Source organism: Jatropha curcas, chromosome 2, assembly GCF_041381405.1.
Source record: "Jatropha curcas cultivar XTBG-Jc1 chromosome 2, XTBG_Jcur_1.0, whole genome shotgun sequence".
Lineage (NCBI taxonomy): Eukaryota > Viridiplantae > Streptophyta > Magnoliopsida > Malpighiales > Euphorbiaceae > Jatropha > Jatropha curcas.
In genome coordinates this window covers 30,452,301-30,570,734 of record NC_143152.1, presented here as the reverse complement: position 1 = coordinate 30,570,734, position 118,434 = coordinate 30,452,301, and the positions used below count along the sequence as shown (strand labels likewise).

General features: G+C 32.4%; 22 protein-coding genes across 35 annotated transcripts in view; 19 read left to right on the top strand and 3 right to left on the bottom strand.

Moving 5' to 3' along the window:
* The first annotated feature begins 5,213 nt into the window (after positions 1-5,213).
* LOC105647886 (transcription factor MYB113) lies at positions 5,214-6,502 on the top strand. 2 transcript variants are annotated; one of them, XM_037637982.2, is made up of 3 exons: positions 5,214-5,382; positions 5,456-5,585; positions 6,011-6,502. In XM_037637982.2, exons 1-3 carry the CDS (start codon positions 5,283-5,285, stop codon positions 6,420-6,422), a joined length of 642 nt encoding a protein of 213 aa, XP_037493910.1. In that variant the 5' UTR covers positions 5,214-5,282; the 3' UTR covers positions 6,423-6,502. The 2 variants fall into 2 exon arrangements, with proteins under 2 accessions (XP_037493910.1, XP_012089499.1); XM_012234109.4 differs by having other exon boundaries at positions 5,226-5,382; positions 5,990-6,502.
* Positions 6,503-6,738: 236 nt separating this feature from the next.
* On the top strand, positions 6,739-10,874 carry LOC105647792 (uncharacterized). Of its 2 annotated transcripts, none has more exons than XM_089717453.1 (8): positions 6,739-6,957; positions 7,207-7,532; positions 7,628-7,802; positions 8,680-8,860; positions 8,945-9,025; positions 9,239-9,346; positions 9,978-10,247; positions 10,597-10,874. In XM_089717453.1, the coding sequence occupies exons 1-8, from the start codon at positions 6,881-6,883 to the stop codon at positions 10,693-10,695; spliced, it is 1,317 nt and encodes a 438-aa protein (XP_089573579.1). In that variant the 5' UTR covers positions 6,739-6,880; the 3' UTR covers positions 10,696-10,874. The 2 variants fall into 2 exon arrangements, with proteins under 2 accessions (XP_089573579.1, XP_089573580.1); XM_089717454.1 differs by having other exon boundaries at positions 6,799-6,957; positions 7,199-7,532.
* Positions 10,875-12,334: 1,460 nt separating this feature from the next.
* Positions 12,335-13,591, top strand: LOC119370253 (uncharacterized). Its single transcript, XM_089717355.1, has 2 exons — positions 12,335-12,348; positions 13,159-13,591. The coding sequence occupies exons 1-2, from the start codon at positions 12,335-12,337 to the stop codon at positions 13,589-13,591; spliced, it is 447 nt and encodes a 148-aa protein (XP_089573481.1).
* Positions 13,592-13,923: 332 nt separating this feature from the next.
* On the top strand, positions 13,924-18,003 carry LOC119369057 (uncharacterized). 3 transcript variants are annotated; one of them, XM_089717450.1, is made up of 8 exons: positions 13,926-14,128; positions 14,379-14,704; positions 14,800-14,974; positions 15,814-15,994; positions 16,083-16,163; positions 16,376-16,483; positions 17,114-17,383; positions 17,730-18,003. In XM_089717450.1, exons 1-8 carry the CDS (start codon positions 14,037-14,039, stop codon positions 17,826-17,828), a joined length of 1,332 nt encoding a protein of 443 aa, XP_089573576.1. In that variant the 5' UTR covers positions 13,926-14,036; the 3' UTR covers positions 17,829-18,003. The 3 variants fall into 3 exon arrangements, with proteins under 3 accessions (XP_089573577.1, XP_089573576.1, XP_089573578.1); XM_089717452.1 differs by having other exon boundaries at positions 13,971-14,128; positions 14,371-14,704; XM_089717451.1 differs by lacking the exon at positions 16,376-16,483 and having other exon boundaries at positions 13,924-14,128.
* A 549-nt stretch (positions 18,004-18,552) lies between these two features.
* LOC105647794 (chitinase-like protein) lies at positions 18,553-21,505 on the top strand. 4 transcript variants are annotated; one of them, XM_089717449.1, is made up of 6 exons: positions 18,553-19,083; positions 19,734-19,784; positions 20,523-20,656; positions 20,738-20,821; positions 20,950-21,050; positions 21,166-21,305. In XM_089717449.1, coding segments are annotated over exons 1-6 (750 nt in total). In that variant the 5' UTR covers positions 18,553-18,705; the 3' UTR covers positions 21,168-21,305. The 4 variants fall into 4 exon arrangements, with proteins under 4 accessions (XP_089573575.1, XP_089573572.1, XP_089573573.1 ...); XM_089717446.1 differs by having other exon boundaries at positions 18,556-19,083; positions 21,195-21,505; XM_089717447.1 differs by having other exon boundaries at positions 18,557-19,083; positions 20,768-20,821; positions 21,195-21,505.
* A 7,384-nt stretch (positions 21,506-28,889) lies between these two features.
* Positions 28,890-30,560, top strand: LOC105650426 (phenylacetaldehyde synthase). Its single transcript, XM_012237326.4, has one exon. The coding sequence runs from the start codon at positions 28,911-28,913 to the stop codon at positions 30,372-30,374; it is 1,464 nt and encodes a 487-aa protein (XP_012092716.1). The 5' UTR covers positions 28,890-28,910; the 3' UTR covers positions 30,375-30,560.
* Positions 30,561-31,558: 998 nt separating this feature from the next.
* LOC105650427 (leucine-rich repeat receptor protein kinase HPCA1) lies at positions 31,559-34,023 on the bottom strand. The gene is made up of 7 exons (XM_012237327.4): positions 33,435-34,023; positions 33,331-33,354; positions 32,789-33,241; positions 32,595-32,710; positions 32,247-32,507; positions 31,974-32,174; positions 31,559-31,874 (listed from the first exon to the last, which is right to left on the bottom strand). The coding sequence occupies exons 1-7, from the start codon at positions 34,021-34,023 to the stop codon at positions 31,797-31,799; spliced, it is 1,722 nt and encodes a 573-aa protein (XP_012092717.3). The 3' UTR covers positions 31,559-31,796.
* Positions 34,024-35,417: 1,394 nt separating this feature from the next.
* Positions 35,418-38,980, top strand: NPQ1 (non-photochemical quenching 1). 2 transcript variants are annotated; one of them, XM_012237325.4, is made up of 6 exons: positions 35,418-35,546; positions 36,070-36,387; positions 36,513-36,685; positions 37,138-37,234; positions 37,533-37,924; positions 38,352-38,980. In XM_012237325.4, the coding sequence occupies exons 2-6, from the start codon at positions 36,106-36,108 to the stop codon at positions 38,851-38,853; spliced, it is 1,446 nt and encodes a 481-aa protein (XP_012092715.1). In that variant the 5' UTR covers positions 35,418-35,546; positions 36,070-36,105; the 3' UTR covers positions 38,854-38,980. The 2 variants fall into 2 exon arrangements, with proteins under 2 accessions (XP_012092715.1, XP_089574315.1); XM_089718189.1 differs by lacking the exon at positions 36,070-36,387 and having other exon boundaries at positions 35,440-35,546.
* Positions 38,981-39,082: 102 nt separating this feature from the next.
* SYP111 (syntaxin of plants 111) lies at positions 39,083-40,885 on the bottom strand. Of its 2 annotated transcripts, none has more exons than XM_012237323.3 (2): positions 40,663-40,885; positions 39,083-40,249 (listed from the first exon to the last, which is right to left on the bottom strand). In XM_012237323.3, exon 2 carries the CDS (start codon positions 40,232-40,234, stop codon positions 39,293-39,295), a length of 942 nt encoding a protein of 313 aa, XP_012092713.1. In that variant the 5' UTR covers positions 40,235-40,249; positions 40,663-40,885; the 3' UTR covers positions 39,083-39,292. The 2 variants fall into 2 exon arrangements, with proteins under 2 accessions (XP_012092713.1, XP_012092714.1); XM_012237324.4 differs by having other exon boundaries at positions 39,083-40,202; positions 40,663-40,883.
* A 2,144-nt stretch (positions 40,886-43,029) lies between these two features.
* Positions 43,030-47,889, top strand: SIP1A (small and basic intrinsic protein 1A). Its single transcript, XM_012237322.4, has 3 exons — positions 43,030-43,609; positions 44,173-44,445; positions 47,613-47,889. Exons 1-3 carry the CDS (start codon positions 43,313-43,315, stop codon positions 47,760-47,762), a joined length of 720 nt encoding a protein of 239 aa, XP_012092712.1. The 5' UTR covers positions 43,030-43,312; the 3' UTR covers positions 47,763-47,889.
* An 883-nt stretch (positions 47,890-48,772) lies between these two features.
* LOC105650422 (apyrase 2) lies at positions 48,773-54,358 on the top strand. Its single transcript, XM_012237320.4, has 9 exons — positions 48,773-49,540; positions 49,816-49,944; positions 50,061-50,117; positions 50,209-50,301; positions 52,317-52,522; positions 52,753-52,844; positions 53,376-53,593; positions 53,691-53,880; positions 53,968-54,358. Exons 1-9 carry the CDS (start codon positions 49,226-49,228, stop codon positions 54,078-54,080), a joined length of 1,413 nt encoding a protein of 470 aa, XP_012092710.1. The 5' UTR covers positions 48,773-49,225; the 3' UTR covers positions 54,081-54,358.
* Positions 54,359-54,802: 444 nt separating this feature from the next.
* LOC105650421 (Tetratricopeptide repeat (TPR)-like superfamily protein) lies at positions 54,803-62,212 on the top strand. 4 transcript variants are annotated; one of them, XM_089718181.1, is made up of 5 exons: positions 54,804-57,017; positions 59,424-59,484; positions 59,699-59,761; positions 59,946-60,000; positions 61,961-62,212. In XM_089718181.1, the coding sequence occupies exon 1, from the start codon at positions 55,184-55,186 to the stop codon at positions 56,939-56,941; it is 1,758 nt and encodes a 585-aa protein (XP_089574307.1). In that variant the 5' UTR covers positions 54,804-55,183; the 3' UTR covers positions 56,942-57,017; positions 59,424-59,484; positions 59,699-59,761; positions 59,946-60,000; positions 61,961-62,212. The 4 variants fall into 4 exon arrangements, with proteins under 4 accessions (XP_020541433.1, XP_089574307.1, XP_012092708.1 ...); XM_012237318.4 differs by lacking the exon at positions 61,961-62,212 and adding an exon at positions 60,088-60,529; XM_020685773.3 differs by lacking the exon at positions 61,961-62,212 and having other exon boundaries at positions 59,946-60,529.
* Positions 62,213-63,534: 1,322 nt separating this feature from the next.
* On the top strand, positions 63,535-65,292 carry NAC047 (NAC domain containing protein 47). The gene is given in 3 exon segments (NM_001319931.1): positions 63,535-63,697; positions 63,792-64,129; positions 64,645-65,292. Coding segments are annotated over 3 exon segments (1,149 nt in total).
* A 2,355-nt stretch (positions 65,293-67,647) lies between these two features.
* Positions 67,648-71,084, top strand: EULS3 (hydroxyproline-rich glycoprotein family protein). The gene is made up of 4 exons (XM_012237316.4): positions 67,648-68,300; positions 68,690-68,812; positions 70,490-70,718; positions 70,803-71,084. Coding segments are annotated over exons 1-4 (912 nt in total). The 5' UTR covers positions 67,648-67,742; the 3' UTR covers positions 70,805-71,084.
* Positions 71,085-77,346: 6,262 nt separating this feature from the next.
* LOC105650416 (NAC domain-containing protein 87) lies at positions 77,347-79,369 on the top strand. The gene is made up of 3 exons (XM_012237315.4): positions 77,347-77,816; positions 78,000-78,280; positions 78,478-79,369. The coding sequence occupies exons 1-3, from the start codon at positions 77,630-77,632 to the stop codon at positions 79,162-79,164; spliced, it is 1,155 nt and encodes a 384-aa protein (XP_012092705.1). The 5' UTR covers positions 77,347-77,629; the 3' UTR covers positions 79,165-79,369.
* Positions 79,370-87,418: 8,049 nt separating this feature from the next.
* LOC105650415 (RNA-binding (RRM/RBD/RNP motifs) family protein) lies at positions 87,419-92,156 on the top strand. Its single transcript, XM_089718514.1, has 11 exons — positions 87,419-87,664; positions 87,888-87,959; positions 88,092-88,322; positions 88,863-88,944; positions 89,081-89,266; positions 89,513-89,704; positions 89,787-89,957; positions 90,278-90,365; positions 90,611-90,669; positions 91,213-91,278; positions 91,570-92,156. Exons 1-11 carry the CDS (start codon positions 87,516-87,518, stop codon positions 91,651-91,653), a joined length of 1,380 nt encoding a protein of 459 aa, XP_089574640.1. The 5' UTR covers positions 87,419-87,515; the 3' UTR covers positions 91,654-92,156.
* A 201-nt stretch (positions 92,157-92,357) lies between these two features.
* On the top strand, positions 92,358-94,193 carry LOC105650414 (Pentatricopeptide repeat (PPR) superfamily protein). The gene has a single exon (XM_012237312.4). The coding sequence runs from the start codon at positions 92,496-92,498 to the stop codon at positions 94,014-94,016; it is 1,521 nt and encodes a 506-aa protein (XP_012092702.1). The 5' UTR covers positions 92,358-92,495; the 3' UTR covers positions 94,017-94,193.
* Positions 94,194-94,598: 405 nt separating this feature from the next.
* On the bottom strand, positions 94,599-96,830 carry LOC105650413 (Tryptophan/tyrosine permease). Its single transcript, XM_012237311.4, has 2 exons — positions 95,149-96,830; positions 94,599-94,919 (listed from the first exon to the last, which is right to left on the bottom strand). Exons 1-2 carry the CDS (start codon positions 96,672-96,674, stop codon positions 94,841-94,843), a joined length of 1,605 nt encoding a protein of 534 aa, XP_012092701.1. The 5' UTR covers positions 96,675-96,830; the 3' UTR covers positions 94,599-94,840.
* A 1,413-nt stretch (positions 96,831-98,243) lies between these two features.
* Positions 98,244-100,664, top strand: ACHT4 (atypical CYS HIS rich thioredoxin 4). Its single transcript, XM_012237310.3, has 4 exons — positions 98,244-98,810; positions 99,119-99,295; positions 99,418-99,582; positions 100,043-100,664. Exons 1-4 carry the CDS (start codon positions 98,559-98,561, stop codon positions 100,328-100,330), a joined length of 882 nt encoding a protein of 293 aa, XP_012092700.1. The 5' UTR covers positions 98,244-98,558; the 3' UTR covers positions 100,331-100,664.
* Positions 100,665-108,295: 7,631 nt separating this feature from the next.
* Positions 108,296-113,135, top strand: LOC105650411 (RING/U-box superfamily protein). 2 transcript variants are annotated; one of them, XM_012237308.4, is made up of 4 exons: positions 108,296-108,599; positions 109,243-110,037; positions 111,796-111,836; positions 111,950-113,135. In XM_012237308.4, the coding sequence occupies exons 2-4, from the start codon at positions 109,785-109,787 to the stop codon at positions 112,961-112,963; spliced, it is 1,308 nt and encodes a 435-aa protein (XP_012092698.1). In that variant the 5' UTR covers positions 108,296-108,599; positions 109,243-109,784; the 3' UTR covers positions 112,964-113,135. The 2 variants fall into 2 exon arrangements, with proteins under 2 accessions (XP_012092698.1, XP_012092697.1); XM_012237307.4 differs by having other exon boundaries at positions 109,230-110,037.
* Positions 113,136-115,186: 2,051 nt separating this feature from the next.
* LOC105650410 (expansin-A15) lies at positions 115,187-116,851 on the top strand. Its single transcript, XM_012237306.4, has 3 exons — positions 115,187-115,606; positions 115,706-116,018; positions 116,117-116,851. Exons 1-3 carry the CDS (start codon positions 115,480-115,482, stop codon positions 116,418-116,420), a joined length of 744 nt encoding a protein of 247 aa, XP_012092696.1. The 5' UTR covers positions 115,187-115,479; the 3' UTR covers positions 116,421-116,851.
* A 1,350-nt stretch (positions 116,852-118,201) lies between these two features.
* The window catches only part of LOC105650408 (E3 ubiquitin-protein ligase SIRP1), a 2,396-nt gene continuing 2,163 nt past the window's right edge, over positions 118,202-118,434 (top strand). The window contains exon 1 of the mRNA XM_012237305.3: positions 118,202-118,358. The gene's annotated coding sequence lies outside the window, so the exon portion shown is untranslated. The remainder of the gene's footprint in view (positions 118,359-118,434) is intronic.

The following is a 118,434-nucleotide window of genomic DNA, read 5'->3' as shown; positions in this document are numbered from 1 at the left end:
ATTAGTCAGAAGATACTGGAAAAGTATAAACCGGTGAACCAAACAAAGACTTAAGTAATTTGTCGTCTTGTGAAATTAAAATTAAAGAGAAAATGTTAGTGGGCCAAAGCTGTTATGATTTTGGTTACAAGTATTAATTACGCGGTTTGGACTTTGGTTGAGGAATGAGTAATTCCAACTGCCATACGTATTTTGACCAATGGACCAACCTCTCGCATGTGAAATTCTGATGCCTATTTTAAACTTCCATTTTAAAATTTTAGGATTACGACCCATACATTCACTCATTATTACTTTTCCATCTCTGGCTATGAATTAAAAATCTTAATTTTAGTATTGATTCTCAAAATTTTGCCTTTATTAGATTGCTTTCCATCTTATTAATCAAATTCTATATTTAGGGTAAAATCATAAATGAGAATTTCTTTTTTCCATTTATAATCTCCTATTTTTAGTAGTATATTTACCATTGTTGAAGGGATTTTGTAGGTGAAAACAAAAGGAATATGTCCTAATTTACCTTTTTTGGCTTGATTATAAGAGTAGTATTGTTTTTATATTTACAGGATTTTTTTTTTTTAGCTTAGCTTTTCTTTTTTAAGATATGATATTTATTTATGTTTTGTATTATTGTATGGAGTTTATAGTTGTCGGTTTTTTTCGCTTGTTAAACTCGAGCTATAGTTCTTAGTGTATAAAAAGACCTGCTAGCCGGGTTTAGTATTTAGAGTTTAATAATTTTTTTAATTTTTATAATTTAATAAAATAAAATATAAATTGCTGATAAAAAAATTATGTCTTCAATAGAGACGGTAAATATTAAAGAGAGGAAAAAGGAAACGAAGAAGATTGAAAGACGATAAATTTTATAATTTTCCTTAAATTTCTATTTATGGTTACAAATAAGAAATGCCTATCACATCAAACTACCAATTATAAAATATTTACATTTTCTGTGACAAAAAAAAAATATATATAAATTTTCAGTAGTAGACAGAGTGAGGTCATCATTTTCTAATATGTCAAATGACATGAAGATGATGATCGAAGCAATAGAATTTCAACATTAGACTTTAATTATAATTAGATGAAATAGATTGGAATGGAATCTCACTTTGTTTATTTTAAGATTTTTTTTTTTTTTTTGTGAGTTAAAGTTCTCTAAAATCTCATTTGAATTTTATTTTATTTTTATATTTAATATGAATAGCAATATTCAATAATTTTGTAGAATTTCAACATAAAAAACTTGAAGACATTTTAATTTTGTAGAAACATTTTTAAAATAAAAAAGATAATATTTTAAATTAGGCTAAGGTGGTAAATAAATTTTTATTTCCATTGAAAAACTAATGAAAAAGTGGAAATTCTACTTAAATATTAAAAAACTAGATTCTTTTAAGAAAGTAGAATTTTGTACTAAATAAATTTCGAAATTTTGTTTTCCTAAATCACTTTTTTTTTAGATTTCAACAATTAAATACCCTCTAAAACTCATTTTTTTATTAAAAAAAAGAATTTTGCTAAATATCATAAGTTGTGCTTGACACAATCTGTATCCATTTACAATTACATATAATATTAAAATTGGTAAAAAAAAAATTTAAGTGCATTACAGTTCTTATATCCTATTTGCACCGTAATTAAAAATTATGCCAAAAATATTAAATCTCCATAATTTTGACAATCTACATTGTGTAAGTAATAAATAATTTTAGTTAGACAAGTGAACCGATCTGCCAACTTTCTTTCTAATAGCATGTCATATTCTCATAATAACCATTAATACAATTTAGGGTTCTTCTTAAATTGTGCATTGACCTGTAAAGAAACTCTGATTTGGTAAGTACATAGAAATTATGCCCTACAATGTAAAAAGAAAATCAAGAAAAGAGAGTTTTGGTTAGGCCTCGTAGAGTGATATGTGCTGATCCTAAATTTGACTTGGAATGCCAAAGCGTTTAGGACATTGTGCAAATGCCAAAATGCCTAAAAAAGAAGCATAAATTAGGGTTTTTGGATTCGATTAAACGAAGCAACAAGACAAATTGCAACTTTGACATCAGAAACAAAGTCAAGAATGTGTTTTAGGTTTCTGACTTGTCTCTGTTGCCTTGCAACTGTGGCAGTAGAATCATTCATAATTTAAGAATGGAGAAGATTTGTCACGTGAACATCTTCCGCCCTAGAAATAAGAGAATTTATTTTTTTATTATAATTCTTATTTTTATTCACCAAATAAAGTAAAAGAATTGTCGCAGATGATATTCAAATAAAACTTTTCTAATATTAGTGGCTTTGAACAATAGTTCTTTTTCCTTATCAATAAATATTATTTCTAAATACTGCAAAAGAATTGTAAGATTGTACTTTTAAGTATTCTATTTTGCTCGATTCTTTATATACTTAATTATCAAGTTTTTTACTTAACTCTTTCCGGTTAGGCCAGACGTATTAAGGAATTTATTGGTTCGGGATTAGATTCCGAAGCCTATTAAGTTTTTCCATATTTTAATAATAAAAAAATATTTTTTTCTGTTCAAAAAAAATTCATAACTAAATTAAAAAAAAAAAAAGGAAATTTTAGTAGTTTATTTAAAATTTAAATGAGTGATAATTCAGTCTGTTTTTCTGGATGGAGCATCAATTTGAATACCTTTTCCGTTCTTATGGTTGCAACTTAGAAGGGAAGCCAATATGTTTGTTTTAGGCCCATCAATGTAGAATTTTGGGCTTCGCTTTGAGGGTTCTTTTATTTTAAAACTTTAATCTCTTATATGTTCGGTTTTTGGGTGCCGATGATGAATACTCAATATCATTATCGCAGTAAAACTTGTTTTGGGCTTTGATTTGGTCCTGGCCACAAACCCATGCATTAAATTTTAAATTGGTTGTTGTAATATTCTCTCGATTCCATTTTATTTTATATTATTTTTTTTTAAATAAAACGAGCGTTTTACTTAATTCTGTTTTAAGTGTTATTTTAAAATTTTGAAAGTATATTAATAATTTTTTCAATTTTATCTATATATATTTATTTTTATGTTTAATTACTCAATATCTTTATTTTTTTCATTTTTATCTATTTTAATTATATATAACTAAAAGTTTTTCATTTTATCATACATGAAAAAAATGAAATGAAAGTACTATTCTGACGATGTGTTTTAATATAAGATAATATTCGACTTAATAAAATTAAATAATAAGTTTTTAATTTAAAAAAAAATAATTTAAATATGCTATCATATATTTTTAAAAGATCACCGTATTTCAATCGTTTTTCTTTTTTGTGAAAAAATTAAAAGTTGGTTAAATGTAACAGTCGGAGCATATAAAAAAAATAGTGATAGCCCTACAGGTTTAAATGATTGAATTTTTCATTACTCCTATGGAATAGCTTATTATAGATTGTGCTACTACAGCTTTTCTCTCTCTGCCTTTTCTGAAAAAAAAAAAGGTTTTTAATTTTATTTTCAGTAATTCCTATTAGCGATGTTTTCAGATTAAATCATATAAATCAAGTTTAAATCCCTCCTTCCAACTATCTTAAAAAAAGCATTTTGCATATTAACTCAGTAATATCCAAAAATATTATTTTTGAGGTAAAACAAATTTTATAAACAAGAACAGTTTAAAGGACAAAAGTGCAAGTAGAGACCGAATGTCTATTGATCATTCAAGCTATTCATATCCATAGACCTTCAAAGAACAATTCTTATTTTGGTCTTCTGATTTTAGATTGTAAAGCTCCTCTTAATGAGTTCTTGATGTTTCTATTGTTTTTCTTTCTAGGTCAGAATTAAGCGGCTCATTTATTGGTTAGGGCAGCTGTTTTTATCTCTGATGCGATGAAACGATTGTGTCCACCATCTTTTCTTAATTAATAAATGCTATTGTTATAATTTAACATCCCATGGCTTTCTTTCAAAATAAAAAAAAATATTAATTCGCCATTATTTTTTCTATTAGAAAAATTATTAATTTGTTAACTATTAACTTTAGTGTTTCATAAAAAACTGTCTCAATCTTTAAAAATTAAAAATCAGAGTATTGAACGTTTCATAAAAAATTTATTTGCTCTCTAAAAAATAATTAAAAAATTATTGTCCAGCACACCAAAATTTAGAAATAAAATAATAATTGATCATGGTGATAAAATGATGGAATGTCCCAATCAAGACAGAGATGAGTCATTGTAGTAACAAGTTAGTACTTGTGAATAATAGCTATCACAAATACATAAATTGTTATCCAATCAATAAGAATAACAACAAGCACCTGGTTTCTGAAACTTAAATTATTCACCAACTTCCATCATTAAATGTGAAACTGTGTTTTTTTATTTGTATATATCCATATTTCTATTGATTAATTAACTTTAATTGATATTTAAATTGGTAATTTTACCATATTGAAAATGACACTATTATGTAAATTTTTGGGCATGTGCAATTTATGATTTAAAACTATCATTTTATCCAAAGTACATTATAAATATAGTTTAATTGCTCCACATAGTACAAAATTTAAATCGTGGTCCATATTAGGGAACAGGCAGGCCGACATGGACCGTCAAATCAATGCATATTGGCCCAATTGCAGAGCTATCTATCTATTATAGTTTGCATAATATTCTAAGAATAAATAAATAGTACTGTGTAGCTGGATTAGATAATCAGTATATTCATAGCTAAAATTAAGTCATATCTCATAGAAAATGCATCAATTTTTATATATGTAGAATCAATTCATTTAAATTGAAATAATTCAGTTTGATCGATCTTACTCAGAAATTTTCCTAAGCCTTATTTTATACAAATGACAATTTTTATTTCTTTTTTTTAATTAAAAATTTCGAACTATATCAATATTATTATTTAATCTAGTATTTTCTTTTCAGTTTTTTTTTTTTTTTAATAAAAAAACCCTATTTTTATCTCGGCTCAGACTATTAAAATTACATTAAGATTGGAAGTATGAAAAAAAAGAAAGATATCCAAATGCTGAGGACTAATAATTAGGAAGCACATAAACCAAGAGATGGAATCATCTGGACCACGAACAAATATATTGATAGTGTTTCAACATAAACTTAGTTACAGCCGGCTTCCCTAGAAAGCGGAGGGACCATTAACCATAGTTTCTTTCATCAAAGTACAATCTCCTTTTAGGTTTCTGTTAGAGACAGTACTTGAAATTAATTTAAATTAAATCAAAACAGTACAGTACATAACCTATTATATAAATATATGTAAAACAGCAAGTAGTGCGTTGGAGAAATGGGCGGCGTTGCATGGACTGAAGAAGAAGATCGCTTGCTCAGGATATGTATAGAGCGATACGGTGAAGGGAAATGGCATCGTGTGCCTTTATTGGCCGGTAATTATTTCATTTCATAATTCAAATTTAACTCGTTAATCAGTTTATTAACTTTGGATTTTGGTTTATTAAGGTTTAAACAGATGTCGCAAAAGCTGTAGATTAAGATGGTTGAACTATGTTAGACCAAATATTAAGAGAGGAAATTTCACACAAGATGAAATTGATCTCATGATCAAGCTTCATAGGCTCTTGGGCAACAGGTAAGTTGATCAAATAAGTAATTTTTGCTCTAACTATTCAAATTGACGCGTGATGTAGTTCTTATTAACGGATTATGTTGTTATTTTGAAAAGTTCTTTTATTTGTAACTTCAAATGAAAATCGAGAAATTTGCGGATTTACAGATATAATAAGTTAAAATACAAATTGGTATTTGAATTCTTCTTTTATTTTGTGAATATTTTGCCTGCAATATAAGTTCCAATTATTTGAATTTCTGGATTTGTTTTAGAAAATTTTTCAATTTGTTGAATTGAATCGAGCTTTAAATTGATTTATTTAAGGCAACTTTATCGAAGTTTCAATTTTCAATTGGGCACAATTTTTGTTTTATTAAATAGAGTTAAATTGAGAGATTAACAGATGTTAATGGATGCTTAATTAGGTGGTCATTGATTGCCAGCAGACTTCCAGGAAGAACAGCAAATGATGTAAAGAATTACTGGAATTGCCACATAAGCAAAAGACTAAATGCTCAAGAAACCAAACAGAAGCAAATTACAAGAAACCCACCACAGCCTGAAAATCCTGCAACAAGCCCAAGAAGCCCAGAAGGCCCAAGTTACTTGCAACCACAACATGTAGAACCCAGTAGATGTAGCCCATTAGCAGCAATCCATGTGACTGAAGACGGACAGGGCCCACGTGTGATTCAAGAGAAGGAGAATTGCTATTCTGGATTTGAAGATCGTGGGTTTTTTGCTGACTTGGAGTTGGAGTTTGGGAATTTTTTTGAAGATAATAAGGTGGCATTTGGTAATGATCATTTCAGCAGCAAAAATGAGTGGGATGACTTGATCTCCGACCTTGATTTTTGAATTGAAAAAATTTGTAATTTGATTAGTTGTTTGGTAAAATTTTAGTAGCATTGCTAAGAAAAATTCTCAAACTTCGTTAATGGATAATTTCTATCTACTTCTAGTAGTTGATTAATACCCTTACAGAATGTTTATAACGTATTTATCTGGTGCAAAATCAGTCATAATTTATATGAATGAAATGAGTCAAACGCTCCCTCAGTCTTTATTATGGAACTTATCTTATATGTAGTAGCTAGCATTTTTAAAAAATATATACTTCTTTCCGCGAATATATACTTTCTTTCCGCAAATATATATTTATACAAATGAAAGGAGACTAAAAAGTTCAAAACTTAAAAGCAGTATTCACTGTTCAATGCTCTTTTGACGCCTTCCTCGCGACGTCGTTGAAACCCCTTCTAAGCAAAGTAGCTTCTTAATTGTGTTTTGCGCGATATTCTTATGTATATATATATATGTTGCCATTTGAGTCTCTTTCTATATGTGCGGAGAAAAAAGCCTACTGGAGTCAACATAGAGTTTCAACTCTCAGGTAATAAAATTGTGTTCATCTGAAGGTTTGAGCTTTATGATTTCTGGGTTTGAGTTCTAATTATGAACTGAAAACAAAATTTTGTATAACAATCTGGATTGATTAGTTTATTTGGAATTCGAGTGTTTAGACACAGCTTACGAGAGTTCTTTTTTTCCTGGGTTGTTGAAATCGTAGGATAATTCTTATATTTGTTATTCTCTTTGGCTGAGTTCCATTTTGCAATAATTCTTCTTCTTAGGCATTCAGGTCAGATACAGGTAGTATTAATTCAATGGCTTACGTTCCTCCACATAAGCGGCATTCACTGGACAAGGAGAGGCAGTCACCAATTCCAGAGACATTTGTTCCTCTCTTCAAGAGAAATCTTAGTTTGAAATTACCAGAGACATCAATAAATAGGAGCGGAAAGATTGTATATGCAGATCATGCCATATATAGATGGTTTGCCATTGGTTTGGATGATGATAACCAATTTCCTCCTTACATTTGTCTTAAGCCAGCTTCCGTGGAATCTGTTGGGCGCAGATCAGGAGAAAAAACTCTAGTCTTGGTCAACAGTATTGAACCTGATGGTTCGTATGTCCTTTTTGGGATTATTCTCATTAATTTTCTAGATAATGCAATGAGATTAACCTTTATTTTTTTGTTACAATTGTGTCTGTTGTAGAGTATTATGAAGTGAGAGAGAATTATTTGACAAGTCCCTGGGTAACTATAGCAGAAAAAGTACAGCAAGATCTTCTAACTTCTTTTGAAATTTTGAAGAATGAAATGGACTATCCAGGGTTGGAAATAGTTAAGCCAACATTGGTTGCTAGATTTTGTAAAATTCTTTTTCATGGGTAAGCAATCCAATTCCCTTGATTGTTAGTTTCTTTTATTTCATCTACTAGCCTGAAATATTACATTTTACTTGGCCTTTTTTTAAAACATAAAGTGAATCGCTACAGCAAAGACACAGCCCCTTTTTTTTTTGGTTTTGATATATTATTTTGTACTTCTTGGTTATGCATGTTACAGAAACTGTCCATAGTGAAACCTGCAAAATTAGCGTGACCTTAACTTGTAGCCTTAAAATCCTGGAGACTGATCAAATTAAATTGCCTTGACTCAATAATGAGTTTTTAATAGTTCTCAAAAACCCACATCATCAATTATGTTGTACTTGTGTTTTGAAGCCCTAATAGTTAAGTGTATAAACTATAAAGTGTGACTTCTTTTTCTCAAGAACAAGTTTCTGATTGAGTAGCTATTGCATTTGCCGAGGAAAGAGAGAAATTTTTTGTTGTCTAAAAATTGCAGAACTTCTTAGATCACTTTGGTTTCTTACAGAAACTCCTATAGAATTTTTGACCTTTCGGTTTTTGAAACCGGAGTCAACTTCCTGGATCTTGGTGTTAAGGTCGACTACAAACATGTTCTATTTCTCCACCTCGTGGTGTTTTATGAATGGGTTGAATATACGAATCTTTCCTGGTGTTCAAAGCCTGGCTTATGTTGTGGAGGAGTTGCCTGAATAATCTAAAGTGTGTGATTTTGGTGTTTGTGCCTTACTTGCTGTTGCCTTGCAGTAGGAAGTTTCTGGGAGGGGCTTGAGATGTGGAAAAATCCTATTATTCTCCTTATTAACATTCTAGTACATGTTGCAAATGTTTCTTCCATCAGTATACTAACAGACGGGCAAGCAAAAATTCATCACATTTGCTTTTTTTGGTGCAGGAACCCTCAGGTAAGCTTAGCAAACGTTGAGAAAAATCAGGTTAATGAAACCATTTTGAAACGATTGAGAAGTTCAATTTACACAAATATTCCACCTTCATATATGGAACTAATGATAGATGAAGTTGTTCCTAAGATTGGGGTTGATTTTGAACAGGAAAAGGAAATCTATCATGTAAAGGTATTCCTTTGCTGCATTCTTCTTCTTTCTACCACTCATAATATCTGTTTCAGCTTGCTAATGGTATTTTGTTGTCTTGTGTAGTTGTCTGATAACACACGGCCTGATTCAACTGTTTCATGCAAATGTAGTGTAAAGACAGATAAAAAACTACTACTCTACAAGGTAGTTTTTCCATTTGATTAGCAAGAGTACTGTCCCTAAATGGTGCTATATATGAATTATGATAGGTGCGGGCTTTGTTGACACTGGTATAATTCGCGGGTGCCTTTCTGATTTAATTGATCCTTTTCACTTTCACATTGCATATGTTATTTTTAAAATGTACTTCTGCTTGTTTATGGAGGTTGCCTGAAAAAATAGGCATTTTCCCTGTAGGTTGAACTAAACCAAGTGCGCCGGATGGTCACGGATATATCATGCCTTGATAGGAATCTAGACCTCAGGCTAATGCTATGCACCAAGAGGATCCTAACTTCTCTTACTGTAAGTTAATCTGCCATCACTTATCAAAAAAGCATTTGCCATAGCCAACCAGAGAAGTGCCTGGGGCCCATACTGTGGAGACCTTTGTCTTATTATTTGATGACCATTTTAGTTATCCTACATTTAGTGGCTTCACTGTTTCAAGGAATGATGGAAACTATTTCAATTAAATGTAAGGGAGGGTAAAAATCTTTGCCCTACAGATTCTGTTTTATACAACAACATGGGAAAGAAATCATGGAAGGCAAAACTCTTTTATGGGCTTGAACAACCTAGATTGGCTCTAAAATTGGCGGAGTAAATTGAGAAGATTAAAACCATATCTGTAAACCTGCTTCTGTTGCAGGATAAGATTGAATGGAACATCATTCACCTATTTTTCTGAGAGAGATTTTTTCATTGAACATTGTAAAATTTCTGATACATAAAATAGTGTTTCATATGAAGAGCTTTAGTAAATGCAAAAGAACTATCATGATATATTTGATGCCATGATATCCTGAAATTGAATCAACTAAACCAGAACATGTGTTTAACCTGCATTTGCCATGTACGGACTTTAGGTCAAATTTTTACACCAAAGAGTGCCTTTTTATAGTTAGACTAATTGTATGTACTATTGCATTTGCAGGTTGATGAGATGAATAAAATAAGAGATCTGATTGATTCTGCAGTTTTGGATTCAGACGTGAAGGGTGGGTTGAGATGGCCCCTGGGGAAGGCAACTTCTGGAAATAGATACAGTGTAGTGGGGGTTTGGCATACTATAGCTAAAGCCTACAAAAATCCATCAGTTAGGCTCAAAGTAAGACATGCCGATCGATTTGATTTTAGGACTGGAAGTGGAGAATCTACAAGGGAAGTTAATCTGAAGTTGAAAGGAGTAGTGTCACGATTGCAGGTGAGTTATTTTTGTTCAGTTTGAAACTCCACTATGCTTAGCTAACATGATGTGCTTATATTTACATCCTGAAATCTTAGGACTTTTCCCAAGTACTATTAGTTTTAGCTTTTCCCAACTGAAAGAATTTATTGGTATGGTCATGCTTCAGTGAGTTGCAGAATTCTATATACATAGCTTTCTTGTTGCCTATTTTGATTTTACTATTTTCTTGATAAGTTTTGTTGACTGTTTAACAGTAATTGATATATTTTTTCCCCCTTGAGAAAACAAGTCTTGTTAGTTAGTCTCTGTCTCTTCATTTGGCAGATCTTTCTTTGTTTACAGCTTCAGTTCTTTCAATTTTCAGGAACAGGGAACAGAAAGTGATGCAGTCTCTAATGTGCTTAAAGACAACTTAAGGCTGATATGGGAGCACTTCTTAAACTGCAAACGGTTTTTATCATGAAAAACATGTTATCAGTTCACCTCCTCTCTGTAAATAGTGTTCGTTTTTGAATGACAGTTGAAGAATGTAATGTTGTTTTTTTGAAATGGGGAGGGATTTTTGAAGAAGACAATGTTTTAAGTGTTTGAAGGATCTGCTTTCGCCTCTTTAAATGCAATAATGCCCTGTAATTTTGTTCATCTCTCTCTGTTGTATTGCTCTTCTGGATAAGCTTTCTTTGATTTATATTTGTGGCTAGAAATATTATTATTTACATTAAATTTTAGGCCAAGGTTCAGACTATTTTAAACCAAATGAATTAATTTTTTTCCAAAATTGATTTTTGAAAAAGCTCATATTTGTGCATATAGTTTGGAGGTGAAGATTTTGATGAGTCATGTGGTGGTCTAGAAAGTGGGAATGATCAATTAAACTTTATTAATGAATAAAATGATTCTAAATTAGTATTTTCTTCATCTATTTTTATCTTTTATTTTTTTTAAAAATGTATTTAAAATTATTTATCATTAAAAAAAATTGAATATTAATTATTTTTTAGAGATATAATTATTGAGATTGTAATAATTTAATGAGATAAAAAGTTTCATATAAAAAAACGAGATAAATGGGTAATTTAATTAAATTAATAATTATTTTGTTAAATTTAGACATTTTAAACGGCATAAGAGGAGGGAGAGTTTATTTCTTAAACTTCATTATTAATTTGAGATGATCTATCCAGAAATACTGATATAAACCGTTTTAGAAAAAATAAAAAGGGCAGAAAGGGAAGAGAATGGGCACAAAGAAATAGTTTCCTCAAGAAGGGAAAGCTTGCCTAAACAAATGTAATTTTCTCGTTTCCTTTCATCTCAAAACTAACCCTTTTAGCTTCTTCCACCATGAAACCCAATCTAATAACCGCCAATTCTTTTCGAGTTTCCAATTCCTTAACTCCTAGGATTTCAATTCCATTTCCCAGACCTTCAAATCCACTCTCCAATCATTTCCTTTCAACAACGTTTCACTCTTCCAAACCTTGTCGTTTCTTTCCTATTTGATTTTCAAATCCCAAACAATCCACTTTCATTAATGAAGCATCGCCAGGTTCTACCGCCGAATTGGGTGCCATTTCAAATGAAAGTCTAGGAGAAGAGGAATTGGGGAGGAATTTGAATGTGCAAGTTGGAAATTCAATTGTTCCCTCGTATTTTCAGTCGTCGACTAAGCTTAGTTTGAGTGACCAAGCTTTCTTTCTCCTATCGTTTATTGCTTGCACGGTATAAAACTTCTTTCTTCTGGGTTTCAATGGAACTTGTAGCTTATACTTTTAGCTTGTGTTCTGGATTTTATATGATAAGAGGCATTAGCTCAAAATGCCGAACTCTAGATGTAATCAATCTTTTTCTTTTTTCTCAAGTTAAATCTTCAACTGAGCAATGAACTTTGAATTGCCTAAATGCTAGCCTTTTGTTTTTGAATTTTTGATTAATAGCATGGAAACCTTTTTGTTTGGTATGCAAATTTGCAATCTATCTGAATTGGAAGGATTTGAATTTTTTTTTTTTATGCATATCAGTTATTTAGTAGTGTGTTTATAAGAAAACTAGCTGCTTCTGATGTTCTAATTTGGGTCACAGGTGAACTTACAGTTCATACTATGGTCATGAATTGGTGAGAAGAGAAAGTAAATAACTTTTGGCCATTCTGAGCAGTTGTTTATCTTGGCATTTACCACTTGCATATTATGGTTTTATTTAGCTAAAGTGTGACTAAGAGCTTAGAAACTGTGATTACTTGATGGGACAATTGTCTTCATTGAAAATTTTCCTATCAAAATCTTCTTGTATACCATACAGAAACTCGTCTTTGTTCTATTTCCATGAATTTGTTGACATCAAGCTTTATTAGTTTAACTGCCTGCAGACTTCTATAGCATTTACAAGCCTTGTCGTTGCCGCCATCCCAACAGTCTACGTAAGTCATATGACACATCAAACTATATTCAAGATATCTGAAATTTCACACAAGATGAAATTGATCTCATTATCAAGCTTCATAGGCTCTTGGGCAACAGGTAAATTGATTAAATAAATAATTTTTGCTCGTAACTATTTAAATTGACGCGTCAATATAGTTCTTATTAACGGATCATGTTGTTATTTTAAAAAGTTCTTTTATTTGTAACTTCAAATGGAAATCGAGAATTTTGCAGATTTACAGATATAATAAGTTAAAATACAAATTGGTATTTGAATTCTTTTTTTATTTTGTGAATATTTTGCCTGCAATATAAGTTCCAATTATTTGAATTTCTGGATTTGTTTTAGAAATTTTTTCAATTTGTTGAATTGAATCTGGCTTTAAATTGATTTATTTAAGGCAATTTTAATTTAAGTTTCAATTTTCAATTGGGCACAATTTTTGTTTTATTAAATAGAGTTAAATTGAGAGATTAACAGATGTTAATGGATGCTTAATTAGGTGGTCATTGATTGCCAGCAGACTTCCAGGAAGAACAGCAAATGATGTAAAGAATTACTGGAATTGCCACATAAGCAAAAGACTAAATGCTAAAGAAACCAAACAGAAGCAAATTGCAAGAAACCCACCTCAGCCTGAAAATCCTGCAACAAGCCCAAGAAGCCCAGAAGGCCCAAGTTACTTGCAACCACAACATGTAGAACCCAGTAGATGTAGCCCATTAGCAGCAATCCATGTGACTGAAGACGGACAGGGCCCACGTGTGATTCAAGAGAAGGAGAATTGCTATTCTGGATTTGAAGATCGTGGGTTTTTTGCTGACTTGGAGTTGGAGTTTGGGAATTTTTTTGAAGATAATAAGGTGGCATTTGGTAATGATCATTTCAGCAGCAAAAATGAGTGGGATGACTTGATCTCCGACCTTGATTTTTGAATTGAAAAAATTTGTAATTTGATTAGTTGTTTGGTAAAATTTTAGTAGCATTGCTAAGAAAAAAAAATTCTCAAACTTAGTTAATGGATTCAGCAATTGATGATAATTTCTATCTACTTCTAATAGTTGATTAATACCCTTACTGAATGTTTATAATGTATTTGTTTGGTGCAAAATCAGTTATAATTTATATGAATGAAATGAGTCAAACGCTCCCTCAGTCTTTGTTATGGAACTTATCTTACATGTAGTAGCTAGCATTTTTTTAAAGTATATACTTTCTTTCCGCAAATATATATTTATACAAATGAAAGGAGACAAAAAAGTTCAAAACTTAAAAGCAGAATTCACTGTTCGATGCTCTTTTGACGCCTTCCTCGCGAAGTCGTCGAAACCCCTTCCAAGCGAAGTAGCTTCTTAATTGGGTTTTGCGCGATATTCTTAAATGTGTATATATATATGTTGCCATTTGGGTCTCTTTCTATATGTGCGGAGAAAAAAAGCCTACTGTAGTCAACATAGAGTTTCAACTCTCAGGTAATAAAATTGTGTTCATCTGAAGGTTTGAGCTTTATGATTTCTGGGTTTGAGTTCTAATTATGAACTGAAAACAAAATTTTGTATAACAATCTGTATTGATTAGTTTATTTGGAATTCGAGTGTTTAGACACAGCTTATAAGAGTTCTTTTTTTCCTTGGATTGTTGAAATCGTAGGATAATTCTTATATTTGTTATTCTCTTTGGCTGAGTTCCATTTTGCAATAATTCTTCTTCTTAGGCATTCAGGTCAGATACAGGTAGTATTAATTCAATGGCTTACGTTCCTCCACATAAGCGGCATTCACTCGGCAATGAGAGGCAGTCACCAATTCCAGAGACATTTGTTCCTCTCTTCAAGAGAAATCTTAGTTTGAAATTACCAGACTCTACAATAAATAGGAGCGGAAAGATCGTATATGCAGATCATGCCATATCTAGATGGTTTGCCATTGGTTTGGATGATGATAACCAATTTCCTCCTTACATTTGTCTTAAGCCAGCTTCCGTGGAATCTGTTGAGCGCAGATCAGGAGAAAAACCTCTAGTGTTGGTCAACAGTATTGTACCTGATGGTTCGTATGCCCTTTTTGGGATTATTCTCATTTATTTTCTAGATAACGCAATGAGATTAACCTTTATTTTTTTGTTACAATTGTGTCTGTTGTAGAGTATTATGAAGTGAGAGAGAATTATTTGACAAGTCCCTGGGTAACTATAGCAGAAAATGTACAGCAAGATCTACTCACTTCTTTTGAAATGCTGAAGAATGAAATGGACTATCCAGGGTTGGAAATAGTTAAGCCAACATTGGTTGCTAGATTCTGTAAAATTCTTTTTCATGGGTAAGCAATCCAATTCCCTTGATTGTTAGTTTCTTTTATTTCATCTACTAGCCTGAAATATTACATTTTACTTGGCCTTTTTTTTAAAACATAAAGTGAATCGCTACAGCAAAGAGACAGCCCGTTTTTTTTCGTTTTCGATATATTATTTTGTACTTCTTGGTTATGCATGTTACAGAAACTGTCCATAGTGAAACCTGCAAAATTAGCGTGACCTTAACTTGTAGCCTTAAAATCCTAGAGACTGATCAAATTAAATTGTCTTGACTTAATAATGAGTTTTTAATAGTTCTCAAAAACCCACATCATCGATTATGTTGTACTTGTGTTTTGAAGCCCTAATAGTTAAGTGTATAAACTATAAAGTATGACTTCTCTTTCTCAAGAACAAGCTTCAATTTTTTGTTGTCAAAAAATTACAGAACTTCTTAGATCACTTTGGTTTCTAACAGAAACTCCTGTAGAATTTTTGACCTTTCGGTTTTTGAAACTGGAGTCAACTTCCTGGATCTTAGTGTTAAGGTCGACAACAAACATGTTCTATTTCTCCACCTCGTGGTGTTTTATGAATGGGTTGAACATACGAATCTCTCCTGGTGTTCAAAGCCTGGCTTATGTTGTGGAGGAGTTGCCTGAATAATCTAAAGTGTGTGATTTTGGTGTTTGTGCCTTACTTGCTGTTGCCTTGCAGTAGGAAGTTTCTGGGAGGGGCTTGAGATGTGGAAAAATCCTATTATTCTCCTTATTAACCTTCTAGTACATGTTGCAAATTTCTCTTCCATCAGTATACTAACAGACGAGCGAGCAAAAACTCATCACATTTGCTTTTTTTGGTGCAGGAGCCCTCAGTTACGCTTAGGAAACGTTGAGAAAAATCAGGTTGATGAAACCATTTTGAAACGATTGAAAAGATCAATTTACACAAATCTTCCTCCTTCATATATGGAACTAATTATAGATGAAGTTGTTCCAAAGATTGGGGTTGATTTTGAAGAGGAAAAGGAAGTCTATCATGTGAAGGTATTCCTTTTGCTGCATTATTCTTCTTCTTTCTACCACTCGTAGTATCTGTTTCAGCTTGTTAATGGTATTTTGTTGTCTTGTATAGTTGTCTGATAACACGCGGCCTGATTCAACTATTTCATGCAAATGTAGTGTAAAGACAGATAAAAAGCTACTGCTCTACAAGGTAGTTTTTCCATTTGATTAGCAAGAGCACTGTCCCTAAATGGTGCTATATGTGAATTATGATATGTGCGGCCTTTATTGACACTGGTATAACTCGTGGGTGCGTTCTGATTTAATTGATCATTTTCACTTTCACATTGCATTTGTTATTTTTAAAATGTACTTCTGCTTGTTTATGGAGGTTGCCTGAAAAAATAGGCATTTTCCCTGTAGGTTGAACTAAACCAAGTGCGCCAGATGGTCACGGATATATTGTGCCTTGATAGGAATCTAGACCTCAGGCTAATGCTATGCACCAAGAGGATCCTAACTGCTCTTACAGTAAGTAAATCTGCCATCACTAATCAAGAAAGCATTTGCCATTGCCAACCAGAGAAGTGCCTGGGGCCAATACTGTGGAGACCTTTATCTTATTATTTTATGACCATTTTAGTTATCCTACATTGAGTGCCTTCACTGTTTCAAGGAATGATGGAAACTATTTCAATTAAATGGAAGGGAGGGCAAAAATCTTTGCCCTACATATTCTGTTTTATGCAACAACATGGGAAAGAAATCATGGAAGGCAAAACTCTTTTACGGGCTTGCAACCTAGATTGGCTCTAAAATTGGCGAATTAAATTGAAAGAATTAAAACTATATCTGTAAACCTGCTTCTCTTGCAGAATAAGATTGAATGGAATGTCATCACCTATTTTTTTGAGAGAGATTTTTTCATTGGACATTGTAAAATTTCTGATACATGAAATAGTGTTTCATATGAAGAGCTTTAGTAAATGCAAAAGAACTATGATGATATATTTGATGCCATGATATGCCTGAAATTGAATCAACTAAACCAGAGCATTTGTTTAACCTGCATTTGCCATGTTACGGACTTTAGGTCAAATTTTTACACCAAAGAGTGCCTTTTTATAGTTAGACTAATTGTATGTACTATTGCATTTGCAGGTTGATGAGATGAATAAAATAAGAGATCTGATTGATTCTGCAGTTTTGGATTCAGACGTGAAGGGTGGGTTGAGATGGCCCCTGGGGAAGACAACTTCTGGAAATAGATACACTGTAGTGGGGGTTTGGCATACTATAGCTAAAGCCTACAAAAATCCATCAGTTAGGCTCAAAGTAAGACATGCTGATCGATTTGATTTTAGGACTGGAACTGGAGAATCTACAAGGGAAATTTATCTGAAGTTGAAAGGAGTAGTGTCACAATTGCAGGTGAGTTATTTTTGTTCAGTTTGAAACTCCACTATGCTTAGCTAACATGATGTGCTTATATTTACAGCCTGAAATCTTAGGACTTTTCCCAAGTACTATTAGTTTTAGCTTTTCCCAACTGAGAATTTATTGGTATGGTCATGCTTCAGTTAGTTGCAGAATTCTATATATATAGCTTTCTTGTTGCCTATTTTGATTTTACTATTTTCTTGGTAAGTTTTATTGACTGTTTAACAGTAATTTATATATTTTTCCCCCTTCAGAAAACAAGTCTTCTTAGTTAGTCTCTGTCTCTTCATTTGGCAGATCTTTCTTTGTTTACAGCTTCAGTTCTTTCAATTTTCAGGAACAGGGAGCAGAAAGTGATGCAGTCTCTAATATGCTTAAAGACAACTTAAGGCTGATATGGGAGCACTTCTTAAACTGCAAACGGTTTTTATCATGAAAAACATGTTATCAGTTCACCTCCTCTCTGTAAATAGTGTTCGTTTTTGAATGACAGTTGAAGAATGTAATGTTGTTTTTTTAAAATGGGGAGGGATTTTTGAAGAAGACAATGTTTTAAGTGTTTGAAGGATCTGCTTCTCTTTAAATGCAATAATGCCCTGTAATTTTGTTCATCTCTCTCTGTTGTATTGCTCTTCTGGATAAGCTTTCTTTGATTTATATTTGTGGCTAGAAATAGTATTATTTACATTAAATTTTAGGCCAAGGTTCAGAGTAATTTAAACCAAATGAATTAATTTTTTTCCAAAATTGATTTTTGAAAAAGCTCATATTTGTACATATAGTTTGGAGGTGAAGATTTTGATGAGCCATGTGGTGGTCTAAAAAGTGGGAAAGATCAATTAAACTTCATTAATGAATAAAATGATTCTAAACCAGTATTTTCTTCATCTATTTTTATCTTTTATTTTTTTTAAAATGTATTTAAAATTATTTATCATTTTGAAAAAAATTGAATATTAATTATTTTTTAGAAATATAATTATTGAGATTATAATAATTTAATGAGATAAAAAGTTTCATATAAAAAAAATGAGATAAATGGGTAATTTAATTAAATTAATGATTATTTTGTTAAATTTAGACATTTTAAACAGCATAAGGAGGGAGAGTTTATTTCTAAAACTTCATTATTAATTTGAGATGATCTATCCAGAAATACTGATTTCAACCGTTTTAGAAAAAATAAAAAGGGCAGAAAGGGAAGAGAATGGGCACAGAGAAATAGTTTCCTCAAGAAGAGAAAGCCTGCCTGAACAAATGCAATTTTCTCGTTTCCTTTCAGCTCAAAACTAACCCTTTTAGCTTCTTCCACCATGAAACCCAATCTAATAACCGCCAATTCTTTTCGAGTTTCCAATTCCTTAACTCCTAGGATTTCAATTCCATTTCCCAGACCTTCAAATCCACTCTCCAATCATTTCCTTTCCACAACCTTTCACTCTTCCAAACCTTGTCGTTTCTTTCCTATTTGCTTTTCAAATCCCAAACAATCCAGTTTCATTAATGAAGCATCGCCAGATTCTACCGCCGAATTGGGTGCCATTTCAAATGAAAGTCTTGGAGAAGAGGAATTGGGGAGGAATTTGAATGTGCAAGTTGGAAATTCAATTGTTCCCTCGTATTTTCAGTCGTCGACTAAGCTTAGTTTGAGTGACCAAGCTTTCTTTCTCCTGTCGTTTATTGCTTGCACGGTATAAAACTTCTTTCTTCTGGGTTTCAATGGAACTTGTAGCTTATACCTTTAGCTTGTGTTCTGGATTTTATATGATAAGAGGCATTTTAGCTCAAAATGCCGAACTCTATGTAATCAATCTTTTTCTTTTTTCTTAAGTTAAATCTTCAACTGAGCAATAAACTTTGAATTGTCTAAATGCTAGCCTTTTGTTTTTGAATTTTTGATTAATCGCATGGAAACCTTTTTGTTTGGTATGCAAATTTGCTATCTATCTGAATTGGAAGGATTTGATTTTTTTTTTTTTTTTTATGCATATCAGTTATTTAGCAGTGTTTTTATAAGAAAACTAGCTGCTTCTGATGTTCTAATTTGGGTCACAGGTGAACTTACAGTTCATACTATGGTCATGAATTGGTGAGAACAGAAAGTAAATAACTTTTGGCCATTCTGAGCAGTTGTTTATCTTGGCATTTACCACTTGCATATTATGGTTTTATTTAGCTAAAGTGTGACTAAGAGCTTAGAAACTGTGATTACTTGATGGGACAATTGTCTTCATTGAAAATTTTCCTATCAAAATCTTCTTATATACCATACAAAAACTCGTCTTTGTTCTATTTCTATGAATTTGTTGACATCAAGTTTTATTACTTTAACTGCCTGCAGACTTCTATAGCATTTACAAGCCTTGTCGTTGCCGCCATCCCAACACTCTATGTAAGTCATATGACATATCAAACTATATTCAAGATATCTGAAATCTATATACACCAAGTTTGGTATCATTTGCTAGATTTAATTGCAATTTCTTATAATTTCTTGCTATTTCATGGCTCAAGTGCAATATAATTGCTAATTCCAGTCCAGCAATTGGTTCTATAAAAATTCCTGTAGGATCCTTTAATTTTTAAGACTTTCATCTCTCATTTACATCATTTTGGCAATTTGTCAATTCAGCTGAAATTCATGAAGGGATTAAGCTTTTAGCTCTCTTACCATCCAATATTTGTTATCATCTTTATATTGGCGAACCTGTATACACAAGCTTAGAGCATAATTAAGCTCTCGCACGTTTGGACATGTTGACCACAGTTTTTTTTTTCTATGATAAGAGATTTTATGGAAGCTTTATGCTTTGATCATTTGACTATTGATTGATGCTCCCTAGTCATTGGTGTCTAGTTTTGACCCTAACTCGTGATACAATTTTCTTGGGCGAAGAGAGAAAGATTACATTTTGCAATATTAGGGTTTTTGTTTCTTCAAATCCAATGTCCTTTTTACATTCATTTCTTGGAATTTATATTTCCTACATGTTGTGTCCTTATGATTTTGCTGTGACTGTGGATCCTGTTTGTGGAGCATAATATTATATAAATCATCTTGTTTATCAACTGATGATGTTGTTTGGCAAGTATGGGTTCTTGTTTATCTATTTACTCACCTTTTTGGTAGGCAATGGGAAGAGCTGCAACATCTCTTTCAAAGTTAGCAGACGTAGCTCGTGAGGAACTTCCTAGTACAATGGCTGCAATTAGGCTTTCAGGCATGGAAATCAGTGATCTTACATTGGAATTAAGTGATTTGAGGTGATAATCAAATCCTCATTGTTCACTCTGCTAATATTTCTGTTGTATCTACTTCTCCCTGTTGGCCCTCTTTTCTGTCAGCTTATGCACTAGAATTGAGAGTTTCCTTAGTTATCAATGGAAGCTAAGACCTGTCCTGCTACCCTGTGTGATTAGAGCAACATGGTAACTACTAATTATTCTCCATTTGCACTGCACAGAAAACAACTTCTGATTGTACAAGTTCAAGGACCTGTATGTTTTTCACCTGTTGTTTGTGTCAAATAATTTTCTTTATCCAATTTGACATGCAGCCATGAGATAGCTGATGGAGTCAACAAATCAGCTCAAGCTGTTCATGCAGCTGAAGCTGGGATTCGACAGATAGGCACCCTTGCTCATCAACGCACCATCTGTAAGTTCTGCTTTCCATAGACTTCCTACAGTAAAAACTTTTTGGGTATTTTATAAAAGGAGAAGGCCAAGTTAAGTTTTTGGACCCTTAACCTTCTATGTTCACTCTTTATCAGGACTAATATTTGTGGGTTTCATCTATCAGCTATGATTCAAGAGAGAGCCAGCCTGCCTATCATCTCCCTGCAACCTGTTGTTGCTGGGGCTGCAAAGAAGACTTCTGATGCTGTCGGCCAAGCCACCAAGTCATTCATGAATATTTTCTCTCGAGTGGAGTTCAGTACAGATGATGAGGATGATAATGAAATTGAAAGGATAGATATCTAAGAGTTTTACTTCGTCTGATTTAAATGATATCCTTGTGTAAATATCTTGAAGAGCTGCAATGGTAGATACTGGTACGTGGATATTGTAAATGCCCATTTCCTTGTTAATTTTATCTACGACCTTCTTCTATATTCAAGTAAAAAACATTTGTTTAATAAATATCCTTCCACTAATTAAAATTAAAATAAGAAATTCTCAACTGAAGAATTTACATTTACATGGTCTTTGGAATAAATTTGAATGAATTCCATTTGCAAATGAATTTTATTAAAATAATTCATTTTGTAAATGAATTTAATTTATGTATGGACAAATATAAAATTTTGTTCTAAATATATATGAATGGCTAAATAACTATATTGCGATCTTAATCTATTTCTTCTTGCAAAATATGTTAAACGTGTTGTTTTTCTTTAGTTTCTGTACTTGATGTTGACATTTAAAGTTGGCACCGTCCTAGAATAGACACTGGACCACTCGAGTTTATAAGGGTTTTAAACGGCTGCATGCATAAATTGAACTGAAAAAACTTTATTATTTTAAATCTGTGTCACTTTTAAACTTTTATTTTAATCTATTAAATAATTCAATTTATAAAATTATATCTATTAAATTCTTTAAAGTTGCATAGTTATTATATCGAATATTTCAATTTAAAAAATTAGACCAATTAAATATCTATTAAATAATTAAAAAATATGAAATTATTATTTTAAAAGTCATGCTAATTTATATATTAAATGAATATTTTGTATATAAAAATTAAAAATTCTAAAAACTATTGCTATTAGTGTGTAAAAGTGTGTAATGTTATTAAAATTTACATATTCAAGTGCATAATAGGTTATTCACAAAATTTAAGGCACCGTAGAGTTAAAATGGTAAAATACGGAGTGAATTTATGCATTTAGTTAGTTTTAAATATAGTCTAATTGTTATATGAATACTATTCTCATGGTCATTATCGTTTGCCATATTTTTCAACTCTGGGTACCATACATCGACGGAGCTAGGGCCTAGGGGTGGCCATATTACGGTTCCGGGAACCGGAACCGGTGGTTCGAACCAGTCTCGAACCGTAACCAAAATCGGTAGGAACCGGAATCAGAGATTTTTGGTTCGGTTTCGGTTCCAGTTTTGTTGGAACTGCAAATCGGTCAGAACCGGATGGAACCGCCGGTTTTTCGGCCGGTTAGAACGGTTCGAATCGGCGGTTCTAGTCGTTAGAAACTGTCAGTTTTTTTTTTTTAAATTTTGTTGTGAAATCTCTTAATTGAAGGCTTTTTTTTTTAAAAAAAAATAATTAAGTTCAAGTCTTTAAAAAAATAAATTTAATTGAAGCATTTTTTAATTTTTTAGGTATATTTTTTTTAGAAATAACTTTCACAAATTTATTAAATTTTAAAAACCGGTCTTCAAAATTTAAAATTTAAAATTATGCGATTTAGCGGAAAACCAGTTGAAAAACCGATCGGAACCATCGGTTTTGAAACCATACTGTAACCGGAACCGTTCGGTTCTAAACCGAAACCGGAACCGGATATTGTAATGGTAGATACTGGTACGTGGATATTGTAAATGCCCATTTCCTTGTTAATTTTATCTACGATCTCCTTCTATATTCAAGTAAAAAACATTTGTTTAACAAATATCCTTCCACTAATTGAAATTAAAATACGAAATTCTCAATTGAAGAATTTACATTTACGTGGTCTTTGGAATAAATTTGCATGAATTTCATTTGCAAATGAATTTTATTAAAATAATTCATTTTGTAAATGAATTTAATTTATGTATGGACAAATATAAAATTTTGTTCTAAATATATATAAATGGCTAAATAATTATTTTTCGATTTTAATCTATTTTTTCTTGCAAAATATGTTAAATGCGTTGTTTTTCTTTAGTTTACGTACTTACGTTGACATTGAATGCTGCCACCGTCCTAAAAGAGACACTGGACCTCTCGAGTTTACGAGGGTTTTAAAGAGCTTAATGCATAAATTTATTTTTGAACTTTATTATTTTAATTTTGTGTCACTTTCAACTTTTATTTTAATCTATTAAACACTTCAATTTATAAAATTAGATATATTAAATACTTTAGGTTGCATAGTTATTTTATTGAATTTTTCAATTTGAAAAATTAGATCAATTAAATATCTATTAAATAATTGAAAAATGTATGAAATTATTATTTCAAAAGTCATGCTAACTATATATTAAATCAATCTTTTGCACATAAAAATAAAAAATTCTAAAATCTATTTCTATTTGTATGCAAAAGTGTACAATGTTATCAAAATTTGTATATTCAAGTGCATAATAGATCATTCATAAAGTTGAATGTAATAAAGAGTTAAATTGGTTCGGAGTGAATTTACGTATTTGGTAAGTTTTAAATTGATAGGCTAGCTGTCATATGAATACTATTCTCATGGCCATTATTGTTTGCCATATTTTTCAACTCTGGTTACCATACATCGAGGGAGCTGGAGCTAGAGCTAGGGGTGGCCCTTGCCCCCCTAACGAATTTTCTTTTAAAAAATTATCTATAAAATATTAAAATTTTTTATTTTATTTTAGTAAAATTTTTTAATTTCAACCCCTTTAATTCTTGAAATTTTTTTAGGTCCTTCCATTTTTAATTGTTGGCTCCGTCATTGGTACCATATTATTCTTGAAATTTCTCGTTTCAAGGCTTTTGATTTTCTCTCTTCATGAGCATTCTTATAGATTATTCGCTAGCAAGTATACTAGTACTTGAGGCACCCCTCATGGATTAATTGTTTGAAATTTTATGCTTAAAATATAAAAAAATTTAATTTAAATTGATAATTTAAGTAATAATATAAAAACACCCTGAAATTAGTTAATTTTTCTATTATTTAATTCAGATAAAATAATTTTTACTTTTTTATTTATTAATGATATACAAATTTTATATTCTCATTTTTTTTTATAAATACATTTTATTTCAAACATTAGAAAATATTATATAAATTTTATTACATTTTTTTTAAATAAAATACTAAGTTTAAATTGTTATTTTATACTCTTTGAAGTAATATTTTTTAAAAATATTTATATACTCTATTAAAAAAATTTTAACATCAAATATTTTTAATAAAAAAAAAACAACGGTGTACATTATATTATGCAAAAAAGGAGAAAAGGAGTTACTTATCCCTGATGTGTGGACCCTTCCATATATCAAATTAATCAGAAATAAATTTTTAGTTATAACGAGAGTATTTCTAATATTTAATGAAAGAAAAACAAAATAATAACAATATTTTGAACAACAATTTTAAGTTAACATCTTGGTTCTTTGTCTTAGGAAACATTTATAACCTCTGACCGGCACAAACGCATGGTAGTTGACGGTTGTGAACGAAAGTAGAGAACGAAGGGGTGTGACGGGATGAGGATTTGGGTGTTGGGCTCTAAGACCACTTGTTGGGCTCCCACAACCAATTAAGAGAAAATCAACGCAGCGGTATAATTAAAATTGTGATACACAGAAATTTATGTGATTCACTTAGGGCTACGTTTACGAGACAAACTCCGAATAATTCTTTTATTATTAAAAATAGTAGGAAGAGAGTAATATAAAAATAGTGGCACTCAAAGTGTTTCCCAAAAACACTCCATAATAAATTCCTCACTATTTTTCTCTCCCTAGTTTTAGAAAACCTATCCTAAAACTAGATAACTTTCTCTACATTTTTTTTTCTTCTTTCTGCTGTGTGTTCTGTGAGCTGCAACTGCCTCTATTTATAGGCAGATTAACGCGTAATTGACGAGTCCACCGTCTGATGCGTAATTAACGCGTCCGTTAATTAATGCATCAATTTCAATTCCTTCTTTTCAAAATGTGTGTGGGTCCCACTTGAGTAGGCATCGACACAATAAATCTCCCCCTGCACACTCAAGTGGGACGTTAGCCATCATCATCTTGCAGCTAACCGACAGTATTCGAACTTCTCTTTGGATGAATCTTCGTCAACATGACTGATCCATTTTTTTCTGTATGGATCTTCTCAAGCCGTAACAGCTTCATCTCCAACACATCACTGATCTAGTGATATCTAACACCAATGTGTTTTGATCTTGAATGGAAGGAGGAATTCTTTCCAAGGTGAATTGCGCATTGATTGTCGCAAAATATCTGATATTGTTCTTGATGAATTCCGAGTTCATTCAAGAATTTCTAAACTTTTGAAGTACTTTCTCAATGTACTTCTCCTGTGACAACCATAATTTCTTGGCTCTTCGATTCCTCGAAATTTTCATACCAAGAATCTACTTTGCTAGTTCCAAGTCTTTCATGGCAAAAGACTTACTTAGCTGTTTCTTCAAGCTAGAATTCTGACCAACAATCAACATATCAACCACATAGAGCAAAAACAATGTAGTCATCATTAGAGAATTTCTTCAAAAAAACACAGTTATCGAATAGTCTTTCTATAGCCATGCTCCCCTACAATAGACTCAAACTTCTTGTACCACTGTCTCAGTGCCTGCTTCAAGCCGTACAAGCTCTTCTTCAGTTTGCAAACACAATCCTCTTTTTCTACGAAACCGTATGGCTACTCTATGTATATTTCTTCTTCCAAATCTCCATGTAGGAAGGTAGTCTTCCATCTATTTGCTCGATTTCCAGATCAAAACTAGCGGTTGTTCCGAGCACTGTCCAAATGGATGTCATTTCACAACTGGTGAAAAGATCAAAATCAATACTCTTTCTTTGATTGAATCCTTTCACAACCAGTCTAGCTTTGAATCGTGGTTGGGAGCTGTGTTCTTCCTGCTTGATCTTGAACACCCACTTGTTCTTCAAAGCTTTCTTGCCTTTCGGCAACTTCACCAGCTCAAATGTTTCATCCTCATGCAAGGTCTTCATTTCATCTTGCATGGCTTCAATCCAGTTCCTTTTTGTGTTCATTTTCCATAGCTTCTTCAAAGCTTTCAGGTTGTCCCCCGTCAGTCGTCAGTACATACTCATTGACTGGATATCTAGTAGATGGTTGTCAGACTCTACTAGATCTTCTTAATGTTTGAGAACTTTTCGGTGCTGGTGGTTGAACATGAACACCATCAAAATCATCTTCCGGTTCATTCTGATAAGGAACTTCTGGATTTTCTAACTCTGGCACTTGTTCTTGTGGAACATTTTCTTCATCTCCAATTTGTCTGCGTTCTATTAGAGGGACTCTTTGTATGTTTGTTGAGTCTTCATCAGATCTATTGGCACACTGCTTCTGAGTCTTTTCAATATCTTCAATAGTCTAATCTTCAACAAATACAGCATCATGACTTCTTTTCATCGTCTTCTGGATTGGGTGATAAAACTTATAGCCAAATTGGTCTTGGTCATAGCCAATGAATACACACTGTCTAGTCTTGACATCAAGCTTAGACCGTTCATCCTTTGGGACATGTACGAAGACTTTGCAACCAAACACCCGCAAATGATCATAGGAAACATCCTTTCCTGACCATACTCGCTCTGGAATATCATACTGTAGAGGAACACAAGGTGAGCTGCTGTAAGAAGAGCTTCACCGAAAACCTTTAGACAACTTTGCATGTGAGAGTAAACATCTGACTCTCTCCATCAAAGTTCTATTCATCCTCTCAGCCAAACTGTTCAGTTGCAGTGTCTTGGGATGTGTTGTTTGATGTCGAATGCCATGCTCTTTGTAGAAAGCGTCAATTGGCCCAGTGTATTCTCCACCATTATCTGTCCTGATGCACTTCAATGGTTATACCTAGGTCTTCCTAGAATGGTCATCGATAAATATCACAAAATATCGATTTCCAACATATGACATCGTCAATGGTCCACACAAATCTAAATGAATCAGATCTAATACATTCTTCATTCTGGAAGGAGGGATAATCTTCAAAGCTACTCTGTTTTGCTTTCCCGCCATACAATCAGGACACTTGTCTAGGTGAACTTTATCCAATTCAGGTAGTATGTTCTTTCTTACCAGAGTTGTCATTCCTTTCGCTACCACAAATGAACATTTTGTGAGCTTCCACTGACCATTTCTGAAGGTGCTACAGAAACCTTCATCATCAAATCTACCAACTGAGATTTGAAAGCATGCTCGAAAGCTCATTCCTCATCAGTCTTGTCTTCCGGTTTAGTTGAACTAAGTACGGGCAGATGCATTTTAGTTACCATAAGGAGATCTCTCATTTCTCCATATATGGTAATTCGCGCCATTTAGACTGATCATTTTGCTTGTCCATTTTTATTTGTGTAGAATATCATCACCAACATAAACCATATATGTGAACAGTAGTATACGTGAATAGTGACCATGAATAATAATAGTATACGCGAATAGTAACTATATGCGTGAATAATAACTGTACACGTGAATAGTGCTGGGCTTGCTTGAAACGGATTCAGCAACCGTAACGCCAATAGTACTGTTCACCGTTAACTTTGAATTACTATTTTACTATTCATCACTAAGTCGATTCTGCAACGTCTTTCCGAGTGGACAGCACCAATGGACTCATCATAATTTTCTCTTCGTCGTGGTATATTTATTTTCAAAACATATTCACGGATCCGGTACCGCTATCTGACTGGTTGGACTTGCCGAAACCTTCAGCTCTGATACCACTTGTTGGGCTCCCACAACCAAATAAGAGAAAATTAACACAATAGTATAATCAAAATTGTGACACGTAGAAATTTACGTGGTCCAAACCGGTTCGATTCCGGTTCCACCAGTTTTGGAACCGTGAATCGACGGTTCTAGTTCCATCTGAAACCGGCTGGAACTGTCCAAAATCGGCCGGAACCGGTCTGAAACTGGCCAGAACTGGTCTGAAACAGGCTGGAACTGTGGAAAAATCGATCAGACAACCGGCCGGAACTGTTGATTTTGGAACCATTGAGGAACTGGAATCGGAACCAAAACTGTTCGGTTCCAAACAGTAACCGAAACCGTTAATTTTCGGTTCGGTTCCGGAACCGTAGCCACCCCTATGTGTAAACCACATTAGCACTTAATTATTAAGCACAAACAAAAAATGTGTACATAATTTAAACTGTACTTTCATAACAAAAATTTAATATATTCACATAATATTAAGAAATCCTTATTTTCTTATAGCATGACATAGTGTATTTTGAAACATTAATTGTCCAACCACAATAATATCTATAAATGATATATGTGTATAGACTAAATAGAATTTCTTCAATCTTGTTTTATATCGTTAAAGTGGAGAATTGAACTAAGAGTGCCACTTTCTTGAAATTTTGCCAAACTAAATGTTTAAACTAAAAATCAAAATAAGAGTATACTCAACTTTTTGTTTTGACATTAATTTCAAAATCACCGATTTAAGCAATTTTTTCTATGTAAAAAGAATACTAACAATTTCAAAATTGTTACAATAATTTTTGTCCACATATTTTTTTTCTTTTTTTGCCTATAAAAGGTCCTTTGCCCTATGCTAAAGACCACAACAAGCTCTTAAACAATTACTACCTTTCTCTGAAATGGATAGTCTCTCAACAAATACTTTCTCCCCATTAGATACGAAAACCTTTAAAGATGAATCAAACATGGTAGTTGAATTCATTGAAGAATATTACAAAAATATAGAAAAATACCCAGTACAAAGCCAAGTTCAACCTGGCTTTCTCTCATCCAAATTGCCTAAAACACCACCGTATTACCCAGAACCATTAGAGGATATACTTAAAGATGTTACTGATACTATCATACCAGGCTTAACTCATTGGCAAAGCCCTAATTTCTTCGCTTATTTCCAAGCAAATGTCAGCAATGCTGGTTTTCTAGGAGAAATGCTCTGTTCAGGCTTCAATGTTGTTGGCTTTAACTGGATTTCATCTCCGGCGGCGACTGAGCTTGAGTCTCTTGTAATGGATTGGATGGGAAAATTATTAAAGCTTCCATCTTCATTTCTCTTCTCCGGCACTGGAGGCGGAGTCTTGCATGGAAGTACTTGCGAGGCTATAGTGTGTACTTTAGCTGCAGCGAGAGATAAAGCATTACAAACCATTGGATGGGATAAAATTACTAAATTGATCATTTATGCATCTGATCAAACGCATAGTACCCTATTTAAGGGTGCTAGATTAATTGGTATCCCTTCCTCCAATATTCGCAATCTACCAACTTCATTTTCTACTGGGTTTTCGTTATCACCTCAAATATTATCAGATACAATTGACAATGATATTAAATTTGGGTTTTATCCATTATTTCTTTGCGCGACTGTAGGAACAACTGCATGTGGAGCAGTTGATCCTATAAAAGAACTGGCTGAAATTGCAAAAGGATATAACTTGTGGTTTCATATAGACGCGGCTTATGCAGGTAGCGCTTGCATTTGCCCCGAATTTAGACATTACTTGGATGGTGTTGAATCTGCTGATTCATTAAGCATGAACCCACATAAATGGTTACTCACTAATATGGATTGTTGTTGCTTGTGGATTAAAAGACCAAATCTATTAGTAGATTCATTATCTAGTGAAGCTGAATTCTTGAAAAACGCTGTTAGTGAATCAAAAGCGATAATAGACTATAAAGATTGGCAAATTGCATTAAGCAGACGATTTAAGGCCTTAAAGCTTTGGATTGTGATACGCAGACATGGATTAGCTAATCTTATGTATCATATAAGAAGCGACATCAGCTTAGCGAAGCGGTTTGAGTCATTTGTAAGAAATGACAAGAGGTTTGAAATAGTGGTGCCAAGAAAGTTTGCGTTGGTTTGCTTTAGGTTAAAGCCTAGGAATGGAACCAACGACGGCCGTGAATTGAATACGCAGTTACTGGCAGCGGTTAACCAGAGTGGCCGTGCGTTCTTGACTCATGGACTGGCCGGAGGATACTTTATACGGTGCGCTATTGGATCGACATTGACTGAAGAACGACACGTAGATGAATTGTGGAAGCTTATTCAAGAAACGGCTCAAACAGTTTCCTGCTAATGAAACTGTCATAGTTCAGTTTTATTTACATGCATGAATCAATAATTAAATCCTATCAGGACAAAGAACTGTTTTGCTTTATTTTGATAGTGATTTGTTTTTAAAATTTATTTTTCTGTTGTTGGCAGAAATTGAATGCCGATGGGTGCGTAATGATTTAATAATATATACGGAAGAACTTACTCAGTTTGAATGATGCAATTTTTTAAGCAGATTAATAATTATAAATACAATCACAATCATAAATCATCCTGTATACGGAAGAACTTACTCAGTTTGAATGATGCAATTTTTTAAGCAGATCAATAATGTTGTGGGTCCCTCCGACATGTGGGGCCTACACTCTTTGAATGAAAGAAAAAAAAAACGTGTTATACTGTGCACACGTTGCAACACGCTTTCTTTGAAAAAAAAAACGGTGGACGCGTTAATAACGCGTTAATAACGCGTCCTTCATTCTTTATAAATAGAAGCAATTGCAACTCACAAGATACACACAGAACGAAGAGAGAAAATGTAGCGAGTTATCTAAGGGAGAGAAAATAGTGAAAAAATTATTATGAGGTGTTTTTGGGAAACACTTGTGAGTGCCACTATTTTTGTATTACTCTCTTTGTGTACCTACTATTTTAATAGTGGAAGAATGATTCGGAGTTTGTCTCGTGGACATAGCCCTAAACAGTTGATGGTGAACTACGTAAATATCTGTGCCATATTTCTATTTTTTCGCTGTGTTATTATTCTCGTATTTTTATTGCCGGTATCCTAATAATAAGTGGTATCAGAGCTGATGCCTAACAAATAATTATAAATACAATCACAATCATAGATCATCCTGTATATGAATACAATTCTCATGGCCATCTCAAAACAACCACAATCAAAAACTAGATTTCCTGATACAAAGACAATAAAAAAAATTAAAAGTATTATCTCATATAAATATTTAATCGATTGAATTTTACAAATTGGATTCAATAATTTTATAAATTAAAATGTTGAATAGAATAATTTTATAAATTGAAGTATTTAATAAAAATAATTTTATAAGTTAAAGTATTTAATTAATGAATCAAATTAAACAAGGGTGCCAAAATATTTTTTACAGAAAATTATACAAGGTTGAGTTTATACATTTGTCCACCCAAATTTTATATAATTACAGCACATAAAATCCATGGGAATACTATACATAATGTATATATATAGATTTTTCAACAAAGGAGAACTTCTGATATATACTAGCTAAGCTACAAAATGAACTCTCCTTCTTTCTCATGGCAATGAAGGGTACTGTGCTTGGTCACATGGAGAGTGAAGTAGAAGTCTTCTTCTTCTTCTTTTTCTTCTTCTTCTTCTTAGGCTATAAATTCAATTGTTTATTACATATCCTAATTTATAGCCTCAACAGGGATTATTTCTTTAAACTGGAACTGCCTCCAATGACATTGACATGGAAGCTGCAGACATGCTTGTTTCAAGCCTTATCGTTTTATTCTGCTATAAAGAAAAGAAAGAAAAATTCATCAATCTAATCAGGAATTAATTTGCAATTTTATACATGCGATATATATATTTATATATATTTCGTAACCAAACCATGTCAGCAAGTGTATTTTTCCAAGCCTTGTCCATCTCGTCGAAGACGACATCCATTGTCGGACGACCTTTGCTCGATTTTGCAACACATAAGACTGCAATCTGTAATATAGCTTCAAAATCTGATCTGTTCACTTTCCCATTTAGTCTTGGATCTTCCATATCTGTAACCGGACGCTTTCCCAAACATACATCTTTTGCCTGCACAGAACTAATTAGCAATAAAGAAATAAATAAATGGAAGAAACAAAAGAAGAAGACGATGTCTAATACCTTTCTTGTGAGCTGGTCTCTGGCATCAAGATCCAATTCAATGACTTTTTGTCCTGATAAGAGTTGGAGAATAACTATACCAAAACTGTAAATATCGCTAGCACAGGTTAGCTTGGCGTTGCTCATATATTCAGGATCCATATAGCCTATGGTTCCTCTAACATCTGTAAATACTTTGCTCTCTTCCATTCCCAACATCTTTGCCAACCCAAAATCAGACAGCTTTGGGTCCAAATTCTCAGTTAAAAGAATGTTTGTAAGCTGTTAACAAATTTATAATTAAGCATCATTAGCATCATTAATTAGATACATCCAAGTGAGAATCATGTTGCTTAATTGATTAATTACCTTGATATCTCTATGGACAATGCATCCATCTATATAATGATGGAGGTATCTCAGCCCAAGTGCACAGTCTCTTAGGATCTTAACTCTTCTTTCCCATGTTAAAAGTGTGTCCTTTCCTGAAAACATAGGCAAGAACATGCAGCAAGAAAGGGACAAAATTAACTAAAAGAAAGGTTGAGATTTAAGATTCTTACTTAGGAGATGTTGGGCTAAATTTCCTGCTGAACAATATTCATAAACTAGATATCGGTCAGTTCCATCGATGCAGCAACCGAACAAACAAACAAGATTTGGATGTCTAACTCTTGAAAGACCTTCAACTTCACGTTGGAAAGAATCGGAGGTGTTACTTTGATGTATGTGTTTGATGGCCACAACTTGTCCACTAGGCAAAATCCCTTTATAAACTTGGCCTGCACTGCCTCTTCCTAAGCTTTTTCTCTCATTGCTGTAGTTTAGAGCATTCTCAATCTCCGCCTTGGAAAATCTGTAAAGGCCAGACCAAGCCTTCATATCTTTGGATTGACGAACAGGCTTAGGATGCCTGCTCTTTCTCCTGCTCTTTGTTACGTACATTGTCAAAACAACTACTGCTATAAATACAGTAATTGCCACAAGAACTGCGAATACTGCCTTCAATGTAGAATCTGATGAGGTAAAAAGAAATCTGTGAGTGTTCAAAGAACGAGTAATATTAGGGGAATAACGTCAGGAGGGTAAGAATAGTTTTGCTTACGCTTGATTTTTTCATAACCCACATCTGTTAATGAACAGAAAAATTAATGTCAGCAACCAAAACAAAAGGCTGAAGGTAATTATAGGTCAAGCCATGAGACTTACCGAAGGCATCTAAGGCTGGTAAACACCTATAGAAATCATCAATGGTAGATGGATCACCCATATTCGTAGCTGCAATAGAAATGACAGTTGCTACAGCACATATAGCTCTGTCTTTCTTGTCTGCATTTACACTTTCTAATAGACCCTTAGTTGCGTCCACTATTGCATGGATGCAATCAGAGCAAGCATCATTGAAAGAAGAAGAGTTAAATTTTGAACACTTATCTAAGGCATTTTCGTAATAAGGATCATCGTTAATTGATGAAAACTGAAAATTCGAACAAGGACTACTTCCACTGTAAAGATAATCAAAGCCACATAAATTCGGTGAAACTGAGTTTTGTTTATGAAATGGACCGTTGCAATTTGTCCAGTTAACTTGTGGAATGAAAGTATAATCATATCCTCTGTTGAATATGTTCCATGCTAAGGCTTTGGTTAGGACATTAAGCACATTCCTACAACAAATTGTTGTGTCAATACTTCCCAAGACCTGGACTTTCTCCTGATAGCCTACGCACTCCCCGATCGGTTGATAAGGGAATTTCTTCAAGTCTAATGAGCAAAAAGCTGCAACAACAAGAGACATCGTGATTAACATTGACAAATATATTTGCGCTTATAACTATAGAGAGAGAGATTTATCTGAATACTACTCTGGCCTGAGCATGGATACAAAATACGAAGAAATTAATGAATACCTGGATCATCCGGCGAATGTAAATCTCCGGAGGAGACATGAATAATTGAGATTGCTACATTGAAGAAGAAGGCGAGCCTGAAAAAAGGGTATCCTTTGTTGATCATATCCATGTAATTTGGTGGCTTGAATTCAGTCCATATATAAGGTTATATTAATTTTTACTTCAAGAAAACATGCAACTGAAAGTTTTCTATGGCAAGATTGTGTCCATGTACTTATAGATTAGCTAGTCTGTTGGTTGTATCGTGATTGTTCAGAAACCAACATTTCTTGGTGATTACAGCTAGCTGTAACACTCTTGCGATCACCGTTGAAGATGCTTCTGTTTTTGTTGCTAATTATGATCAATCATGATATGGAAAAAATTAATTATTATGAGATTATTTAACAGGCTTAATCACTTAATTCATCTTTGGTAGTATCAACTTTAAAAATAGAAATGAAATATTCTGAGTAATATACATCTTCAAGCACATCGCCGCATCGAAAGGATGTGTCTTCCTGTCAGGAAGACAAATACATTACGGCAATCAAAGAGTTCGTTTTCTTTGAAAATTTTATGTATATATATTATATATGAGTAAGCGGTGCAATTATGTAAATCTATCATTTCTAGGCCATGTTCTGCCACATCGTCTGAAATGAAAATACAACGGTTTGAAACGAAAATACAATGGTTTGAACAGAATGACTAACATGTTAACAGAATTATAATTTAAAGAACGCACATAATTAGTTTTTGAACATAAGGGTCTCCATATATTAATATGGCTATATAACCTGGAGACCAATTTACTATTCACTTAATAACTTTATATAGTATTAAATATCTTAATAATAACTTGTAACTTCAAATTCAAAATCAAATTTATAGAGTCGATGCAAGTTTTTCTTTAAGGATTGTTGTATAAATAAGTTTAGTTGAAAGGCAATTGAGTGAAGTTGATCTTAAGTATTTTAGATATTTTAATTTGAAGAACACAACTTTTGATGTGAAAAATAAATATGGATCGATCTCAAATAAAATATTGAGACTGTAAGTTCTAAAATATACAGTATATTATTTCAACATTTTAGCTACTTTAATTAAACCCTTAAAATACGGGTAATTTTCTTTCTTAATTTATATTTATAAAAAAAAAAAGGAGGAACGAGGAAGAGTAATTTTTGTAAGAATGTATGAACTCAAAATAGGCCCAATCAATAATATTTTATGTTGCTCTGGGCCTAAAATATATCCCATCGGAGATTAGATGTGAACCCAGTTAATAGATCCACGTTACGTTGCTACGTTCCACACGATTTCTTATCCAACTTCACACCATTCCAAGGCCGAACCCCGCGCTCTTTTTTTCTGTATGTGCATCAACTCTTATACCTGTCATGAAAATTGCCTTCTTCTCCTCAAGGTTAGTTAGTACCTATTCTCCCTCTCTTTCTCGCTCTGTGTGTGTTCAGTTCTATTACATTTTAGAATTTGTTGTGATAGTAACTTGTCTGATAATGCTTTTATTGTTCTTGTAATTAAATGTTTCTTGCTAATTTTAGTACAAGATTGTGCTTGTGGAAAGTTTGCAATCAATCTTTTCTCTGTACATACCTTTTAAGTAATTAGATTTTCTTGGTTTGTTAAAGTTCATTTCTTTTCTCAAGAATGCTGACACTTTCAATGCCAAGCACAGGCAGGCAAGCTAACCCAACTTGGGATTTTTTTTTTTTTTTTTTTTTTTTATATGATGTAGTATTTAATTCTACTAATATTAATATATAATCTTGAATTTAGTATAAATTGCATGGTTTGTAGAAAGATCATGAATTTTCTTGTTGGTCGTGAGTTATATTCAGATTGAAGGAGAGAAGTGTGTTATTGCTAGCGTGATAGTTTAGTTCCAGAAAACAAGAATGAAAACTAACTGATATAGCCATTCTTAGATTGCAATTGAAGTCTTAAGAGTAGAGACTTGAAGTATGGCGTTGGCTGCAAACTCAATATATTTGTCTCATGAAGAAAGTATTAGTAGTTCATACATCAAATCGGGAATTGAAAGATTTCATGGAAGGAAGGGACTTCATTTTCGCAGCATAGTAGTGTTGAAAATTTTGCCTAATAGCAGAAAGTCAAGAAGACATGTTCAGTTGATAAGAAGTTATAGGAACTATTGTGGACTTGTGCTAAGATGCTCACATCAATTCTCTGGCTGGACAAATAAGTTTCCCTCATTTAGTAGTACTGCTGCGAGTATAAATAAGGTAGCTCCAGTTTTAATGGTGATGCCTTTGTTAAATATTCTGATGCAAAAACAATTATCAACCTTCTTTTTTGTTTCACTCTTTTTTGATATACATATATTTTCATTTTTTTTTTTTTTTTTAAGGCAAAAGAAGTGCTTAATTTTCTGATGTTGAGTGTGTCAAACAACCTAAAAGAAAAGGGCCAGTTGCAGTTCTTGAAAGTTGCCGGCATATTGGCATGTGCCCTGTTAGTCATTCCATCGGCTGATGCTGTTGATGCTCTCAAAACTTGTGCTTGCTTGTTGAAGGAGTGCAGGTAAGTCAAATTTCCTGGCAGCCTATAGTTATGAAATCTACCCTCTCTCTCCTTCTCTATGCATTTGATCCTCTAAAATTTAACCACTTGGGAACAGTATTTATATGTTAATGATGAAACTGAACCTTAAATGTGACTTTAGCTTTGCTTAATTGTAGCCCACGAGTCACAAGTTGAAAGTTGAAACTATCAAAAAAACATCCTTATAATGCAAGGGGAATGTTGCATGCATCTAATCCTCCCCAATAGATGCAATAAGGAAAAGCTCCATACACTAGAACACCATTTATACTTGCGGAAGCATTTCTCATCAAATATTGATGCAAGTGTTGTTCTTCAACAAAATTTGATTTGTTTTAGACCCTTTAATATCTGATTTAGCACTAATTACTTTATATGCTAATTTTTTTTTCATGAACTCTTTATCTGACTTAAGGCTTACTATTTGTTAGGTTAGAATTGGCTAAATGCATTGCAAACCCAGCATGTGCTGCCAATATCGCTTGCCTTCAGACATGCAATAATCGGCCTGATGAGACTGAATGTCAGGTGAGTTCTGTTCTATTAAGCATTCATGGATATATATATATACCTGTAAACAAATTGTCGGTGCACCATAGATGTATAAACAAGCATAACAGTCTCTGCTAGAGCAAGCTATCAGAAAGATTGTTGCACACTTGCACTACATATATGGCTGACCAAGAGAGTAGCATATGTAAATGAAAGCATGTCCTCTCTCAGTTCCAGCTTTCAGTAAGTTGGTCAGCCTAATAGCTTGTTTGCCCTTTATTGTCAGTGGAAACAAATATGCTTATCATGAATACCCTTCCTTGTAATTTTTCAGATTAAATGTGGGGACTTGTTTGAAAACAATGTTGTTGATGAATTCAATGAGTGTGCAGTCTCAAGAAAGAAGTGTGTACCTAAAAAATCTGATGTTGGGGAATTTCCAGTCCCTGATCCAGCTGTTCTAGTCAAAAGCTTTAACATTGCAGATTTCAGTGGAAAGTGGTTCATTACTAGTGGCCTAAATCCTACATTCGATACTTTTGACTGCCAATTACATGATTTCCATAGAGAGTCTAACAGACTCGTAGGAAATTTGTCATGGAGAATACGAACTCCAGATGGTGGCTTTTTCACTCGATCAACTGTGCAGAAGTTTGTTCAAGATCCATTGCAGCCTGGAATACTCTACAACCACGATAATGAGTATCTTCATTATCAAGACGATTGGTATATGCCTTATTATTCCTGTTCTACTACTATCTTTATATTACGCTTCAATTTTGCTGTGGCTTCAAAGTAAACTAGCTTGGATCCATCTTTCCAATATTGCACATTTTTTCCAATTTGATCCTGTGGGCTCTTCCAAGATTTAAGAGCTACCGAACAATGGCAGTTTGCAAAATATGGATCTCAAAAATATTTTAAGCAGTTTAATGCAGAAGAAACACTGCCATTTTGTGGCTTTTTCAGCTGTCATTTGCAAACCACTTATCTATTACTAATTTAAATGCGCTTTGTGAGTGTTGCTTGAGTAATTTTTACAGTGGACAGCTGTGCGTCAATCTATTGAATAATCAACATAAAGTATTTTTTCTCCTACAGTTTGCTAAATTTAGCCAGAATAACTAACCAGCAATATATTTTATGCATCCAGGTATATATTGTCCTCCAAGCTAGAAAACAGCGAGAATGATTACATATTTGTGTATTACAGAGGCAGGAATGATGCTTGGGATGGATATGGTGGTGCCGTTGTGTACACAAGAAGTGCAGTTTTACCGGAAAGCATCATACCTGAATTGGAAACAGCAGCTAAAAAGGTAGGACGAGATTTCAACAAGTTTATTATAACAGATAATACTTGTGGGCCTGAGCCTCCCCTTGCTGAGAGAATAGAGAAGACGGTAGAGGAAGGGGAAAAGACCATTATAAGAGAGGTTGAAGAAATTGAAGGGAACGTAGAGAAGGTGGGAAAAACAGAAATGGCCCTGTTTCAGAGATTGGCAGAAGGGTTTAAAGAGCTGCAACAAGATGAAGAATTTTTCGTGAGAGAGCTAAGTAAGGAAGAGATGGATATATTGAATGATCTAAAAATGGAAGCAGGTGAAGTGGAAAAACTCTTTGGCGAAGCATTGCCTCTTAGGAAATTAAGATAGAATCATCTTAGAAGAAATCTTTTGTTATAGATCATACCTAGAATAATACTAATTCTTTGGGAAATGTCAAGCAATATTGCATTTATGCCTTCTGAAAAAAAATCCAGATTCCAATTTTTAAACTGTATTTTGTTGCCTGTTTTTCATTGTCCTTTTTGTTTTTCTGTGAAAGAAGCAATATCAATAGCTTACTCAAAAACAAAGTATCACAAGAATGATAATCAAAAGATCAATTGAAAGACTACTCATATCATATTTCTTAGAACTTTTTAGGACTTTTACATCACGGCATTACTTGAAACAAGAATAAACAAATACCAATATAAGCAGAACCTTAAACAGTCCCAGAACAAGGACTAGATCTTACTTGTCCAAATTAAAGCTAGAAACAAACCAGAAGGAATAACAGGTCATTAAATCCTCCATAGAACCCTCTACTTCAAGAATGACTAAAACTAGTAGCAATAGGTATGACAATAACAAGAATGATCAGCAACAAAAGTATAATCCCAATACACAACCACTTCCTGCTACTTCTCTGATAATCTTTAGCAGTCTTGAGCTCTTTTGCACCATCTTTCACATAATGACTAGCATTTAACACATGATGCTCAATATCATCCAATTGCTCTCCTTGTGCTTCCACCATAACTGCCATATCCAAGAACACCTGGTGCAGTTCTAACAAGCTCTTCTCAATCTCTTTTGCTGCGTCATGCCTATCCTGTATTTCCACTACTGTCTCCAATACTTTCCCTTTCCCATGCTCTTGGATTGCGCGTTTCAAGAACTCTTCACCTCCGTTATCATCAGAAATTATCTTTTCAATTACTTCCTCATCAGGATATTCTCCAGTAACTGTAAAATATCTTCTTCCTACAGTTTCTTTATACTCAGCCATCATTTTTTGCCTTAATCCTTGAAAATCCATCATTAGCTCTTTTAACTTTTTTCTCAAACCATTGGTGACTGCAATTCTGGTTCTATAAATTGGTGTTCCTTCTTTAAACGCAGATAATCGCCTGTTAGCTTCATTAGCCCTGTCCATTTCTTCTAGTTGAGCTCTGATAGCTCTTGCTTTTTTGAGTACAGTAACAATATCTGCATTGATTATATTGCGCAGAGATTTTACAGCTTCTGATTTGTGTAATGATTTGCTTTCTTCATTGGATTGTTGAAGACTGTCAAGAATTTCGCGGATTGATCCCATTTCCTTCTTGACAATCTCAGCTTCTTCAAGGAATAAACCAAGGTTCTGATCCATGGTATTTGATGCATTAGCCATTTCCACATCAGGGTCAGGTCCAGCTTCTAGATCTTTCATGGCTTCCTTCTTTAGGTCTACATAACTGATGAAGGATTTGGTCATTAAATCATTCATCTTTAATTATTTAACCTGAAACAGAACACACCAAAATAAAAATTAAAAAAAAAAAGTACACACGAAATCATTTGTTAGGGATATCAAGCAAACAAATCCTTCATTTTTCGGCTTTAGTAGTTTAATTTAACAGTAAACAGAACAAAAAATCAAATTGATATGAACCATAAGAAATAGGCTAAACACTGAAACTGAACACAAAAATTTTTCTTTGAATTAGGCGTACAAAAATTAGGCAGATCAAGCATGCAAAAAATTGAGGAACAGAGAAAGAAAAACAGAATCTTCACTTTATTAAGCAAAAAACAGAATAAAAATCAAATTTATGACATAGTCATAGAAAACTGAAAATAATGAGATACCAACTGCAAAATCATAGACAGTTTATATATATGTGTATGCGTGTGTTGGTAAAAGCTAAAGCATACCTTTATGAGCTAGTAAAATCAAAGCAGTTGCTTAGAGAGCTTGAGATGGAAAGTGGGGTTTAATATTTTGTAATATGAAATAGAGAGACGAAAAAGGTAAGAAATTTAGTTAATCTGAGCTTGGGAGACGGAAAGAAGGAGATGATGATGTTGGTTTGGTTTCTGATATGGAAATTCAAGCTCAGATGATACTGGATTTCTTCTGTGGATTTGAAATGAGTTAAATGAGATACTTAAATGGAAGCAAAAAAAGTATATTGTAAGATCTGAAAAATGTAGCCGTTTGTAGGTTCCCAACGGCTATATTTCTGTTCCTTTCCGTTGCTCTATTTTGCTTTTTTGGGCCCATTGTATTTTAGGCCCATAATAAACACGGGCTCCCTTTTGGGCTACGGTGTCTTTTTCCCCTACTTAGGCCCAAAAACGTTAGGTTCTATTTAGATTTTTGCATTTTTATTTTTGTATAATGACACGGAAAAAATAAATTGTGAATCAATTATGGAAATCGCAAAAAAAAAAATTGTAAAATTTAAAATATGTTTTTTATATTTTATCAATAACCTGTTTTTACTGTTTTAATGTGCTCACTTGCAAATTTCTTTATAAATTGAAACTTAAACAGATTTAGTCTTCAATCCTTTCTTGTCATCAAAGATTAATTACATTAATAAGCCCATTATTTAACAGATAAATTTAAATAAAATAATTTAAGCATCTTTTTTTAAAGAATTTCAATAATTAGTTGATGGAGAAAAAAAGGAAAAAAATTATAAATGATGGTGTTTTTAAGAAATTTAGTGTTAGAATCGTGTGATGCGCAGAACAATATTAAAAGATAAAAATATTTTTTATAGCTTCAACACAAATATAATACGAAAATTAGACAGTTGACACAAAATATAACATGTTTAACCCGTTTAATATTACTCCATACACCAAGGTAATAATTAAAATAAGAAATTAAGTATTTCTTATTTTATGATTTGGGTTATTTATGTTTTAATTAAATTTTAATTTAATTTAATGTATTATCTTGATTGATGTAATTAATAAATAAAAATAAAAAACAACTTATATTCTTATAATTGCTATCATTACGCCTTATCTTTTTACAACCATGAGAAATAATTATTATCATTTTTATACTTGACAATTTTAAAGACTTACTCTTAATTTTCATATAATGCAATTACAAATTGTTCTGCTTTTATAGATAATAGATATTCTAACTCTTTTAAACTTATTAATAAAAATTATAAGTACTTTGTACGATATAATCCTTTCCAAAATAAAAAAACTTTTCAAAAACCCTAGTTATGGACGAGGATAGTCTGTTTCGATGATTGGTCGTACCAAGACGACAGAACGATGAAAAGAAAATTAGGATCGGGCCCACAGATCGGAGAATCCTCGTGGAATGTCTGCTTTTATTAGTAATTAAATACCTTCTTTTTGTCTTTGTAAGCAGTCTAAAGTTAAAGAATAAAGTTTTTATTTGGTGAATTATAAAATATAAAATTTACCTTGATTCATTTTTTTTTTCATTATAATTCAATCATTTTTTTTACAGATTTAATTAGAATATCAATATTGAGGAAAGAAAAAAAAATCAATATATATATATCACTTTCGTGGTATAATTCGAAAGTAAAAACATATTTTTTATTTTTGTATGCAATTATTAATTAGATGAGAGTTTTTTATGATAAAGTGATCTATTTTTGGCAATAAAAATATGAATATAATTTAATTCTATACCTATATATATTAATATATAAATTTTTAAAGTACGGTTGATGATCCGAAACATATTAAAATATGAAAATATTGTAATATTTTTTTTCATGATAGTTAATTTTTTATTTAGTAAACATTAAATTCTCATCTTTAAGAAAGAAAAATATTTTTTAATCATTAATGAATTTGTAACTTTATAAATATATTTATTTTAATTCAATAATTATCAGTAATTACTATTGACTATCATTACCCGTGATCAATAACGATGACAGTTTATTATTTGTTATGTCTTTTTTATCACATTTAATAACAAGATTTTAAAATACAAAGTTTTATAATTATAAATTTTTTATGGTTTTATTATTTAAAATTTTAATATTTTGCGGTAATTTCAGTGCTATAACTAAATAATTGAAATAAATTATTTAAAAATATTTTGTTCAAAAAAGTATTTATCAAAAATAAATTATTTTTTGTAAACAAACCATCCTAAAATCTGATCTGGTAATTTGTTATCCCTAAACTTTTGGATGAAAATATTTTTTCACATCTTAAATCGAGGAAAAAATAAAAATAAAAACAGATTAGAGATCCCTAATTGCTAATGGAATACAAACCCAAAAGCTTATCTAAATTAGCAGCCACCAAACTGCCAAACAGAGCTCTTCTGGTAGTTAGGTCAATCACAATCACTCCATTTCTCTGTACATTTTATTTTGGTACTTCAATTCCAACTTGGGAACCCAAAAAACAACCCAATTTTAAACGTCTGCTTTCCTATTTCCTCCCAAAATCTCAGACCAACCAATCAACAATAAAGTTGCTTCTTTTACTTCATACCAGTTGCTGCCTTTGCTCATACTTAAATATACAATCACTATTCACTATCAAACTATAGCAGGAATTAGTGATGGGGGCAGTGAAGGCGGCGATTGGTGATGGAGTGCTCACTTTCATGTGGGTTTTCTGTTCTTCAATGTTTGGATTGTTCACTAGCCTCATAGCCGCTGCTCTTCGGGTTCAAAATTATTTGTGGGCTACTCTGTTTATCACTACCGTTCTTGTTTTCGTGTTTGTTTACTTGTTTGGCTTGATCGCTGGGTTCTTGGGTGGAGCCAGTTTTAACCCTACTGGTAATGCCGCCTTTTATGCTGCTGGAGTTGGTGGGGATAATCTTTTTTCTTTGGCTCTTAGATTCCCTGCTCAGGTGACATTCATTATCGTATAAAACATATCTTTCTTTATATATTTGCATATAGGTTTAGTATATACTAATAGCTGAATTCGAATTGTCCTGAATCTTTGGCTCTTAGATTCCCTGCTCAGGTGATATTTTGATTTCTTAATTTTTATGTGCTTGTTTATATTGTTTCTGGTAGAGAGAACATAAATTGGAGTGAATTTTACTTTCTTTATTTTTAGTATCTTCCGTTTTTGGGTCAAATCACCTTTTTTTTTTTTTTTGGGGGGGGGGGGGGGGGGGGGGAATTTTCTTAAAGTCTCTAATTGTTTTTTCTAGCAACAGGAACAGAACATATTATAATTGTTGCCTGTTTTTGTGTATTGTTGTTGAAAATTAAATGGAAGAATATAGCTTTTATAGTGAGCCATGTTCCAGAAAAGAGAAAGGGTAATTCAGAGACGGTGATAGATGTACAAGAACTTGTTTCTCCAAAAAGACAGCAACTTTAAAGGAGCGACTTAGATTTATAATAATAACAAACAATATGCTTAAGAACTCGTATTAAGCATGTAATACCTTCTTGACAGGCAGCAGGTGCTGTGGGTGGGGTACTGGCTATCTTGGAGGTGATACCACCACAGTATAAGCACATGCTTGGAGGTCCTTCGCTGAAAGTTGACTTGCATACTGGAGCCATTGCCGAGGGAGTGTTGACCTTTATAATTACCTTTGTTGTTCTGTTAATTGTCCTTAGAGGTCCTCGCAACTCATTTGTGCAGAATTGGCTGATTGCAGTTGCAACTGTAACATTGGTTGTCACAGGTTCCAAATACACAGGCCCTTCTATGAACCCTGCTAATGTGAGTAGTCCAGCTTTCTTTACATGTTCCAGATTCATTTTTTGCTTTTCTTTTTATGTCTTAAATATGTGCTATGGTTTAAATGATGTGTCAATTTTGCCCCTTTAGTTTCTAATAAGAAGCAGAAATTCCTTTAAATTATAAGCTTATTAAATGCTTTCAAGGATTTGTTGCTGTATTTTGTATAATATGCAATTAGGTACTGGTTTTATTTGTGTTGCATCTTGTCAGTTTTGAGTGTAACTGTACACCCAGCTGCTCTGACTTTCTTGCAATCACCCTTTTTGTTGCTACTCTATCCAACTCTCAAAAGTTCTGATCACTTTCTTTTTCATTATTCCATCTGATTTTTTTTCCTATTCTCAGAGTCTTACATTATGGATTATATTTATATTATTTGTTTGAAGATGTGTAATACACTGCTTTAACATTTATATGAAATCATTGAAGATGATTTTCACATACTGTCTCATCACACTAATATGTTATATCGATTGGAACTGGTACCTCTTCAATTTGCTTTAGTTTTGTTCTTATGTCCCTTTAACATTCTAGCTCTTGTGCTCTTTCTTTATTTGCGCATTTATTGACATTGCATTGCTGAGTTGCAGATGTTTAGACATAAGGTTGCAAACATGCTTGGTCAGTCTATTCTCTGTCCGTTCTATTGGCATGTGGCTAGTTTGCCTTTATTCATATTATGTGATATGTTTATTGAGTCATCCATTTTATTCATTGGAACCAAAAAAAAAAAAAAAAGAAAAAAGTAAATCAAGAAACATATTGAACTTTGAATAGAAGAAAATGGAAATAAAGGATTTATATCCAACCTCAACTAGTTTGGGAAATTGGGATTAAGGCTTGGTTTTTGTTGTTGTTGTACTGAACTTTTGAAGGCAACCTATCTTGGAACATGGTTTAAGGGTAGCTACATGATGGCGCATTGGCACTTATGGGATATACTTACTGAAAAGAAGAAGGGTTTATCTTTTATTGGCATATTTTATGGTGTATATATATTTTCAAATGAGAAAATCATCATTCATATTATGTAGTCCTTTCTGAATGACAGGCTCGGACTCCCACTCCTTGCCCACCTCTGATTATAACAGATTAATAATGCAGTTCTAACAAATGAGATAATAAATCGCTATATTTGATAAAGCACTTGGTCAATGAACATATTATGAAATTGAAATGGACATCTCTACATAATTCTGTCAGTGGAAGATTTCAAATTGCATTCATCTTTTTATACCCTGATTAAATCTTTTCTCTACAGTATTTTGGCATCTTTATTAAAAAGTAAAAAACATTCGTTGGTTTAATAGTAATATTCCAGCTTAACTAACGATGGAGAATTACCTTATTGCTTTTATATTGACCGGATGAGAAGCAAGTTTGCTTTTTACCCTTCTATGATTAGGATCGGAGATTAATGGTAGGAAGGGAAGGGAAAGGAAAGAAATATTAATCTTATTTTCCTTGTCTGTTGGTATCTGGCTAGTAGAAGTGTAAATTTTAGATTTAGTGCATCTATATTAATTAATAATTATTCAATTTGTCAAGACTATGGAGATAAGGAAAACAAATAAATTGTCTTTTTTGAAATCCTTTGGGACACTCACTCTCTGATTTAATATAGACGATGATGTAGGAAGTTCTTTCTTTGTCTTAATGATGGTGCTAACCAGGAAAATGGTTGACTTCTGTTGACAGTAGTGGTTGTCTATGGAAGTTGAAGACATGGATTGTATAACATGGAAAGTAACATCCATAGAGAAAAGTGGAGATGTTGATAGTGAGGTGGAACTATAATCTCACTGCTGGGGTGGAGATGGTGCAATGTTGTAAATAGAGATTGGAATATAAAATAATCGTACAAAGATATATTTGTTTTGAAACTATAAGGTTTGAGATTATTACATGCTGTATTGATCCAAAAATGATTGTTATTGACTCATGCAAAGGTCTTTGAGAGATATTGAGGATCATGGGAATTTTAGGGATAATTCGGGGAAGGAAATGAAATGCCACGACAAGCGTTTGATCTCAAAGTTTACTTTTGACTGTAGGCTTTGAAGATTAAATTGATAATGGCCTCCACAATAGTTTTTACAAGTTAGTTCCAGTAGATTTTACAACCTGCCTTTCGATGTTATACTTTTAGGATCTGTTACCTGCCTTTTGCCCTTCAGGATTACTGTTTGATCAGATTAAACTCCTTTGCGATTTGTTTGACATGGGACCTGGGTTTTTGCAGATTGATCTCCCATCTTTCATATTATGTTTTACTCTCTTCTTCTCTCTTGTATTGGCATTACCTATTTTGATATTAGGCTAATTGATGATCAGTCTACTTGCACTGCTCTAACTTCTAATGAACTAAATAAATTGTGGGATGATGTAACCTAATATGGTGTAATGTACCAAGCCACATCTTTTAACGCTAATCTTTAAGCATATCATCTTTTCCTTTAGGTTTTGGGAGAAAAGTTAGGGAGCTTTGCCACAATCCTCGTTTGGGTAGGATTTGAGTTATATATGATAAAATCAGATTGCTCTCCTGCGGAAAGAAATTACTGGGTCTTCCAGCAAAATTGCCTGCATTAGGACAAGTCATATTCTCTATGAATTAATTGTTTATTACTTTAACTAAGTCTTTACAAATGTACACCAAAGTTATTTGCTTTTCACATAAACTATCATCAGAAGAATCTGAAAATATAGGTCTGGGATACTGAGTTGGCTCTTCAATTCAACTTTTTAGACTTCCATCCTGATACTTTTTACTTCTTCATGGATTGGTTTAGTAAGGATGCAGATTGAGTTCCCTTGATAGCATGCTTATCCCTGATGGAAATGATGTATTTGTCCTTCTACTAAACCAAAATCTTTTTACTTTTTAAAAAAAAAAAAAAATTTGGTGTTCCGACTAGCAACTTTACAGTCTAGAGTCAACTTGAATACCATTGAGCCAAGGCTCATTGGTGAAATCTCGTTTGGTTATTGAAGGCTCTGTTAGAATGTCCATATAGTTATATAAAACATTGTAAATGTGTATATATGTGTTTATATGTGTATATCACATATGTTTTTCAGTTTGCCCTTTCCTTTAAAAGATCATTTAGAAACCTTACTAAATATTGGAATCATTATTTCTGCAGGCTTTTGGGTGGGCATACATAAACAAATGGCATAATACATGGGAACAGTTCTATGTGTATTGGATTTGCCCCTTCATAGGAGCAATATTGGCTGCTTGGGTCTTCCGCTTAGTCTTCCCTCTGCCAGCACCAAAACAGAAGAAAGCCTAGAAGAGCGCATTATGTTCATCACATGGTAGATAAGCATATGCTGTAATAAATACTTTCACATTTTTCAACTCTTTAATTATTGAAGCGATCTTTAGTTAAGTTGCTTTATTGCTTGTATTCATGGAAATTGACAAGTCTCTCTTCTTTCTTCCTCTCCCACATGTTACTTTCTTTCATGCCATTTTTATTTCTTTATGTGACTTTATTTCTCAATGAAATATGCAGAAGATTTTGCAGGGCAAGTAGGTAGGATAGGCGCATGCAAGTAATGCCATTTTAGTGCATATTCATTCCTGGGGAATGAACTGTCGGATTGAATTGTCATAAAAATTACAAGATGATGCCTTGTATATCAATTGGTGGAGAGTGAACTCTGTTAAGCAGTTTTGGTACTTGCCAAAATCATGCATATCAGCCCTTATATGGTTGTACAGGTCGGGCTGAGCTTGAGCTCACCAAAACTAGGTTCGGCAGAGCTCAGCTCAGCCTACACAACCATATAAGGGTATGCTCTAGCTGGATCAGTTCATTGTAAAATAGCCAAGCTCGAACAAGGCTGGGGCTTAAAGTTATGGCAGAGTTAACACATATCCTTATATTTGCAAAGGTTAACTCTGGAGTTCTCGAATTATAATGAAGCTATGTGATGAAGCTAACACATAGATCCTTCCATCTTAAAAGTCTGTCATTTTCAAGAAAAGATGAAAATAACCTTGTTTAAAAAAATTTCGAGAGTCTTTTAAATTATAAGGAAACTATCGTATAAGTATTTGAATTTGGATTTATTGCCAAGTCGTATTTTCTATAATTTTTTAGTTTTTATACTTATTTTAATTAACATAAATAATTTTTGATAAAATTTGTTAATTTTGAATTATTTATAAAATGTTTAATATATATTTAATTGAAATGTAAGAATAAGAAATATTACCATATTAGAAAGCTAAAACCACTTTTCTTGAACTTTACACTACAATCTCCGCTCTCTCTTTAAAACTCAAATTAAAAAACTATAAAACGAAGTCACCCCCCGCCTTCGCCGTTCCCATCACAAACGCACTGACACTAAATTGAAACTGCAACTGCCATTCCATCAGACGACATCGTCGTTCAATCCCTTCTTCTTCCTCTCTCTCTCTGTCTCCAACTGTCAAGACATTATAGTTTTATGGACTCGTAGATCTTCTTTTCATTTCCTCTTCGACTCCAGAATTCATCTCTGTAACATTTCTTTTCCTTTTTTAAATCTTAAACAAGGAGAGCTGGATCCATCACAGGAACCAGCGCAGTCCTTGAAGGCATCCGCCGCGGCCGCCACTTCCAACGGCCAGATCCGCTATCGTTCCCCTTCCTCTGCTGAACTTCTGGAGACGGGTGCCTCGGCCGGCACTAACACTGCTGCTGCCTCTACTTCTCCCACCCACTCCGAACACCATCTACTCCACCAATTGCCGTTTGAGAAAATGAAGCGCCCGGTGTCTCGACATGAGCCTTTGTCTGAAAAGATCCATAGGTACCGAAGCGTTCTTCTGGTGATTTCGATCCCGCTGCTCTTGATCGCTTTTGTTCTGTTTTTCATGCCTAGTCGGTCTCCAACGGCCGTTTTGGAGGAGTACGAGATTATTAGTGGCCGGAAAATGTCGCCCAATTTGAAAGATGCCAGGAGATATGCGGTTATTTTTGACGCTGGAAGTTCGGGGAGTAGAGTGCATGTTTATTGTTTTGATCAATACAATAATCTCGTTCCAATCGGCAGAGATCTCGAGCTTTTTCTCCAGGTGATAGCGATGAACCTTTTCTTTCGATGATTACTTCTGTACTAGTTAGATCTGAGTTCATTTCATTAAATTTGGGGCATAAGAGAGACACAAGTCTTTGCATTGCATTCGTAGTCTGATTTTCTTATATTTAAATGTTTGATACGTTAAGCACATTTCGGCTTATATTTTGGAAGACGCTTGTGAACTTTCTGTTTCATTATAGCAAAACGAACTCCAGTATTGTTTCTGGTACAGTTCTTTAACATTTTGTTTTTATTTGATGTTTCTCATAGATTAAACCAGGTTTGAGTGCGTATGCAAATGACCCACTGGCTGCAGCAAATTCCCTTCTTCGCTTGCTTGAACAAGCAGAAAGAGTTGTGCCTAAAGAGTTGAGACCGAACACACCTGTTAGAGTTGGGGTGAGTGGATTCAGATAGGATCTTCTTTTATCTTTTATCATTTATTAGAAATGTTATTTTGATTCTTTAATGCCATTGTATACATTACTTAATTTGGCTTTTCAATGTCCACTTAGGCTACTGCAGGTTTGAGGGCTTTGGAAGGTGATGCATCTGATAGAATTTTGGATGCAGTAAGTTTCTATACGATTTCCTATTTGTTTCTTGTGTTCAATTGTTCTATCCTCGTCATCTAATTATAGCATTTGAATTCCCTGCTTTAAGGTTAGGGATATTCTGAGAGATAAGAGTACCCTGAAAACAGAGGCAGATGGAGTTTCTGTGCTGGATGGTTCTCAAGAAGGTTCTTATGAATGGGTATGCTACCTTGACTGCTAAAAAAGATAATTTCATTCTGGCCTCAATTCTTACCACAATAACATTACTGATGCGAGTCATTCGCAAATTTTAAAACTCATTTCTTTATACTGTTAGGTTTCTAATAACAGATATACGTAGCAAAGACAATAATGGTAATTTCTTTAGGAGTAGGCGATGATTAGGGGGTGTAACATTACAACGACATTGTGTTGTATTCCCATAATGAATTGAGCATTGGCAACATAATCCTAGACTGAACTGTGGCACAATCACAACTCTAGGCTCATAACTCTGGAAACTTGCACTGTTTCCTAAATTTGATATCTCTTTGGCTCACTATTGGGTGTGGCTGAGACACCTAGGTATACTTTTTATTCAAGTTTCTAGCTCATCCCCTGGGCTTCCTGGAACTACCACTGCTTCATGGTTGGCACAAGGAAATTTCTGGGCTCTTGCCTATGTTGGGGGAATTCTAGTAATTCTGGCTACATATTATGAGCTGGAAACTTCGTTTACATTTCACACTGAGTTTTTGGCAACTGCATAGTGGCCAGGGGAAGAACTCATTTTTTAATCTGGTAACTACTCTTTAGCAAATGTTGTCTTTCACACATGTTTACTATTGCTCCTTAATGATCCACAACCAAAGTAAAACTTATGTATACCAGACCTCCATGTGATAATTTTACTTTTATAGCCTTCTAGCCTAACCATGTTTTCCTGGCTATTTTCAGTACTGGCTCATTTAACTCATGAGCATGCTACAGTTTGGAATTCACTTTATCCTCATTGACGACCTACAATAAGCTGTATGATGCCACACCAGTGGTGGATCTATTCAATTGGTGCCCCTCCCCCTCTTTTTTTATTAAATTCTTTTAAGTATTCGAATAAAATACTCTCACTTGACAAAGTTAAGTGCTAACAGCATCGGTATGTTATTTTATTAACTACTGTCAGTATATTGAGACATACATTACTCATTATGTTGGAACATTTTTTACTGTTGTATATAAATACCTTTAAATTACTGCAAAGCCAAACTGCTATGGTTTCCATATAATTTTGTGTTGTAACATTAAGGATAAAAAAATAAATTAGAAAAGATTATAAAGTATAATGAAACACTAAAAAGGTCACTATCCAATTCCACTCAAATTACTTAAGTTTATAATATATATATATATATATATATATATATATATATATATATATATATATATATATATATATTCATCTATGTTCTCTCTTCCACAGTATCTTTCTAATTTCAAATTATATTATATTTATTTGACAATTTAAGGTGTGCATAATTTTCCATTTCTTTTTAGTTTTTATATTTTTTTTATTCTTTTTTAAAAATTATGCCTCAAAAATATCAATGAGAAGTCAATTGTATTATTTCAATTCACTTAAAATTGACTATATCTTAAATACTCTTTTATTATATTTTTTTATTTTCTGGTTCCACCACTGTGCCACACACCTTCTGTTTGGGAAGATGTAAAGTGTAAACAGAGCACCTGCAGTCCCAGATCACAGCAATTGGCCCATTGCTTGAAATGGCTTTTGAAGCGTGCTGAGTTTCTAATTATAACTGCTCTAAATAAGAATAATCCCAAAGTTTTGGTGGAATTACATAAGAAATGCAACCTATTGAGACGGATGATTATTTTTGCATAATCTAATCTAATCATGGCAACTTAGTGCTCTCTTGTACTAATTCACCCCGTATCTATTTGTATTTGCTCTATGCCTTTTCCAGGCTTGATGATGGTGGAAATTCATTTATGTGCTTTCTCCTTATTAGACTATTGCCTATGGTGGCCTATAATGTGTATCATTGAGCATTGTTTTCCCAAATCATGGAACTACCACATGCATGATACGAAAATATGAATATGTAATGTTGGTGCCATGGTACATTTAAAGGTCATGACCAAACAATTCAATTGACAAATGGAAGATACAAATCTGTACACTTCTTTACTGCACTTTTACTTGTTTTGCAGGTGACGATAAATTACTTATTAGGAAAATTGGGCAGTTCATATTCTGATACAGTTGGAGTGGTTGATCTTGGGGGTGGATCTGTTCAAATGGCATATGCTATTTCTAAAGCGGATGCTGCAAAGGCTCCAAGAGTATCAGATGGAGAGGATACATATATAAAAGAAATGCATCTGATGGGCATTGATTATTACCTTTATGTTCACAGGTAATAAATTGGTTTTCTGATTATCTAACTGACAAGTTCTTTGATCAGCTCATGGGCCTTCTGTAACAGTGAGTCCCTTATTTGTATTTGCAATTTTTCAAAATTTCCTATTGCTATAATGTTCTGAATTTCTCAAGTTTATTATGCGTTTATTTGGCTATTCATGGTACTGTGAAGCATTAGGAAATTATTTCTTACTTTGATTTTGTCTTTGACATTTGCAAATGCAGTTACCTTCACTATGGCTTATTAGCAGCTCGAGCAGAAATTTTGAAGGTTTCTGAAGACTCTGAAAATGGGTGCATCTTGGCTGGTTATGATGGTAAGTTAAAAAAAAAATCATTGTTATGCTGTTTGCCTGTTATGCCTATCTTCTGTCATTCAAGGGAATAATTTATTGTCCCATTGTTTTTGTTGCATAAATGCCTTTCTAGAAACTGATATTCTTTGTAAGCTATTTGTTTAGATGATCATGATACACATTGCCAACAATTCTGTATAGAAAGATTACACTATTTACGACTTTGTGGTCCAAATTACGTGTTTGAAACAGTTGTTATTTAAATGCTTGAACAATGGAGTTTTTCCCTTTTTTTTTTTTTTGCTACAGAATTTCATTGGAGATGTACTGATCTGATCTATTTGCATAGCCACATATAATTGGCTGTGTAAAGTGATAATGGAACATGTTATGTTTGCCAGTGTTGCTCATGGATCATCGTCCTGCTCCTTCCCTTCGTCTCTCTCACTAACACATTTTAGCTATAGGAATGATGTAGATGCAAAATAAGTTACTTTAGTTTGGGCCAATGAAGCACTAATAATGAATATTGTTTTCCTCCAAAAATTAAAGGGGTTTACAACTATGGAGGACTGGACTACAAGGCATCAGCTTCTTCTTCTGGTTCTAGCTTTGAAGAATGTAGGAGCCTTGCATTGAAGGCTCTGAAAGTTAATGAATCAACATGTATCCACATGAAATGCACATTTGGCGGAGTATGGAATGGTGGTGGTGGAGATGGACAAAGAAATTTGTTTGTTGCTTCATTCTTTTTCGACAGGGCTGCTGAGGTATTAATAATTCTTAGTTTTGGTTGCTGAAGAAACATTGGAAATTGCAATGTATTTATCTGGCCTGGTACGTTAATCAAATTATTTATTTCTACAGGCTGGTTTTATTGATCCTGCTCAACCTGTTGCCAAAGTTCATCCTGCGGATTTTGAGGAGGCAGCAAAGCGTGCTTGTGAAACAAAACTTGAGGATGCAAAATCTACATATCCCCGTGTTGATGAGAAACTCCTGCCATACTTATGCATGGATCTTGTCTATCAGTATACATTACTCGTAGATGGATTCGGTAAGTTTCCCATGCTTGACTAGTTGTGAAAGCTCATGATGGCTCGTATTCCTTCTGATCTTTTGTTGTCTGGTCATTCTTGAGTAGCTCTTGAACATTGGCAAGAAATTACATTGGTGAAGCAGATCAAGTATCGTGATGCTCTTGTTGAAGCTGCATGGCCACTGGGCAGTGCCATAGAAGCTTTATCATTGCCATAGAAGCTTTGTGATCATCATCAATACAAGTCTAAATTGCATCTGCATATTCCACACATGGAAACTCATGGCATTTGGTTCCTTAACATTTGCAGTTATTATCAGAATCAGTAGGGTTGACAATGCTTCAGAAGTCACCGGCAAGCTGAGATGGAAATCTGATTTTGGCCTTATATATAACAGGAATAATGAGAAAAGAATAGCTCCATTTATCTTCATTTGTAATTACGTTATAAAATGCGATCATTTATGATTTTTTAGAGAATGATTCAATTCATTTAGTTGAGTTTGTTTCAATTAACAAACAAAATGAGCATACGATTGCTATTATTGTAGCAGTAAGGATAATGATTTTCCTTTGCACAAATTTGCTGTATAGACTCCCCTGGGGTTGGAATTGGGTGTGGACTCATTTAGGTGAGCTTCATTAAAAAAAGTTACCTTGCCCAAACAGGGTTCCAAATGTGGTCGTATAGATTAAGGATCTAAGTCTGACCAACTATTTCATGGGATGGATGGTTCGATTGAAAATAAATTGCATTCACGTGTAAATTTTAAGTTAAAAATTTAAAATCTAGAGGCAAAAATAAATAAAATATTTTCATCATTGTTCGAGACGAATTATAAAAACCATTTATACAATATTTTACTCAATCTTTTAAAAGGGTACCGAATACTGAAAAAAAAAAAAATAGCAGCCTGAATCGGCAACGTTTAGTTTTACTTTAATTAATATTTAAACCGCTGTATTATAATTCAAAGGGCTTTGGATGGAATTCTAGTTGACATCTTAAATACGGTCCGATTTACTAACTCAACTCAATCGTCCCGTCTCGCCAGAAAAGATTCAAAAGCGAGCAGAAATGGCTGCAGGGCAAATCTGACAACTCCTACTGCGGTTCCTCCACTCATTCTGTTCTTGGCTAATCGGGGAAAACCTTACTCTAATAGATAGAGGTACAATATCTTATTCATGCAATTGCTAGCTGCAAAGTACAAGTATATTTTCTTCATTCAGTTATTTTCACAAACAGTTGTGCTCCTTGTGTTGTTAGCCATATATTATACTCCTCGCTCTTCTTTAAAAAGTTTAACCAAGTCTAGAAATGAGGGGAATTAGATCTATAAGTTCAAACTTGAGGATATTTTCAATTCTAGCTCGTGCCCACCTCATTTCATCGCATAATGTGCCAACTGTTACTGCAATTTCAACCATTGAAACTACTGCTAGAAGGCCCTTGATTTCCATGTTTTCAGTTTCTTCCTCTTGTTCAAATCTTGAAACCCTGATGGTACCAAAAGTGTCGAATAACCAAGAAGAATGTTTCAGTGATAGTGATAATAGTGATGCTGATGAGGATGATGTTACTCGGTTGAATTTAAGAGATGACGGTCTTATTCGAGATGTGACTACCATTGTTAATATATTGCATGAACTGAGTGACAATCCAGTGGAAACGAAAAACAAGATTGAAAAATGTGGCGTTACAGTCTCACAAGAGCTGGTACTTGAGGTCCTGTCTAGAGTAAGAAATGATTGGGAGGCTGCATTTACTTTCTTTCTATGGGCTGGCAGGCAGCCAGGTTATGCTCATTCTGTGCGTGAATACCATTCTATGATATCTATACTTGGTAAAATGCGAAAGTTTGATACAGCATGGACATTGATTGATGAGATGAGAGGGGTTAGGACTGGTATATCTCTTGTTACGCCTCAAACTTTAGTAATCATGATTAGAAGATATTGTGCAGTGCATGATGTTGGCCGGGCTATAAACACTTTTTATGCATATAAACGATTTAAATTTGATGTGGGGATGGAGGAGTTTCACAGTCTTTTATCTGCTCTTTGCCGCTACAAGAATGTGAAAGATGCTGAGCACTTGGTGTTTAGTAATAGAGATGTCTTCCCATTTAACACTAAGAGTTTTAATATTTTACTTAATGGTTGGGGTAATATCATTTGTAGTCCTCGTGAAGCAGAGAGAATATGGAGGGAAATGTGCAAGAGGGGTATCCAATATGATGTTGTGTCATATGCGAGTATTTTATCTTGCCACTCAAAGGCAGGTAATCTTTATAAGGTGCTCAAGCTGTATAACCGAATGAAGGAGATGGGGACTAAACCAGATAGGAAGGTTTACAATGCTGTCATCCATGCTCTTGCAAAAGGTAGACATGTGAAGGAAGCTATCAATCTGATGAAGACAATGGAAGAGAAAGGTATTGCTCCTAATGCTGTTACTTACAATTCATTGATAAAAACATTGTGCAAGTTACGAAAAATAGATGAGGCTAGGGGACTCTTTGACGAGATGTTAAAATGTGGCCACTCTCCAACTGTACAGACTTACCATGCATTCTTGCGTACTCTAAGGACAGCAGAAGAAGTATTTGCGCTCTTGGAGAATATGAAAAAGATGGGCTGCCAACCGATTAATGATACCTACATCATGTTGATTAGAAAATTTTGTAGATGGTGCCAGTTTGATAATGTCTTTAAGTTGTGGAATGAGATGAATGAGAATGGGATAAGTCCTGATCGTAGCTCATATATTGTGCTAATACATGGGCTCTTCTTAAATGGAAAATTGGAGGAAGCTCACAAATATTACACAGATATGAAGAATAAACAGTTATTACCAGAACCAAAGATAGACGAGATGCTTCAGACTTGGTTGTCCAATAAGCAAATAGCTGAGTGTCAGGTGACAGAATCTAAAGGTACTCGATTGGATTGTAGTCAATTGGGCAAGCAAAGCAGAGCTATCCCCAACAAAACTAATCATAATAACAAATTTCTCCGACAAGCTGAAACTAGAACAGTTGTGAGAGAGCGAGGATTTTCCTTTTGGAAGCAGTAGGTTTTCACATAATATTCAGCATGTAGTTTGTGTATTCTACAACCTACAGCGTCAAATGCTCCATGGGCTCATACAGGTGCACTATAGTTTCTGTTCTAATTGATACATAAAAAAAAGATACTTTCAGGTTATTCAATTAGCAAAGAAGTTTTGGTTTTTGAATCCTTTTATTTGTATAACTTTTCTGTAATATCAGTTCATGATTTACAACATACTTGATGTTGTTTTTCTATCTTCCATATAGATGCTCCTGAAGCTTTTTAAGTTATCTTAGGAAGTCGATTGAGCTATGCTGTGTTACTTTGTATTGCACATTAAAAGATTTCCACCTCATGGTACATACTCAGGCAGCCAAATAATAATGGCAACCATTTTTTTTTAGTTGAAAAAATTGTCAGAATTTCTGGGAAGTGCCGAATAACAACTATGAGCATAAATATGCTTGATGAGAAGTGACATTATGACATTAAATTCATTGTTTTGGTACTGGTTGTTTTCCACTTTGTCTCATCTTAAAAGCTATGTGGCCGCTTAATGACCTCTTGAATTTGTGTGTACTTCTTAAACGAGCAATGTATTTGAGAAGATTTTACCACTAACTTTTGGAAGAACTTAAATATTTGATGGTGCTTGTGCTAACTTTTCCATTGCAGAAAAAGTTGTTGGTTTCGTTGACAATTAGTCATGGAATTTATTTTTCGTATATTAAGATGTTTAAGGCTTAAAGAAAATAGTGTTTACAATTGACCAATGATGAGCTGTTGAATTTTCCAATGATATCTAGATGTTAATAGGTCACAATTAGATGGTTCAATATACCCACCTTTTTGCAACTTAATGAAGAAATTTTATTGCTTGATCTACGCTTTTAGATGATGTGTATGTAATGCTTTCTTCATTTTAATGGTTTACCTTTAACTTGCTTCACATGGATGCTCTGTGGTTAAAAATTGCCATACATCCCACTAGTAAGCATGCAATTTTATTAGAAAAGAAAAATAGCCTCATCAAACTTTTTGGGACTGTGATTAAAAAGAAAGTTGCAACATAGAATGTCAAGCCAAATGAACTAAAATGAGATATTTTTACCTAGCTTTTTTTGTTGATTTCCTTATTGTTATTATCAGTATGAATATGATAAAGATCTTTGCCTATATGTGATGGGAACTACTAGATATACGTTGTAATAGAAAAGGTAAATAGTAACATGGACTGATTTGATCATTCTTTTTTGGTTCCTTGTATTTCTTTCTTCATCTGCTTGAGGATCAATTTGTGTAACTTAAGTGAGTTTAGCATGTTCACCAAACTGTTCAAGGGAAGTAGGTGTTCAACGTCATCACCGGTAGATTCTTTCCTAATTACCAGCATTCTTGAGCTGTAAATGTACGACTCATCTAGAAATATATCTTCCATTTGTGAAACTCTGTGAAAGAACAATGCTAAGGATTTCAAATATCTCAATTAATGTGTTAAGTTGTTATGCTAATAATTTTCTGAAAAGCTCCGCATCAGTGTATCTTTGTGAAATTTCCAGAATGTTATATAACTGTTTTTCTTCCATTTTATTCCTTTTTTACCTTCTCTTGAAGGGAGATTGTACTCGCAACTTCTGTGAGAATCTAGTTTAGTGGGCATAAGTGCCACTCAGTTCAGTTATGATGGTTCTTTCAAAAGTCTGAAACCGGTGGCCGGTGGGTTAATACTATGGTCTGTGGGCACACTGTGGGTGTTGGTGAAGGGTATTTTGGCATTTTGATGTTGAATCAAGATTTGGCACGATTGAATGGAGTTTGAGTTGGTAATTTGTGATGCTTCTGTGAAATATGAAGTCATCTTTTCCTTTTTACTTTACTGGGTTATACAGATTGAAACATGCGTTGACCCAGTGTTTATATGCTGATGAAAAATGAAGTCATATATTTGCACCTAGCATTTTTCTTCCTTGTTATAAATGCATAAATTTCAACAAAAACAGTTGATTTCTACCTATTTTACATTTTATTATTCTTTTGTATGTGTGGTTCTACAATTATATAGCTTAAGCATTCTAATCCTTTATATGTTATTAATGGAGGTAGGGACCAGCAAATTAATGAAAGTTCAAATCTGCATTCTGATCTTAAATCTTTTTAGTTAGAGAAGTTATAATCTTGCTTAGACTCTATTTATCTTTTCTAACTCATCCTTTCAACGTGTATGGCCTCTAGACTGTATAGAGTTCCATGTTAGGCCTAACCCAGTATTTAGTGTCTGGCATTGGAAATCTGGTGCATTGCCATTTGGCATGGGATTGCTACGTAGGTATTAGATTAGGTGAACTACACGTGGAAAACTACAGCATATCACTCTCAAGCCTTTTTTTAGTTGAAAGTCTACTAGTTATTGCATCTTGTCTATACCATAAATTCTTGCTATGCCTCTCTTGACTAGTCCAAGGCATTTATTTATTTATTTTTTTTTTTTTTTTGTGATCTTGTAGTCAGTCAAATCCTCCTAACAGCTTGATGTAACATTAATGACCAACCACTTGTTTGGTTAAGGTATGTGTTCAAGCTGCTGCGCACTAGATTTTGATGGAAAAAACAAAAGAGGCAGAATCAAATTCTTCCATATATATATATATATTTAATATTACATGATTTAGGATAAGGATGAAATTATTGGCCTTAATTGGGTCTGGGATGCGCTTACTGAGGGAGTTCTCATTTTCATATCCACCTTTTTGGTTGGTCTTTATTGCCACTTTTTATGCAGGTAAATTGAAAGTCAGGAGTCTTGCAACGAAGTGGAGAGATGCTTTTGACCAATTACATTAAGGTGATAACTCTACTTTACTATTAAGTGTTTTTATCTTTTTGCTTTTTTTTTCTTTGTTCTCCTATCTAAAAAGTTGAGAAACTGAGACTGAGACAAACACTTTGGGCTACTTTGTCAAGGTTACAGCACAGATTTATTAATATTATTATTTGCATATTTTGACATGTGGGTATTTGAATTTCAGCCAAACAAGTTACCTAGCATAAGGGAAAGGAGAGACGAACCTTTGAAAATCTCAGGTACTTATGCATTGCATCACACATGACATAATAATATTTTTTTTCTTAAATAAAAATAAAAATTACTTATTCTTTGCATGATAACAGACATAAAAGTGAAGCTCATCAGCCAAACAAAAGCATCTTTGAAGGATAAATATCAAAGTCTTAAAAGAGTTGTGGATAATCATTAAAGCTTTTTTTTGCTTAATTGTTATTCTCAACTCTTTAGCATATCATATGCATATGCTCTCAAAGTTTTATCTAATTCCTATACACCTTGTTTGTCTTATTCTCCTTCTTTTGTCCAATTTATATGCTTATTTTTTAGCTTAACAACCCCTTTGGCCTCATTCTATGGTGGAATTCTCCCCATACTTTGGAATTTCCTTTTCCTTTTCTTTTTTTTTCCTCCTTTCGGTGTTCTTTTTACTTGTTTATTTATTTTTGAGGAATGCCGTGCTCTGTTTGGCTGCTGAGAAACTTGACCATATATAGAAGTTAAAAATGCCAATTTCAATTTTAATATTATTGCTTGCTTGTTTTGCAATTCTTTTCTTATCTTGTTTTGTTAATGTACATTCAGGTTTACATTTATGGAAATTAAGCCAAACGTTACATGATTAACACATTTAAATTAGGATAATTCATTGATTTTGGATAATAGCATGTCATATGAATAGAAAAAGGTGTATAGCAAAACCTAAGCTACAAAGAGAGCCAATTTTAATATTTAGATTTTAAGTGAGGTAAATGGCAATTTAATCAAATTAAGGAGTGTTTGTTATAAATTTAGGTGATTTAATTGCCTTTTTTTAATCTCTGTGCAAAAACATAATACGAACAGATAAAATGGACAAAGAGATATTTTATTTTATTTGGTAGATATATTGGCAAAATGTATGGTGATGCTTAGAAAATATAATTATAATAAATAGCAATCTTGTTTGGGATGAGGGAGTCATGAAAGTAGTTTTGACCTAGCTAATTGTGCGGTTATGACTTTGAATTTTAGGGTTAAGTTAGATTCTTCATTCTTTGTTTGGTATACGTTACTATGACTAAATCAAATCAAATCAAAACTCACATCTATAATCAATAGTTTACTATAGATTGCACGTAACCAATGTCGTTTTACGTTGCACGTGTGTTTATAAACTGTTCAAGCATTGACTCTTTTTAACCCCCCTTTTTTTAGTTCCATTGTCAAATGCTAATTGTATAATAATAGATCACAAACAAAAATTCTTGCTTCAAATGCTTATTCCTTAATCAACCCTAATGTGAACGCTAATTTGATTAAATTAAAATCAAAACTTAAAAGAAAGTAAACTTTTTTCAAAAATAATAATAATAATAATAATTTATGAAAAGAGAGCGCTGTGGAAATTTACGTCATTGCGTGCATCTGTTTTGGAAAATTTATGCCACGAGTGAGACATAAATTGTGGATAAACTTATAATTAGGTTGTTCTTAATCACATAATTAAGGGCGTGATTAAAATTTTAATTAATGGTCATTAGAAAAAGATTAAAAACCATGGTCAACTGTCAAAATCATGAATATTTCTAAACTATTGTGCTTCATGTGCTGTTTTTTTTTTTGTTAATTAAGGGCTAATATTGTTTTGGGAAGCCGCATAACTTGAAATAGAGCAAGTCAAAAGAAACTGAATTTTCAATTTACAGATCAAAATATTTAGTTTTTCAGCAATTTTCTAAGTATGCAAATCAGGATATTTTTATATATAAAAGTGTATTGTGGATGATTTTTTACTAATAATGTAATTAAATCACAATTAATTTATCTATACTAATATGAGGAACAACTCAACTAAAATTGTTTAATTTGAACTACAAGCAAACAATCTATTGTATATATTGCATTTATACGATAAATGAGAGTTTTCGAGTTGGAGCAGACTATTCATATTATCTTGGTTCATTGAACCTTTTTTTTTATAAAAAATATATATTGCAGGCGTCTACGCGTCTCCTCGTCAATTTTATAAAGAAAGTGCTGCTTTTGTAGTTGGAAGAGCGATGGGATCGTCAATAATGTAGCATACGACATTCAATTGTACAGTATTGGCCCTAATAGTTTGGTCACAAACTCACACTTTTCCTGAACAAGTAGAACAGGAAAAAAAAAAAAAAAAAAGTCTCCGATCCAATTAAATCCTATTCCCCTCTTGAACTTCCATTTCCATATATCCATATCCTTATCTATTTATATGTTTGTTTCTCCTTTTTTTTTTATTGTGGTTTTGTCGTTTGGTGTCTGCGTCCACTGTTTGAGGCCCCATCTACGCATGCCAAAGCTTATGGATGAGACATTTACATTCTTTTATTCCAATGTCCTTTTTTTCTTAATCAAAAAATATATCTGTTGCTGTTAGCTTCCGTATACTGTACTAAGAATCGATTACATGAATAATTTGGAATTAAAGATTAGTCTGAGTTTTTTTTTTTTTTTTTAGTTCCAATCTAGAGTATTTAATAGCTAGAGTTATATTTTAAATGGGATTCAAGTTTTTGCCTGACGATAGGTTCTTGTGTATTTGCATGAGTTGAGATGTGTTCTTGTGTACCTGCATGAGTTGAGATGTGTTCAAACTGCTTCCATCATCCTCTCCCCTGTATTTGTATAAGTATAAAAATTTAGTTAACATATTTTAAATTAATAGGTATCAATATTTGGTTTTTTAGGCAAATTGCTTAAAGTTTGAGAGATTCAAATTCGATTTCTGTGGGAGAGGAAGGGGAAAGAGAGAGGAAATTGGGAGGAAACTTATTGGACTTGACTAAAAAGTTATCGAATTTGAAAACTAAATACACTTAGTTTGTAAAAACTAAATATGACTAAATTTGAGGGGGCGATTTCTTTTTTTTTAATGTCTTATGTGTTACGTTTCAAATTTGGAAAAACATTTAAAAAAATATTTTAACATTTAAAATATATACTGATAATAATTATTATCAATTTGATAAACGTTGAACGAGGGTTAGGGTTTGGCCAGGGGAGAGGATGTTTTGAGGAATAAAAAATAGGCAGAATACAATGCAAAGGCAAGGACCAAGGAATAATAATATGGATGGGCACAAGGAACGGCTCTCAAATTTTTAGGTTTCACAAAACGACAAAGGAGGGGTAACACGTGTCAAGCATATATCTAAAGGAAAAGTGATGTCAGGAGATGAAGTTCATCCTTAGATATCAGCCGCCATCTTTCCTATACGTGGAATTAATATTATGAAAAAGACAAACAAAGCTGAGAAAAAAGAAAAACCCAATCATATATCAAAACCTACACCAAGCTGGCATCTTTTGTGGGTCCCAAGCGCTTAACTGATCTCTCTTCCCTTTCTTTCTTTCTTTGGTCGAATCCCTCCCTGACCCTCCATTTTCCACATCAGGACGAATCTCCTCAACCATAAATTGCCTTCTCATCCTCTCCTCCCAAGAATTTCAATCTTCTTCGCCTCTTCTCTCTTATTTTCACTCTATCTCTTCCAATCCTTTCCTTCTCCTTTTAATTTTCAGCTTGATTAGACATGAAAAACCCACAATCAAATTTGCCACCAGGGTTTAGATTCCACCCTACAGATGAGGAACTCATCCTCCATTACCTAAAGAAGAAAATATCTTCCGCCCCCTTCCCTGTTTCCATCATTGCAGATGTTGATATCTACAAGTTTGATCCATGGGACTTACCAGGTTTGTTCGATCATTCTTTTTATTTTCCTGTATTATTAGACACACTCAACTATCATAATATACTAAAATCGTTTCTGTTGGATTGATTTATCAGATAAGGCTGCTTTTGGAGAGAAAGAATGGTACTTTTTCAGTCCAAGAGACCGGAAGTACCCAAACGGAGCTAGACCAAACAGGGCAGCAGCCTCTGGTTATTGGAAAGCAACTGGGACAGACAAGCTCATAGTTGCATCTTCTATTGCTGGGAGTTCTATAGGAGTGCAAGAGAATAACATTGGTGTTAAAAAGGCTCTTGTTTTCTACAAGGGTAGGCCCCCAAAAGGAATAAAGACTAATTGGATTATGCATGAATATAGGCTATCAGATACCCCAACTCACAGCACCATCAGACCAATCAACAGGCCTAAAGATTCATCCACTACTACAATGAGGGTGAGCGCTACAACTTTCTCTTTCTTTCCTTCCTTGCTCTTTCTTTCCTTTTCTTTTTCTTTTTCTTGGCAAATAATAGATGGATTAATTGTTATGATAAATTTTCCAATGCCACTTTGCAAAGTCAATAGCTTCTTGGTTAGGGATAGCGTGTACTATTTAGTTTTACTTGTACTATATTTTGTTTGTTATGTGTTTTTGAAGAGGCATATTACATATGCTAAAAAAGAGAGAGAGAGAAAGCACTTTCTATTGCATTATTAATTGATATTTGCTTTGCTATATTTATTTGATCCAATCTTTATATGGATCTTAGTTTGTTTAGCATATACATTGTTTCTAACATATGAAAACATTTTTCACAGCGACTTAGTTTTCAATCATTAATCAATTCAGTAGTAGTCGAATGTTAATCTTATGATATAAGTAACCATGAACTATTTATAAGTTAAAGGTTTGAGATTTAGATAATTATTTTGAAGCTAATAAAGATTTTTTTTTGGTGTGCGTATCAGTTAGATGATTGGGTTCTTTGCCGGATTTACAAGAAAACCCATGCTTCGCCTCCACCAGCAGTAGCAGCAGCAACAACTAGTGATCAAGATCAAGAAGATGAAGAAGAAGAATTTGTTCAAGAAACTCTTTCGCCAAGCTTGAAGAATCCCATAATAAGCAACAAACCGCTTATGCCCCAAAAATCAGTTTCTTTCTCAAACCTATTAGATGCCATGGACTACTCTATGCTAAGTAGTTTCTTATCAGATAACCAGTTCAATCCAAGTGGGTATGATTCAACCCCAACATTATTCAATAATGCAACGAGTTCAGATCCTTTCTTCAACAACTACAACCCTCCTACCGCTAATGGCAGCGGCAGCGGCGGCGGCGGCGGCAGCAGCAGCAATCGTTTCTTGCTTCAAAAGTTACCACAGTTGAATGGTCCATTGATGCCAAATATGGAAAACAAGCTCAAACGCCCAATTTCTACTGTTGATCAAGAAGACATGCATAACCCATCAAAGAAAATCATCAATTCTTGCTGTTTCACTAACAGTAGCAACCAAACTGATCACATGCCTCATCACCATCAATACAATTTCTTAAACCAGCCATTCTTGAACCAGCAACTGATTTTGAGCCCACATCTTCAGTTCCAGGGATAAAAATCAAATTGAAGTTCTAAATATTCTAGGGCAAAAAAAAAAAAAGCAAAAAAAAAATCAAGAACTAGCCATTTCTTGTGTATATGTGATATTTTTGTGCTGCAAAATGACCAATTTGAACTGCTTAATTGATTTGGATATTTAATATTTGTGGTATCAAGAAGAAGATACCATTTTGATAGTCAAAAGAATGTTGGAAGATAGAAAAAGACAAAAAAAAAAAAAAAAAAAAAAGGATATACAAATATATGTATGCATATTTTTGTAGAAGATATCAATATATGTATAATAATAATAATAATAATAATTAGTTGAATGCCAACTAAGATTTAACATTTGGAGATTTGCAAGTGGTTTGATCATATATTTATGACGTTTTTGATATTCTTTAATTTAATGGAATGACGATAAATTTAAAATTAAATTGGTCTTCCATTCACACGTTCACGTCAATTTGATTCGTCTGAAATCATTTTATAAGAGATTATGGAATCATTTTGTACTGAACAAAGTAACGAAATAGCTTTCACACTAAGCATGCAGTAATTGTACAGATTGGTGGAGCCAGATCCATTTCTAAAATTTGGCTAACAAAATTAATTATGAGTCTGATCTTTATATATATATATATATATATATTTTTTTTTTTTTTTTTTTTTTTTTGAATATGATCTTGAATTTTTTTTTAATTAATTGCATCTTTCTTCAACTCTTGGGTATTATAAAAATTCAAGATATGAAGTTAAATCTTATTATTTCAATTTATGATATAACTGTGTCCATGTTTGGTCCGTTTTCCTGGAAATATACTTTCTAGAATGTATTCTGCAAATTGAAATTGAAATGTATTTACTAATACGGTGAATTGATAAATGAATAACTTCTCCAACCGTTCTTAAGCAATTTACTTCCCTTGCATAAGGGAAGTTAAATGATCTAGTTTATGGAAAGTAAAATTGATAATATGCAATCAAATACAAGCATCGAAAAAATTACACTTTCCTAGTATATTTACCTAAAGCAAATATCTTCTGTATATTTTATTTATTTAGGACTTTTTCTGTCTGAGAATATAAATCGTTTTAGGGTAATTATTTAGTTCTAAAATATAAGACGTTTTAAGGAGTAATAAATAATGTTTATTTAAATTTTATTCTTATTTATATTGGATAAAATAATTAGCTCAATAGATTATCCTTAACGTTGAGATAAAAAAAATAATTCAATCAAATTACTTTTAATTTTATAACAATTTATAAAAATTAATTGTTATTTAATCGCGACATATAAATTTTAAACTATGTATGTTTTGTAGGAAGGGAGTATATAGTAGTATCATTGACAAGGCACATGCACATGTTTGAAGTGCTACAAACATAAAATACAGCAGTAAATTTTAGCTGTGAGTTAAGGTTTTAGAATCAGAGCAAAGAAAGAGATTTCGAAACATAGGTAATCACAAAGGAACGAACCTTTATCCAGTGCATTGCACCATATTGATGGTAATGTAAACCACATCCGAATGTTCGAAAATGAACGATCCTCGTACGTTAAAATTAAATCTTTACCACTCTATTCTAGGGGTTTACCTCCGTTCCTCATTATTGATGGCAACGTATAACTATTGCTGATTATTAATTATTTTTTTCAACTTTATCTATATTTATTATATGTAATTTATTCGTATATTTACATTTAAGAATGACAATTTAAACATTATATTATTTTTTTAAAAAAATAAATGAATTTCAATCATTTTGTTAATTATTGTTAAAAGAACAAATGTTACTATTAAAGTGGAACAGATGAAGTATAAGTAAAATAATGATTATTATTAGATGATTTGATAAGAAATTTTAATGAAAATTAGAAGATGAATTTCAAAAAATTAATAGATTTTCAAAATTGGTGGTTAGATATTTTGTACATCACCTGGGTACCCATGAACAGTAAACAATTTAAACCACTAAATCTATCTCCAAAAGATAGATTATCCATTTAAAAAATTCACTACAAATTATATACACGTCTGAATAAAATAAAATCAAAAAAATCTCAACATAGAACAGAAGGGAGAGATCACAATATAAATAATATAGATCTAGCCAAACATATATAAGTCTATAATTTATTTAATAAAAAAATAAAAATTCATAAAAAAAACTATAAAATTTTTCAAAATATTTATTTTCACGTTTAAGCTGTTCCACGCCTAATTTATTTATACAACCTTTAATTTTTGTTTTATCTATTAAATACTTCCATTTATAAAATGAAAATATTAAAGGCTTCGATTAATAAAATTATTTATTTAAAAATAAAAAAAATTTGTTAAATATTGCAGTGTGTAAACGCGTGTCACACTCTGTTCTGTAGTGTTCATACTTCGTTAGTATCTTCTCGACGCTCATCAGTCATAAATCAATTCACTTCTCTGCTGCTCAACCACCATGGAATTCCCTTTCGGCCACCACTCTCACCACCACCACCGGAGAGACGATGATGAGGACGAAAGAAGAGAATACTACCCACCACCAGATTCTGCTCCACCACCACCAGCCCCATATCTAACAGATGATCAATATGCACCGCCGCCGCCGCCCCCCTATTATCAAGAAACTCCATATCCACCTCCACCGTTTTCTAGACCCCATTATGAAGAAAATGAGTATGCACGTCCACCACCACCCGGAATTCAAGAAACCCACGTGTATCACACATCTCACAATCAAGAACTTGACTCCCCTCTTGATTATCCACCACCAATCCAAGTGACCCATGTTTCTCATGAAAGAATTGAGGATGAGAGTGAAACGCACCATTCTTTTAGACCCCATTTGCCATCTTTTATTCAGCAACACATTCATCACTCTGGCACTGCTCCTGGGCTTGACCTTTCTAATAAACCTACCTATAAGGTTTATAGCAAGGCTGACCCTAATTATCACCTTACGATCAGGGAGGGGAAAGTGATCCTAGCACGGACCGATCCTTCTGATGACTTTCAAGTACGAAAATTTCAAACTTTCTTTTCATTTTTGACCTCAATTTGACTTTTTTTTTTTTTTTTGCTATCTTGTTTTGTTTGTTGATTTTAGTATTTCCTTTTGGTTGCTTATGTAATGTTATTGGAATTTTTTGAATGTATCGTTTTTGTTGTTTTCTCGTGATTATCTGATCTGATCATCTGATCCTGTTTTCTGCAATTCAAAACTCAATCAGCGAAGCAACATCATGTGATTTTATTTTACAATGTTATACAATATAATCCATTTGTTGATTAATCAATCATGTTCTGATTAATTGATTTGATCTCCCTGTTTACCCTTTTATTTCCTGAATTTGTATTTGGAGCTGATTTGGTGGAATTGTGGTGATTGTTGTGTTGCTGTGGTAGAACTGGTACAAAGATGAGAAGTACAGCACAAGAGTGAAGGATGAGGAAGGTTTTCCCTGCTTTGCTTTAGTTAATAAAGCCACTGGTCAGGCCATGAAGCATTCCATTGGAGACACTCATCCTGTAAGATATCTCTGGAATTTTAATCTTCAACGTTGCATTTTTATGTCTTCTACTGTCTTTTAACCCTTTCATTTGAAATTTAATAGTTTGTAATGTGTTGCATTTTTTTTCCTCCTTCATGGTTAGCCCTAGCAGATGTTGCAATATCAATGAATTGGTGTTTTATCCTAAAAGTAACCATTACACTTTGCCAAAGAAGAAAAAAAAGATCCCCATCATATAATTATTAGTTGCATTCCCTGTTGATAAGGGAAGTTTGAGACTCCTGTATATTAGATGACAAGAAACAGAGTTGATGACTTTTTTTTCTTGTGACTGTTAAATGTAACATATGTTGATTATTGTTGATCTCATGATTGTAATCTCCATGTTCTGTAAGTTTCATCTATTTAAGATCTGATAGTCAGTGCTGTGAAGACATTTTTGTAGAAATTATAAATTCGTAATTCTGAAAATTGGATAGAGGGGGATTGAACATGGTGAAGTTTCCTCTTTTCTTATACGGCTGATCATTGACATGCATTATAACATGAAGATGAATGTCACCTTTAAAATGAGAAGAGGGCCTCTCTTCACTAGAGTTCCTTCTAGAATTATCTGCACCTTCCTGGAATCTCTTCTTGTTCTCTAATCGCAAACCATCATCTCTTTAGAATTCTTCTTGAAAAGATCAGGTCAAGCCTATTTCTTTGCTGTCATTGTACTCGAATGTTCACAGTTGTTGAAGCTTACATTTATGATTGACTTTTAGCAAATGTATTTAGCATCTTTGCTTTCAATTGGACCTTATGTGGAGAAGGACAAGCATCATTTTGAGGCTTAGAATGTTGTAGGTCCCTATGTGTGCAAGAGAGATTTTTATGGGGGTTCATCTTGCAGCTATCTAGGTGTTATTAGTGTCTTTGTTGCATTAGTTCTCTTTACGTCAGTACTCTTATTCTAGAAATTGTCGTTACTTCTTTGCTCCAATTATACCAGTTGTACCCAATTTTATTTAACAGTCTGTACCGGAGCAAGTTGGTGAGGGACTTTGTTCTTTGTTGAGTAAAAATTGCAGCACGTAGTAGGATATTAACACTTGTTCCAAAGTTCTTGTAACAATGTCCTCCATGATGCGGTGCTTATCCGCCTGCAAACTGACAGATTCACACACCCTTAAAATTTGTGTGTGTTGCACACATGATAATGCCACCCAGCATAAACACACAACTAATCTACCACATGACCACATCCGTCTTGTTTGGTGTCTCAAATGTATAGTCCTATGCTTTTTCACACTGTAAGTGCAAGCTTTACATGGTCCAAAATAGATGGCCTAAGTTTATATTCATTGCAAGTGCAAGTTGGTTTCAACTCAAGCATGGAAAGCTTTCGAAGCTTCTCTTATGCCACCGGGGAGGTGCTCAAGGCTAGCAGGCATGGGTACCATGTAGATATTTTTTATCTAATGACAGACACAGATTCTTGCCAGATTTTAATTTCTTAGTCAATCAAGAAATATTGCGTCTTTCACTTTTGGATAATAGCTTTCAGAATTGACTTCTCCTGTGAACACTATGGTCTTTGTATGGCAATACAATGTGGCCCTTGATAAAATACAATTAACATACTTTTCCTGAATAACTTGCTATGATGTTACCAAAGCTAAAACTTGTATGAATGAAAATGTGTCTGCAGGTGCAGCTGGTTCCTTATAATCCAGATGTGCTTGATGAGTCCATTCTATGGACTGAAGGCAGGGATTTAGGTGATGGCTTCAGAGCTGTGAGGATGGTGAACAACATTCACCTTAATGTGGATGCTTTCCATGGTGATAAGCATTCTGGTGGTGTCCGTGATGGTACTATTATTGTGCTCTGGAAATGGAACAAAGGAGATAACCAGCGATGGAGGATCACTCCACACTGTAAGTTCCCTCAACTTTTAAAATACAAAGAATTGCAGATCCTATAGAAAATATTATTTTGCTAATTACTTTCTTTAAATGCAGGAATATTATATTTTGTGAGTGCTGCAATTTCTAGCAGCTATATCAGATTTGCTAAGTGTTGGTTGGGAGGAATAAGGAATGTTATCAGATTTGCTAAGTGAGGTTTTGTTTTCTTTAAAATTTGAAAAACTGTTGTGTGGCTAAGACTATAGTACTGCTACTTCTGCTATATGTTATATTTATGTGCAACTATGTCTAATATGTGAACTGTTGTAAACATATATATGCTTGTATAGTTGCTATGAACTTTATATATGATATATGTTATTATTATTATTGTTATATTCTCTTGTAGTTCCCTCTGCAGTCATTTTCCTCGTTCAACGACCTTCATTTATTTGAGATCTTTAGGTAGAAATTGCTAAATTGCATATGAGCTTTTGGTGGGGCTAGTGACAGTCTAACTCTTACCAGTTATCACTTCTTTCTGCTGCTTTGGAGGCTTTAAAGCCCTAATTTTAGAACACTCCACCTCTACCCCACAAAAAAAAAAAAAAAAAAAAAAATATATATATATATATATATATATATATATATATATATATATATAATAATAATAAGATTAAGTGAGTCCTGGCTGACAAGTGTCTTAACTTTTTGAGTGTTGAAGCTTCCTTCTACAACTAAACTAAGATCAACAGTAGTGGACTATGGACCTACTTCTTTCAATTATTAGATAGGGCAGAGCCCACACCTTTGACCTCATTAAAAATAGCTTAAAGTGGGCTTTGTGGTTTTCATTTGAAGATGTTTCAAGTAATGCTATTTTAGTTTTTTTTATATAGAGTCAGAGGATTCGAACCTGAATTTATCGTCAGGGCCTTTGGTGTGCAGTACTTAAGCATTAATCCATCTGATTTTCAGATATTTATTAATATATGGAACCAATTTGGGTATAAAAGATATGATTTTTACTTTTATTTTTAAAAAAGTACAGATATTGAACATTGATTGGATATTCTGAGAATCTTTCAAAATTTGGGTTAATTAATAATAAAAATGAAAGATTATGAAAAGCAAAGTTTAACTTGTTGTATGATATGAAAGAGTCTTTTCCAACGTGATTTAACATTCATAATAGTCTCTTTATTACGCTATCTTTAGTCAAAATATTATTTATTATTATTATTATTATTATTATTATAATTAGTCTTATTAAGTGTTACATGTACCATTTCTAACCCATAATATATATGCCAAGTGACCTTGGAATTTCAACTTTCAGATATAAATGCTTTTGAGTATCAAAACCAAACTCAGTATATTAATTAATTTATTATTATAATCACAAATTACAAGTAATTGTGATACTATTTTATATTTCCATTAAAAATAAATAAAAAGCTTCCATTCTTGTTCCCTTAGTAATAACCAGAAAATGACACTTTCTCTTTTCTTCTTGTTAGTCTGTTAATCTGGTAATTATGTTGTTTTATGTGTAACTCTATCAATTTATCCTCAAATCATATTTGTACACGTAACCCATTTCTTATTTTCATTATATAGTACTTATTTTGCTTTTAAAATATTTTAAAATGGGACTAACATTTTTGTTTAATAATAAGATGACAGTATTTGAAACGACATAATAAGAAATCTCCCTTTCAAGTATTTAAAATGAGAAAAAATCTCTAATTTCTAGATTGTCAAGTAAAAAATTAATCTTTTTTACCCTAGGAGATAAGATTAGACATTAGACATTCTAATCATTTATAATTAATTTAATAATATGATTATAACATAATATTAGTTTAATATATCCTAAAAAGGTCTACTAAAACACCCTACCAAACCATAAATGAAAAAGTCAAATATATTGACTTTAACATGATTAGTGTAAAGCTAAACCCACTTTAAATTAAATTAATAAATAAATAGAAGATTTGGAGATTAGAAAAGATTATCTTTAAAAGAGCATGTGAGAGCCATGTGTCATAAACCCTCCTTTGTCTCAATGGTGGCCAACTGTCTCAGCCCGTGAAACAGTGGCATTTAGCTTTTGGACTGAAATATTTAAATTACACTATTAATAATTAATTAAGATTAGCAGAGATGTGATAAAATAATCCAATTTTGGCCCAATAAATTACAAGATTAAAAAATAAGATTGGGAATTTGATTTTGTTTTTAATATTATTTAATAATAATAACTTGTTTGCAAGGTTAGATAAATGACATCATCTCCTCCATTTCCAATGGCTCAGATTAAGAGTATAAGGACCGCTTACAATACCCAAATAAACTATTGGTTGGATAAAACTTGAAGTTAGCTTTTTCTCTATCAAGTTTATTAGAGTTTGTTCCATAAGAAAAATCAATTAGTTTAACTTTGAGATAGATAAAATAGTGAAGATTTAAAAAAAAAGTCGAGATAAACTGAATTTATTAAAGTAGAAATTATAAATTTATAATTCAAATTTAAGCGTGAGAAGAAATTAAATTAATCAAGACCCTTTAAACCCTGAAACATCAGTTTTAGTCGCGACTATAATTTTACTGGCGGACAATGCATGTGTTGCATTATAATAAAAATTTGATTACGATTTATGAAATTTTCTACTATATGATTTATAAATAGGAAAATTGTAGGAAAAAAAAAGACAAAAATGAAATATATGCAACAATTGCTAAAGACAGGCTTCACGTTAAGGACAATTGTTTTTTATTTCAATATCATTATTATCGAAATATATAAAGTCAAAAATTTAAAAATTTAAAATCGTCGTGTATTACCATTGATTCGAATATGAAAATAATTTATTCATCATTAAATTAGTAGCCCGGTAGAAATAAATATTTAATTAGTAATGCATAACCTCATGTTTATTAAATTATATATGCCGCTTGAATTTTTGATTTTTTTTTTTTATTTACCAAGAAATATTACTTCTTAATAACTAATCATATTATTTTTCTTTATTTTTGGTAAAATGTAGGGGTTATAATATAGTACACTTGGTACATAGAATGATGCAAATGTGGCCCAACAAGATAATGCCATGAAAGAGATGGATCTGAGGTGTACCAATTCGTCACCGATCGTCACTCATCGGTGTGGCTTCTTTGCTTTGCAGTTTCGTTTGGGCTTAAAAAGTCAACAGTTTTTAAGTTACATATACAAATAGGATTAGCACTTCCTCAAGCCTTCTCTTTGTAGGGTCCACGCGTTATACTTTTATTTCTTCTTCTTTCCCTCTTTTTTTTCTCTTTTTTCTATTTATCCAAAATCACTTTTTATTTGTTTTTGGTTAATTTTTAATTATTACACACTTACCGGATTTCATTCCTTGTCTTGCGTTCTACATTTATATAATTGGTTTGAGGAATTCTATTTTGATTCGTTCAATTAATAATTTGTTGGTTTGGTAGTCATGCGCCTTGGTAAACATATATTCAGGTAACTGCAATTTCTTTTTTTTTTTTTTTTCATTTTGCAGAGGAGATATATATTTTTGAAAATATACATCTCTTTAAGTTTTGGGGTGGTCGCTATCAAAACTCTTCTGTCGTGTAATCCACAATGTTCTTTCTCTCTATTTAACCTCTTAATTAATAAAAAAATAATCTTTTCAAATTACTAATGTATATATACTTTTTTAAAAAAATTTTGACTTTTTAATTTCAAATTATATTATTATATAACGTTATGTTAAAAATGAAAAATTATGAGTGACAATCGCAATTAATTAAAATCTTCAAAGGTAGAAAAAAAAAACAAGAGAGAAATAAAATTTACAATTTTTGTCAACAAGTGATAAACATGATACAAATCAGAAATTTCTGTGCATAACATATAATACTGAAAAAATAATAATAACAAACTTTGAAGAAAAAAAAAAAGTGTGCTGAGATGGCAAATTTAGGCTGATAACTGTGAACGCAAAGAGGGAAAGTGGAAAGCAAGATCCAGCTCAGCATGATCAACTTCAAAATGTCAACACGTGGAACGAGATTTGCTTGCCCCCCACACCTAATAACAAAATTATAACTGTTATAATCAATTAATCATATATATCCTATAATATAAATATAAATCCCACTTGATTAATGTACTACTAAACTCTATTCCCTAACTATATTATATAGTCTCCACTTGATTAACGTGCTACTAATCTGATAACTACATTGTGATTAATTATTAGGGTTCTTCAACAATTGATTGCAATTAGAACACGGGCATAGAATTTTTATAAATTGGTCGATTATTATTTTCTTTTTTTTTTTTTTTCTATTTACAAGGTCTTCGCTCTTAATTTAGGAAGATATTTTCAAATAAAATTCTCACAACAGTAGTAATTTTAAATTTCAGAATTCATTTAAGAATTTAGTTTAATGGCTAAAGCTGACGTTTTGGAATTTAAAGATTTCAAATTCAATTTTTAATCGTGTTCCTCTAATGTTAACAATGTAGATAACCAAACTTATAAAAAATTTGTCTGTATTGTCAATTTGATTAAAAATGAGGGGAAAAAAGGAAATAGACAAAAAAAGTGGCTAGGACTGAAATTGTTTATAAAAAATAATTTGGAGCAGTTGCGGTTAAAACAGGAGGAGTTGATGTTGGAACCGTAATAGTTGATTTTCCAACTGTCGGCGCCGAGATGTTTACTTTGTTAGGCTCTTGATTTGGAATTTGGAAACATTTACATTTATACTGTACAAAAACTATTTTTGCAACTAAGCTATATGCCTATCGATCTATGCTTACAAATTTTTAGTCAATAATTGTTGCTATTAGATAGTCAAAATTATGTTTTAATATATAAAATCACAACAAGAATGCTAATTAAGAAATTTTATTATAAATAAATTTTAATTGAATTATATTATTTTACTGAGTGTTCTAAATACAAAATCATATAATTTAATCATTAAACAAACAATAAAATTTCAATTTACAATTATTAACTAATTTAAAATTAATTATGTGAACATTCATAGTGCAAACCAATATTTTATATTTTATAATTCTTTTTTCGTGAATTTATGATTTATAATTTTTGAAGTAGAGATAAAACTTTTATTTAGTTTTCAAGGATATTTATGAAAATTTTGAATCAATTATATTATAAAATATTTATTAAATTTCGTGCATTGACATTTTGGGTAAGTGGAATTCAAACGAAGATTCTAAATTTTTTATTATCTTTTCTTTTTAATTTAACTCAAGGTCAAAATATGTTCTATTTTATTTGAAAAATATGGAAATGATAATTAAATTTAAACTTAATTTTTTTAAGTTAAATTTTGTGAATAATTATTTTATTACAAAACTAAAATTGACTAGTTATATTAAATTCAAAATTCTTTTCTTAATATTGTGTGGTGGAGGGTCCAAATTAACCATCACTATATATATATATATTTATGAAGAATGAATTAAGATTAAAAATAAATACATATTTCATAATTATGTGTATATAAAATAGAAAAAGAAAAATGAAATTGGAAATAGATATAAGGACCATCTATGAAAGATTTAATTATAGTAGATAGAATAGTAAAGAAAATAAATTTATAATTAACTAAAATATTTGCAAATAATGAAGACTAGTAAGCCAACTGGCAAATGAGAAACTTCATTGAAGTTTCTTCTTTTTGATCTTTTCTTTGGTTTCTTGACTTTTGAGTTATAATATATAGTTCCCTAGATTCCCTCCATTTGTATGTGGAGGGAATAATTATCCTCTTTTGATCCAATTAGAAGCTCCTTTTGTTTTTCACATTTGGGAATTTTAAATTAAGTCAATAATCATTATCTTCATCATTTTTTCAAAATATTTTAACAGATTTTTAAAGTTTCTTCATTCATCTATATCTATCTAAAGTTTAATTCTTAATTCTTAATTATTTTACTTTTTTTTTATTACACACGTATTTTAATGCTCGAGTCCGGATACTATGTCAATAAATAATTTTAATACGGCGACTTTAAGTGTAAAATTAATTCATGATCTTATAAGCAAAATTGGGGAGATATATTTACTTTCACTGATTCAATTATCTGACGCTCTTGTTTATTTTCTTTTTGAATAAAGAAATTAAATTATTTTAATACAGTCGAATGGCACGTGGTAATAAGCTAATCAAGGTAATAAGCTAGCGAAGCCAACAAAAGAACGGCAGAGAGAAATTGACAAATTCAGGTAGATACAGCGGTAAAGCTAACAAGGTTTTTTTGAAACTGTTCAAATACGTATGCTTTGAACTGAGACTTGATTAGAAGAAGGCTAATTATGGATTAAATTAGAATTAGATAACATTTAATTCCTAAAAGGTTAGGTATTTTTAAGCAGATAAAAAGGACTTATATATATATATATATATATATATATATATTTAAATGACTTTGATTTAATTTTTTTAATGTGAAATTAAAGGTTGGAGGGAGAAGAGGGTTATAGAAACATGCAATATGGGTCCCACTCCCACACCAGCACAGAGAGAGAACAGAAATCTTCTTCTGGCTCTTACCATTTCTTTTTTCACATTCATTTTCAAACAGGTAGATATTGCTAAGAAAACAACATTTCCTCATCAAAGACCCACAAATAAAATAAAATAAAAATAAAAATAAAACCCAAGTGTTGAACTCTCTATTAGAGGCTTCTCCTATACTGCAACAAAAGTTCCTTGCTGTCCACGGATCTTTCCTCATCAAAACTCCTCTATTTAAGCTCTATATTTTGCCTGTGCTATACTTTCTCAACTGTTCTCTCTTTCTCAGCTTCTACAAATCTTCTCTTCCTGTATTTCTTTCTTTCTTTATATATTATTATAAATATCAGGTTCTTGAATTTTGAGTTCTTGTTCTTGTTGATATATTAATGGAAGAATCTATTGTGGTGAACAAAGGAGAGCATGTTATCGATCTGCCACCTGGTTTCCGATTCCACCCCACCGATGAAGAGATAATAACTCATTATCTTACTGAAAAGGTAATGAATAGCAGTTTCAGTGCATGTGCTATTGGTGAAGTTGATCTCAATAAGTGCGAACCATGGGATTTACCTAGTAAGATTCCTTTTTCTTTCTTTACGGCTCTTCATTCTTGTCAGTGTTATTTTCTTTCTTTTTTTTTTTTACTCATTTCTTGAATTTTCCCGTTCTTGATTTGTTGTGTATGTGAATTGAATTTTCCTTCTTGAATTGTTCCTTTGTTGAATAACTCTTGTGTACGCAATTTGATTTTGACAGAGAAAGCAAAGATGGGCGAGAAAGAATGGTATTTCTTTTGCCAGAGAGATAGGAAATATCCAACCGGTATGAGAACTAATCGAGCAACGGAGGCCGGATATTGGAAAGCTACAGGAAAAGATAAAGAAATCTACAAAGGAAAAAATTGCCTTGTTGGAATGAAAAAGACTCTTGTTTTCTACAGAGGAAGAGCTCCTAAAGGAGAAAAAACCAATTGGGTTATGCATGAATATAGACTTGAAGGCAAATTTTCTTATTACAACCTACCTAAAGCTGCAAAGGTAACAAAATTCAGTCTAACAAAAATAAATTTAATTAAAAATTCTTCTAATAATTAATTGCTTGAATCATTTTACATTTTTATGTTGGTAGAGAGTCTTTTTCATTCCCTTTTCTTTTACTTTATTTTACTTTAGTGTAAATGAAGAATCTATAAAAATATGCTAATAAAATTTATTTATGCTTTTTTTTTTCACAGGATGAATGGGTTGTTTGTAGGGTTTTCCATAAGAGTACCGGAATCAAGAAAACTTCAATTCAAGAACTTCTAAGAGGGAATTCTATAGGTGATGATTTCTTGGATTATTCTTCACTCCCACCTCTAATGGATACTCCTCTTCATTCTAACCGGCCTAGTTCGAGCTTCAACGGAGATGAAGATAATTATGATTACAAGACTATAAAAATATCATCATTTGATGGGAATTACTTGCCCCACCTGTCTACTTCTATTATTAACAACAATAATAATAGTAATCTTCAACTTCAAACTCAAAATCCCACCTACCAAACACTTCAAAACTCCATTTTTCACCCTCAAATTTCAGCTTCAAATAATCCTATCTTCACCTTCCAAACAAACCCAAATATGTCTGGTTATTTTCAAAACTCTAGCTTTGATGGTACTAACCAAACCCTTTTAAGAGCTTTAGCTGGGCAAGGAAAAGAATGCAAGACTGAACAATATTCATCTAACCAATCTATGGCTACTCTATCACAAGAAACTGGCCTTAGTACTGATGTGAACACCACAACAGAAATATCATCGGTCGTGTCCAAGCAAGAAATTGGAAGCAGCAAGGTTTATCATGATGATCTTGATCATCAAGGTCCATCATCATCAGTTGGCCCCATTGCAGATTTAGAAGTCTTGTGGGATTACTAATTAGTGAAATATATATAGATATGATCGTTGGAAAATATAGTTGTGGTGGGGGTGCATATATGCCTGTGTTTTTACTTAAGTATTTTTAGGTAATTTCAGTAGTTTTTTTAAATGTTTTTATTGTTGAGTTCAGATGATCAATACTTTTGTATAGATGATTAATTATAGGTTTAATTAAATTCATGGTGTCTAAAGCTTTTCGAGATTTCATTTTTAGTCACAGATACTCAAAAAAAAAAAAAAAAAAAAAAAAAAAAAGAGAAAAGATTCCATGAATATATATACTTCGTGTACATTTATAATTTATTCTTTCATATTAGTACATTTTATTCTTTTGTTTTTTATTTTTAATAAATTATTCTTGAATTTAATCAATATTTACTTTCTTGATTTCTATAGTAGATGAAACGGTGCAGTAATATCTTAACTCCAGATTGGCACTTGTGCAGACATCCTAATCAATCAATTAATCGAAAGGTCTTAAATTCTTGATGCATCTGATATATATAAGTTAAAGAAATTCTTTTCATAAAAAATAAAAATTCTTGAAAAAAATGTTTTTCTTTAATTATGCGCTTATGTATATCCATTATTTTTTCTTGCTTATACATTAAGAATGTGCAGCCAATTACACTTCTTCTCTTTAATGAAGAAATGAAAGGGAAGGAAAGGGACTGTGATGTGGTTAATATATAATTAATTAATTATGACATCATATATATTCAAAGCTGATTTGATTTCGACTATTTTAGGATATATACACATATATACAACGAATCAATAAATTTTAGCCCCCAGTTTAAGATTAAAAAGAAGAAGAATCACGTGAATTATTCCCTGAATCTACGCAGCAGATGCCTCTATGTAAAAGATTTTTAATACTAATTATAACATTAACATTAATTATGTAATTAGGTTTCTTGAAAAATTGCTTAATCTTCTCTTCCGTCCAAAGAAACTAAATAATTAATATATTATTTACATGTAAGTGTAACACACGGCTCGCTTTTATGTTCTTGTGCATAATTAATTATTAGTTAAAGCTAAATCTATGTCCGTTAGGCAAATTAGAGCTATGCACCGCTCTAATCTACCTAGCAAACTGAATTTCAATCCTAAGAAAAATTGAAAAACTGGGTTCATACAATAGTAGTTTAATAGTCGAAGGTCTGTCTTCTAATACAGAAATCATATAAACATTACAAATAAAGCGTAAGATACGAGAATTAAATTGAAGTCATTTGTTATGTTTTAATGAAGTTGAGCTAAAAAGGGATAACAGAAAAGAGAAAAGGGTGATGACAGAGAAGAGAAAGAGTTAAAGGTAAGAGTAGAATCAGTTATTGAAAGAGAAGAAAGACGAAAGGTTGATTATTAATTTCTGAAATGGAAAATGCAAAAGTGTAACGATTATCTTACTTTCTATTGAAAGCAAAGCTTTTTGGTTTTGGGGAGAGACTTGCAGGGAAGTTAACCGTCCATTTTGGTTACTTGATCCAGTGAAAGGGAATTAAATAGCAAGTTTTTTATTCTAAGTAATTAGTAAGGAAGCAAGAGAAAAATTAAAGAGAGTATATTCTTTCAATCAAGAAAGTTAAAAGAAAAGAAAGAAACCCTTATTTGTTGCATGAAAACATGGAGACACCAACCAATCAAGATTCTACACCTCGTTTTTCCTACATCGCTGTCGCCTACTAAAGTGAACATATATATTCTGCAATTCCTTCTCCTTAAGCTTATCTCGTTTTAATGTCATCTCATTCCCTACTAATTAACTCATCTCATTCTTCTTCTCCTTCTTTTCTTTTTTTCAGTTTCATATATCTATTTATGTTCTTGTCAATTAATATCAATCTAGAGTTATTATGAAAAGGGCAACCAACGACTTTCAACGAGACAAGTTTCAATTCCAAAAAAATATATATGTGGTGAGAAAAATCTAAATGTAATTAACTTAGTGAATTCTTTTGAACGTTGGTGGTGTGAAGATATAGATATATGGCTTGTCAATTTATGGCTTTTAGACATGAAGGAGCTATCTTAAGAAATGATGGGTTATTACACAAAAATATTTTGACTTTCATTTTATCGGTCTTTTTAAACCTAATCTCCTATCTATCACCTGCTTTGACAAAGAGTTTCTAGCATGCAGGTTAAGTATTGTTTAGGTAAATTTCACATGTCATTAATGAAAGCAGCATCAATATATATTGCATTACTAATTAATTAATCAATCAATTCCCAATTTGTTCTAGAATACCGCTATTTTATACTAATATATTTATTTTGTCTCGAAATATAAGTTGTTTAAGGTTTTTGCACAGGTTAAAAAAGCATTAATTCTCCTAAATTATAATAAATTTAAAAATAATTTGATCAAATTTATTATATATAATGTAAAGAAAGATAAATTTAGAAAAACATCAATTGTCAGTCTTTAAAATACTCAAAACGACATATATTTTAAAATAGAATAATCTCCCATAAACGATTTATATTGTTTGATTTATTTTTATCACGAGCTACCAAAATGAAAGAAAAACAACAACCGAGAGGAAAATTCAAAAAAGAAAAAGAAATTAACCGACATTCCCTAATCTTTGATCAATTTCTACAAGAATAGATTAAGAAATTTCTGAGCAGTTTCCAAGGGAAAAAGAATTCCATAAAGCTTTTGTGTACGTAGTTGGCACCACATGCACAGAAATTACAACTTGAGTTCAAAATTTTCATGTGAGCATATAGTGTTTGAATATATGAAGCTTCTTAATTAGATGCATGTGGTAGCTGTTGGTCTTTTCCTTATTAATTATGACACAGTATTAGTCTATATATAATATGATTTATTATATATTAGTGCAAATTTTTAATTTAATTAGTGCAATTTAAAATTTCATATGTTCAAATTTATTTTTACAGTGTCTTTTTCCGTTAAAAACATAATATTACTTGCAATCTGATATTATCTGATCTGGTCCAATTCGAGACCTACAAATTTGGTCCAGAATTAATTCAAAGTCTATTTTTGTAGGCCGGTTTGATATGCAATTCAAACCGAACCTGCCTAAAAAAAAGCACGATCCAAAGTGGTCTAACTCGCCTGACTCAACCTAGTTTCCCCGCCGCCCTCAATCACCCGCACAAGTATCATTTTAAATTCAGGTTATTGTTAAAACATAAGAGTAAATTATTATTTAGTCCCCATAATTTAGTGAAATTTACAAATCAGTATTTTTATCTTCTTAAATTAATTAAATCGTTCTCTTTTAAAATTGCCATTCAACTAAAGAACTCTTTTTTTTTTTTTTTCTTTAATTAAAATTTGATGAAATATCAATTTTAATCTTAATGAAAATTGAAATTTTCTTTTGCATACCATCATCTAATCAAACCCTATTAATTTTATCCTAAAGATCACCAATCTTAATTCATATTAATTAGGAATAAAAAGCCATGTATATGTTTAGATTAAATTTTATCAAATAAAATTTGAATTTTGATCTTTGATATATAAAATATTCATTTGCTTTTCTAGTTGACTAACCAAAAATGGTAAAATTTTCATAAAGTATTTACAATTAATTAACAATAATAAATATAAAGGAAATTTTAAATGGAGCCCTAAAAATAAATATTTTTATAATAGAGACTAGTACTAAATAGTAATTCAGCCAAAACAAAATTGAATTTCAAAATCAATCAGTAATTAGAAAGTTAATGCATCACCACTCACTGCATTTAAACCATCCAAAGTCACTGAAAATTAGTATATATATATATATATATATATATATATATATATATATATATATACAAATTAATCAAAGTCAGAAGAAATTAAAATGATTTAAATCACAAAATCCTTGCGTGATATGAATTATTAATTAATACTATTTCCTACGTCATATGTACTACAAATAATTAATATTAATTACATTATTATATTAAAATTTCTACTATTTTCTTAATTGATATAACACGTTTGTTATAAATCATTTTCATTGTAAGAATATTTAAGTTAATGAAAATGAAATTTGTTAATCAAAGTCATTCAAATATACAATATATGGTGATTTTTTAAAAATTTTAAATAATTTTTAATTATAAATTATCACCTCTCTTTCCTCAATCCTATCCTTTCATGGGGATGTCCCACACTTGACAATTGACAACAAAAAAAACTAAAAGGCTTAACTGTATATCTAAAGTTAAAAGACATGTGCCCCTGCGCTTTTAGCTTTGCACCTTTACTTTCTTTTCTTTTTTTTTTTTTCTTTTTCTAATTCTATTTTTCTGGTTGGAATTTCCAGTGAGATACCCATATTATGAGATTTGAATGACAAAATTTAAATATTTTATATATTTAACACATGTATTTATTTAATAAAGAAAAACATGTCACAATATGTGAAATTGATAAATATTTTTATGACTTTAATTCTATAGTTTTGAAAAAGAGAAAACCTAATATTTTCATTTTTTTTTTTTTTTGCTAATGATAAATATATAAATCCTTTAATTTTATTTCAATAATGTCCTTCAATTAATTAGCTAATTAATTAATAATATAGAACTTAACCAATTAGCTAAATTGACCCAGACCAGCTAATACATATATATATATATATAACAAGATCATATGCATAAATTTATATATCTCAAAAGTCAATTTTCCCTGATGTAGTGATTTGAAATACTGGACACATCCTCTCCGCCAAACTATTAAGGATTTTATATTGCTTAAATTCCTCTCATTATAATTAATCAAACCACCTAACCCAAATGTGGGAAATTGAATTTCCAAGTGAAATTTCTTTTTTTTTTTAATGGAAATATATATGTACTATATATTATATATTATTTAATATCTGCCAATGTCATTGTTAAGGACATTATCTATTATATTAATATATAAAGAAAATAATTAATTTGTCATCCTTGCAGTTTGACAATGTTAATTAATGGTCTCCGAGGCTTATCTCCGTCAAATCACTTGGTTCTTCCATCTATTTTTTCTAGATTTTAACGTTAAAACCTTTAAAAAAGACTAAAATACACTAACACGTAATAATGGAAAATAATTAACTCATCTCTGAGATTTGACCAAACTAACTAAGTTATCCCTGTAGTTTAGTAATATTAATTAATGATCCCTGAGATTTACCTCCATCAAACCATTTGGTCATTTTATTTATTTTCTCTTCGGTTTTCTATTAAAAACTAAAAAAAAAAAAAAAAAAACTAAAATATCATTACAGTTGAGAAGAAAAAAACAAAACTAACCGATGTTATTTGGTTTATAACAGATTGACATTTAAGTCTTATTAAACTTACAACTGAAAATCTGCAAAAACGGTGATTTTTTTTTTTTCTAAAATATTCTTACTATTCCTATTGTCATATCTTCATTTCATTAGTTGTAATTTGTAATAGAATATATAAAATAACTTGTTCTCTTGAATATTGATACCTAAAATTAAATGCCTATTATTTTTATTGAAATTAACTCGATATATATTTTTCTTTTTCATTTTTTTTGTTGGTGACTCAAGACAGTAAAGTGACACATTATGTTGATCAAAAAAAATTTTTTTCTAGGTGAATATCAAATAATCAATGTAAACCCTGACTCTTCGTTTTCCTTCCACGACAAGGAAATTCTAACCTAAGTTAGTTTAGTCTTTTTTTCCTTTAAGTGTCAAGTATTTTAGTCTTTTGAAGGTTTTAACGGAAAATTATGGAAAAAATATACGAAATGACCAAATGGTTTGATAGAGGTAAACTTCAGAGACCATTAATTAATATTGTCAAACTATTGGATGATTTAATTAGTTTGGTCAAATCTTAGGGACGAATTAATTATTTTCTCTTAATATAATATTTATATAGTTAAAAAGTTGATTAATGGTTAGGATGACTTTAACCCTAACTTAGTTTTTGATACCATTTATTTTCCATATAGTTTAATGAAAAATTTTATTTTTACTTTTTATGATCCATCTTTAAGATGTTTTGGATGTCAACTTCAATACATGTACACAAAGAGTCAAGAGACACTATTAAATATTATGTAATTTCGTAATTCTAAAAAAAAAAAAACTATTTAATTCTGTCGGATTAATTTAAAATGATTTCTGTAAAAAATTTAAACTTTTATTCAGAATTTCATTATTTTGTGTTTGATATAAAAAAAATATTTATTTGAATGTAATAAATTCAATTTTATAAAATTGAACATAATTTTATAAATTATTTATTTTAAATTAAAATAAAAATTTGGAGAAAATAATTTTAAATATGAGCCATAATGTGTTGAACCATTTAATATTTTTCTTGTAGATTTTCAGTTTATATTGGACCGTAGTAGAATTTAGTTCACAAAATAGACATATAAAATTAAGATTTAGATAAACAAAAACTAATAATAATGTGATACAACCGAATTAATTATACGTGGAATGAACAAAAATCGCATATTTTTAATTATTATATATTTATTTTCCTGCAATATTAGTATAGATTTAAACTTATTAATAAACAATTTAATTGAATTTATTTTCAATTATTTAAAGAAAATAGAGGGTTAAACACATAAAATTGTTGTCTTTCCGAGGGCCTGTGAAAGTTTCTAAATCCATGGAAGTTTGTTTGCTGAACGTTTGGTCAGCAACAAGCTTTGCTCGTTTTTACATAAGCTGACGTCATCATCTGTCCTATGTATTCGGTTAAATTGCCACGTCGTCAACAGATCATCCGATTCCGAGGTGACGGCGACGTTTCATGATTGGCCTGGCCTCATTCTCGATCACAAACTCTCTTAATTTTGGCGTTTCATTTCCTACTGCAAATGAAATGTTTTATGTTTGAATACTAATTTGTTCAAGAGTGTAATAAGTGCATTACGTATCTATCCATTCTTCATTTGCTTTCACCAAATTTATACTAACATCACGACAAAATATTTTGATACAAAACTTTCATGTAAACGATAATCCGTATATTTTACGCATCAAATCAAATGATTATATAATTAGATATTTGTTTATGATTATTATTTATAAATTTTTCTACATAAAAATTTGTATTTTCAAGAGAAAAAACATCGTATATTTTTTCATAAGAGGAATACTAATTGCTGTTGTTCTTAAATTGACTATAATAACTTAATTATTGCAATCACTTTGAATAATCAAATTCCCAGAAAAAATATACCTTTTTAACTCACATTAATAATTATTATATTTTTTTAAACATAATTAAGGTATTTCAATCAATAGAACAATGAGGATTAGATAGTCACTTTAAGGATCAACGGTCACTAGTGTCCCTCTTTTGCGTAATATGATGGAAAATTTTGTAATGGATGTTCAAATCAAACCATTATAAAATCTTTCTCCGAATGACAATTTGAATGATCAAAGTTTATTATAAAACTCAGATAAATTAAATTAAAACACTAAAAGAATACTAATTTCTTATTTATCTCTTAATAAGTCCAAATTTCACAACTAAAAAACTTTCAATGGTGATATTATTATTATTATTTGTCATTGCAAGCATGGATTGAATGATATCTAAATTGTCATTTCTTATGGCTTGAAAGACTAGATTCAATTAATTAATTATCTTGATAAATGATTGAAGGTGTGGAGCCACCATAAATAATTATGAGATTTGAATAAGAAAGTGAGTATGAAAAAGTACTTGTAGAAATGCTACTCGAAAGTCATTTGTCATTTGTCATTACCATTTTTATTTTCATATTCAAAACAAGATCAAAGGATTAGGCTTTTTTCTGACAAGGATTGATGGCTTTCTAATCTCTAGATCTAGGTGAACTATTAACCAATATAATAAATTGAAAATTAAATCAAAATTAAATAATTATACTTTAAAAAATCAAAATATGAAATAACCCTATTGCATTCTCTATGACTATGTACAAATATGACTAAAAAAAATAATTAAATACATTGATTTCAATTGTCTGGTTTTTATTTTATAGTGTAAGAAACCAGTATTGCAAACCTTTGAATTTTTTTTAAAGAATAAGTTTCTTTCGATTTTATAGGTATGAAAAAAAAAATTTGCTGTTAATTTTTTTTTTCTAATTATTTATTTACAAGTCATTCTTTTCCTTAATACTATTTTAAAAAGAGAGAAAACCTTTTTGGGCTGAAGATTTGGGTTGGTGATTGGGCTTGGATCTGTCACTTGACAGAAATACAAACACAGTCGAGTCCACATTCACAAACTGCCGCCGGTATCCAAGAAATTAATTGCCGGCGATCATAAGCTGTTCTGCATAAGTTTCTCTTGAAGCGGGTGTGTCGTCCTCGTGGAAATAGCAAATGGAAGTCCAAAGAGGAGGATTAGAAGAAGAAGCAACGACGATTACTCTTTTGATACGACATCTTCCTGAAGCTATTCCCTATGAAACACTCTCCAGGCTCTTCTCTCACTACGGCTCTAGCTCTTTTCGTCCTTGCTCCGCCGGAAGGTATTCACCTCGTAAACTTTGTTCCTTTGTATAATTATTTTTATCCTTTTTCTATTTTTGTTCTTCTCGTTGGTTTTATAATTTGTGGCCTATGCAAGTAGTTAAATTCGTGAATTTTATCTGGTGGAATTAATTAGGATAGGCTGAATCTTACCTTAAATTGCGTATAAGTGGGTCCTCGGTAGAATGCTTGTTCTGTATTATTCGTTTAATCTTAATGCAGACTGAGGAACTGTGCATTTGTGGATTTCAAGAATGAAGCTTTGGCTTATCAAGCACAACGACAGTTAAATGGGTAAACTCTAGTCATGTTCAAAAATTGAGTTTGTTTCTCTTTCCTTTGCTCTTTTGCTTGTACCCTAAGCATTCATGTTGGTGTATCTGAAAGAGATGAGCTATGAACTAGTGTCTTCTAATGGTTGATTAGGTTGAGGTTTCTTGGTAAGGTCTTAGCAGTGGAGAAAGCTAATAAGCCAAATAAGGATAATAAAAATAACCAAAGTGAAACTCAGTTGGGGAAGGATCATACAGCACCAACTTCTGTGAAAAAGAACGCTTCTGTAACAGGAGATTTTGCCGATGGTTCCAAGTCCACGCCTGCTACTGAGCCTATTGCTCCAAGGCTTGGTGTAGATTATCCATTTCCTCCTTACCTGGAGTAAGTTCTCTCTTTTTCGAACTTTTGTTTGTTTTGATTTGATTCCTTTTGTGATTTTTTTTAATTAACGGTTGGATGGTTTGCACATGTATCTTCTTAGTTCACGGAGCACACATGCGTAATGGTTTGCACATGCATCTTCTTAGTTCACGGAGCACACATGCGTAATGCAAAACTCCATATCGACTTGCCACATTATTTTATGTGAATGGATAGAAGGGAAAGAGTTGGGAATTTGCCAAATATCCAATAAGGCATACCATTCTTTGACTTTTAAGGGGAAAGTAGATTTTATAAGGTCCCTGGTTGCTGCTTGCTTATTTTGGTGGTTAGATTCTTGCTCCTGGAACGTAGAGCTGTTTGCAAAGCCATAGAGAAACTAGCTATTAATAGGACATTGCTCTGCTATTGAGTTTGTGCCATACTCTTAGCTAATCAATTAAATGCTGAATTCTTGCGGCAACAAAATCGGCATCATTACCCTTTGCTATGCTACTAAATCATCTAGATTGGATTAAATATAGTTTGATTCTGCTACAGGTATGCTTATCCTCCTCCAGATGGAAATATTTTGACCAACATTGTTAATGCTCTTATTGCTGTTCCTCGGTTTTATACACAGGTTATATCCAATCTCTTATAAAGCCATGTAACAATCTTACATATATTTCTTCTTCCAGTTCTGCAGTTGCATTTTGTTATTATCAGTTGCAAAATATTGGAGTCATGCTGTTCACAAATTAACCTTTCATATTTAGGTGTTGCATTTGATGAACAAAATGAACATTCCAGCTCCATTTCGGATGGCTCTTCCCACTCCACCACTACCACCTTCGGCACCAGCACCTTCACCCCCACCCCCACCACCACCGACTACTGTTGCTGAAAAGCCTCATTTGGCAGATTTATCCAGCAGTGAATCCGAGATTGAGTCTTCAGATGAAGTATGTTGATTCTTCTAAAAAGTTTGTATTGCGTATGTCCAAAATCCGCACATGTTTAATGGTGAAAGTTTTGGGGCCACCTTAACTGGAAGCCTGTTTTATTGTTTGCCAGAGTATATAGATTCTCTCTGTACTCTATGTTGACCATATTTTTGTTCTGTTTAAAGGAAAGTCCTCAATGTTTTTGTCTGATCACTATTACTGAGTCCAGTAGAATGTGATTGTTTTAACCCTAAATTTTTTCAGGAGGTTGACGACAAAGCCTCCTCTCTTGGAACTTCAAGAGCAGTTAAATCAGGGCGAAAGCGCGTCAGACGAGAAGCAATTGTAGGTCCTGCAGTGGATAAAGATGTTGCTCATGAGGCTGTTGGAGTGAAACCTTCTGCCCTGGTCCCGAAAGAAATCCCTGTTATAAAAAAGAAGAACCCTGTGTTGCAGGTTATTTTCTTTCTAACAGAAATTATTGTTAAATTATCTGATGATTTATAATTTTTCACATATTTTTGTTGTCTTTTCACAGATTAAAATTGCTCCAAAAGTAACTCAGAATGAACAAAAGGATGATAGTATCGTGAAAGAATCCGAGAAGCCAGACAAAGAAGGATTGGATCATAAAAATTATGCAACTCCGGAAGAATTAGAGAGCAACAAGCTGGCTCCAGAGGAAATTCTATCACTTCCAAAGTTTAAGGTACCTAAGTTGGAAATTTTACGTGATTTTATAGTTAAAGGGATGGATATAATTTACTAATATATTGAAACTAGTCCAAACTAATAGATAACTTATTTTGTGGAAAAGTTGCTTGTTTATTATACAAAAGGCTAAGAGAACTCAACATGATGTCATTGAAAATTAGCTGCCATGGCGTCCCTCTTTTTTGGTATATGGGCCTGTGTATGCTAAAGTCTTTACACATTGATTTCAGTTAAATGTCTGAATCTGATTACTTGTCACTTTGGAAAATATAAATAATATTTGCAAGTGGTTGTAATAAGCTTTGGATTATGCAGAACTATACAGTTGGGAGTCCTGCATCTGTGTTGTACATAAAGAATTTGAGCAAGGACGTGGTTGCTGATGACTTCTTCTACATATTTGGTGAGCTAAAAATAGATGTAGCTATCTCGTAACTTATTTCTAGCAACCTTGACAAATATGCTGGATGTTCATATTTTGAGAAATGATTGTTCTTCAAATTCATCATTCATGGATCCTTAATGCTGAAGTTTTTTTTACTTTTGCTTTCTATGTATGTATGTATGTAATACTGCTCAGAGACCTAGGCTTTTGGCAATATAAAGAAAATTCTTGCTGATCCTGTCATTGCTTTGAATAAACTGTAGGGTCATTATTTGGAAGCATTAATGCAGCTAAAGTTGGCCTCAATGTGAAGTTAATGCAGGTAAGTTTGGTGAAATTAGTTATCTATAGCAATACTGATATGCCTTTTGCTTCGTTAGTGATGATTTGTTCTTTAAAACAAAAAGGAGGATCCATTAATGTTAATGGAAGGATGAGTGCAATGGTTAATGGAAGATAGACAGATAAAATTCACATAAAGTTAAAATTTTCTTGTCCATTCCATAATGGTAGGAAGCATGAATCAGGAGAGATTGAGGAAAGGGAAAAGAGTTTAGGCTTGAGGAAATCTAAATTCAACAGTGTGGACTTCATCAATGGTCACTAGAGTTCTCATTAAATCACTTTGAGGTTATCAAATTTCAATTGGTCAAAATAAAATAACTCCAGTTTCTTTTGGGGTATTGAATAGATCATTCAAACTGGTGTCTGATCAGAAAATGGCAGAAACCTAATGTGGCATTCAAACAATTATTTTTTAGTCTTATAAATGGGGGATTAAAAATCTTCTAACAAATCCACTATGTTTAAAAATTAAAGTGTGGTTGCTTTTGACCTTGGAACTAACTCAACATTTGAATTTCAGGAGGGAAGAATGAGGGGTCAAGCTTTTGTGACATTTCCATCAGTTGAACTTGCCCATCAAGCTCTGGTATGTATATTGTGGTATCATTTGTTCCCCAGCATATACGAACTTTCCATGTACCCTTGGTTTATATAATGGTTGGATACTTTTGATTCATTATTGCATGTTTTCATAAACATTTTCACACCCTATAGGTACAATTATAACAGGAGTGGCACTAACTATCTTTCTCCATTTTGCAATTTGGAATTAGATGAAAATCTACATCACAATGGCTTCCCTATGTGTCAGTAGTGTAGTGAGTCAGTAATGATGCACTGATATTGTTCAATGAAATCGTGGTTCATGATCTTGCAGAATTTAGTGAATGGATATGTCTTTAAAGGCAAGCCAATGATCATACAGTTTGGCCGGAATCCTTCAGCTGGCAAGGCAAATTAGGTGAGATTTACCATGATAGAGGGAGCTGCTTACGCCATTACATCTAATGGTTTTTTCCTCAAAGATTGGTTCTGCATATTCTAAAGGAAGCTGGAGTTAAGTCTCAGACTGAGATCATTAATGATGCAAGGACACAACTAACTTTTTGCCATGGGAACCACTTGATTTCTATGGACCTTATAGAGAGGCTCTGTGGTGGCAAGCCTTCCACCGATTATTGATAAAACTGCCAGCCACAGGAGGAGTAAAGATGGAACAATGTGCTCTAGAAAAAAAGAAAAAGGGAAAGAGAGGAAGGAATGGTCCAGCGCTCAGCTTAAATTCTTCCGTTTACTTGTTTCTTTCTTTTATCTTTAGCCCGGAAATTTTGGTCATTGAGAGATATCCAAACAGTGACTGAAGGTATTCTTGTACATATATAGTACAATAATTTATACTTGTAAAAATTTTTATGTTTTGATTTCACATATTATGAAATAATTATTCGACTATTTAGCAGCTAACCTGATGAATTACTTTTAGTTAAATAGTCCTATATCATGATTTGCTTCCTATGGGCTCACTTCTAGTAACTTTTGTTTAACAATTATGGTAGAAAAATTCCAACTTTTGGTAGAAACCTTCTCTTTAACGTAATTGAGGCTCAATATATATATATATATATATATATATATATATATATATATATGTGCTAAGTGAATTAGAGAAATCATTAATATTTGAGATCTATACAAACAAAATGAGAATTTTGAACTGTACAGAAAAAAAGATAGAATTTTGAAAACATTCTAGTAAGAAATTTCAACAAAGATTTCCAAATAATTGCTGGTGGATCCTTAATTATGTTGAGGTTAACTGTACCTCGCTTTCTCCTCTTCACGAACACAACTGCAGCAACAACAAAGCCAAGAACTAAAACAACCCTTCTGTTTCCTAGTTCTCATTATGTATTTTCCACATTTAAACAAGAAGAAAATCAAGAAAAAGCAAAGCACTTGCGCTCACTTTTACTCAGAAACCCAACAATCCACCAAATCACTCTACAAGTCCACTCTCAGCTACTCACCACTGGCTTATTGAACCATTCCATGCTTCTCTTGAACACTTTGCTTAGATGCTATTCTCTTAGTGACAAACCCCAGCTAGCTTTCTTGCTTTATAACCAACTCCAACAACTCTACTTTCACTCTCCCTCATCACTAAACCCTCCTTTTGATAGCTTTGCCTATACATTCCTTGCAAATGCAAGCACTAATTCTTCTTGTCTGTTTACAGGAAGACAGTTTCATAGTCTTATAATCAAAGTGGGTTTTCAATATCATGTTTATGTACAGACTGCTCTGCTAAATTTATATTCAGCTAGTGGGGTTTTAGGTGATGCATTTCTCGTGTTTGATGAAATGCCTGAGAGGAATTCTGTTACTTGGAATGTGATGATTACTGGATTGGTCAAGTGGGGTCAGCTTGAATTTGCACGTTCTCTCTTTGATGAGATGCCGGAAAAAAATGTTGTATCTTGGACTGGAATTATTGATGGGTATGTTAGGACAAATAGATATAGTGAAGGTTTAGCTTTGTTTCAAAGAATGATTATCTTTGAGGGTATCAAACCAAGTGAGATAACTATTCTTGCTATTTTACCTGCAATTTCAAATATGGGAGAATTAAAGGGTTGCAGATTGATTCACGGTTATGGAGAGAAAAGTGGATTTGTTGCTTCTGATATTCGTGTTACTAATTCAATTGTAGATACTTATGCAAAATGTGGTTGCATAGAGAGTGCATCACGATTTTTTGAGGAGATTTTAGTAGAGAGGAGAAATTTGGTATCTTGGACATCAATCATTTCTGGATTTGCAATGCATGGGATGGGAAAAGAAGCAGTGGAAAATTTTGAGAGGATGGAGAAAACGGGTTTGAAGCCAAATCGAGTAACGTTTTTGAGTGTTTTGAATGCATGTAGTCATGGAGGATTGGTTGAAGAGGGGCTCGAGTTTTTTGAAAAGATGGTGAACGAGTATCAGGTTGGGCCAGATATTAAGCATTATGGATGTTTAGTTGATATGTTGGGAAGGACAGGAAGGTTAGAAGAAGCAGAGAAATTGGCTTTGGAAATCCCTGGTGAAATTGTCAATGCTGTGATCTGGAGGACTCTTTTAGGTGCATGCAGCTTTCATGGTCATATGGAAATGGGTGAGAGGGTAACGAAGAGGATAATGCAAATGGAGAGAGGATACGGAGGAGATTATGTGCTCATGTATAATATCTTTGCTAGTGTTGGAAGGTTTCGGGATGCTGAAAGGCTGAGAAGATTAATGGATCAGAGAAATGCCTTAAAAGTTCCTGGCCATAGTTTTGTCTGAATAATTGCAAAATTAGGCCAGAGAGATTTAGACAGATATTATCTTTTGCTTTACAATTTCTGATGTAAAGGAAAAAGTTGGCTGTTCATAAACGTGACAGACCAAACAGATCATCATAGAGATGCTTCTGGATTGGCTTCTAATAATTCTAGTAGTCAATTCTTCTTTTGAACACAATTTTAGCAGCATCTTGTTGAAATGATGCCTTGAAATGGAGATGGCTTACACGAGAGAGAGGCAGAGGCAAATGGTAACGTACTTGGCAAGAAGAGGATTCGCATAACATTTGTGAATTATACACAGCTAACGTTGTCAAACAATGAATTCAAGATGAGGCTACAACTGGAGTAAATGCATTTTCGTTCTACAACATGGAAGGTGCTCCTGTGATTCCCAAAGCAGACATGCATATTTCTCTGTTATGATTCTTTTTTCTCCCATTTTTGTACCTACCATTTTTTTGGAATAAATTTCTTAATAATACAAATCTTTCTCCAAGGTTTTCACTTTCCTTTCCTGATGTTATTCCAGTCATGCATAGGCTCAATTCTTTTTGCATATTCGTATTAGACTAGGCGATACTGAGATAGAAATGGCGCTTTTCATGATATTGAAGCAGATATTTATAATATCAAAATAACAGTATGTCAATAATAGTATTTTGACATCAAGTTATTGTCCCTGTTGAATTAACCCGGTGGTAAAATACTTTTCAAAACCATTAAGTCAAAAAATGTGCCCTAGTCAGAAGATATTCATCACATGGAAGAAGTTGTCAATGCCACTCTGATTTATGAAGAGGAATTTGTTCTTCTGCCAACCATCTAATGCCAAATCCCCAAGATAGAAGCAATACCAAAAAGTAACAGAAGTGTGATATCACCTCCCAGCAGAATGGATGACCTGAAAAAACAACCACTGTTTTAGTTTTATGACAAAACTCTCCATTCTCTTGGCCTTTAAAAATTATCATGCCAAGAATATTATCTATAATTCATTTTAAAATGAATTCCCCGTTTTGAGTTTATTTATACCAAATGGAGCATTAGTGGTTGGAAAAGAAAAATAAAAAAAATAATCCAAATTACTGCGTGAATTAGCAAATAATTGGACTTGAGATTCTCTGTAATACCTGAGCTTCTTCCTGGATTGCTGTACATATGCCATTAGAGGAGGAAGCATACCAAACAGGAAACAATTTGCATAAACTCCAGCAAAATCAAGGGCTTTCGAAAAGGTTGAGGGAAAGAAAGATCCAATTAGAATAGGAATACTGAGTACTAGCATTGTTACGAGCGTTCGATGGAATGGATCGGATTCAGCCATGCTTGATGGCAGTTTATCTTCCAAGGCAGCAGAATAATTTGACCCGCCAAATAATGCTCTCCCTGCATTTCCACCATCATACCCACCAAAAAAAATCACTAATCCAACTCTTCCAGTTCCATCTCCATTTACAAGTATTTGAGACCCAGAGCTAAATTGCTCTTCAGAATTCATTTTCATCAATAGCAAATACAAAGTATCAAGAAGCTGTTTCGGAAAACTAATAGCATATCCTATCAAGCTAGTTGCCAGAGCAGAAAATGCAAAACCCTGAACAGCAGGTAAAGCAGAAGGATTGACAGAAAGCAAAAGGGAGATAGGGTCAATGAAAGAGGCAACTCTGTTAGTCCCAGAAAGCCCTAAAACAATCAAATTCCATGATAAAACCATAATTAAAGGAACAGCTCCACCAATTAGTATTGCCTTTCTAGCTTCAGAAACACTGTTTCCAGCTATCTTACATATAAAAGGGGTGATGACATGAAAACCTAATGTGAGTACAGTTACAGGTATAGCAGGCAAAATTGATGAAATACTCCATGAAGATTGAGTAAAGGAACCCAATACATTTGTTCTAGCCACAAATAGCCCAATGCATACTAGTGCAGTTATTGATAAAAGCATGAGCAAGCATAAAAAACGGTTTGTCGTATCGATAACCTTGAACGGAAAGAACGTAATTGCAATCCCAATGGCAAGCGGAAAAAATGCATTAGCCAATACGAGATTCATCCTTGGAAACCATTGGGACATTATTGAACCAATACCTGAAACACAAGCTACTAACAGAGAAAAACTCAAGCTAGCATAAACGACAGCCACTAAAGCACCAAAACGACGTCCTAATGCTTTAGTTGCAAGACTAGTAAAGCTTACCTCTGCAACCCCATCTTCTTGCATGGCAGCAAAGCTGAGTTCAGCAACAAGAATAATAGAAGAGAGAACATAAACCCAGGAAAGAAAAATGACAATGCTTGATGGAAATGAACCTGACCTAATTGTTGCAGCAGGCAAACCTAGCATTCCAGGACCTACTGCAGTTCCAATAATTAAACTGACAGCACCCCAGAAACTCTTTTTGTCCTTTTTTAGGGTTTCTTGAGGTTTATTCTTTCTGATAAAATTGTTATTGCTTAGTTTATCAGAATGAGAAATAGAGCACCTGAGAATGAGTGAGGGGGGGATTTTGATTTTGAGAGATGGAGTGAGCTTCTTATTGGGTGATGTAATATGGAAAACGGAGAATCTGGGTTGGTGAATATAGTATAAAAGATTGAATCCTGAGTTTGAAATTGAAGTGGGTTTGGTTAGACAGGAGGAAAAACGAAGCATTTCTCAGTTTTGGGATGATTAGAAACTGGAATCTTTGAAATGAGAAATGACACATGCGCATACGGCTTTACTCAGAATCTTTGGAATCTATTTGAAGACCCGGTTTAATATGGAATAGAAAGCTCACATCTTCCTAAGAAGTGTCAACAATACTGTTTGACCTTTTTTTTTTTTTTTCTTTTTTTGTTTTTCTGGCAACCTTTTTGTTGACTATTTCACGGGAATTTTTTCCTAATGAGAGCTTCCTGGATTTGCTGTCAGTGGCCCAATATTATATTTGGGCTTTTAGCCCACTAAATTACCCAATGGTGTAAAAGATTTTTTTTATCAGCAATTCATATTTTATTTTTTTAAATTATAAAATCAGAAAAAACTTATGAAACTCAATAAACTAAGGTTTTCTCTGCACATCCAAAATTACACTTGAGTTTGATAGGTGAAAAAATTTGATTACCAAAAACTCCATACAATAATACAAAATAGGCGTAGATATCTCTTATTGAGATAAAAAAAAATAAAATTAAAAAAAAAATTGTAAATATCAAAACAATACAACTCTTAGTTATTATATCCAAGCCAAAAAAGTTATCTCGGCCTCAACACATTTTTTTGCTAAGCAACCTGTGAAATGATTGCTATTTCTACTAACATGTCTGAACTCAATATGATTCAATCGGGTAATAGTCGAATCAAATTTATTAAAACTGTTTCACCATTTTCATAGGCATTTCTGCTTTTGAAGAACCTAATACAAAACATTTCTTGAATCTGACTCAATCATCAATTGTGTAAAATATTGATTTCTAGCTTGATAATTGCATATTTGTTTTGTAATGAATTAAGGTTCTGGATTTTAATATCTATTTTTTAAAATTAATAAAAAACAATCAAATCATTAATACATTAAATCTTGATAATCTTATTTTTATACGGTAAATAAGATAAAAAGTGATAATAGAGAAATAGTATTCTCAGTGTTATAAAGAAAAAATATAAAAATTTTCTTTTTCCCCCTTATTTTCCATCTTTATTTTTTTCCTAATCCAAATATAGAAATTGGCTTTTTTTTTACCAAAAAATTTCTTTTTTTAATATAAAATTTAAGCTAAAGCTCAATTTTTACAAGTGGATTTATTTATAATTACCAAGTTTTAATTAATATATAACATAAAACTGAGGTGGAAGATAATAATTCAAAAAATGTTGAAACTCATTTTCCTCCACAATTTCTCACCAATAATTCTGAGTTGTCAAATACCACAAAAAATTAAAAAAGAAAAAAATAAAAGAAGTTGTCCATTTTATCCAAAGTATATCCAATTTCTAACAGTCAAGGTAATAATAGGATGCCACGTGTCCCACATATTTCACCTCATGTGCCTCATATGAGCCATAAAAACCGGCCAACGAGATAAATAATCTTAAAACGACACAACCTTATCCATTGACTCCACCTCCTTGTCTTACTGGACATCTTACACCGTTGGATTCACATCCTCTAAGTAACCAGTCATGAAATCCAACGGTCCAAAGCCAATCTAGATGTCTATTAGTAACAGTTAACGACTCCATGAAAGAAACACCAGGTTGTGCTTTTTGTTTTTTACGTTCTGGCTTTGATTTGCTTTTGTAGCTTTTTAAAATCGCTTTGAAAAAAAGTGTTGTTTTCATTTTCTACAAGCAAGAAGAGGGAGAGAAAGAGACTCACTTTATTCAAAGGAAAAAAAGCGAAAAAAGCAATTCAAAGCCTTTACATCTAAACAAAAACAAAAATACATACATATACCATAATACCCATTTCAAATATCAAGATTTTTTAATCTGTATAACTATTTTTTCTTTCTCTTATAATTTTCTATTTTTCTTTCTTTGCTGTGGAAAATCATGGCAGATGTTTTGAGAAAGACCAATCTTGTTTCTTCTTCTTCTTCTTCATATATTGGTTATAGGAAAGTGCAGAAATATAGCAGTTCTGTTGTTGCAAAAAGTTGCAGACTTCCTTCAAAAGTGACTCCTCAAGCTTTGAAATCAACGACGTTGCATAATTCTGATTTCCTTGGTAAAAGTGTTCTTCTTCAAGAAAATCTGGGCAAATCCAAGAGATGGAATTATCTTAAATTTTCAATTAAGGCTCAGGTTAGTTAAGATCTGATTTTGGTTTACTTTTTCTTTGTCAGTTTTGTTTTCCCTTTATAATTAATTGCTTAGATAATTAGGGATTTTGGCTTGGAAATCCGAAAGATTTAATTTTGGAAGAAGAAAGACTTTGAGTTTTCTTTTTCAAGATTTGTTTATTTGCAATTAATTAGTTTTCTGTAAAATCGATAACCTTTATTCAATTATGAGACTTTCTGATATGGGGAACCCTAATTTTGATAAATTTTCTTCCATTTAGGTATATCTGATTAATTTTTTCATTGCCCTTTTATTATGGATATTACCAGGCTGGCCTCAGGCTCAAGAAGTCCCAAACATGGTGGGAGAAGGGTTTGCAACCCAACATGAAGGAGGTGACCTCTGCACAAGACCTTGTGGACACCCTCTTGAATGCTGGGGACAAACTTGTCATTGTTGATTTCTTCTCTCCTGGCTGTGGTGGCTGCAAAGCTCTCCATCCCAAGGTATATATACATATATGTGTATAAATTGATGCAGATACTAATATTTTAGTTGCTTTTTTTAAAACTTTAAGTGAATATTATCTATTTTCTAAACTAGGATATGGATTGCTTTGTGGTGACAGATATGTCAATTGGCGGAGATGAACCCAGATGTGCTGTTCCTTAATGTAAATTATGAGGAACACAAATCTATGTGCCATAGCCTCAATGTCCATGTGCTTCCATTCTTTAGATTTTACCGAGGGGCTCAAGGCCGGGTATGCAGCTTTAGCTGCACTAATGCAACGGTTAGTTTTGCGCCTTTCCTTTTGGTTCTTTTGCTGATTTTAGTTATTGCTATGCAGTGATTGATTCGAAGTCCCACGATTTGTTGCTTATCTTTAATTCATTGATGATTTGTCTCACTTTATTTGTGATTATCAATTTCTTGAATTGTGATTTATGATCATATCTAAAACAGTATATTTCTCTTCTAGATCTAAGATTTTATCAAAAGCATATCTTTCAAGGCCTCAATGTTACTATTAATCACAAATTTTGTTAGTATAGATATTGTTTTAGCTTGGAATTGCTTCAAAATAATAGCTAGTGCAATCTAGTACCTCGTGTTATTTGTGTGACCCTGGATTTTGTTAGTCTTACTTCATGTTTGGTTTAGTTATGTTAAATTCTTATAGAATATGATTCGTTCATCATGAACATCAAAGTTTTATGGTTGATTTTAACTAAATGTTGGTTGTAATCCAGATCAAGAAATTTAAGGATGCATTGGCCAAGCACACCCCGGACCGATGCAGTCTTGGACCAACAAAAGGGCTGGAGGAGAAAGAGCTCATGGCTTTGGCTGCAAACAGAGATCTCAAATTCACATATACACCAAAACCAGTCGAATCTGCTCCAGCCGAGGAAGAGACAGTGCCAGCAATTGTCCCATCTCATTCTATTTCAACCCTGCCTCTTCCCCTTCCCCTGCCCATGACAAGCCTGGAGCCTCAAGATTTGGAGGAGAAAAACTTAGTAACATCAGGGAGGTGATAGCTCCTGCAACTCTTCCGAATCTCCTTGTACAGTTCTAGTTTGTGCTATGTAAAATCTTCTTGATACAGGTAGAACAAACTAGTAGAGTGAAAGTCTGTATTGTGTATCCTCACAGAATTTCAGGCTTTTGGATATATTTTTTTGGTCCTGGCCTGCTGGCTGCTGCTACTTGTATGAGGGGTCTGTCTGATGTGAAAAGCTTGTCTTTTTGTATTTTATTTCTCTTTCTTTTTTTTCCCAACTCTTGTTTGGAGAACACAAAATGGTTAGTCTTGTATTCTGGATCTTTATTATGAACATAATACCAATATATTACTATTTACTAATATTATATCAGCCTCCCATTTTTTAGTGTTAATTGTTTTGTTCTTGTTCAGAATATAAGTTTGGTTTTAATCAGACGCCCAAAAATTGGCTTTAAATGCGGGATGAAATAGTTACATGCCAATCGTAAAGGGTGATCATTTGTTTTTAAATAAATAATGATTAAGGCTTTGTTAGCAACAATTTTTAATAGCTTTGCTTTTAGCGTTTGGCTTGATCAGAATGTTAATTGATATTTTTATAGTATTTGATAATATTGTATTTGAATTAATTCTCAGTTTGGAAAAATTAGTTTTTTTTTTGGTAGTGATTAGCTATTTGAGTAGTGTCTGATTAGCTTTTCATAAAACGTTAAAATGTAATAACGTTTACTTGAGTTAATTTTTGATAAAACACTGTCTTTATCTTTAAAAGCTAGTTTAAAACGCTATGTTACCGATGTTTAGTGTTTTGATTAGAAGCTACTTAAAAATTTTTTGCCGAACACAGCCTAATCTCCATGATCTCTATAACATCCAGCTTTTAACATTTTATGAAAAACTACTTAAACAACTATTATCTATTTAGATAAACGCAGATGAAACAGCTAACGGCTATCAAAATAGTTATTAACATGACTCACCATATAAAGAATCCAGAGAAGTTGCAAGAAACACTAGGTAGTTTTAGTTTGTGGTGGCCCCAAAACTGCCTTAACTACATGGTAATGGAAGTGATGAGGCCAACAGAAATTATCAGAACCATAGTTTTGAGTGTCCATTTCCAACATGGTGGACCACATGAGAAGATGCTAAAGAAAGGAAAAGAACATGGATAAGGTTGGGTGTGCTTGAAGATGAATCAACGTGGCCTAATTTTCTTTACACAATTTATGGATATGGGGCCTAAATAACTTTAACATCTGAGAAGACTTTCTCTTCTGTAATGTTTTCTCTCCATCTGTCCTTTTCTATTAGAGGCAACAGTGAGTTGTGGGGGAACTTGTATGATTGATTAACACTAGTTTAGACGAGTTAGGAGGGAAAAAAAAAAATCCTAAAGCTCCACTCTTCTCCTTCCACGTGTCCTTACACTTATTCAGTAAGTTTAACACAAATTCTGATCCTTTTATTTATTTGTTTATTTAAAATAAAAAAATAATTATTGAGTGTTCAAATTTCTCAAAATTTTTTATTTTGGAAAAAATTTACAATTGAATGTCTAAAAAAAATACAATCTAGTATATGATATTAAGTTCGTACCAATAAAAAAATTTAAGTGACGTGAGTTACACTTTTTATAAATCAGCTGTGGAGGTGGATATCGTAATCTTATATTATAAAAACTTTTTTTATTTATATAAATAAAATATTGATTTTTAATATTTTCTTGACTTCGTCACATACTAATCAAATACAAAAAAAATCAGCAGTACATTATTAGAGGGTGGGTATATATGGAACTATGATGGGTTCTGCCCAGGCTTCACAAATATTTGGAGCCCAAAAACCGACCCAACTATATTGCCTAAACCCAAGTCCAGCCACATAGTTGCTTTTTTAATATATAACATTATATGTTAACTTATAATAAGAATAGTGCTCCTTTTATTATTATTATTATTATTATACACTAATTTTTTTATAACATACGATTATTTGAATTTATTAATTTTATTCGTAAATCGATTTTTTAAGATAATAATTTTATTCGTAAAATGATTTTTTAAGATAATAATTTTTTAAAATTTATTGTTATAATATCGTAAACTATCTATGTTACTAATAATATAAAACTATAATGAAATATTAATATAAAAAAATACAATGGCTATTTTGACTAAAGAAATTTCAAATAACAAAATGTCGAATTAATTTAAAGAAATTTACATGAATCTCATATCATAATTTTACTAACTCGGATTTGGTGCTTTATTTGAGTATGAGGAGAGAGTTCATTACTGCAATTTCTGGTTTATTTTATGCATCAGGAGATCCAAGATTAACTGAAGTCATGGCTTTTCGTTCATCCTTTCAATGGATAGCAGAAAATTTGGCAGTTCCGGATTCCATCTTCATTGATTCCCATAATATTTCGCAAGCTCTTTCTTCTTCGCATCATAATGTTTCTAATTTAGGAATTGTAGTGGATGATTGGAAGTTTCTTTTGCAAGATAGATTGGATTTTAGTATTTATTAGATTAGGAGACAAACAAATAGAGGAGCTCATATTCTAGCAAGAGCTTCTAATTATAACTATGCTATTTCCATCTTTGGGAGTTTGTTTTCAATTGCTTGATGTCTTATTATTTCTCTAATTAATATATTTGCATTTTTCTCTTTAAAAAATCACCAACTTAAAATTGAAGGAAAAAAAAATTCTATATATTGATTTAAAATTAATTTTTTCCAATTTAGTTAACTTCTTATCATTGAAATATAAAAAATTAATAATACAATTTACAGATATTCAAGTATGAAATCTAAATATTAAAACAAATTATTTGCTTAATTATAGCCCAACCAAAGAATAACCAGATGTCAAGCTATATAGAAAAACTAAATGAGTTAACCTACCGCGGGTTAAGGCTCAGTTGACCGTAAGCTAGACATGTAAAAAAAACTCTTACTTGAATTTGATCCCTACTAAATGCATTAGTAGGAAGAGGCGGACAGCCTTAATTGTAACTAACCCCCGAATCCAATTAAACGGTCCCTGAAAATATTTATTAGTTCTATATCAACGAATTGACAGCCTAAAAAACATCAAGTCACAAAATTCCATTATCATCGAAAATTTTTTTGATAGCCAAATTAAAAATGTTTTTTTTTTTTTTTGTTAATATACCAAAAAAATAAAAAATTTAAATTAATGCATCGACCATTAACAATATAAAGCAAGAGCTTCCAATATACGTTTAATTATAAAAGTGAAAAATTATTAATAGCAGAATAAAAAAAAAATCCTTGATAATAAATAAATAAATAAATAAAATTTATTTGATAGCTAAAAAACTTAAAATCAAACCTTATATTGAAAGCAAAATGAGTTTTAGTAGCTTATACTAATGATCACCATTAGTATTAGTTGCCTTGATAAAGTAATAATGATCACCATTAGCCTAGCTTGAGGAGCAGAAAGAAACATATAGCCAAGAACAACTTGCCAACTCCTAGATGAAGTGTCGGCAAGTCATCCTTGGCTGCATGATGCTTTCCGAGCCAACATGCAAGGCTGTTAGTGAGATTATAACAGAGAAGAAAGAAACTATCTATACTGTTACTGTAAAGGTGAAGTGAAAGAGTAGAGGGTGTTCTGTTCTATATATATAGAGTAGAAAGAGAAAGTTGAAATGGAGGATGATGATGATGAAGATGATGATATATTATCTCTGCAATCGAGGCAATGAGGATAGCTCTTACAATGGGATCTTATTTTGGCCCCATTTACCTTCCATCGCTCTCCTAATATTTCAAGTAGTAGCTCAATTTGCCATTTTTCATTCTTTCTCTAAAAGATGTATTGTGTATTTATATTATATTATGGTATAATTTTTTTTGTCAATAAATTTATTTCTTCTGTTCAATTTATGAATGCATGTAGGTATTTTTAGATCTAAATAATTTAATGATTTGAGATATGTATAAGTAAGAGTTATTATTCTCGATGGGTGAGAGGATAAATTGAAGATTTAGATCTTTTGCCATTTGTTTGAAATAAATAAATTTTATAGAATCTGTTTATAAATTTAAATTGTGTTTTGTATGAAAAATTAAATAGTAGAAGTCAATTCTATGGATTTAAATATAGCTAAATTAAATACTAAAAAAAATACGGGATTTTCAAATGAATTTTATAAACTTCAACTATTTAAATTTTATGATGAAACTTTAATAGACTTATGATAAAATTATCACTCGAAACTTAGAGATGAAGGATTCTTTATTATTATTATTATTATTATTATTATTACTTTTACAAATTTCAAGAGCTTATATATAGAAATGGCGTGACGGAGTGTGATGGAACAGATGTTTCAATTATCATTTTTGTCTCATTTGTCATCAAAGTGGAGCGAAAGAAAATTGGAGCCAAGATGAGGATAAAATAAAAATTCTTAGTATTGCAGAAGTATAGATAATTTTATTTCCATTTTAACAAGAATATTAATTTTCAATGTTTGAATTTTAAATGTTAATTATTAAAATTAAAAATATTATATAATATTTTATGCTCATTAAACATCTAAAATATATTACTATATATTACAAGATTAAATTAAAAAACATTTTTGAAAATTAAAAAGTGAAAGTAGAACTTTACATAACATGGATATTATTAGGTGATCAAACTTGACGAGTATAATTATTATTAATGTATTTGACTTATTCTAGTATAATTTGAAATTTATAATAGCAAAATTAAAAATTAAATAGAAATTAATTAATTCCAAAGAAAAAAAAAAAAAAAAGAAGTGGAAGTGATGAAGTGTGCAAGACGTTGATGATCTAGGGAAGAGTATAGCACTCAATACAACGAAAAAAGAGAGTTAAAGATCTCATGTTCTTGGTTTGCCAAAACAGACATATAGTATCATTCCTTCATTTTCACTTCTCTCTCATGTCACAAAGAGCTATTCTTCGATGAATTACAGAAATAATTTTTTTTTTTTTAATGTTTTTAGAGGAGTGGGTGTGGGGTTGTGATTGATAAAGATTTTTGCAGAGTCTAATGATTTGGACCCTTGTATATTTTTGCAGAAAATGAGGAAATTTTTTAATAAAAATACCTTACCTTAAAGTGGGGCTTACCTCATCATATGTGGTATGCTGATACATAACGATAATTACTAAAAGAAGAAACACATTTCATGATTTCCAAAACAGGAACATGCCAAATCTAATTTATAACACTAGTAAATAGCTAAGGATCTAGAAAATCAAATTAATTGGGGTAATGTATAAAAATAATAATTTAGGAGGGTAAAATATAAAAATTCAATGGAATAAATATAATTATATATGCTAAAATATATAAAAACAATAAACTAAATTTCAGTGGGCAAGTGCCCCGTTATAGATCCGCCTCTGTCCACGCCAATAATTCTTTAAAAAAATAAAAATAAAAACTTTAATATATCTCTTATAAGTATATAAATTTTATATGTGTTAACGATTTTATTTAGTAATATAAATATAAACGAGAGAAGTTGAACTTAATTCGTCTATAATTTATAATTAAAAAAAATACTTTTTTTTATAAATTCGAACTCAGCTAAACTTAAAGCAGTTTATAAATAGTTTGACTTATTTATGATTGTAATTTTAGTGGATCAAATTGCTCCTTTTCCTTCTCTTAGGATAAAATTTGAGGACCTAGAAAATTACAAGCAAGTCACGATCGGAAGGAAAAAGTGTACATGTTTTGTCATTTTCATGAAAAGCTCATGTGATTTGGGTTTGTCACCAAATTAACCCATATGGAAATATTCATCGTGATGATGTAAAAATACCATATGATTAAGAAATTAAAAATATATATTTTTTATATTTAATAGTATAAAAAAATAGGGTTTTCTACAACCAAGTAAATCTATCCAAAGAAGTATATGTTGTAATCATCTATTTTTGGCCCGTGAAGAACAATAAATAAATCCCCCCCCCCCCCAAAAAAAAAAAAAATTAGTTATTTTATTTTAATTCAAACACATTAAATAATGATTAGTACAATTTCATAGTTGTTAGATTGGAAAACCCAAACCAGAAGAAAGAAATAGGTGGCATTTGTTTTTTCATTTTAATTTCATATTGGCTAGGAATATTGCATGTGAGTGTCATTTCCAGTACAAATTAGTAAGTTTCTTCCATCTATTTTATGTTCATTGTTCTTTGAAGCTATTAATTCTTGTAACTTGCACCTTATTTTATTTCTTATTCCTTTCATTGCCTCAAAGGTTAAGAAAAATTATATGGTTGGATGCATAAATTCACTTTTGTAATTTTTATAAAAAATATTGTGGCACCTTTAATTTTTATTTTGACCTATTGAGCACTTTAACTTATAAAATTATATATATTAAATACTTTATTTGACCAATTAAATACCTCAACTTATACAATTAGATCGATTGTAGACTTGTTAGAAAATTTAAAAATGTAAAATTGTTGTTCGAAGTGGTAGTAACCACCTATGAAACCAACTGTTTGTATATAAAAGCTAAAAAATCTTAAAATTTACTTTTCTTAGTGTAAGAAAGTGTAGTAAAAAGTGAAATTTAGGGTTTCACAAGATTTTTTTTAATCAAAGTTTATGGGTTAAATGATGTATTTGGCCAAAATTATATACATATAATCTCGTTTGGCCAAAATCAACCACATAATCCTTGCGTTTATAAAAATAAATTATTATTGTCTTTTATAATTCGAAAGCAACTTTCTTTCAGAAAAGAAGTTATTTTGAATTATATGAGCACCTTTTGATATTATTCGGAAGCAGAATAAATTGATTTGAAATAATATTATAGACTTCACAGTAGAGAGTAATACCTCCTTTATAGAATATTCATTGAATTAGTGAAAATTTTTACCATAAAGAAAAATTGAATTTGGAACTTTTTACTTTAGATTTTTTTTTAATATATAAACTTTTTACCATAATGTCTCTGAATCTTCTTTGAAATGGGACCAAACAAGTTAATTTGTAAAATTTTAACTTTGTCATGCACAAAGTGGCTACCAAAACAGAATTACACAACCAGTAGTTTCATTATTGATATGGGCTTCAACATCAATTAGGCCCACTTTGGATGTTTTACGATCTAATGTCCAGGCCTGAATTACCGAAACATGAAACAATTCAAGTATCATTGTAGGCCCATTAATCATCAAATGGCCCAGATGATTGACATCCTTGCCCATTAAGTTTTTGGCATAAGTTAAATTTGTTTGGTGTACATTTGCAACGTTAGTATAATTAGATTTGTAATAATAATACTATCAGATGGTTAGATGAATAATATCATTTACGTGTGAATTTATAGATTTGAAATTTAAAATCACCATAAATTGTAAAAAAAAATATAAAAATAAAGAAAAAATTTAAATTAGAGGAAAAATAAAATAAATTTATAACAATGTTTTTATTGGAAATAAATAATTTAATTTTTCTCCAATATCTAAAAACAACAAAAAAAAATGTAAAAATCCAGTCATATAAGAAAAAAATTTTTTTTTTTTCAAAATTTTCTTTTTCCTCTCATTTTCCTTCAGCCCCTTTTCATTTTTCAGACAAGGTGTAAATATAAAGTTGTAGTAGTAAAATAGAACTTCAAAGAACTTCTTAATTCTGATTGATTAGCTACCAGGTTTTAGGGTTTTCTTTTTTTTTTTTTTTTAAATTTTCTAAAAATTTCCATTTTCTTAAAAATAAAAAATAAAAAAGCAACAGCAGAGGAGACAACGTACGTACTTCACCTTGTACAATAATAATAGTAACAGTTAACAGTTCATATTTAAGGCAAGCAACGGCTTTTCTTAGTTCCGAATTTCATAACCTTACCGATCATTAATTAGAATTATTCTATTAAAAAAAAAAAAAAAAAAAAACAACACCATCACCATGGAGCTCTATTGTTTTTTACAGATTTAATTAATTATTTCATGTAGATATTATTATGATTATGGTAATAATGTAATAATCCAAATTCAAATACATTTGTAATGCCCATCCCTTTCCAGCTCTTGCCTTTTGCTTTCCCTTTCTCTTTCCTTTGTCTCATCTTCTCCACAAAAGTGAAAAGAAAAATATATATATACCCCTCACAGACTAGTTACTGTTATTATATCATCATTATTTGTATATGGCACTGTACATCTTCAAACCCCAAAACTTAGGGTTTCATTTTTTCTATTATTTTTCTCTCTAAAACCTCAAGATTTGACTGTTCACATTCTGCCATTTCAAGGTACTGTGTTTGTGGTGTTATATTGATTTGTTTTTATTTTTTGTTTATTGGCTTATTATTATTATTATTATTATTATTATCGTTTTAAATCTGATGGTGTGTGATTCTCTGCTCAATTTTATCAATTGGTTGTTCAGTTTGATGGTTAGTTGTATACAGGTATTTTCCTTACCGAGTATGGTTTTTTAGGGTTTACTAGTTGCGTATTGGTTTTTTGACTTTAAAAGGATTTGCTTTTCTGGGTCGATTTTCATTTTTGTGTACGAGAATGTCTATGTAGATTTGATTTTTGGAGGGCTATAGTGATGGTATCTCCTTCAGGATTCTTTATGGTCGATAGTAGAAAGTAATGATTTTGGCTCATAGTGTATGTGTTGATGATGTAATTTAGTGTAGTGTCTCTTTTGCGTACAGGACCATGAAAAAACTGTTGAAACATAATTATACTTGTCTGTTCACAATATTCAATTTTTTTAAGTGGCCCTTTTGTATTTGTGGAATTTCTGTTTAGAATTTATTATGATTGATTTTGTATTATTACATTTTATTGAAAAGGTTCATCATTTGTGAAGTTTAGTTACCATTATTTATATGTCTGCATTATCTTGAAATCTATGGTTACTTTTCCAGTTGATCCTGACAGTTCGGTTTGATGAATGCGCTGAGGAACTTAAGACTGAAAGTCGATGCTGGCAGGAGCTTGGTTTCAGAAAATATCTAACTTGGTTGGGAACAGTCTAAGCATGTTTTGACATCTTAGAGGAGCTCGTGTGGTTGTATTAAACAATTGCTAGATGGAGTTTTGATAGCCTCCTAGGTGAGGTTGAAAAAACACAGGGTAGCTATTACCTTTTATTTTCTTCCTTTATTTTGTATGGTGATGCTTGGCTGCAGTTTTCAGATTTACTGATGCTATTTTATCTGACTTAGTACCCATCTTTGCGCTTGTGGAACTTGATTTTCCCTTAATATATCTAACTTGGCAAGGAGTCATCCTTTCGGTTGCCAAAAAAAAAAAAGGAAAAAAAAAGGCTAACCCAGAAAATAGCTAACACGGGTGCCCTTTGTTGTGTGGCCTCTGGGCCACATGTAGTAAACTCACCTACAGGGGGTGGGGGCTCTCTGAACAATCACGATGAGCCACATTGGCGGACAAACTCAAGTTTCTCACCTCCTCCACTAAGGATGTGGGATTGCAGGTTACATTCAGATGTTTTACCAAATGGATCTCATGGAGTTCACAGTTCATCGTTATCATCAAACAGCAGAGGAAGCAGAAGTTGGGTTGGGAGCGAAGGATTAACCAATCATCATCATTCTGTTTCTGACGGGGTGCTCTCTTACTCTGACAGCCTGCCTGATAATGTTCAGGAACCCCGGTGGACATCACCAATTCAAAAGTTTAATTTAGGCGAGGGTACTGCCTCAACTATAGGAGGTACCTTATCTCAATTGTTTTCCAATTATTAGAAGCTGAATGATCCAATTTATTGTATACCTGTTTACAATTTTTATTTGTAGTCTGTGCCAGGCACTATAAATTTTTGTTTGGTGCAGTTTGATCCCTGGTTCAATGGAATGTTAAAATCATAATGGATGGTGCTATCTGATTTAATTATTTTGAGAATTTAAAGCTTTGCTGCATTGCTCGGCTAAAGGGAGATTTTTCCATTATAATGTTTTTGGTTATCATTTTTAGTAACTGAACATAAATAATTGATCTTTTTTTTTCTTTTTCAAATGATTTCTGCATGCTGAAAGTATACAAGATGTTTGTTGTTTGTTGTCTTGGAAACTTTACTCTTCTTATTGTAGGCAGTGGGTTTTGGGGGGTGGGGGAGGGATTAGCCCTCGTTAGCTGCCGTTCACCATCCCTTCCTGTGAGGTTTCTGTTCTCTACTTTGTCTTGCATTTCAGATCCATTCTATGCCTCATCACATTAATTCGCATTTATGATTCCTGTTCTTAGCTTGCTATAGCACTCTTTACATCTGCTGCATGAGGAAAAGTCAAACAGAATATTATGCTTGTATTTCATTGTAGTTTGTCCATAGATTATGGCACAATTAATCTAATTAAGCTGTAGAAATTGTTTATTGCAGTTGTCTATACTCTATATATATATATAAAATTTCCCAATATTTCTATGTTCCAGATTTGCTATTTCTTTTAAATTGTTTAGTCTGTTTGGAATTAAAATTTGCATCTTATTGCTTCCTTTTTTATTCTCTTTTATTTATGTCCATTTTCCTTGAATATGTATTAATTCTGCTAAACATCAAGAATATCGCTTTTTTTTTTTAGGGTGTATCCATGACCAGTTCCTGAAGGTATCTATATGATATTTTGGGGGCTATGCAATGTTGAGTTCGATCACCATTAAGAGATCTTTCAATGAAGTTCTTGCTTTTATACTGCCATAAAGATTTCTATGATTGCCTTGTGGTCATTGATAGAAATGGTGCCAGTATAGAAACGCCTGTGACCCAAGATATTCATTAGGTAGCTAGTGCATTGGATGCCATTAAATGATACCAATGTCAGGAATTTCGTAGACTTGTATTTTAGCATGTTGTTCAGAAAATTGCAAGATACTATGAATCTTGAAGAGGCATCCTGGTAACTGCATAATAAGACATTTACAATATGTCCGGATCCATCTAAGCAACAGTTTTTATCTGCATGGCTTCTTTTCAGGCTAGTTAGTAGTAACTGAATAATAATTATTTCTTTAACTTAATTATAGAAAAATTAATTGTAGTTCTTGGCTTCCGACAAATTGTACCATTACAAGATGTACCAAGTTCATACTTTATCCTTGTTCCCATTCCCTTGTCATGTTATTTTCAAACTGGGACTTCCTTTTTGAATGACAATATACGTGAATATGGTTATTCTGGCTTTTAATTCGGTAGGCATGGTTGGCCTGTTAGCTTTCTCTTATACTTCATTTAAGAATAATTGCCTTCGGAATGATAAACAATTATTAGGAAAGTAAGAACATGCCGAGTACGATTTAGGATCAGAACTCAAATAGATTCCCTTGCATATGTGCCTGCCCCTGCTTGTGTCTCTTTGTGCATTCATGAAAAGCTGCTGCTTTTCATTTGTTATGTTGCTGAATCCTGCAGTGTTATGTTTTAATGGTCTTTTGCTAAGCATCTGATGAACTTAAACTTGTGTTCTCAATGGCCAGGATCAAGATCTCAGACGTCTTGGTTTCCTTGCTCCGCTGAGGTGAATTTGGTTTCAATGCTTTTTGGTTGGATTCCTGTCAAAACTAATAATTTAAATAAATAAATAAATCCCATCAGCTAACATTTTTCCTTTCCTGGTGTTTGATGCTTTAGAGGCGATTTGCTGTTAGAGCAACTGGTAGATCCCCCAGTTTTGGGTCCCCATCCTCACTTTCTGAGTCCAGCCATTGGGAATCGACTAGTAAAAGGCCCTGTGCTTTCTCCAATCGTAACTTTGCAAGCAGACGATCTTACATGTCAAAAACTGTTTACCCTCTAGTATTCCGCAACCCTGTTTCAGATTGTGAAACCTATGTTGAAGCTGATATCAGCAATATTGGTAGGTTGACACCGAGTGAGGATCTGATATCACCATCTCTTTGGCCCGATAATAGTTCAAGTGTTGAGTACAAGTTCCATAAAACCCTTACTGAACTTCAAAAGTTGGAGACATCACCAGACCTGAGTGTGAGCTTGAGAAGAGAGGGATTTAGGTGGAGCAGTGCAAGCAGTTATGATCTGGGGCTTGATGGCGACAGGTTTGATGTGACAGAGCACATGGATGTGGAGAGTCTGAGATCACTTAGCTGTGCGGCGCCGGATCAGAAATGTGGAGTTTGTGCAAAGCTTTTGTGGCAGAAGTCTCCCTGGAGTTCTCATCGAATCATGAGAGGTGGTGACATGCCTACTGCTGGAGTACTACCCTGCAGCCATGTGTTCCATGCTGAATGCTTAGAACAAGTGACTCCAAAGACCCAAATTCATGATCCTCCTTGTCCCTTGTGCTTGAAAACAATTGGAGCAGTTGAAGAATCTTCATCAGTGTCAGAGCCCTTGCAGGTGGCCCTAAGATCCATACGGAGAAGTAGAGGCATAGTATTATCTGAGACCCAGGGGAGTCGCAGTAATACTGAAGCCTCTACTCACATCAAAGACAGCCCGAGGAAAAACTGGCTTGGGGCAGTGCCACGGCGGAATGATATACGTTCTTCCTTAGCGAATCGCCTTAAAAGGCATTTCACATTTAGGGGTAAAGCAAGTAAAGATATTTTCAGTTCTAAGATGTTCCAAAAAATGGGTTTGTCATCTGGGCAGGAACCAGTTCGACGCCAAATGTCTATGCAGTAGTCTCGTGTATGTATCCTCTTCCGAGGAGATTTAATATTTTAGTTCTTTGGTGAACCTTTCTCTTCAGTATATTTTCTGAACTTGGGTTCACTGTTTTGGAATATGATTAAGAACCCATGGGTATGTAACTTATTCCATTAATTAAGTTGTGGCACATCTTGATTCTGCGCTATATCTGATATTTTATACAGAAATTGAAAAAGACAAGCGATGGCCATCTCTTCTTTTGCATATTTAGATTATTAAGAGGTATTACAGGCATTTGATGTTCACAGGATAATTTTGGAAGTCCCAAGCCTCAGAATTTGTAGTATTATTCACTGATTTGGCCAGTTGAAAACTTTAGAAATTGTTTTTAGCTCCAGGGCATGTCAGTTTCAGTTCATGCAAGCACCAGTAGGTGCTTGATTTTGCATTATGCATGCACATGCTGTCCCCTTTGAAAGTAGAAGCATGCTGACTTAAACACCTAGATAGAGACTAATTCCAGGAGTCTACAGGAAGCCCAAGTGGGGTTCTCCATAATTCTGCCAGGGAAGGGAAGTACCTTTATAGCTTCATGTGGCTTATAGTTGTCCTTGGCAGGAAATCTTTGATTCTTTATGAAGCGTGTGAAACCCTTTGTTTTGGATAAATTATAGGTCTCAACTACCAACCAAGGTATGTTCAACTTCAAGTAGGTCCACTGACTTTACTTTTCAATTGATACTGTTCTGCAATCCTGAACGAGTGGCCATGTGATCCCATGTGCAGTTTTGGAATATAAATCCTAACTAACCTCAGTTTCTATTTGTTTAACATGCTTTGATATTATATGATATGATATGATAGTTTTCAAGACGTGTCATCTCTTGTGGGGGTTCTTCATTGTAGCCAATTGAAGCTTCCAATGTCTAACATACTTAATAGTTTTTCTTACCTAATGCCAGTTAGTTATCCCTACATAAAGTTTGGACCTCTTATGTGCAGAAAGTGACGCAAAAAATTAACCTTTTCATTTGGTCTAGCTTATCCACATTAGACAACGCATTGTAATTTTCTTGGACGGTTATTAGTCTGCCAAATAGAAAGCAAGGAACATGCATTAGGTGAAAGAAACGTTTTGTCATTATTCTTCGATAAATGGATGATTGTTTGTATGTTAATTGGTTTGTTCTTTGCTAAAACATCTTTCATGTTTGAAATGGTTTGATAATATTCTACGTGAATTTTCATATGCCCATTTATAAATATGATACATAATTGAGTGAAACTTTGCAGCACTTGAAGAGAAACTGTGCAGATAATCTGCTGTGTTATGTCTATACCCTAGTCTACAATCTTTGTAATGATTAATTAATACTTCTTTTAATTGTTCACAAGTTCCTTTGAGCTGTAAAGATATAGTTCTTGATTTTTTTTTTCCCTAAAAAAATAGAACTGCAGTATCGAAATTATGAAGATTGCTTGGGGTAAAACTAATCTGAAACACGATGAGAGAAAGATAATCAGAGATGCACCAATTTTCCCAGACACAGCTTGGTGATGGCAGACAATTTGAAGGTTAAATAATAATATAAATAACTATTCTGGATCATATTAAATATAATACAATCGTTAAACACAGATTTTAAGCAAATTGCAAATCTTGCCAAAAGCTATTCTGTGATTGTCTTCAAAGTGGCGGAGGGAGACTGTTTGTTTGAAGCCTAATTAACCTAATTATGCTGCGGTTGAAACCTAATTAACCTAATTATGCTGCGGTTGAAACCTAATTAACTGCCAATTCTTTCTCTCCATATGCTTAAACCTCTAATTGTCTTTGACGGATGTCGTTTTATGCTTTGTCGTTTCTGCAAACATCAAAGCAGCATCTCTTCCCATCCATACAAGATTAAAGATTCAAAGAACTTAGTCGGTGCAAATCTTTTTTTAACTTTACAGTATCCAATCATTTTTGTCAGAAATATTTCTTCTTAGTTATCTGAAACTTTTCCTACCACATATCATGCAAACCTATTGGAGCTTCCGTATAAGCATCTTAGGCTTCTTGAGAGGGAATATAGAATTAACAATGCAACAAGATAAAAAGGAAAAATAAAGTTTTACAAGTCTTTATTTCTCAAGCTTATGTTTTCTTTTTTTTTTTTTTTTTTTTTAAATTTTTTTACAATCAAGCTATCTTTTTCTAATGTATTTTTTATTTGTTTTTAAAATGGCAGCAAAATTACCAGCTCCATAAAATACTAAGCATAGAAGAGGTGTCAGTTTTGCCTTTTTTTGTCCTATAACTTAATCCTTCATATATGGCCTATCTGGTTGGCAGCATTAGTTCATAATTGTTCTCCCCTGCTTTACACTCCTATAAATACAACTTCTTCCTACAAATTCCCTACCTTTCCCCATACAAATTGACTTCTGCCATTTCAAACTAATTTCTCATTGTAGCTTCTTGAAGCACAAACCCACCATCATATCTCTTGTGTTACCACTTACAATATTACAACAAAAAATCATAGTACCGAACTGTAAATTAAATGGACTTTCTTGGAATTTACCTGATAACCCTCCTAGCAATTTCCAGAAAGATTCATGGCTATGGAGGTGGATGGTCTAATGCTCATGCTACTTTCTATGGAGGTGGTGATGCTTCTGGTACAATGGGTAAGACTTGATAACTATAACTAAATAAATAAATGAACAGATACATTTATCCATATATATAGTTGTTGATTCAAGAATTGAATTCTTGATTTGCTGTAGGAGGAGCTTGCGGTTATGGAAATCTTTATAGCCAAGGCTATGGGACAAGCACAGCTGCTCTGAGCACTGCTCTATTCAACAATGGATTAACCTGCGGAGCATGTTTTGAAATTAAGTGTGTAAATGATGCAAGATGGTGCTTACCAGGTTCCATCATTGTCACAGCAACAAATTTTTGCCCTCCAAACAATGCTCTGCCAAGCGATGCAGGAGGCTGGTGTAATCCTCCTCTGCAACATTTTGATCTTTCTCAACCTGTTTTTCAACATATAGCTCATTATAAAGCAGGAATAATCCCGGTTCAATACAGAAGGCAAGACACTAAAATTTTCTCTAATGGTTTAATCTTTAGGGGGTAAATGATTAATTAAAATTTTCTTGTAAAATTAAAGCTCTCTACTTTGTTTGCAGGGTTGCATGTAGGAAAACTGGAGGGATAAGGTTCACTATAAACGGTCATTCGTACTTCAACCTTGTCTTAATAACCAATGTTGGTGGTGCTGGTGATGTTGTGTCTGTCTCTGTTAAAGGAACTAGAACTGGTTGGCAACCAATGTCTCGTAATTGGGGCCAAAATTGGCAGAGCAACTCTTACCTTAATGGTCAAGCACTATCTTTTAAGGTTACAATAAGTGATGGACATTCTATCATCTCCAACAATGTTGCTCCTCCTAATTGGGGTTTTGGCCAAACCTTTACAGGGACACAGTTCTAGCTTAGGTCTAACAAAACTGACCACATTCACTTCAGAGACATAATTAGAACTGATTCATCTGTATACTTCAAAATTAAAGTGTTAAAGTGTATGTAATTTAAAGACAACGGTGTCATAGCAATGGGCCCTTGTAGCCACGGCCTAAATGCTTTCTTTGTTTTTCTCTTCACACCCTATGAAAGGGTTAGTCGTGATCTGGTGTGAAATGGGTATCTGCCAAATCATTTTTCGGGTTTGGCGGACTAAATCCCATATGTCATTATAGCTGGTATTGTTTATTTCTGGTTTGACTTTCAGAATGTAACGAATAAATTGCTAGTGATGATGGTGAGGAAGTTCAGAGTAAACTCCAGGGCTTTTAGATGGGCAGCGTACCCATGGAATGATTTAACTTGAAGATGGCAATAAAGCATATTTCGCTGTTACCCCTATTTCATCTCCTTAATGGTATTGTAATCAACATTTCATAATCTTGTTTACAGAGAACTGGAGAAGTGTATTTGATAAAGAAAGAATGAAAACAAATTCAAAATTCAATATTACATGAAAAAAGAAAAAGGAAGCAACAGTATACACTGGTTAAGTTATATTCCATTTCAACTCATCCACAAAGCCTAAAAAGACACTGGCTTTAAACTTGAAACTTGAATCTTGAGCACAATGTTGGCCTACTCTCTCCCTCATGAAGCGTTCTTCACCATGTTTGACCTGCAAATTACAATTTATATAAAGAAATCAACTTATCTAATAAAAAATCACAAACATATATAACTTTTTATTTTGGTGGTTAGCCCGCGTCGCCATCACCGCCCAATCGCTATAACGAAGTTGGGCTCTGACCGCAGGCAGTCTTCATCGCAGCATCGGATCTTCGATTGGACCAAAAGCAAATCCCTCTCCCCCCTCTATCCGTTGCATTAGCCGCCGTCATCCATTGAAAATGGAAGGGTGGCTCAGGAAAGAGTACGGAGAGAGATTCTTGGCCTCAAAGGGAGACTCCTCTGTCAGCTCAGATAAGATCAAGTAACGATTTTTTTCCGGCTTAGGGTTTTTCCTTGTTATAGTAGTTCCCTTAGTTTTTGATCTCTGATTTGCCCCTCAATATCCCGCTGCTATCTGTTCTGTTTTGGCGTATATTATAAGGGTATCTATGACAAGTAGAATTAGAGACTATTAGGGCGTGTTTGGTTAGAAGAAAATGAAGGTAATTATTTTCCCCTTCTTTTTAATTATTTTGCTAATTATAAAATTTTAAAAAATATATAGTAAAAGAAAAGTTAAGCTGAAATTCATTTTGTATGAATGTAATTACTTGATTTAATCAATTTTTAATTTTTATTTTAACTTGAGCTCTTCACTTCACATGGCATATATGCGTGACATGTATCATCCTGTTTCTATTCGAGGATAGATTGGTTAAATGCTTCTTAATTCCTTTCAAGTCCATTTCTTACCATATACTTTTTTTTTTTTTTTTTTTTTTGTATTTGGAAAAATGCAAATTTAGATTCTATGATTGCAAAATTTGTACCTGCCATTTCTGAAAAATATCTGAATGAACCAAGAGAGTCAAAATCTCATACATATAAAATTAGAGGTTCTCCAGGAGAAATACCATCCAATGGGACAGGCATTGGCATAGTTGTGCAAGAAAAGCAAATTGCATACAACTAAAAGAGAAAAAAAAAACCTCAAATAGAAAAATAACAATTTGGTATTAATTTAGTTAAAATAATAATATACAACTGTACAAATGATTGGTAATAAAATCATTGATCTATAAAAAGTTGAAATTAAAAATAAAAAGTTGAATAGTTTTAGAAATAAAAGGGAGAGGACACCATCTTCTCTCTACCAATTAACCTCATTATTTTCCAGGAGGCAGCAAACCCGAGAAGACAAACATCAAAGAAACCAACCACATCCTCTATCCACAAGGTACATGTTGTCAATTTGTTACTACCAAGGAATGGTTTCTGTTTTGTACTTTCTGTTAATTGTTTTTTTTTTTTTT

What these genes read in the sequence shown, in the direction of transcription:
- LOC105647886 (XM_012234109.4), top strand. Translation starts at nt 5,283, where the DNA reads ATGGGCGGCGTTGCATGGACTGAAGAAGAAGATCGCTTGCTCAGGATA. An exon ending in TCGTGTGCCTTTATTGGCCG is followed by an intron (nt 5,383 to 5,455) that starts GTAATTATTTCA and finishes TGGTTTATTAAG; the next exon opens with GTTTAAACAGATGTCGCAAA. An exon ending in CATAGGCTCTTGGGCAACAG is followed by an intron (nt 5,586 to 5,989) that starts GTAAGTTGATCA and finishes ATGCTTAATTAG; the next exon opens with GTGGTCATTGATTGCCAGCA.
- LOC105647792 (XM_089717453.1), top strand. Translation starts at nt 6,881, where the DNA reads ATGTTGCCATTTGAGTCTCTTTCTATATGTGCGGAGAAAAAAGCCTAC. An exon ending in CAACAGTATTGAACCTGATG is followed by an intron (nt 7,533 to 7,627) that starts GTTCGTATGTCC and finishes TGTCTGTTGTAG; the next exon opens with AGTATTATGAAGTGAGAGAG. An exon ending in AGGAAATCTATCATGTAAAG is followed by an intron (nt 8,861 to 8,944) that starts GTATTCCTTTGC and finishes TGTCTTGTGTAG; the next exon opens with TTGTCTGATAACACACGGCC.
- LOC119369057 (XM_089717450.1), top strand. Translation starts at nt 14,037, where the DNA reads ATGTGTATATATATATGTTGCCATTTGGGTCTCTTTCTATATGTGCGG. An exon ending in CAACAGTATTGTACCTGATG is followed by an intron (nt 14,705 to 14,799) that starts GTTCGTATGCCC and finishes TGTCTGTTGTAG; the next exon opens with AGTATTATGAAGTGAGAGAG. An exon ending in GGATCCTAACTGCTCTTACA is followed by an intron (nt 16,484 to 17,113) that starts GTAAGTAAATCT and finishes TTGCATTTGCAG; the next exon opens with GTTGATGAGATGAATAAAAT.
- LOC105647794 (XM_089717446.1), top strand. Translation starts at nt 18,706, where the DNA reads ATGAAACCCAATCTAATAACCGCCAATTCTTTTCGAGTTTCCAATTCC. An exon ending in CCGCCATCCCAACACTCTAT is followed by an intron (nt 19,785 to 20,522) that starts GTAAGTCATATG and finishes CCTTTTTGGTAG; the next exon opens with GCAATGGGAAGAGCTGCAAC. An exon ending in TGTGTGATTAGAGCAACATG is followed by an intron (nt 20,822 to 20,949) that starts GTAACTACTAAT and finishes TTTGACATGCAG; the next exon opens with CCATGAGATAGCTGATGGAG.
- LOC105650426 (XM_012237326.4), top strand. Translation starts at nt 28,911, where the DNA reads ATGGATAGTCTCTCAACAAATACTTTCTCCCCATTAGATACGAAAACC.
- LOC105650427 (XM_012237327.4), bottom strand. Translation starts at nt 34,023, where the DNA reads ATGTCTCTTGTTGTTGCAGCTTTTTGCTCATTAGACTTGAAGAAATTC. An exon ending in GAGACCAGCTCACAAGAAAG is followed by an intron (nt 32,175 to 32,246) that starts GTATTAGACATC and finishes AGTTCTGTGCAG; the next exon opens with GCAAAAGATGTATGTTTGGG. An exon ending in AAAATACACTTGCTGACATG is followed by an intron (nt 31,875 to 31,973) that starts GTTTGGTTACGA and finishes TTTTCTTTATAG; the next exon opens with CAGAATAAAACGATAAGGCT.
- NPQ1 (XM_012237325.4), top strand. Translation starts at nt 36,106, where the DNA reads ATGGCGTTGGCTGCAAACTCAATATATTTGTCTCATGAAGAAAGTATT. An exon ending in CTGCTGCGAGTATAAATAAG is followed by an intron (nt 36,388 to 36,512) that starts GTAGCTCCAGTT and finishes TTTTTTTTTAAG; the next exon opens with GCAAAAGAAGTGCTTAATTT. An exon ending in TGCTTGTTGAAGGAGTGCAG is followed by an intron (nt 36,686 to 37,137) that starts GTAAGTCAAATT and finishes ACTATTTGTTAG; the next exon opens with GTTAGAATTGGCTAAATGCA.
- SYP111 (XM_012237323.3), bottom strand. Translation starts at nt 40,234, where the DNA reads ATGAATGATTTAATGACCAAATCCTTCATCAGTTATGTAGACCTAAAG.
- SIP1A (XM_012237322.4), top strand. Translation starts at nt 43,313, where the DNA reads ATGGGGGCAGTGAAGGCGGCGATTGGTGATGGAGTGCTCACTTTCATG. An exon ending in CTCTTAGATTCCCTGCTCAG is followed by an intron (nt 43,610 to 44,172) that starts GTGACATTCATT and finishes CCTTCTTGACAG; the next exon opens with GCAGCAGGTGCTGTGGGTGG. An exon ending in CTTCTATGAACCCTGCTAAT is followed by an intron (nt 44,446 to 47,612) that starts GTGAGTAGTCCA and finishes TTATTTCTGCAG; the next exon opens with GCTTTTGGGTGGGCATACAT.
- LOC105650422 (XM_012237320.4), top strand. Translation starts at nt 49,226, where the DNA reads ATGAAGCGCCCGGTGTCTCGACATGAGCCTTTGTCTGAAAAGATCCAT. An exon ending in CTGATAGAATTTTGGATGCA is followed by an intron (nt 50,118 to 50,208) that starts GTAAGTTTCTAT and finishes CCCTGCTTTAAG; the next exon opens with GTTAGGGATATTCTGAGAGA. An exon ending in ATTACTCGTAGATGGATTCG is followed by an intron (nt 53,881 to 53,967) that starts GTAAGTTTCCCA and finishes ATTCTTGAGTAG; the next exon opens with CTCTTGAACATTGGCAAGAA.
- LOC105650421 (XM_089718181.1), top strand. Translation starts at nt 55,184, where the DNA reads ATGAGGGGAATTAGATCTATAAGTTCAAACTTGAGGATATTTTCAATT.
- EULS3 (XM_012237316.4), top strand. Translation starts at nt 67,743, where the DNA reads ATGGAATTCCCTTTCGGCCACCACTCTCACCACCACCACCGGAGAGAC. An exon ending in ATCCTTCTGATGACTTTCAA is followed by an intron (nt 68,301 to 68,689) that starts GTACGAAAATTT and finishes TTGCTGTGGTAG; the next exon opens with AACTGGTACAAAGATGAGAA. An exon ending in CCATTGGAGACACTCATCCT is followed by an intron (nt 68,813 to 70,489) that starts GTAAGATATCTC and finishes ATGTGTCTGCAG; the next exon opens with GTGCAGCTGGTTCCTTATAA.
- LOC105650416 (XM_012237315.4), top strand. Translation starts at nt 77,630, where the DNA reads ATGGAAGAATCTATTGTGGTGAACAAAGGAGAGCATGTTATCGATCTG. An exon ending in CGAACCATGGGATTTACCTA is followed by an intron (nt 77,817 to 77,999) that starts GTAAGATTCCTT and finishes TGATTTTGACAG; the next exon opens with AGAAAGCAAAGATGGGCGAG. An exon ending in ACCTACCTAAAGCTGCAAAG is followed by an intron (nt 78,281 to 78,477) that starts GTAACAAAATTC and finishes TTTTTTTCACAG; the next exon opens with GATGAATGGGTTGTTTGTAG.
- LOC105650415 (XM_089718514.1), top strand. Translation starts at nt 87,516, where the DNA reads ATGGAAGTCCAAAGAGGAGGATTAGAAGAAGAAGCAACGACGATTACT. An exon ending in TGACTTCTTCTACATATTTG is followed by an intron (nt 90,366 to 90,610) that starts GTGAGCTAAAAA and finishes AATAAACTGTAG; the next exon opens with GGTCATTATTTGGAAGCATT. An exon ending in TCAATGTGAAGTTAATGCAG is followed by an intron (nt 90,670 to 91,212) that starts GTAAGTTTGGTG and finishes TTTGAATTTCAG; the next exon opens with GAGGGAAGAATGAGGGGTCA.
- LOC105650414 (XM_012237312.4), top strand. Translation starts at nt 92,496, where the DNA reads ATGTTGAGGTTAACTGTACCTCGCTTTCTCCTCTTCACGAACACAACT.
- LOC105650413 (XM_012237311.4), bottom strand. Translation starts at nt 96,674, where the DNA reads ATGCTTCGTTTTTCCTCCTGTCTAACCAAACCCACTTCAATTTCAAAC. An exon ending in CAATCCAGGAAGAAGCTCAG is followed by an intron (nt 94,920 to 95,148) that starts GTATTACAGAGA and finishes TTGTTTTTTCAG; the next exon opens with GTCATCCATTCTGCTGGGAG.
- ACHT4 (XM_012237310.3), top strand. Translation starts at nt 98,559, where the DNA reads ATGGCAGATGTTTTGAGAAAGACCAATCTTGTTTCTTCTTCTTCTTCT. An exon ending in GCAAAGCTCTCCATCCCAAG is followed by an intron (nt 99,296 to 99,417) that starts GTATATATACAT and finishes TTGTGGTGACAG; the next exon opens with ATATGTCAATTGGCGGAGAT. An exon ending in TTAGCTGCACTAATGCAACG is followed by an intron (nt 99,583 to 100,042) that starts GTTAGTTTTGCG and finishes GTTGTAATCCAG; the next exon opens with ATCAAGAAATTTAAGGATGC.
- LOC105650411 (XM_012237308.4), top strand. Translation starts at nt 109,785, where the DNA reads ATGTGGGATTGCAGGTTACATTCAGATGTTTTACCAAATGGATCTCAT. An exon ending in TACTGCCTCAACTATAGGAG is followed by an intron (nt 110,038 to 111,795) that starts GTACCTTATCTC and finishes CTCAATGGCCAG; the next exon opens with GATCAAGATCTCAGACGTCT. An exon ending in GGTTTCCTTGCTCCGCTGAG is followed by an intron (nt 111,837 to 111,949) that starts GTGAATTTGGTT and finishes TTGATGCTTTAG; the next exon opens with AGGCGATTTGCTGTTAGAGC.
- LOC105650410 (XM_012237306.4), top strand. Translation starts at nt 115,480, where the DNA reads ATGGACTTTCTTGGAATTTACCTGATAACCCTCCTAGCAATTTCCAGA. An exon ending in TGATGCTTCTGGTACAATGG is followed by an intron (nt 115,607 to 115,705) that starts GTAAGACTTGAT and finishes GATTTGCTGTAG; the next exon opens with GAGGAGCTTGCGGTTATGGA. An exon ending in ATCCCGGTTCAATACAGAAG is followed by an intron (nt 116,019 to 116,116) that starts GCAAGACACTAA and finishes CTTTGTTTGCAG; the next exon opens with GGTTGCATGTAGGAAAACTG.